The sequence below is a fragment of the Oncorhynchus masou genome, chromosome 17, assembly GCF_036934945.1.
Source record: "Oncorhynchus masou masou isolate Uvic2021 chromosome 17, UVic_Omas_1.1, whole genome shotgun sequence".
Lineage (NCBI taxonomy): Eukaryota > Metazoa > Chordata > Actinopteri > Salmoniformes > Salmonidae > Oncorhynchus > Oncorhynchus masou.
Genome location: NC_088228.1, coordinates 33,756,030 through 33,900,208, shown reverse-complemented (window position 1 = coordinate 33,900,208; position 144,179 = coordinate 33,756,030). Strand labels below are relative to the sequence as shown.

Sequence of the window (144,179 nt, the reverse complement as noted above, 5' to 3'; positions counted from 1 at the left end):
TCTAGGCCTCAACGGTTTTTGAGTTATGGCCATTTTTCTGGGATTAAAGGTCCAAAATGAAAATAGAGAAATTATTTTTTCACTTCACGTCAAAGTCAAGGAGCCTCCGGTGTCAATAACAAAAAAATCAGCCATTTATCTATCGTCATTTAAGAGAAATCGTACAATGACAGATTTGTGATGTTCAAATATAGGTGTTTTTTTTTCAACAGTTACAGATCCAGTTGCAGGGTGTTCATACGTATATTTTTTAAAGTGTGCTGCGGAGCTCTGCAAGATTTCTGTGATTTTCTATGATTTTCTGAAATAACACACACTCACTAAACCCTCCGTAAATAACTCAGTTCTTAACGTAAAGACTTAAAACTCAGGATTCTGTAAAGGCATACCCCAATGAGGATATGAGTTTATTTATAGCTTCCTGTGCCAACAGGAAGTGCCTTAAATGGTGTCATAGTGGCTGTATCCAAGGGTTAAAAAGGTCAGATCTTTTCAAAACTTCATATGTGTGATTAGGCAACCCTCCTGAACTGTAAAATCAGTCATTTTTCCCAACAGATGTCATCAAAGAAAAGCTCTCACACACAGCAAGGATGGAGTGACAAAGCGCGGTGTTTAAAGACACAGAGAGCAGGCAATGGCATAAACATAATCCCAAGGCCGTGCCGAGTTCAACGAGATATCCCGCTTGACCGTAGCTCGCTCGGTCTAAGCGCAGCGACCATGAGAAAAGTAGGCCCAAAATGAAGCCTGCACCACAACGTCATTTGATTTTGGGTGACAGCGGTGGAACCGTTAGGTTTAGAAGGACAATTCAAACACAGGAATGTTCCTAAGGTCCTCCCGATCTGTGCAAGCCTAACCTTGACCGTGTGGCATTAACCCTTCAAAGTTAAAAGAAGGTGTTTACATCAAATAGTTTGCATTGACTTCTCTCCCCATAGGAATACATTGCGTTCACCTCTAAATTCAACCTGAAGCCTATGTGGGTTATGAATGCCTTATGAACCTGTCTTCTATGACATTCCATCAGACCACTATGAGGTCTACCTGTGTCGATTCTAAGCTTCCTGGAGCAACCGGAAGTGGTTAAATTCACCCAAAAGGTATTTGGATGTACATCACCATCAAAGGTGAAAATGACTCTGCATTCAACCCTGTGTAGATCAGTCAATTCAAAACTTAAAGACTTAAAACTCAGGATTCTGTAAGTGTCTATGTCAATCAAGACATGTGTGTACTTATAGCTTCCTGTGCCAACCGGAAGTGCCATAATTGGTGTCTCAGGGGCTGTTTCAAACGGTTAAAAAAATCAGATCTGTCCAAAACTTCATATGTGTGATTAGGCATCCCCCATGAACTGTAAATCAGTCATTTTTCCCATAAAAATTCAAAGGAAAACTAAATCACACAGATACACAACTTGGAAGGAGGGACGTATTGGGGTGCGTAGAGACTGACAGTGCCTCCAATACTTAGCTTTGTTCGAGATAAAAAAGAACCGTCAGACCTAGAGTTCCGAAACTTTAGAAACCTGTTCTAGACCTCAGGTCGATAGTGCGTGGTGAGTTAGGTGGCTCTAGAAGGTTCTCGGACCGAGAAACAGCATCGTACATTTGCAATGACTTCAATTCATTTTGACCATTACTAAAATGGCGACATTTAAAAAGTCTCAGAGACACAAGACTAGGTGCATTGAAACCGGCTCGGCCCATAGACGCGGACCCCAACGTTTCTGTCCGATAGCTCATTCAAGGACCCCATAGCAAGGCATGGAAAAAAGTGGATTTTCAGCACCAATTAGGGTTTTACTCGGACACAAAATGACTTATCGAGCCAAAACTCGGGATTCGGGGTCGCTTAACATAGGACTACACATAATGTCCGAACTGGACCCGCAGCTAGAATGTAACTATGTGTTTTACGTTTTTGTTATGTTTTAAACTAAAGGCGCTGTGAATTATGGGCCTTCTCTGACATATGTGATAGTTGGCTTCTAAATGAGTTGGTAAAAGTGGGTTTGGTGTCAATTGGTATCAGTTTGGTGTCAGAATGACATCTAATTGACTGATGGACACTGACTTGCTAGTTGACTTTTGTTAATTTGCAATATGTTTAAGCGGAGAGGGACCATCACCAAAATGGCATTCTGAAATCAACACAAAAAATGGCATCACAATAGTGTCCAGACTGTGCCGAGTTCAACGAGACGCCCCGCTTGACCGTAGCTCGCTCGGTCTGAGCGCAGCGACCATGAGAAAAGTAGGCCCAAAATGAAGCCTGCACCACAATGTAATTTGATTTTGGGTGACAGCGGCGGAACCGTTAGGTTTAGAAGGACAATTCAAACACAGGAATGTTCCTAAGGTCCTCCCGATCTGTGCAAGCCTAACCTTGACCGTGTAGCATTAACCCTTCACAGTTAAAAGAAGGTGTTTACATAAAAACAGTTTGCATTGACTTCTCTCCCCATAGGAATACATTGCCTGCTCCTCTAAATTCAACCTGAGGCCTATGTGGGTTATGAATGCCTTATGAACCTGTCTTTGATGACAGTCCATTAGGACACTATGAGGTCTACCTGTGTCGATTCTAGGCGTCCTGGACCAACCGGAAGTGCTTAAAATCACCCTAAAAGTGTATATCCATACCCTGCCTGCAATTTGATGGACATAGTGCATTGAACCCTGTGTAAATCAGTCAATTCTTAACGTAAAGACTTAAAACTCAGGATTCTGTAAAATAATACCCCAATGAGGATATGTGTTGAGTTATAGCTTCCTGTGCTAACCGGAAGTGCCATAATTGGTATCTCATGGGCTGTTTCGAGGGGTTAAAAAAATCAGATCTTTCCAAAACTTCATATATGTGATTAGGCAACCCATGAACTGATTAGGCAAACCATGAACTGTAAATCAGTCATTTTTCCCATAAAATTTCAAAGGAAAACTAAATCACACATACACACAGCTTGGAAGTAGGGACCCATTGGGGTGCGGAGAGACAAACACTCCCTGCATTAGTTAACCTTGTTGGAACTTTTAAAGAACCGTCAGACCTAGAGTTCCGAAACTTTAGAATCCTGTTCTAGACCTCAGGTCGATAGTGCGTGGTGAGTTACGGCGCTCTAGAAGGTTCTCGGACCGAGAAACAGCCTCGTACATTTGCAATGAATTCAATTCATTTTGACCATTACAAAAATGTCGACATTTAGAAATGTCCCAGAGTCAAAAGACTAGGTGCATTGTGACCGTCTCGGCCCATAGAGACAGAACCCAACGTTTCTGTCTGATAGCTCATTCAAGGACCCCGTAGCAAGTCATGGAAAAAAGTGGATTTTCAGCACCAATTAGGGTTTTGCTCGGACACCAAATGACCTATCGAGCCGAAACTTGGGATTCGGTGTCGCCTCAGCTAGGCCTACACATACCACAAGAAATGGACCGGCAGCTAGAACGTAACTACGTGTTTTATGTTTTTTTTATGGTTTAAACCGAAGGCGTTGTGAATTTTGGGCCAGCTCTGAAGTATGTGATACTTGGCTCCTAAACGAGTTGGGAAAAGTGGGTTTGGTGTCAGTTTGTATCAGTTTGGTGTCAGAATGATATCAAATTGACTGATGGACGGTGACTTGCTGGTGACTCTTGTCCATTTGCAATATGTTTAAGCGGTGAGGTACCATCACCAAAAGTGACATTCTTAAATCAACCCTAACGAGCGATGGAGAGGTACCAGAATCACTGCCCAGCCATCCCGAGGTCATCGGGCCAGTCAATTTGGCATTCCTGCACGATTTTTATAGCATGACAAATTCGTGACGGTGAACGCCCAGTTAACCATATTGCAAATGCACAGTGACTTTGCAAAAGTGAGAAAACATTTGCAATATGTTTCAACAGTGAGGTACCATCACCAAAAGTGACATTCTGAAATCAACCCTAACGAGCGATGGAGAGGTACCAGAATCACTGCCCAGCCATCCCGAGTTCATCGGGCCAGTCAATTTGACATTCCTGCACGATTTTTATAGCATGACAAATTCGTGATGGTGAATGCCCAGTTAACCATATTGCAAATGCACAGTGACTTTGCAAGAGTGAGAAAACATCAACAAATTGACATTCTGAAATCAACCCTAACGAGCGATGGAGAGGTACCAGAATCACTGCCCAGCCATCCCGAGTTCATCGGGCCAGTCAATTTGGCATTCCTGCACGATTTTTATAGCATGACAAATTCGTGATGGTGAATGCCCAGTTAACCATATTACAAATGCACAGTGACTTTGCAAAAGTGAGAAAACATAAACAAATGGACATGATGAAATCAACACCATGAGTGATTGAAAGGAACAACAATCACTGCCCGGCCATCCCGAGTTCATCAGGCCAGTCAATTTTTGGGCATGTCATATTTCTTATGACATTTGGCCCCCACAAAACATATGCCTTATGCACAAGTAAAAAAAAAAAAAAAATTATGATAATAAAATATGACTAAAGTATGTTGATACAGTTCTTATACGTGTGTAATTGACACAAAATTCTAAAGAATTTCGAAAAACGGTCCAGCAAGCACTTTTTTAGGGGTGTGTGAAGTTTTTTATGAAATTTTGCAATTATTGACTTTTGACTTCTGACTTCCTATGAAATCATATTGCAAATGGAGAAAACATATGCAATAATGCGCAAGTAAAAAAAAATAAAAAATTATGATAATAAAATTGGACAAATGTATATTCATACAGTTCTTACACATGTGTAATTGACAAAAAAAGCGAAAGAATTTCGAAAAACGGTCCAGAAAGCACTTTTTTAAGGGGTGATAAGTTTTTGACAAAAAATTCATTTTTTCAAAATTTGGCTTTTGGATGTTGACTTGGGGTCCATTTCCTATATGAAAAACCACGGTGGAGCGCACACGCCACCTGTTGGATTTTTGAAGTGTTACAACTGGCAATTGCCATATGGCATTTGCAAAACATTTTGCATGAATCAATGCCGATTTGGGTGGTATTGTCCATCATGTACATGGTTTGTACTATGCCAATGGTTTCCCATTCATTTTTGTCCATTTCAGAGGGGTATTCGGCCCCCTTGAACTTTGCGACCTTTTGCCACATTTCAGGCTTCAAACATAAAGATATAAAACTGTATTGTTTTGTGAAGAATCAACAACAAGTGGGACACAATCATGAAGTGGAACGACATTTATTGGATATTTCAAACTTTTTTAACAAATCAAAAACTGAAAAATTGGGCGTGCAAAATTATTCAGCCCCTTTACTTTCAGTGCAGCAAACTCTCTCCAGAAGTTCAGTGAGGATCTCTGAATGATCCAATGTTGACCTAAATGACTAATGATGATAAATACAATCCACCTGTGTGTAATCAAGTCTCCGTACAAATGCACCTGCACTGTGATAGTCTCAGAGGTCCGTTAAAAGCGCAGAGAGCATCATGAAGAACAAGGAACACACCAGGCAGGTCCGAGATACTGTTGTGAAGAAGTTTAAAGCCGGATTTGGATACAAAAAGATTTCCCAAGCTTTAAACATCCCAAGGAGCACTGTGCAAGCGATAATATTGAAATGGAAGGAGTATCAGACCACTGCAAATCTACCAAGACCTGGCCGTCCCTCTAAACTTTCAGCTCATACAAGGAGAAGACTGATCAGAGATGCAGCCAAGAGGCCCATGATCACTCTGGATGAACTGCAGAGATCTACAGCTGAGGTGGGAGACTCTGTCCATAGGACAACAATCAGTCGTATATTGCACAAATCTGGCCTTTATGGAAGAGTGGAAAGAAGAAAGCCATTTCTTAAAGATATCCATAAAAAGTGTTGTTTAAAGTTTGCCACAAGCCACCTGGGAGACACACCAAACATGTGGAAGAAGGTGCTCTGGTCAGATGAAACCAAAATTGAACTTTTTGGCAACAATGCAAAACGTTATGTTTGGCGTAAAAGCAACACAGCTCATCACCCTGACCACACCATCCCCACTGTCAAACATGGTGATGGCAGCATCATGGTTTGGGCCTGCTTTTCTTCAGCAGGGACAGGGAAGATGGTTAAAATTGATGGGAAGATGGATGGAGCCAAATACAGGACCATTCTGGAAGAAAAACTGATGGAGTCTGCAAAAGACCTGAGACTGGGACGGAGATTTGTCTTCCAACAAGACAATGATCCAAAACATAAAGCAAAATCTACAATGGAATGGTTCAAAAATAAACATATCCAGGTGTTAGAATGGCCAAGTCAAAGTCCAGACCTGAATCCAATCGAGAATCTGTGGAAAGAACTGAAAACTGCTGTTCACAAATGCTCTCCATCCAACCTCACTGAGCTCGAGCTGTTTTGCAAGGAGGAATGGGAAAAATTTTCAGTCTCTCGATGTGCAAAACTGATAGAGACATACCCCAAGCGGCTTACAGCTGTAATCGCAGCAAAAGGTGGCGCTACAAGTATTAACTTAAGGGGGCTGAATAATTTTGCACGCCCAATTTTTCAGTTTTTGATTTGTTAAAAAAGTTTGAAATATCCAATAAATGTCGTTCCACTTCATGATTGTGTCCCACTTGTTGTTGATTCTTCCCCAAAAAATACAGTTTTATATCTTTATGTTTGAAGCTTGAAATGTGGCAAAAGGTCGCAAAGCTCAAGGGGGCCGAATACTTTCGCAAGGCACTGTATATATATACACACATATATATATATATATACACACACACACACACACACACACACTACCATTCAAAAGTCCTCAACTGGCAGCTTCATTAAATTGTACCCGCAAAACACCAGTCTCAACATCAACAGTGAAGAGGCGAATCCGGGTGCTGGCCTTCTAGGCAGAATTGCAAACAAAAAGCGATATGTCAGACTGGCCAATAAAAAGAAAAGATTAAAATGGGCAAAAAAACATAGACACTGGACAGAAGAACTCCGCCTAGAAGGCCAGCATCCCGGAGTCGCCTCGTCACTGTTGACGTTGAGACTGGTGTTTTGCGTGTACTATTTAATGAAGCTGCCAGTTGAGGACTTGTGAGGCGTCTGTTTCTCAAACTAGACACTCTAATGTACATGTCCTCTTGCTCAGTTGTGCACCGGGGCCTCCCACTCATCTTTCTATTCTGCTTAGAGCCAGTTTGCGCTGTTCTGTGAAGGGAGTAGTGCACCGCGTTGTTCGAGATCTTCAGTTTCTTGGCGATTTCTCACAGTAGGAGAGGATGAGACGGAAAAGAGAACATCTGCCTAAAACAATTAGCTTCCTCTTTTAAAATATCATTTGGAGAATCATAGATGACTCCGTCTTCAGTAACGAGTTTCTGCAAATTATTTTTGTTAGCGTTTCTGTCTGCTATTAAAACATTTTGAACCTTTGATGCAAGAGAGAAAGAGACAAGAAAGTAGTCAAGACGGCTAGCTTGATTAAGTCTCCTCCATGTGCACTTCACAAAAAAATAAAGGGAACACTTAAACAACACAATGTAACTCCAAGTCAATCACACTTCTGTGAAATCAAACTGTCCACTTAGGAAGCAACACTGATTGACAATACATTTCACATGCTGTTGTGCAAATGGAATAGACAACAGGTGGAAATTATAGGCATTTAGCAAGACACCCCCAATAAAGGAGTGGTTCTGCCGGTAGTGACCACAGACCACTTCTCAGTTCCTATGCTTCCTGGCTGATGTTTTGGTCACTTTGAATGCTGGCGGTGCTTTCACTCTAATGGTAGCATGAGACGGAGTCTACAACCCACACAACTGGCTCAGGTAGTGCAGCTCATCCAGGATGGCACATCAATGCGAGATGTGGCAAGAAGGTTTGCTGTGTCTGTCAGCGTAGTGTCCAGAGCATGGAGACCAGGAGACAGGCTGCAACATTAAAAGGCTAAGCTGTGTCTCAATATATTTAATTTGTGATTTTCATGAATAGGAAGATTTTCTAGGGATATTTATGTCCGCTGCGTTATGCTAATTAGTTTGAGGCGATGATTACGCTCCCGGATCCGGGTTTGAGAGTCGCAAGAAGCTAGAGTCTCCCATCTCTCCAGAGCTGCTAGAGTCTCCCGTCTGTCCAGAGCTGCTGGAGTCTCCCGTCTGTCCAGAGCTGCCAGTCTGTCCTGAGCCGTCAGTCAGCCAGGAGCTGCCAGAGCCGCCAGCCAGCCAGGAGCTGCCAGAGCCGCCAGCCAGCCAGGAGCTGCCAGAGCCGCCAGCCAGCCAGGAGCTGACCGAGCCGCCAACCAGCCAGGAGCTGACCGAGCCGCCAACCAGCCAGGAGCTGACCGAGCCGCCAGCCAGCCAGGAGCTGCCAGAGCCGCCAGCCAGTGTCGTGGAAATTTCCTGTATTTACCAAATCATGAGAGCAAACCACACACAAGTCAGAGTTATCACAAAGTCCATCTTTAATTATATGAGCTCCATCACCACCTTGTGACTCTCAGATCAATTCAGTGTCTGTAAATGAATTCTCTGAGAGTCCCTTACACATCGCAACTAAGACCCTTTAGAGCAAAGACACACATAGCCAGACAGCATTGGCCATAATTTATCGTTCAGCTTTGTCTCCTAAACTATGTTCTTTTCGCAAACTCAGAACCTAAACAAATCCTCATATCAACAGGCATATATCACATCCACCCTATCTTGACAAGATCACAGAGACACATTGACTGGCACACAGACATTGTGGAGCCAAGAGATACATGCTTGACCTCTCCCCTCTCTCCGGCCCAAGTAACTTAGTCCTGACAGAGAACAGATAACTACAAACCCCACCACAGTATTATACAAAAAAAATATTCTGATGAGAAGTAACTTACAAACATATGATGAATATGTTTTGTCATTGTGGGTTGTGGGTGATTGTCTATGTTAGTTGCTTGTGTCAGCACAGTTGTTATTATAGCTTCACGGTCATTATTTGTTTGTTTTGTATTCAGTGTTCAGTGCTTTCTTTAATTAAAAGTATCATCATGAACACATACCACGCTGCATTTTGGTCCACTTCTTACGACGATTGGGACACGTACCATAACTAGATACTATTCTCAGTCTAAATTGACCATAATTAGTGCTTGTAAAGTTACTGCCATCAGAGGCATTATGATGGTCAAAACTAGAGCTTCAAATGTCTGACATTTAGAATTCAAGAAATATGTTCTAGCAATGTTTGTTTTATTCCCTTGCCTGTGAGACAATGCCACAGATGTTAGAAAATTGAGACAAGATATTATGTGTGTAGTAAATCTGAGTAGGTTGATTGGGTGTGATTTAGTGAGTGTGTACGATGTCTGTATTAGAGTAAGACTATAATGTGTGATGTCCAAATAAATAATAACTCTGCCAATTTGCATGGTTGTGTGTAAAATGTAATGCATATAGCCTTAATATTTATGATGATAATTGTAATCCATATCATATCACCATCATAGTTGCATCATAATTACCTTTAACATAATTTCAAAACACATCCCAGCATTTCCATAGTAATTGACGTTTCACATGATCATGAGAGACCTTGCATTATTCTAGAGACGTTTTCACTACAGTGCAAATGTATTCCGTACAATATGTTATTATTCCCCAATGCCCCTATTCTGATATCTTCCCCTCCTTGTTGTAACCATATATAAACTTGAAGACAAATACATAAAAAAGAGACAAACAATAAACACATTAAATTATAAAACAGTTCTCGACAATAGAGAAAGAGGGAGAAGAGGAAAGAGAGAGCGAGATCAGGTGTGTGTGTGTGTAAGTCCCGTATGTGTAAGCAAGCATGTAATTGAGTATGTGTGTTCATATCCACTTCATAATGTTCAGATATTTTTACAGTTCCAGTACCTTCTTTTTTTTCATAACCTGAAGTCCCTGTAGAATTTAGTACAGCCATGGTGTTATGGAACTGTCTCAGAATAGCTGTCCATCTATAAAGAGTTTGTCCACAATGACAAAGGCACGCTTACCCTTCTCCCTTTGTTGTCTTTGTACTTGATACAGTCTCTTACAACGTTTGTTTATCTCCCTTGGGAATTGGTCATTGAGATCGAATTTGGTCCCTTTAACTCTTACAGCTCCCCCCTACTTTGTGCAATTTCCGCCTGACGACATACCCAAATCTAACAGCCTGTAGCTCAGGCACAGAACCAAGGATATGCATATTCTTGGTACCATTTGAAAGAAAACACTCTGAAGTTTGTGTACATGTGAATTGAATGTAGGAGAATATAACACAATAGATCTGGTTTAGATAAAACAATGAAAAAAACATATGTTTTTTATTTTTACATCATCATCTTTAACCCCTAGTGACAACCCATCCCGTGAACGGGACCGTTGTCATCATCTGACACTAATTAGCATAACGCAACGGACATAAATCTTCCTAGAAAATATTCCTATTCATGAAAGTCACAAGTGAAATATATTGGAACACAGCTTAGCCTTTTGTTAATCACCCTGTCATCTCAGATTTTCAAAATATGCTTTCCAGCCAAAGCTAGACAAGCATTTGTGTAAGTTTATCGATAGCCTAGCATAGCATTGAAGCAATCAAATTTTCACTCACAAGACTCCCAGGTAGATAGCCAAAGTTCATTTTTTCCCAAAATATTATTTTTATAGGTGAAATAGCTCTGTTTGTTCTTCACATTTGGCTGAGAAATCAACCAGAAATTGCGGTCACGACAACGCCTAAAAATATTCAAAATTAGCTCCATAATATCGACAGAAACATGGCAAACGTTGTTTATAATCAATCCTCAAGGTGTTTTTCAAATATCTATTTGTCAGGGTTTACCAGAATTGGACCCAGAAGCAGACCAGGACAAGGTGAGTATAAAGATGGTGAGTATTTATTAATCAATGAGAACGTGGAGGTAGATAGTTCCGGGTGGAGGAGCGGGCAGCGGAGGTGGGTTGATGGGAGTGGATAGGCAGATCCAATGGATAACAACACACCGGCGACGAACAGACAGGGATGGGGTATGGGTTCCGGGTGAATGGCAGTAGACAAAACAAACGGCGGTAAGTTAAAGGCAAGTAAGACGTACAAAACAATAAAACAAAACAAACTCTATAAACTGGAGGCTGGTTCGTGGGCACAACATACTGTTCATGGCTAACGATCCGGCAGGGAATGGATGTCAGGTCAGAGCTTTTGAAGGGGAGAGGTGATGATCAGGACAGGTGTGCAGATTACTGATGGGATACAGGTGCGGGTGAACATCGATCTCCCAACAAGCTAATTCGCCCGGCAACCAGACAGGGTGCGTTCCAGGACACCGGAAACACACTCCAGGACAGAAACACAGGCAAACACAGACTCAGGAAGCGGGATTCGTGACAGTACCCCCCCCTCCGACGAACGCCACTGGGCGGACTACCTGGAGCGCCAGGGTGGAGGCGGTAGAAGTCACGAAGCAGGTCGTCATCAAGGATCTGACGCCGAGGAATCCAACTGTGCGTTTTGTTGCCAACCTATTTTGCTACCTGACAACTTTACGTTTTTTTTAATTACTGTTATATATATATATATATATATATATATATATATATATATATATATATATATATATATATATATTCCCCCCCCCAACTTTTTCACTCCGGACGCTTTATCTGGACACGATTCGTCAGGACCTCCAACAGCCGAAGCTAAGTAGTAACATTAACATGATGCCTTCTAATTGCAGTCGCTGTACTCGCCTTACGGCGAGGATAGCTGTGCTACAAGCCCGGCTTCAGACGCAATTGTTAGGCAAGGGTAATTTCAGTGTAGGAAAGGATGAAACAGCGTCTGTGCCACCAGTAAGTACAGATAGTAGTATAAATCCCCTGGCACAGTCCCCGCAGCCGGACAACTTTCTCACTGTTTCTGGAAGGAAATGCTGTAGGAACGCTCAACCGGTGTCGCTCATTCAGCCGACAGAAACTTTCAACCGGTTTTCCCCATTAATAAGCAGCGAGTCGGAGTCAGAGGCCGAGCCTTCTCTGGTCTCTACTCTTCCCGTTACGGGGTCTGAGACTCCGAAGCTTCCCACCATTAGCTCTGACAAATTGAAAACTCTAGTCATTGGCGACTCCATTACCCGCAGTATTAGACTTAAAACGAATCATCCAGCGATCATACACTGTTTACCGGGGGGCAGGGCTACCGACGTTAAGGCTAATCTGAAGATGGTGCTGGCTAAAGCTAAAATTGGCGAGTGTAGAGAGTATAGAGATATTGTTATCCACGTCGGCACCAACGATGTTAGGATGAAACAGTCAGAGATCACCAAGCGCAACATAGCTTCTGCGTGTAAATCAGCTAGAAAGATGTGTCGGCATCGAGTAATTGTCTCTGGCCCCCTCCCAGTTAGGGGGAGTGATGAGCTCTACAGCAGAGTCTCACAACTCAATCGCTGGTTGAAAACTGTTTTCTGCCCCTCCCAAAAGTTAGAATTTGTAGATAATTGGCCCTCTTTCTGGGACTCACCCACAAACAGGACCAAGCCTGACCTGCTGAGGAGTGACGGACTCCATCCAAGCTGGAGGGGTGCTCTCATCTTATCTACCAACATAGACAGGGCTCTAACTCCTCTAGCTCCACAATGAAATAGGGTGCAGGCCAGGCAGCAGGCTGTTAGCCAGCCTGCCAGCATAGTGGAGTTTGCCACTAGCACAGTCAGTGTAGTCAGCTCAGCTATCACCATTGAGACCATGTCTGTGCCTCGACCTAGGTTGGGCAAAACTAAACATGGCGGTGTTCGCCTCAGCAATCTCACTAGGATAAAGACCACCTCCATTCCTGTCATTATTGAAAGAGATCATGATACCTCACATCTCAAAATAGGGCTACTTAATGTTAGATCCCTTACTTCAAAAGGCAATTATAGTCAATGAACTAATCACTGATCATAATCTTGATGTGATTGGCCTGACTGAAACATGGCTTAAGCCTGATGAATTGACTGTGTTAAATGAGGCCTCACCTCCTGGCTACACTAGTGACCATATCCCCTGTGCATCCCGCAAAGGCGGAGGTGTTGCTAACATCTACGATAGCAAATTTCAATTTACGAAAAAAAACGACGTTTTCGTCTTTTGAGCTTCTAGTCATGAAATCTATGCAGCCTACTCAATCACTTTTTATAGCTACTGTTTACAGGCCTCCTGGGCCATATACAGCGTTCCTCACTGAGTTCCCTGAATTCCTATCGGACCTTGTAGTCATAGCAGATAATATTCTAATCTTTGGTGACTTTAATATTCACATGGAAAAGTCCATAGACCCACTCCAAAAGGCTTTCGGAGCCGTCATCGACTCAGTGGGTTTTGTCCAACATGTCTCTGGACCCACTCACTGTCACAGTCATACGCTGGACCTAGTTTTGTCCCATGGAATAAATGTTGTGGATCTTAATGTTTTTCCTCATAATCCTGGACTATCGGACCACCATTTTATTATGTTTGCAATCGCAACAAATAATCTGCTCAGACCCCAACCAAGGATCATCAAAAGTCGTGCTATAAATTCACAGACAACACAAAGATTCCTTGATGTCCTTCCAGATTCCCTCTGTCTACCCAATGACACCAGAGGACAAAAATCAGTTAACCACCTGAGGAACTCAATTTAACCTTGCGCAATACCCTAGATGCAGTTGCACCCCTAAAAACTAAAAACATTTCTCATAAGAAACTAGCTCCCTGGTACACAGAAAATACCCGAGCTCTGAAGCAAGCTTCCAGAAAATTGGAACGGAAATGGCGCCACACCAAACTGGAAGTCTTCCGTCTAGCTTGGAAAGACAGTACCGTGCAGTACCGAAGAGCCCTTACTGCTGCTCGATCATCCTATTTTTCTAACTTAATTGAGGAAAACAAGAACAATCCGAAATTCCTTTTTGATACTGTCGCAAAGCTAACTAAAAAGCAGCATTCCCCAAGAGAGGATGACTTTCACTTTAGCAGTGATAAATTCATGAACTTCTTTGAGGAAAAAATGATGATTATTAGAAAGCAAATTACAGACTCCTCTTTAAATCTGCGTATTCCTTCAACGCTCAGTTGTCCTGAGTCTGCACAACTCTGCCTGGACCTAGGATCAAGAGAGACGCTCAAGTGTTTTAGTACTATATCTCTTGACACAATGATGAAAATAATCATGGCCTCTAAACCTTCAAGCTGCATACTGGACCCTATTCCAACTAAACTACTGAAAGAGCTGCTTCCTGTGCTTGGACCTCCTATGTTGAACATAATAAACGGCTCTCTATCCACCGGATGTGTACCAAACTCACTAAAAGTGGCAGTAATAAAGCCTCTCTTGAAAAAGCCAAACCTTGACCCAGAAAATATAAAAAACTATCGGCCTATATCGAATCTTCCATTCCTCTCAAAAATCTTAGAAAAGGCTGTTGCGCAGCAACTCACTGCCTTCCTGAAGACAAACAATGTATACGAAATGCTTCAGTCTGGTTTTAGACCCCATCATAGCACTGAGACGGCACTTGTGAAGGTGGTAAATGACATTTTAATGGCATTGGACCGAGGCTCTGCATCTGTCCTCGTGCTCCTAGACCTAAGTGCTGCTTTTGATACCATCGATCACCACATTCTTTTGGAGAGATTGGAAACCCAAATTGGTCTACACGGACAAGTTCTGGCCTGGTTTAGATCTTATCTGTTGGAAAGATATCAGTTTGTCTCTGTGAATGGTTTGTCCTCTGACAAATCAACTGTAAATGTCGGTGTTCCTCAAGGTTCCGTTTTAGGACCACTATTGTTTTCACTATATATTTTACCTCTTGGGGATGTTATTCGAAAACATAATGTTAACTTTCACTGCTATGCGGATGACACACAGCTGTACATTTCAATGAAACATGGTGAAGCCCCAAAATTGACCTTGCTAGAAGCATGTGTTTCAGGCATAAGGAAGTGGATGGCTGCAAACTTTCTACTTTTAAACTCGGACAAAACAGAGATGCTTGTTCTAGGTCCCAAGAAACAAAGAGATCTTCTGTTGAATCTGACAATTAATCTTAATGGTTGTACAGTCGTCTCAAATAAAACTGTGAAGGACCTCGGCGTTACTCTGGACCCTGATCTCTCTTTTGAAGAACATATCAAGACCATTTCAAGGACAGCTTTTTTCCATCTACGTAACATTGCAAAAATCAGAAACTTTCTGTCCAAAAATGATGCAGAAAAATTAATCCATGCTTTTGTCACTTCTAGGTTAGACTACTGCAATGCTCTACTTTCAGGCTACCCGGATAAAGCACTAAATAAACTTCAGTTAGTGCTAAATACGTCTGCTAGAATCCTGACTAGAACCAAAACATTTGATCATATTGCTCCAGTGCTAGCCTCCCTACACTGGCTTCCTGTCAAAGCAAGGGCTGATTTCAAGGTTTTACTGCTAACCTACAAAGCATTACATGGGCTTGCTCCTACCTATCTTTCTGATTTGGTCCTGCCGTACATACCTACACATACGCTACGGTCACAAGACGCAGGCCTCCTAATTGTCCATAGAATTTCTAAGCAAACAGCTGGAGGCAGGGCTTTCTCCTATAGAGCTCCATTTTTATGGAACGGTATGCCTACCCATGTCAGAGACGCAAACTCGCTCTCAACCTTTAAGTCTTTACTGAAGACCTATCTCTTCAGTGGGTCATATGATTGAGTGTAGTCTGGCCCAGGAGTGGGAAGGTGAACGGAAAGGCTCTGGAGCAACGAACCACCCTTGCTGTCTCTGCCTGGCCGGTTCCCCTCTTTCCACTGGGATTCTCTGCCTCTAACCCTATTACAGGGGCTGAGTCACTGGCTTATTGGGGCTCTCTCATGCCGTCCCTGGAAGGGGTGCGTCACCTGAGTGGGTTGATTCACTGATGTGGTCATCCTGTCTGGGTTGACACCCCCCCTTGGGTTGTGCCATGGCGGAGATCTTTGCGGGCTATACTCAGCTTTGTCTCAGGATGGTAAGTTGGTGGTTGAAGATATCCCTCTAGTGGTGTGGGGGTTGTGCTTTGGCAAAGTGGGTGGGGTTATATCCTTCCTGTTTGGCCCTGTCCGGGGGTGTCCTCGGATGGGGCCACAGTGTCTCCTGACCCCTCCTGTCTCAGCCTCCAGTATTTATGCTGCAGTAGTTTATGTGTCGGGGGGCTGGGGTCAGTTTGTCATATCTGGAGTACTTCTCCTGTCCAATTTGGTGTCCTGTGTGAATCTAAGTGTGCGTTCTCTAATTCTCTCCTTCTCTCTCTCGGAGGACCTGAGCCCTAGGACCATGCCCCAGGACTACCTGACATGATGACTCCTTGCTGTCCCCAGTCCACCTGGCCGTGCTGCTGCTCCAGTTTCAACTGTTCTACCTTATTATTATTCGACCATGCTGGTCATTTATGAACATTTGAACATCTTGGCCATGTTCTGTTATAATCTCCACCCGGCACAGCCGGAAGAGGACTGGCCACCCCACATATGCTCTCTCTAATTCTCTTTCTTTCTCTCTCTCGGAGGACCTGAGCCCTAGGACCATGCCCCAGGACTACCTGACATGATGACTCCTTGCTGTCCCCAGTCCACCTGACCGTGCTGCTGCTCCAGTTTCAACTGTTCTGCCTTATTATTATTCGACCATACTGGTCATTTATGAACATTTGAACATCTTGGCCATGTTCTGTTATAATCTCTACCCGGCACAGTCAGAAGAGGACTGGCCACCCCAGTTAATTACTGTTATATATATATTCCCCCCCCCCCCCCAAATTTTTCACTCCGGACGCTTTATCTGGACACGATTCGTCAGGACCTCCAACAGCCGAAGCTAAGTAGTAACTGTGGCAAAGAAGGGGGTCGAGTGGTAAATGGCAGATATGTGAGAGCAGAACTAATAAACGGGCTCTGCCCGATCACTAAAATGGCCACCCCTGTCAGAACTACAGATCACAAAATGGCCGACCACCAAAACTACAAGTCCCAGAAGCAAGGGGAACCCTCAGAAGGTGGAGCCAACCCACATATAAAGGGTCAAGAAAAACCAGGAAGAGAAGAAGAGAGTGCTGGAAGGATCTATGAACAATAGAGAAAGAGACAATAGAGATTGGCTGGATTTACCGTGTATGAGCTGGACTGTTTTGGACTTACCTGTTGGCGTTTGGACCTGGACCTACCGAGAACCCGATTCGTGTACCGAACCCTGCTATCCTTGACCTCGCCTACGGCCTGGGTGGACCAGGACGGAGAAACAAACACACAGGTACTGTCCTGTTCGAAAGAACTCTCATTCTTGGGTGATTTGGTGACAGTTTACCACTTAGTTTGTGACAAACGCTCCTAACCTTGAAGAGGTTTGCCACATAACATTAACATGATGCCTTCTAATTGCAGTCGCTGTACTCGCCTTACGGCGAGGATAGCTGTGCTACAAGCCCGGCTTCAGACGCAATCGTTAGGCAAGGGTAATTTCAGTGTAGGAAAGGATGAAACAGCGTCTGTGCCACCAGTAAGTACAGATAGTAGTATAAATCCCCTGGCACAGTCCCCGCAGCCGGACAACTTTCTCACTGTTTCTGGAAGGAAATGCTGTAGGAACGGTCAACCGGTGTCGCTCATTCAGCCGACAGAAACTTTCAACCGGTTTTCCCCATTAATAAGCAGCGAGTCGGAGTCAGAGGCCGAGCCTTCTCTGGTCTCTACTCCTCCCGTTACGGGGTCTGAGACTCCGAAGCTTCCCACCATTAGCTCTAACAAATTGAAAACTCTAGTCATTGGCGACTCCATTACCCGCAGTATTAGACTTAAAACGAATCATCCAGCGATCATACACTGTTTACCGGGGGGCAGGGCTACCGACGTTAAGGCTAATCTGAAGATGGTGCTGGCTAAAGCTAAAACTGGCGAGTGTAGAGAGTATAGAGATATTGTTATCCACGTCGGCACCAACGATGTTAGGATGAAACAGTCAGAGATCACCAAGCGCAACATAGTTTCTGCGTGTAAATCAGCTAGAAAGATGTGTCGGCATCGAGTAATTGTCTCTGGCCCCCTCCCAGTTAGGGGGAGTGATGAGCTCTACAGCAGAGTCTCACAACTCAATCGCTGGTTGAAAACTGTTTTCTGCCCCTCCCAAAAGTTATTATTCGACCATGCTGGTCATTTATGAACATTTGAACATCTTGGCCATGTTCTGTTATAATCTCTACCCGGCACAGCCAGAAGAGGACTGGCCACCCCACATAGCCTGGTTCCTCTCTAAGTTTCTTCCTAGGTTTTGGCCTTTCTAGGGAGTTTTTCCTAACCACCGTGCTTCTACACCTGCATTGCTTGCTGTTTGGGGTTTTAGGCTGGGTTTCTGTACAGCACTTTGAGATATCAGCTGATGTACGAAGGGCTATATAAATAAATTTGATTTGATTTTGATTTGAACTCCTCTCCTCTGGACCATATCCTTCCCAATCCACGAGATATTGGAAACCTCGACCCCGCCGTCTGGAATCCATTATGCGGCGCACCGTGTAGGCAGGACCACCTCCGATCATCCGAGGAGGAGGAGGACGAGGGGGCAACAGAGGACTGAGGAGAACCGGCTTGAGGCAGGAGACACGAAAGGTGGGGTGTACTCGAAGCGTTGCCGGCAATTTGAGTCGGACCACAACAGGGTTAATGATTCTCTCCACCACAAACGGACCAATGAACTTTGGTGACAGTTTCCTCGACTCAGTCCGTAGAGGAAGATCCCGTGTAGCCAACCAAACCTTATCTCCGATGGTATAAGCGGGAGCAGGAATACGGCGACGATTCGCCTGGATCTGATACCGGTCAGAAATTCTAAGGAGGACCTTCCTGGCCCAATGCCAGGTCCGGTGGCAACGACGAATGTGGGCCTGGACAGAAGGAACCGAAAGATCCCTCTCATGGGAAGGAAACAAGGGAGGTTGGTATCCGTACAGGCATTGGAAGGGGGACATCCCAGTGGCAGATGAAGGAAGGGTATTATGGGCATACTCGACCCAGGGAAATTGAGATGACCAAGGGGTGGGATCAGAGGAGACAAGACAACGCAGCGTGGACTCCATCTTCTGGTTGGCTCTCTCCGCCTGACCATTAGATTGTGGGTGAAATCCAGAAGTGAGACTGACTGTAGCTCCAATGGCCAAACAGAAGGATCTCCAGACAGCAGAGGTAAACTGAGGACCACGGTCAGAAACAATGTCACTGGGCAATCCGTGGACCCTGAAAACCTCCCTAACCAGGATCTCGGACGTCTCCGTGGCAGATGGAAGCTTGGAGAGAGGGACAAAATGAGCAAACTTGCTGAATCTGTCCACAATGGTCAGAATGACCGTGTTCCCAACAGAAGGGGGCAATCCCGTGACAAAATCCAGGGCCAGATGTGACCAAGGTCGCCGAGGAATAGGTAGGGGGTGAAGAAGCCCAGAGCTGGGCCGATTTGGTACTTTTGTTCTGAGCACAAACAGGACATGCGGCAACAAACCTCCGGGTATCTTCTCCCATGGCAGGCCACCAAAATCGTCTGCGCAGTAGCGCCATAGTCCGAGCAACGCCAGGGTGACAAGCTATCTTGCTGGCGTGGGACCACTGAAGAACAGCCGTACGGACCGACTCAGGCACGAACAACCGACCGGGTGGACCGTTACCGGGGCCGGGCTGCGTCCGAAGGGCCGCCATCGCATCCTCCTCAATCCTCCATGTAATGGCTCCCACAACAAGGTTTTGGGGAAGAATCATCTCAGTCTTGGCCCCACTCTCATCCGTCTTGGAGAACATCCGGGACAAGGCGTCCGCCTTGCCGTTCTTCGACCCAGGTCGGAACATCAGGGAAAAATTGAAGCGTCCAAAAAACAAAGCCCACCTGGCCTGACGGGAGTTGAAACGTTTAGCCGATTGCACGTAAGCCAGATTCTTGTGGTCAGTCCAGACCACAAACGGTTGCTCCGCTCCCTCCAACCAGTGACGCCACTCCTCCAAGGCAAGCTTCACAGCGAGAAGCTCCCGGTTACCCACATTGTAGTTTCTCTCAGCTGGTAAAAGACAACAAGAGTAGAAGGCGCAGGGATGGAGTTTACCGTCAGTGGAGCTACGCTGGGACAGGATGGCGCCCACCCCCACATCAGACGCGTCCACCTCAACAACAAGTTCAGAAATGCTCGGTCTGCCTCAGGAGTCCAACAGAAAATTCTGGTGCAAGACATCAGAGCAGTTAAAGGGGCGGCCACCCGGCTGTAAACACGGATAAACCTCCGATAGAAGTTCGCAAATCCCAGGAATCTCTGGAGCTGCAATCTCGTACCGGGCCAGGCCCAATCCCGAACCGCCCGAACCTTCTCTTGGTCCATCTTGATCTCACCCCTGGAGATGATGTAACCGAGAAAGGATGTAGTGTGGGCGTGAAAATCACACTTCTCTGCCTTCACAAACAGACGGTTCTCCAATAACCGCTGCAGGACCTGCTTAACATGCTGGATGTGGCTGGAAAGCTCCTTGGAGAAAATCAGGATGTCATCCAGGTAAACGAACACAAACAGACCTATCATATCCCTCAGCACGTCATTCACCAAACTTTGGAACACTGCTGGAGCGTTGGAAAGTCCAAACGGCATCACCTGGTACTCGAAATGTCCCATAGGTGTATTGAATCCAGTCAACCACTCGTCCCCCTATTTGATCCGAACCAGATGATACGCATTGCGTAGATCAAGCTTCGTAAACACAGTAGCACCCTGTAAAGAATCGAAAGCGGAGCTCATCAAGGGCAAGGGGTACTTGTTCTTGACCGTAATATCATTCAACCCCCGATAATCAATACACGGTCGAAGAGAGCCATCCTTCTTACTCACAAAAACAATCCAGCTCCCAGGGGTGATGACGAGGGACGAATGAGACCTGCAGCAAGAGACTCCTTTATGTAGGTCTCCAGGGCTTCCCGCTCAGGTCGAGAAATACTGTTTAACCGTCCCTTGGGAAAGGCAGCTCCAGGGAACAGCTTAATTGTACAATCATAAGGTCGTTGAGGAGGAAGTGACTGAGCTTTCTGCTTACTGAACACCTCACCCAACTCGTGATATGTTTCAGGAACCAGGGACAAATCAGGAGGAGCAGACTCACTGACCCGACTGGGGACAGCATGAGAACAGGCAGTCCTGAGGCAGTTAGCATGGCACTCAATGCTCCAACTAGTTACCTTACCAGTCACCCAATCGAACGAAGGATTGTGTTCTCTTAGCCTGTTGTATCCAAGAACCAGAGGAACTTGGGGGGAAGGCAAAATGAAAAAAGAAATAACCTCTGAATGATTCCCCGACAACAACATCTTAACCGGTTCAGTCCTCATAGTGATCCGTGCCAGACTACTGCCGTTCAGAGTGGTTGCTTCAATGGCTTCCGGTAATTGCTCTTTGGAAAGCCCCAGCTGTTCCACTAAGTCGGCATCAATGAAGCGGTCATTGGCACCTGAATCGATGAAAGCGTTAATCGCTAAACTCTGATTGTTATTTATGAGGGTAGCAGGAAAACGAGGTCTGACAGGGCTCTTGAGAGGTTGAAACTGGCTCGCTGACAAACCTCCCAAACTTAACGAGCCGAGCAGTTTAACGGGCGGTGAGGACAAACGGAGATGTAATGTCCCGAGCTACCACAGAAGAGGCAGCTGTTGGTCTCACGTCTACGTTGGCGCTCGTCCTTAGTTAACCCGTGCCGCCCCACTTGCATAGGTTCAGGATCTGGCGGCAGGACTCCTCCACTAATCCCGTGTGAGGGAAAATGATCAACCCGTTCTGGTCCACTTCCTGACCCGAATGGTAACCGAGTCTCAGATTGATTAGATGGACCCCACTGCTTCTCCCTCCTTCTCTCTCGGACTCTATTATCTATCCGAATAGCTAAGGTGACCAAACTATCTAGGTCACTAGGCTCTGGATAGGAGATCAGCTCGTCCTTGAGTCGCTCCGACAACCCCTGGTAAAAAAACGCTTGTAGTGATTCCTCATTCCAACCACTCTCCACAGCCAATGTCCTGAATTCTATCAAAGTTTGCCACACTGCGAGCTCCTTGGCGAAGAGAGAACAAACGTTTAGCTGCGTCCTTACCTCGGACTGGATGGTCAAAAAGCTTTCTCATCTCTGCCGTGAAACCCTGGTATGATGTCATGCATGTGTCCCGTTGTTCCCAAACAGCTGAAGCCCATTCCAGAGCTCTACCACGCAGCAGCTCAATAACAAAAGCTATCCTAGCCTTATATGTGGTGTAAGAGTAGGGCTGCAGATCAAAAATTGACCCACACTGTAAAAGAAATGAACGGCATCCTCCCAGATCTCCCTCGTACTTCTCCGGTGTCGGAACCTTGGGCTCACGGAAGGAACCCGCTCCCGAATCGGCAGGTGATATGGGTGAAACAGGTGGTGGATGATCCGCCGGCAACCTGAGCTGATCCTGGATACTCGTTAATCTATCCGATAAGTTCCGGATTGAACCCGCTATCTCGTGTAGCGCCGTGTTGTGTTGTCCCAACATCTTCTCCTGCTGGGTAATTGTATGGCAAACGGAGTCCAGGTCCGCTGGGTTCATCACTGGCCGGATCGTTCTGTCAGGGTTTACCAGAATTGGACCCAGAAGCAGACCAGGACAAGGTGAGTATAAAGATGGTGAGTATTTATTAATCAATGAGAACGTGGAGGTAGATAGTTCCGGGTGGAGGAGCGGGCAGCGGAGGTGGGTTGATGGGAGTGGATAGGCAGATCCAATGGATAACAACACACTGGCGACCAGCAGACAGGGATGGGGTATGGGTTCCGGGTGAATGGCTGTAGACAAAACAAACGGCGGTAAGTTAAAGGCAAGTAAGACGTACAAAACAATAAAACAAAACAAACTCTATAAACTGGAGGCTGGTTCGTGGGCACAACATACTGTTCATGGCTAACGATCCGGCAGGGAATGGATGTCAGGTCAGAGCTTTTGAAGGGGAGAGGTGATGATCAGGACAGGTGTGCAGATTACTGATGGGATACAGGTGCGGGTGAACATCGATCTCCCAACAAGCTAATTCGCCCGGCAACCAGACAGGGTGCGTTCCAGGACAACGGAAACACACTCCAGGACAGAAACACAGGCAAACACAGACTCAGGAAGCGGGATTCGTGACACTTTTCGATAATATATCAACCGGGACAATTGGTTTCTCAGTAGAAGCGATTGGATTAATGGCTACCTCTGTATTTTAATCGAACATTTCTCTGGAAGCATCAGGTGACCATTTGCGCAATGAAGCCGCCTTCTTCAACATAAATGTGTAAAACTTTGTCACAATGCTGTAGACACCTTGGGGAATACGTAGAAAGCGTAATCTGGTTGATAGGGCATTCACAGCTCAATAGGGACGCATCGGAACGCAGGGCTTTCAAAAGATTAGTCACTTCCGGATTGGATTTTTCTTAGGCTTTCGCCTGTAACATCAGTTCTGTTATACTCACAAACAATATTTTTACAGTTTTGGAAACTTTAGAGTGTTTTCTATCCTAAGCTGCATATTCTAGCATCTTATCCTGACAAAATATCATGTTTCATTTGGGAACGTTATTTTTCCAAAAATGAAAATACTGCCCCCTAGTACCAACAGGTTAAAATGAACAAGATATAAAACAAACATTCAGATAGGATGATGAGGACAATTTCAGTGAAAAATATAAGAGGGCAACAGTACTTGTGCAAAGTTTCAGAATGATAACTTCCCAAATGAGTGTGCTACATGACATTTATCATGAAGTCACCCAGGTGTCCCACACAAGTTGCCCAAATGTACCCAAGTGGCCAAATTGGTGAAGGTATACATTTTGAAACAAATAACTATATACAAAATACCAAAATGGTATTCTAACACACCCCCCCCAAAAAAAATTGGGGGAAAAAAAGATTTTTTTATTTTATTATTATTGATTAAAAAATATATGGAAAAAAAATGAAAAAAAAATATATATACATTTACAAAATAACATGGGTAACTATTTACACACTTTGAATATTTGGAAGACCCTCAGTCCTCTATCAAATCAAATCAATTTATATAGCCCCAGCCTAAAACCCCAAACAGCAAGCAATGCAGGTGTAGAAGCACGGTGGCTAGGAAAAACTCCCTAGAAAGGCAAAAACCTAGGAAGAAACCTAGAAAGGAACCAGGCTATGAGGGGTGGCCAGTCCTCTTCTGGCTGTGCCGGGTGGAGACCACGATGGTTGCATGGGTGCAACTGGACAGCACCTCAAGAGTAAAAATGAACAGTTTAGGGTTCCATAGCCGCAGGCAGAACATTTGAAACTGGAACAGCGGCAAGGCCAGGTGGATTGGGGACAGCAAGGAGTCATCATGCCAGGGAGTCCTGACGCATGGTCATAGGGCTCAGGTCCTCCGAGAGAGAGAGAAAGAGAGAATTAGAGAGAGCATACTCAAATTCACACAGGACACCGGATAAGACTCCTATTCGGAGTCAGTGTCACTGTGAAAGAAAATGTTCAGTTAGAATAGTTTCACATATGAGCCCTGGATCAACAGGTATAATCAACAGATATATATAGAGAGAGTACAGGGAACATAAGGTTGAATACATTATTATAACCTGCTAGATCTACAGTCTCTTTTATATTATGACATTTCAGCGAGATCTACTGTCTTTATTATATTTCAACAGACCAGCTGTTTCTACTGTCTCCATTTCATTTTGGCCATTGTTGTGTGGGCCTGCCCTCCCCTCAACAGCCTCAAATAGGCTATTTCACGTGGGTAGGGGTGGTGCGGCAGACACACGAATCTCACATTTCATGACATTACATGTATATATATTGCTTCTAAAATGCACAAAAAATCACAAATAATATTTTATATTATTAATTTCAAACAAGGGCTTTAGCATGATAAGAACTTACCAGTCCAAAACGATGTCCTCTCCCGTTCAAAAACATATTCCTCCACAATCGCTAAATGAATCGTCCGACAACAATCTCTGTCTCACCTTCCCAATCAATTTCTTCTAAAATTGTGTGTACATCTGTATATCTAGACTTAGATTTAGCTTTCCCTGACTTAGTCGCCATAATGATTGATATATAAACAGCTGAATCTGCGCGTTTACCAAGCAATGCAATGCGTAATATGTGTTTCTCCTTCCGGTATGAAACTTCAATAGCAATGACTAACTTTACGCTGGAGCTTACTACATGGGTTGGTCTTGCAACACATAAACATGGGCCTATTGCCGTTTCGCTCAGCTCATTGGCTATCTACCCAGCTAGATTTCAAGACGATCAGTTGCCATTGGGTTAAAAGACAGTCAATCAACGAAACAGCGGGCAAATCATTGGTGCACAATGATCTCATGACTTGTTGTCTTCAAATCGGTTTCTTTCAGTCAATACGTCCCGCGAAATGGCCCATCAGGTTTGATTGTGTTACAAACGAACTAGTTGATTGCAGTGGAAAAGTCACGTTCTGTGTGGGTTATTTACCTGGAACGTGTCGTCGAAAATGGAATGAGACGGAATTCACGACACAAAGTGGTTCACAAAATGTTTCGTGTTAGGCTATAAAAATGTATTTTATCAAACAAAAGATCATTCATTGTGTAACAATGAGCATTGGAATTGCAAAACAGACGAAGATCGTCAAAGGTAAAGGATTTATTTTAATGCAGTTTGTGATTATGTTACGCCTGTGCTGGTTAAAATTGTTTTTTTTAATGGGGCTCTATGCTCAGATAATCTCATCGTATTATTTTGCAGTAAATCCTTTTTTTTAAATCTGACAACGCAGTTGGATTAGCAAGATTCTAGGCTTTCGATACATCTGAGACACTTGTATTTTCATGAATGTTTAATATGACTATTTATGTAGCGATCACCATATGTTGTGGAATTTCAGCCGGGCTCCTTGCGCAGAGAGGTTAAGCTCCCTTCCCCTGCTTTTGATCAGCTCCTTTTTTTGGTAGTGTTCAAATTTTGCGATGATCAGTCGTGTCGCGCCGAGCTCCAAGTCTGTGTACTCGGTGGAAAGCCACCTTGTTAACAGTCTCTATAGGAAGTGTCAAGGCAGATTGCATGAATTCTCTGATCGCGCCCTCTGGATTATTGGATGCATCCTCAGGAATCCCCGAAAATGTTTGATTTTCACGTATGCTAGTAGTGACTCCTTCATCACCTTGTTTTCCCTGAGTAGACAATCCATGTTGGAATCGTGGATTTTTACCTTGGCTGTGAGTGTGTTGTTTTCTCTTTGGAGCATGAGAATTTCACTCTGGCTGAACTCCAAACTCCCCCTCAGCCTTGCTACCGCCTCACACAACTTAATTGTTCTTAATTGCCTACCATCTGTAAGCTGTTAGTGTCTTAACGACCGTTCCACACGTGCATGTTCATTAATTGTTTATGGTTCATTGAACAAGCATGGGAAGCCGTGTTAAAACCCTGTACAATGAAGAACTGTGAAACTATTTGGATTTTTACAAATTATCTTTGAAAGATAGGGTCCTGAAAAGGGGCCATTTCTTTTTTTGTTGCTGAGTTTACATATTACCTCAATTATTTTGACTAACCGGTGCCCCCGCAAATTGACTATGTACCGGTACCCCCTGTATATAGCCTCGCTATTGTTATTTTAAAGTTGCTCTTTAATTATTTGTTACTTTATTTGTAATTTTTTACTCATCTATTTTTTACTTAACAATTATTTTTCTTCACTGCATTTAGTTAATTAAGGGCTTGTTGGTTAAGCTTGTATGTAAGGATTTCACTGTAAGGTGTTGCGCCAAATACCTGTTGTATTCGGCTCATGCGACAAATAAAATTTGATTTGATGTTGCATTTATATTTTTGTTCAGTATAGTTTATGAGCTAGACATCCTGACAGTCAAAAACATTACAACAACTAACGTTACCAGGAAAAGGATAGGAGCAGGGCCCTCTGCATCCTACTCCAACTATTGACAGGAATAATGTGGCATTTCTTTCTGCTCCTCAGTTTGTTCCCCGTGTCAGCATTGATGTCGCTATGTTTTCCCCCGTTCAGACGCTGTCCTTGTTTGTTTCTTGTCTGTTAACCATTAAATGTTTACTCCCTGTTCTTGCTTCTCATCTCCCAGTGTCTGTCCTTACAGCTTCCTGTCCTAGAATTACATACTACTACTCTGCCCAGAGTGGGTGAAAATGCACTTTGGTGATGAAATTTCACATCCTTATGTTATAAAATCAATTTTACCAAGACAAATATGATTATTCATGTTCTGAATCGTTCAGTGGGGGCTTTCTCTAACGTATCATTAACATTATATCCAAAAGGTCACAGAGATACACTTGTTTGTGTGAGAAATCTTTTTTTTAAATACAGGAATTTTGAATCAATTTGAAAAGCTTATACTAAGATATGACAATACTACATGTCATGTCTCAAAGTTGATAGCCAACATATTGTTTTATGTACCGCAGTTTCAAGAAGAACGATACAGAGTTCTACAGGATAGTGAGCCTGCAGGTAGCCAGGAGTCTTAATTCTTGCACAGAATCCAGCCTAGCTGACGTGATGCAATTTTAAAGATTTTGTCCACTTTTTTCTCTGACCTCCATTGATTTAGTCTTCCTAATTCTGGCGATCCTACAAAAGTAGAACTCCAATAACTTTTGGACAGATTATGATAGAGACATGAGGTTTAGACCATTGGTTTTCTTAGATGAGTATATAATATTATTTTACCCATTAGCCAAAATATGTGTTTTTGATTGGACACCCTACTAGCAGTGATAAAGCTGTTCGTTCCTGCTAGCTAGCAAAATGTCTACTTGTAGGTAGCAAGCTACATTGCTAAGGTTTCTGCGTTCTAAGTAAAGTTATTTTACAGATTGTATTGATGGTACCACATTTCTATAACTAAATAGATCACAAATATAAAAAATACTTTACCTGATAACAGTTTGTTGGACTGGCCTCCCGGGTGGCACAGTGGTTAACTTATTGCGTCGAGCAATCCCGGATCCGGGATTCTATTTATAGCCTCAAGCTCATTAGCATAACGCAACGTTAACTATTCATGAAAATCGCAAATGAAATGAAATAAATATATTTGCTCTCAAGCTTAGACTTTTTTTAATAACACTGTCATCTCAGATTTTCAAAATATGCTTTTCAACCATAGCTAAACAAGCATTTGTGTAAGAGTGTTGATAGCTAGCATAGCTATAAGCCTAGAATTCAGCCAGCAACATTTTCACAAAAACAAGAAAATCATTCAAATAAAATCATTTACCTTTGAAGAACTTCAGATGTTTTCAATGAGGAGACTCTCAGTTAGATAGCAAATGTTCAGTTTTTCAAAAAAATATTATTTGTGTAGGACAAATCGCTCCGTCTTGTTCACGTTTGGCTATGAAAAAAACCTGTATCCAGTTATAGCCTCAAGCTCATTAGCATAACGTAACGTTAACTATTTATGAAAATCGCAAATTAAATTAAATGAATGTGCTAGCGCTCAAGCTTAGCCTTTTCTTAACAACACTGTCATCTCAGATTTTCAAAATATGCTTTTGAACCATAGCAAAACAAGCATTTGTGATAGCTAGCGTAGCATTTAGCGTAGCATTTAGCGGGCAACATTTGCACAAAAACCAGAAAAGGATTCAAATAAAATCATTTACCTTTGAAGAACTTTGGATGTTTTCAATGAGGAGACTCTCAGTTACATAGCAAATGTTCAGTTTTTCCTGAAAGATTCTTTGTGTAGGAGAAATCGCTCCGTTTTGTACATCACGTTTGGGTACCAAAAAAAAACGAAAATTCAGTCATCAAAACGGCGAACTGTTTTCCAAATTAACTCCATAATATCGACTAAAACACGGCAAACGCTGTTTAAAATCAATCATCAATGTGTTTTTCACATATCTCTTCATTGATATATGTTCGTGGTAGTCTCCTTTCTCCGGCGAATCACTTGGAAAAAGACGTGCAGTTGAAGATGATGCACCAATTTCGACGGAGGACACCGGGCGGACACCTGGCAAATGTAGTCTCTTATGGTCAATCTTCCAATGATATGCCTACAAATACATCACAATGCTGCAGGCACCTTGGGGAAACGATAGATAGGGCAGGCTCATTCCTGTCGCATTCACAGCCATATAAGGAGACAATGAATAACAGAGCCTCAAAAATCCTGCTCATTTCCTGGTTGCAGTTTCATCTTGGTTTTGCCTGTAGCTTCTGTTCTGGGGCACTCACAGACAATATCTTTGCAGTTCTGGAAACGTCAGAGTGTTTTCTTTCCAAAGCTATCAATTATATGCATAGCCGAGCATCTTTTTGTGACAAAATATTGCGCTTAAAACGGGCACGTCTTTTTATCCAAAAATGAAATAGCGCCCCCATAGATTTAACAGGTTAAGGGCGCTGTACTGCAGCGCCAGCTGTGCCATCAGCTGTGTTTATGTACCTTAGGTACGGAGAACTTGATTGGCAGATGTGATAAGCAGAGATGGTACCTGGATGGTACACAAGTTTTGATTTGTTTACTGTTAAGTACTTGGATTTTTTTTTTGCCAACAAACAAGAATGTGTTCAGAAGAAATAAATATACACAATATATAACGTTAAAGTTGGAAGTTTACCTACACCAAATACATTTAAACTCAGTTTTTCACAATTCCTGATATTTAATCCAAGAAGAAATTCCCTGTTTTAGGTCAGATAGGATCACCACTTTATTTTAAGAATGTGAAATGTCAGAATAGTAGCAGAGAAAATTATTTATTTCAGCTTTTATTTATTTCATCACATTCCCAGTGGGTCAGAAGTTTACATACACTCAATTAGTATTTGGTAGCAGTGCATTTAAACTGTTTAAATTGGGTCAAACATTCCGGGTAGCCTTCCACAATAAGTTGGGTGAATTTTGGCCCATTCCTCCTGACAGAGCTTATTTGTTGTTTGTACAGATGAACGTGATACCTTCAGTCCTTTGGAAATCGCTCCCAAGGATGAACCAGACTTGTGGAGGTCTACCAGGTCTTGGCTGATTTCTTTTGATTTTCCCATAATGTCCAGCAAAGAGGCACTGAGTTTGAAGGGAAGCCTTGAAATACATCCACAGGTAAATACATCCACTCAAATTATGTCAATTAGCCAAAAAAGATTCTTAAAGACATGACATAATTTTCTGGAATTTTCCAAGCTGTTTAAAGCCACAGTCAACTTAGTGTATGTAAACTTCTGACACACTGGAACTGTGATTACAGTGAATGATAAGTGAAATAATCTGTCTGTAAACAATTGTTGGAAAATGACTTGTCATGCACAAAGTAGATGTCCTAACCGACTTGCCAAAACTATAGTTTGTTAACAAGAAATTGTGGTGTGGTTCAAAAACTAGTTTTAATGACACCAACCTAAGTCTATGTAAAATTCCGACTTCAACTGTATATTTTTAAAAAAGCTCCTCCTCGTCGTAGACTGATCATCTCAAAAACTAAAGCATTTAAGATGCGTCGGCACACCACTTACAAGCAGCAGAGAAAACATGAGAGCTCTGGTGTATAGGGATTTTTCTTCTAAACAATTAGGTGAGATGTTGTCATTCTGTCACGAATATTACCGAAGGTGACTCCCCTTCTTGTTCGGGTGGCGCTCGGCGGTCGTCGTCGCCGGTCTACTAGCTATCACCGATCCATTGTTCGTCTGTTCTATGTTTGAGTGTATTTTGTTTGTATTTTGGGTTTCGCGCTGTCCGTTTATATTTCTGATCATTTGTTTTCCTACTTTTGTTCATGTTATTTTTCCGGGACATTAAAGCGTGTTTTTTCCCACATCTTTTGCTCTCTGCGCCTGACTCCACACCTGCTCACTCATTTGCCGTAACAGAAGCCCGCACCACGATATGGAGTCAGCAGGAGCAGCGACCACTCTTCTTCCCACTATGGAGGAGAGAGTCCTTCATCACACGTCCATCCTCCATCGCCTAGGATCAGCGATGGATCAAATGATGGAGAGGATGGATCGTTGGGAGAGGAATGGTCTCCCTACTACCCCACCGACCCTCCCACCAGCAACTCTACCATCTCCCCCATCTGGATCCGGTTCCAGCGCTCTGCGCATTACGCCTCCGAGGGAGTACGATGGAGCAGCGACGGGGTGCCAGGGATTCCTGCTTCAACTAGACCTCTACCTGGCCACCGTTCGGCCGGCTCCCTCAGACGAGGAGAGAGTGTGGGTCCTCATCACATGCCTTACGGGTAGAGCCCTGGAGTGGGCTAATGCGGTCTGGAACGGGCCCGACTCAGCGAAGGACAATTACCCGGAGTTCACCCGCCGTTTTAGGGCCGTGTTCGATCACCCTCCAGAAGGTCGAGCGGCGGGTGAGAGATTGTTCCATCTCAGACAGGGGACGAGGAGCGCGCAGGACTTCGCGCTGGAGTTCCGGACCTTGGCCGCTGGAGCAGGGTGGAACGACAGCGCCCTGATAGACCATTACAGATGTAGCCTGAGAGAGGACGTCCGCAGGGAGCTGGCCTGTCGGGAAACTACACTTAGCCTGGATGGACTGATAGACTTGTTGATCCGGTTGGACCATCTGCTAGCTGCTCGCGGACGTTCTGAAAGGGTCCTGTCAGTTCTACCTCCTGACCCTCCTGCTCCTATCCCGATGGAGCTAGGAGGGACCGCGTCTAGGGAGATCGGAGGAGGAAGCTCCTCCTGTACCAGTTGTGGCCAGAGAGGGCACACGTCTGGTCGGTGCTGGAGGAATTCATCTGGGAATCGAGAAGGCAGGCAGAACACTCCTCGGTCACCCCAGGTGAGTAAGCACCACACTCTCCCAGAGTTTCCTGTTGGTCACATGTTCTTATTAATTTGTTTCCTTAATTATTCTCCTTCTCTCCAGCATAAGGCACTGGTAGATTCAGGCGCAGCTGGAAACTTTATAGATTGCGGACTCCCTCAGAGGTTGAGGATTCCGTTAGTAAAAGTAGACCCCCCTTTCCCGTGCACTCTTTAGATAGTCGACCATTAGGGTCAGGGCTGGTGAGGAAAGCCACAATTTCGTTGGAGATGATTACGCAGGGGAATCACAAGGAGCGAATTAGTTTTTCCTTATTGATTCACCTGCATTTCCAGTGGTGCTGGGGATTCCCTGGCTAGCTATTCATAATCCTATGATTTCGTGGAAACAGGGAACTCTCCAGGGGTGGTCTGATGAGTGTTCAGGCAGGTGTGTAGGGGTTTCCATCGGTGCGACAACGGTGGAGAGTCCAGACCAGGTTTCCACCGTGCGCATTCCAGCTGAGTATGACGATTTGGCTATCGTTTTCAGTAAAAAGAAGGCGATCCAATTACCACCCCATAGGCAGGGGGATTGCGTGATAAACCTCCAAGGTAACGCTGCACTCCCCAGGAGTCATGTGTATAACTTATATCACCGAGGCTCTGGGATAGGGGTACATTCGGCCCTCCATGTCACCTGTCTCTTCGAGTTTCTTTTTTTGTGAAGAAAAAAAGATGGTGGTTTGCGTCCATGTATTGATTATGGAGGTCTAAATTCCATCACGGTGGGTTTTAGTTACCCACTACCCCTCATTGCTACGGCAGTGGAATCATTTCACGGAGCGCAGTTCTTCACTAAACTGGATCTCAGCAGTGCTTATAATCTGGTGGTATTCGGGATGGAGATGAGTGGAAAACTGCATTTAGCACTACTTCTGGCCATTATGAGTACCTCGTCATGCCATACGGTTTAAAGAATGCTCCAGCTATATTTCAATCCTTCGTGGATGAGATTCTCAGAGACCTGCACGGACAGGGTGTAGTGGTGTATATTGACGATATTTTGATCTACTCCGCTACACGCACTGCGCATGTATCTCTGGTGCGCAAGGTTCTTAGACGACTGCTTTGAGCATGACCTGTATGTGAAGGCGGAGAAATGTGAGTTTTCCAAACGATCAGTTTCCTTCCTGGGTTATCGCATTTCCAGCTCTGGGTTGGTAATGGAGGGTGACCGCGTAAAGGCCGTGCGTAATTGGCCGACTCCGACCACGGTAAAGGAGGTGCAGCGGTTCTTGGGGTTTGCCAATTACTACCGGAGGTTTATCCGGGGTTTTGGTCAGGTAGCTGCCCCTATTACCTCACTGCTGAAGGGGGGCCGGTGCGTTTACAGTGGTCAGCAGAGGCGGACGGAGCTTTTCATAAGTTGAAGGCGATGTTCACTGAGGCGCCGGTGTTGGCGCATCCGGACCCTTCTTTGGCGTTTATAGTAGAGGTGGACGCATCCGAGGCTGGGGTTGGAGCGGTGCTCTCACAGCGTTCGGGTGCGCCACCGAAGCTCCGCCCCTGTGCCTTTTTTTGAAGAAACTCGGGCCAGCGGAGCGGAATTATGATGTGGGGGATAGGGAGTTGTTGGCTATGGTTAAGGCCCTGAAGGTGTGAAGACACTGGCTTGAGGGGGCTAAGCACCCTTTCCTTATCTGGACTGACCACCGTAACCTGGAGTATATCCGATCAGCTAGGAGACTGAATCCTCGTCAGGCAAGGTGGGCCATGTTTTTCACCAGATTTCGTTTCACCTCCGTCCGGATCACCCAGCGCCTCGGCCCCCGGGTCGTCCCCGAGGCCAGCGTCGGCGCGCTGCGGGAGCTGCGCGTCAGGGGGGATACTGTCACGAATATTACCGAAGGTGACTCCCCTTCTTGCTCGGGTGGCGCTCGGCGGGCATCGTCGCCGGTCTACTAGCTATCACTGATCCGTTGTTCGTCTGTTCTATGTTTGAGTGTATTTTGTGTTTCGCGCTGTCCATTTATATTTCTGATCATTTGTTTTCCTACTTTTGTTCATGTTATTTTTCCGGGACATTAAAGCGTGTTTTTTCCCACATCTTTTGCTCTCTGCGCCTGACTCCACACCTCCTCACTCATTTGCCGTAACACATTCTAGAACATGCATTCAATAAGGGGGCCAAGGTTCGGGTCAGGAAGCACACTTTCCACAGAGATAAATATTGATTGAATTTGTTAAAATGATTAAATTGTAACGGTTCTCCTCATCATCTGAGGAAGAGTAGTCAAGATCGGACCAATGCGCAGCATGGTATGTGTCCATGTTAATATTTAATAAATCAACTGAACACTGAATAACAAAACAACAACGAGAGTGAACGAAACAGTCCTGTAAGGTGCAAACACACAAAACAGAAAACAACTACCCACAAATCAAGTGGGAAAAACAGGCTACCTAATTGTCAATCAGAGACAACGATTGACAGCTGCCTCTGATTGAGAACCATACCAGGCCAAACACATAGAATACCAAAACTAGAACAACACACAGAATGCCCACCCCAACTCACACCCTGACCAACCTAAACAAGAAACATAACAAAGGAACTAAGGTCAGGACGTGACATAAATTACATTTACAGAATTTGAAAGCTGGGTGTTGTTAAGGACGACGAAGGAAATAATTAAAACAAGTATTCAATTCAATTTTCATCCCAAATACAAAAATGGATTCGGTCAAGAGAAAAAAGACTTACAGGAGAAATAGAATAACTAATATTGCACATCAATGATGTTGATAAATGTTCTGCAGAAGTACTGAATAGTTTAGATGAAAATCAAAAGGAGTTTGAGGAACGTATTCAGGAACGATCTGGTTTCATTTATAAAATAAAAAAAACTAGCTAATTGGATGGAGGACGCTGAAAAATGCACAAACTTCAACCTTCAACATAGAAAAGAGAGAATAAAGTAGACGGCATGGGTCAAAATATTGATTTATGACCCTGTGTCCATGATGACGTATATGTAACGGCGTTCTTCGTTTGTTGCAAGAGAGTCGGACCGAAATGCAGCGTGTTGGTTACTCATGTTGTTTAATGAAACAAATGACGAATACATGAAAATACTGAGACAAAATACAAAACAACAAAACGGAACGTGTGAAACAGCCTATCTGGTGAAACTACACAGAGACAGGAACAATCACCCACGAAATACAAAGTGAAACCCAGGCTACCTAAATACGGTTCCCAATCAGAGACAACGAGAATCACCTGACTCTGATTGAGAACCGCCTCAGGCAGCCAAACCTATGCAACACCCCTACTCAGCCACAATCCCAATAACTAAAAAACCCCACTACGAAATACAACAACATAAACCCATGTCACACCCTGGCCTGACCAACTAATTAACGAAAACACAAAATACTAAGACCAAGGCGTGACAGAACCCCCCCCTAAGGTGCGGACTCCCGGACGCACCTCAAAACCATAGGGAGGGTCCGGGTGGGCGTCTGTCCATGGTGGCGGTTCCGGCTCGGGACATGGACCCCACTCCATAAATGTCATAGTTCCTCCCCTTCGCGTCCTGGGATGATCCACCCTCGCCGCCGACCATGGCCTAATAGTCCTCACCCAGAACCCCACTGAACTGAGGAGCAGCTCGGGACTGAGGAGCAGCTCGGGACTGAGGGGAAGCTCGGGACTGAGGGGCAGCTCGGGACTGAGGGGCAGCTCGGGACTGAGGAGCAGCCCGGGACTGAGGGGAAGCCGGGACAGGGGCACTGAGACTGAGGGGCCCAGTACTGAGAGGAAGCCCAGTACTGAGATGAAGCCCAGCCAGGCAGTTGAAGCCCAGATACTGACTGGCGGATGAAGAGCCAGGCAGGATCTGGAAGATCCTGGCTGACTGGAAGAGTCTGGTTGACTAGCAGATCTGGAAGAGTCTGGTTGACTGGCAGATCTGGAAGAGTCTGGCTGACTGGCAGATCTGGAAGAGTCTGGCTGACTGGCAGATCTGGAAGAGTCTGGCTGACTGGCAGATCTGGAAGAGTCTGGTTGACTGGCGGATCTGGAAGAGTCTGGCTGACTGGCGGATCCTGGCAGACTGACGGCTCTGGCTGCTTCATGCTGACTGACGGCTCTGGCTGCTCCATGCAGATTGAAAGCTCTGGTGGCTTCTTGCAGACTGACAGCTCTGACTGTTCCATGCAGACTAACAGCTTTGGCAGCTCCTTGCCGACTGGCAGCTCCTAGCAGTCTGGCAGCTCCTTGCAGACTGGCAGCTCCATGCAGACTGGCAGCTCTGGCTGCTCCAAGCAGACTGACAGCTCTGGCTGCTCCATGCAGACTGGCAGCTCTGGCTGCTCCAAGCAGACTGACAGCTCCGGCTGCTCCATGCAGACTGGCAGCTCTAGCTGCTCCATGCAGACTGGCAGCTCTGGCTGCTCCATGCAGACTGGCAGCTCCTTGCAGACTGGCAGCTCCATGCAGACTGGCAGCTCTAGCTGCTCCATGCAGACTAGCAGCTCTAGCTGCTCCATGCAGACTGGCAGCTCTAACTGCTCCATGCAGACTGGCAGCTCCGGCTGCTCCATGCAGACTGGCAGCACAGGCTGCTCCGAACAGGCAGGAGGCTCCGGCAGCGCTGGAGAGGAGAAAGGCTCTGATAGCGCTGAACAGGCGGGAGACTCCGACAGCGCAGGAGAGAAGAAAGGCTCTGACAGCGCAGGAGAGGCGAGGCGCACTGTAGGCCTGATGCGTGGTGCTGGCACTGGTGGTATTGGGCCAAAGACACGCACAGGAAGCCTGCTACCGGAGGGCTGGGGTGTGGAGGTGGTACTGGATAGACCGGACCGTGAAGGCGCACTGGAGCTCTTGAGCACCGAGCCTGCCCAACCTTACCCGGTTGAATACTCTCGGTCACCCTGCCAGTGCTGCGAGGTTGAATAGCCCGCACTGGGCTATGTAGGCGAACCGGAGACACCGAGCGCAAGGCTGGTGCCATGTAAGCCGGCCCAAGGAGACGCACTGGGGACCAGATGCATAGAGCCGGCTTCATGGCATTTGGCTCGACGCTCAATCTAGCCCGGCCGATACGCGGAGCTGAAATATACCGCACCGGGCTATGCACCCGCACTGGAGACACCGTGCGCACCACTGCATAACACGGTGCCTGCCCGGTCTCTCTAGCCCCCCGGTAAGCACAGGGAGTTTGCGCAGGTCTCCTACCTGGCGTAGCCATACTCCCTGAAAGCCCCCCCCAATAGATTTTTGGGGCTGATTCCCGGGCTTCCATCCACGTCGCCGTGCTGCCTCCTGATACCAGCGCCTCTCCGCTTTAGCCGCCTCTAGTTCCTCGTTGGGGCGGCGATATTCACCAGGCTGAGCCCAGGGTCCTTTTCCGTCCAGTTCTTCCTCCCATGTCCAATTCTCCAAGTGGTGTAGCCTCTCCCACAGAAGCTGCTTCTGTTGCCTCTCCTGTGGCTCCTGCCTGTTAACACGCTGCTCGGTCCGTGTGTGGTGGGTGATTCTGTAACGGCGTTCTTCGTTTGTTGCAAGAGAGTCAGACCGAAATGCAGCGTGTTGGTTACTCATGTTGTTTAATTAAACAAATGACGAATACATGAAAATACTGAGACAAAATACAAAACAACAAAACGGAACGTGAAACCTAAGTACAGCCTATCTGGTGAAACTACACAGAGACAGGAACAATCACCCACAAAATACAAAGTGAAACCCAGGCTACCTAAATACAGTTCCCAATCAGAGACAACGAGAATCACCTGACTCTGATTGAGAACCGCCTCAGGCAGCCAAACCTATGCAACACCCCTACTCAGCCGCAATCCCAATAACTAAAAAACCCCACTACGAAATACAACAACATAAACCCATGTCACACCCTGGCCTGACCAACTAATTAATGAAAACACAAAATACTAAGACCAAGGCGTGACAGTATACATGTCCAAATATGTGCCTCCGGCCAGGACATCCTGTTCCTGTGGTCATGTGTTAGAGGGTGTGTTATTTTATATCTATATTGCATCCTTTGAAGTTGTCATGCTGATTGATGTCTAGGGACCTGGTTGAACTGGGGGGATTCTGTGTTTGAACTTTTGAAAGAGTATGGCCCCCCACCCCCAGTTTTATTGCCCTTATGGTTGTTATCTAATGAAGCAGGAATGTCTGGGGTATTGGCTGTGGCAGACGCATTGTAAATAAAAGTAAAGAACAAGGCATGCGACCCCAGAACAGTAAACAAGATTTTTTAAATAAAGCCCAGAATATTAAACATAAAAATATGTCTCCTAGGCCAATTCTCGGGGTGCTCTGCAGCCCATGTCATGAACCCAATGACAAAAGCCTGGAGGATGTTTTGCGTGAGGCTCCAGAATGTTTTAAAGTAGTTTTGGGTACGAGTGTTACATATTCCAACCTGAAATCTACGGTTAAGATATTCACAGACAGCGGCCCCAAACCCCTTTATCGGGCAGAACCCAGATTTTTTCTCCAGTGCTAAGGTTGAGAGAATGGCTTAAGATAAGACTCGCGCTGTGTCAAAATGAACAGGCCCTGAGTGCTTCAAGTCTACCCGGATATGCGTTGGAAGAACTGGTCTGCAGACGAAGTGATCTGATGGCCCTAAGAATCGCTTCAATGGCATATACCCCTGACTCCAGAGTGACAATTTTAGCATGTGAACAATTTGATAGTACAAATGCGACGAAAACTGTCAGTTCATATGTATTTTCCAAAGCATGTAAGGATGTAAACTTCTTTATACCAGTGTTCAGTTTTAAATGGTGTGATTATCATATTTTCCGAACACTGATGAATAAGCTGGACAGTCTTTTCGAAAATCATGAACAATTACGGCGATGGTCGAGGTTATCGTTGAGACATACCCAGGACCCACAAGGCCGAAGGAGGATCTTTCCCTGGAGTGAAAACATCCGGAGCTTCGATGGAGGGGGCAAGCAACTTTGCGATGGTGAATTGGAAACGGATAATGGTCAGGGCTAACCGGACCCTTTATCTGTAAGAAATAGTAAAAATGTTGAATTATAACGTGTGTTAAAATGTATGTACTAAATATTTTGAATTAAATCCTTAGTTTTAAAAATGTATCTCACCCTTTTAATGAAAGGGGAAGCGGTCTTTTCTCTCACGCCAGGGTCTGTCGCAGAGAAATATAATGTCTGAAAAAAACATGTATTATTTTAGTCTTTCCTACAATGGTATGTTATAAAGTTTGTAATAATTTTAATTATGTAATGTAATGTAATTTTTACATAAAACACTTGTGATGCATGTTTAAATATGAGTCAAATTAATTCTAGCATGTCTTAAAAAAGGTTGTACTAAATATTTTGGAATTCAATAAAAGGAATTTATAAACTGTATCTCACCCTTTAATGATAGGAAAATGTATTTTACATCATCACCCTGGGCCCAGGCATACGCACTCAGAGCACTTTATCTCTGTAGAGAATCGTTTGAAACCAAGGTTTGCACTATCATGCATACAACATGTCCAGATATCTGCCGACCCCCCCGGGGTTAAACATTGATATCTCTAATCAGCGCCCGGTGCCCCCCACCCCGGTTGTAGACAAAATGTCTCGACATCCCCTCCTGTTGTTTGAATTCACCACCTTTGTTCTCTAAACCAAATATACAGGGTGTTGCATACATGATATCTCCCGAAAAAAAATATTAAACACAAGTTATTTGTGCTAAAATGACCCGGCAGAATCTGCAACGCCAGGTGAAAAAAGTCTAGAGCCCTCGGTATCCACGATTCGTCAGAACAGCCTGCGTCAAAAAAGCAGAGGTAATTTAATTATATATATTATATAGTATTATATCTGAAATCTTTTTGAAATTTTGATCTAATATTTTTAATACCCTATTTTGTATGTATATTTTTCTTTCAGACTACTCCCCGGCGTATACCGGCACAGAAGGCCCCAGACATCGAGAGCATGTTGAGGATTTAGTCCCCCAGGACATCCACAGTAAAACACTGAAACGGATGATTTCAACGCTTTAAATGACAATTCTGAGCTCGACGATTTACTGTTGTACGAAGCGGCCAGCCATCTTGATACAGCCAATTCTGGGATAGAAACAATATTCCGTCAAAATATTCTAAAACTGAAGGACACCGATTTTTCCGATATATCTTTATGTCAAGTGTATGTATTTTTATGATAAAATGTATATATTTTGTATAAATATAGTTGAATATTATTGTAGAAAAGGCCCATGGAGTTGGTGGAAGCGTCCTTGACTTCATGGCCACTTACTCTGCTGAACCAGGGGCGCTTTAATTAGGTCGGTGGGGGGAAATGTCCGATAGATCTTATCACCATAAACGGAGGAAATAGCCAACGACCGACCGATCTCGCTACCTTCTCTTCTTTAACTCTGTCTAATCCAGAAGTTCTGTGCATCCATGAATCTATGTTAAGTCCACCGAATCTGTAACATTTCAGCTGAACTATCTGTTGAGATCGGGAGAGTGGGCCAACAGTTATTGTTTATAGTTATTACCGCGGAGTGCGGCTTGGAGAGCATGTTTCAAATCTATTGTGTAATGTGAATGGTCAATGATCACGGCCCTACGGACCATCACAGGTCAATTATGCCAACGATATATGGTTAATATGTCATGAAATTACATGTACACATGAAGACACTTGAAAGGTTGAAATATGAAATGTCATTGTTTGCTGAACTGATCGATTCTGATATCAAACTAATGGGGATTATAGAGTGAATAACCGATCACTGTTTGTATTATTCTTCTCGTGATTATGATAAATAGTTACGAGCATAAATGACTCAAGGATGATTCCTATTGACTTTATAATGAACGAGATTGTTGAATTCCCTAATTATGTTAATAATGAATGATTGGTTATGATTTGATCTTTGTGGTTATGAATTTGATAGGATACCTGTTATTCTGTTTCCTTCGTTATGTAGCACAGACTACTCAGTAAATATACCACTTTATGGTTAAAGGAATTCCTGCCTCCGTCTCATCCATTCCTCTGGCACCTGTTCACCTTCACTGTCAGTCATCCTACCTGTCCAGCTACCAACACAGATTCCACTAATCTTTCAATTATTTAAAATGTCTATAGGATACCCAACTGACAGGTCTCATTCAGCAGTCTAGAGATTGGATAAAAAGGGCTTCCATCTGAGGAATGCCCCACTTACTAAAAGATTCAGGGTAGTCTATGACAAGAGACTGCTTTTGCCTGACGGGACCACATTGCCCTTTGGCTACTGACTTATGCTACAAGCCGCAGTGTGTCTTAAAGCTTAAGATATAATGACTGCTGTAGAAGGTTTTGACCCCCGGTTGCAACTACCATTTTCGGCCTTAATCGCAGGGCCGTCTAATAGTGGTAAACCCTGTTTTGTAAAAAGTATTTAAGAGAATTCTGAACATGTGATATCTCAAAAGCCTGATAATGTTGTGTGGTGTTATTCTTGTTATCAACCTATGTATGATGAATTGTTGAAGACAATACAAATCAAGTTTGTTGAAGGAATACCTGAATCCCTGTCGGATGATGAACTTTTACCTCCTCATAAAAAGAATCTACTGGTTTTGGAAGATATGCTATTTGCAGGTAGCGAACGTTCCGAAATTGCCCGAGCGTTTACCCAATATACTCATCATAGAAACCTGTCTGTGCTTTACTTGGTGCAGAATGTCTTTCACCAAAGTAAACATAGCCGCACCATCAGTTTGAACGCCAATTACATGGTTTTGTTCAAAAATCCTAGAGACAAACTACAAATTAACACTCTAGCTCAGCAGATGTACTCTGGAATGAAATCCTACTTTATGGAGAGCTATGAGGACGCTACCAAAGCACAATTTTCTTATTTAATCACGGATTTAAAAGCAAATACTCCAGAACACCTGAGGCTACGAACAGGTCTGTTCCCGTGGGAGTGGCCGGCTGCGTACATTAATAAAAAGTAACAGCTATGTCTCTGCGTTTAAAAAGAAACCTGCCCCTCTTGAGAAGCCTAGTTGGGGCTACATTTAATGAATGGAAGGCCATCTTGGGTCACTGTTCTTCAGATCTCATATCATCCCTATGTGAGATTGCTTTGAATCTTCTCAAAGGGCGCATTCCACTCACCCTGACCCAATTGAAAAAATTAAAGAGACAAAAGACCACGATCAAACTCTTTGCCAATAAAAGGGTCAGTCTTCAAAAGAAAAGACATAGCATACAACAGTCTGGCGGTTTTATTCTACCTTTACTAAGTATAGCCGTGCCCTTCATCACCAGCCTTATTGCTGCCAGATGTGGGGGTTGAACACAGAGGGTGATGGCCAATAAAATGTATCTGGTGCCACAACAAGAGTTGGATAGACTTAAAAAACAAGTGCAGGGTCCTGAAAATATCAGACAAACAGCGGAAAATAATTTGGATACGGCCATGAAGGATATTTTGAATTAAGGTATTTTGAATTAAGGTCCAAAAATACACAAACCTCTTGCAAAGGTATTTGGCCTTGGTGAAACAAATCAAATCAAATCAAATCAAATTTTACTTGTCACATACACATGGTTAGCAGATGTTAATGCGAGTGTAGCGAAATGCTTGTGCTTCTAGTTCCGACAATGCAGGGGAGAGAGAGACGGGCCATTTAACTATTTCCCTACCGGACCCTTTAAAAGGTGACGAGCCTAACGAGAGCCAAGCCCCTGTAATGCCTGTACCTGCGAGTTTACCGTCTGAAGATCAAATGCCTGTTGAAGATAAAGTTATGCATGACTTGTTAACCTATGTTCGGGCACATAACAGGAAAAATGTTAGATACATTATGAACAAGATAAAAGACTCAAATGGGGCCGCTACTTGGAACAACAAAGGAGAGTTTATCCTTTAGGGTTCTGTTGTCAAGGGTTCACATATGCTTGACTTGCTTAAAAGTACCACATCGGCCCACAAGGTTGCTGATGACAGAAGACCTCCAGGGTGGCTTCAGTTTCTTAAGGCCCTGGCCATCCTCAACATTCCCCTCTCGGGTGTACCTGTTCTTGAAAGAAAATGTCAGAATGTATAGGGCCTAGCAGATGAAACTCTCGAGATTCGGCACAGTAGTGAGCGCGTGCCTCCAGTCCTTTGTTTGCACCGGTGGATGGGTCTGTCGATTCCATAGAGTCTCCTGCAGTATCCTTGCTAAACAGCCCGGCGCTGAATTGGGTCTTGAGAGTGTCTTCAGAGTAGTTGAGTAAGCACTCCATGATGGCCCTATATGTGGCACTGCTTTGACTGATTAGACGTTCACCCACTTGGGAGAAGATGGTGGCCAGTGGGTAATTAATGAGACTCACTTTGGCATCGTTTGCAATATTAGTACCATCTTTTTTTGGTCACTTTTAGATACAAATGCACCAAGGTGTTGTTGAGGTCCAGATAGTTGTCACCGTGACCTGGTATAAAAAAACCTATGGGACCGTTGTCTGTAATGGCAGAGAGTGGGGCTATCTCCACATAACTGGACCTCTCTACTGAATGTTGGGTTAAGGGGCCCGTGAAAAGATCGAGCTCTGTCTTTATAGCTTCAGAGGACATGCGGTGTAAAAGAGCCATGGTGCTTGTTCTTTTAGAAAATACTTCAGAGTATTCTTTTTACCGTTTATGGTCCAGACCTCCTCACTTTACCCCGTCTTTGACTAACTGAGTTTCTTTTAACCGTTAACATCCGTTTTTTAGGCACAAGCCTGCGCCTTGTACCCGGAGGTCTCTTTTTTGGTCTTCGAGACAACATCATCGGCCCCGAGCCTTCTTGACGCTCGACATCTGGTGACGCCTTTCTGGTCATAGCATTGGCTACAACCTCACTTACAATATTTTTTGCTGCTGATTTTAAATGCGGTTTGGCTATGCTGAGGCCTCTCTTCATAAACGGTAAAACCATCCTAAAGCGGTTACAAAATATACCTCCTATCCCCGAACCGTACATGGTTGGAGATCCATAATAGCCGGGTAACCCATTACCCACTTGATCAACATAGTATGAGACATAACGGTTAGGGTCGAGATGTCGGTGTTCCATAAACCCTTTTTAATTTATATGTATTATGTATATAAAATATATAATACTAATATTATATATGTAGAGAGGTTTTGGTGGGTCTAAAGTGGATTTTTACAACTGTTTTACCATAAGTAAATTCAATGTTTTCGTTCTGATCCGTTTTAAGCTCAACAAGAATGTTTTCAATATATTTCTTGCTTACAGGTACGTAGTGTATCTTGTCGTAGGTGACAGTGACTATGTCCCCATCCTTTCCGTCTATATAAACCGCTCTCAGGAGTGGCACACAGCTGTCTCCGACCCTTTGATAGGATATGATGTCGGTATACACAAATCTGTTGTAAAATCCTGCATGTATATCCGCGGGAAATCACATACGTCCATTTATTGGGAGCCATCCCCAACATGTAGGCTAAATTACCGCCTGTCTTTATTCCCCAGGCAGCATCTCCTGAGATTTGTACACGTTTAGGTATAGGGTTGTACATCAGGAATATTTCCATATTGTTCAGTGATAGACGTTCATTCAACTCGGAGACGATCCTGTCGACGGTTCTATAGAACCCTTTTTTAACCTTAATAAGTTTTGCAGGTTCCGATAACTTTTTGCAATAAAAATCACGGTCCTTATCTTTGATATTATACCAGCTATAGGGGTATGTAATCTCGCTGAGACCTACTTCCCAGGCCTCCGATAACTCTATAGGCTTTGGAAAATTGGTTGTATAATTCGAACTCTGATTATTACGATATATATGTGCCCGGAGAGAGTCAGGTAGAAGCCGCTGTGTTCCATGATGCACTCCTGTGTACACGCGAATGACTATGTATTTTATCATGCATGAGGGTTTAAATTAATCGCCGATGCCTCCAACACATCGTGCTCTAATACCCAACTGTTGAACTTTTGGGGCCAGTTTTTCCAGCGGACCAGCACCCATTTTTGACCCTTTTCACTCTTTTGATCTAGAATCTCCTCCACGTGAAATACTTTGTCTTTCAACTGTATCTTCTGTAATTCCTTCTCATAAACAGATCCCTCTATAAGTTCCCCGTCATAATCTTTTAATTTGTAGACCGGGGGTATGCGCAGCAGACATTCGGTAACCGTGAACAACTCATTGCTGTAGCCTTGCTCATATTTTTTGTCGAAAACACCCCTCAACTTGGATATATGCACCAAGTCCCCCACAATGAATTTAAAATGTTTTTTTTTCTTACGGCGAAGGGGGAACACATAGTTACCCATTGCTTTACATCTAAATAACAAAATGTCACTCGGTCTCTTGGGGTTTATTGAGCCACAGCTTCCCTGCATTTGTTATCGTCCACCAGGGTGTGTCGGATTTCTTTGAGTTTCTCGTTGATGTAGATCGCCTCCTTCAGTTCATGTAGAAAAGCCTCGGTTACCCCGTAAACTCTGGGGATAGACAGCACAAGACCCATAGACTCCAGGGCTCTGACCAGCGATGGTATAAACCTGCAGGACCAAAGTCTTTTCACCAGCGCCTCAAAATACTTGAAGAAGTAGTATGTTGGGGGGTCGTATAGGCATGGATGCCTGCGCTGGCTGGGGTGATTGATCTCACAACCGATGCATTTTTCTCGTATATACTCTCCAATCACCATGTCTAAAAGCGTGGCTACAGAGGCCTTGATGGTGTCCACAAAAATAGTACTGACCACCACATCAAACACATCCTCAGGCTGTGTGCATGTAGGGGTTGTTGTGGGTCTTGCCAGGGGGGAGTAGAAGGTTGGGCTGCGAGGCATACAATCCTTAGGGTCGGGCCCCCATGACGTTTTGGAGTCCTGGTATGTGGTAGGAATATCCATGGTTAATGCGTAAGTGAAGAACTGTAGGTTTTAAGGACCCTCCTTTTATTGTTGAACCAGTCCTCTGGGTATCAGGGCGTGGTTAATGCCGCCGCGTACTTAGTTTCCTTCGTGGGTTGACCCTTCTGACGATGTACCTTCTTGGGTCTCCTTTGAATTATAATCCTCGGGATTCGTATATATTATGTACTTCTTTAGCCGAACAAGGCTCTGTCGCTGTTGGCTCTGTACAAACAGAGCGTCCAACAACTCCAACATTTTCAATTCCATTCAATCCCAACTTTTAAAAGGAATTAGCATGCGCAACCTAAAATCCCAGTCGGGCCTCCATCATGAATGTTTTGGTTGCGGATTTCCTCGTTGCTGATATAGAACTCCACGCAGCCACATGGAAGTCCATTCTTTCTTTGTATTTTCACCCTGTGAAATACTCTTCCTGAGGAGTCAGGGGTACCTTCCCAACGGGTCTCGTAGCCTGTGAACAAGCTATACCCCTTGGTAATAAGTCTCAGTTCGGGACATAAAACCTGGCGAAAAACCGTCTGTTACGTTCCCCAGTTTGTGTTGTAGTTTGTGTATTTGCATGTGTTTATTTCAGGAAATGGCTTCCTGAAATCCCTCAAGCAGCTGATTGGTCGACTCCATGGCTAATTGGAGAGCTGACCCCGCCCCCTCGTGAAGACACGGCTGTCTCCAGTTACGCATTCATTCTGAAGCTATATAAAAGCCAGTGTTCTGTTCAGGAGGTTAATGGCTGGGAGGTCATTGCAGAGAGATTGAATGTGATAGAGAATCATTGCTGAGAGAGGCGGCTGATGGCTGTGGATAATTTACTATGTTAGTTGTTGGTAGCAGTTGGTATGTTCAGTGAGTTTGTTGCTCAGATAGAGCTTATTTGATGTCCTTTGTTTCTTAGTTTGTTTGAGAAATTATTTGTTCTCCTGTTTCATTTGTTCCCAGGGGGAAGGAGAAGGCACCTAGTGAGTGCTTAGGCAAGAGGCCCGCGGGCATACATATACCCGTAGCATATTCACTGTCTAGGCACAATAGGTAAGACCTGGGCGGACCACCCCCTGTATTTTGGTTAGGGCACCAGGTGGTGCTAAATTAGGTAAGTATTGGTTAGGCAGGTAAGATAGGAGAGGGGGGGGGGGCTTTGAGATTTACTTTCTTTGCTTTGGTTCAGTCCAGCCCCTTTTCCCCATATTACCGTGTAAAGGAATAAAGTCCTTGTAAATGGTACCACATTCTGTCTGTCATCCTTACTCGCACCTACAGTCCATACCTTTTTCACTTCACGGAGAGTTGAGTTGTAGCAGGGTGTTGCGTTCCCTCTTCATAGAGGCGTGCGTAACACCGTCCAGTCAACCCCATAGTCCACTCCTAATGTCTGGTCGGTATATTCTTCTCCTTCGGCTACCGTATAGAGGTTCACTCTACAAGTAATCAAACAGATACCCCCATTGCTGTCCATTAGACATCAGCACTTGATCTTTCAGCGCAGTTGCGGGCGGTATCTGGGTTCTATACACATTTAGAAACTGCTTTTTTGACGCATCATATATTGCGGCATTATACTTGGCCCTTTCTCTATGTTTCAGCCGCGGTCCTGCTTCCATTGTTACAGTCATCACAGCTTTGCCACTGATCACAAATTCTATGTTTAAAAATCTTGTTTACTGTTCTGGGGTCGCATGCCTTGTTCTGGACTTTTATTTATTATGCGTCTGCCACAGCCAATACCCCGGACATTCCTGCTTCATTAGATAACAACCATAAGGGCAATAAAACTGGGGTTGGGGGGCCATACTCTTTCAAAAGTTCAAACACAGAACCCCCCCCCCCCCCCCCCCAGTTCAACCAGGTCCCTAGACATCAATCAGCATGACAACTTCAAAGAATGCAATATAGATATAAAATAACACACCCTCTAACACGTGACCACAGGAACAGGATGTCCTGGCCGAAGGCCCATATTTGGACATGTATACGTCATCATGGACACAGGGTCATAAATCAAAATTTTGATCCGTGCTGTCAACTTTATTCTCTCTTAGAAATGAGACCCAAAATGAACCTACAGATAATTGTCTTATCAAAGCCCATTTTGAATGAAGAAACCAATTAAATACAGTACCAGTCAAAGGTTTGGACACACATACTCATTCAAGGGATTATTTTTATTTTTACTTTTTACATTGTAGAATAATAGTGAAGACATTAAAACTATGCAATAACACATATGGAATCATGTAGCAACCAAAAAATTCCAAATATATTTTGAAACACTTTGCCTTGAAGAATGTATTGCACACTCTTGGTATTCCCACAACCAGCTTCATGAAGTAGTCACCTGGAATGCATTTCAATTAACAGGTGTGCCTTGTTAAAAGTTAGTTTTTGGAATGTCTTTCCCTCTTAAGACTTACCAGCCTCAGAAATTGCAGCCCAAATAAATGCTTCACAGACTTCAAATAACAGACTCATCTCAACATCAACTGTTCAGAGGAGACTGTGTGAATCAGGCCTTCATGGTCAAATTGCTGCAAAGAAACCACTACTAAAGGACACCAATAATAAGAAAATACTTTCTTGGGCCAAGAAACATTAGCAATGGACCTTTGGTCTGATGAGTCCAAATTTGAGATTGCTGGTTCTAGCGGATGTGTCTTTGTGAGATGCAGAGTAGGTGAACGGATAATCTACACATGTGTGTTTCCCACCGTGAAGCATGGAGGAGGAGGTGTGATGTGTGGGGTTGCTGGTGACACTGTCTGATTTATTTAGAATTCAAGGCACACTTAACCAGCAAGGCTAACACAGAATTATGCAGCGATACGCCATCCCATCTGATTTGCACTTAGTAGGTCTATCATTTGTTTTTCAAAAGGACAATGACCCAACACACCTCCAGGCTGTATAAGGGCTATTTGACCAAGAAGGAGAGTGATGGAGTGCTGCATCAGATGACCTGGCCTCCACAATCACCCAACCTCAACCCAATTGACATGGTTGGGATGGGTTGGACCATAGAGTGAAGGAAAAGCAGCCAACTAGTGCTCAGCATGAGTGGGAACTCTTTCAAGACTGTTGGAAAAGCATTCCAGGTGAAGCTAGTTGAGAGAATGCCAAGAGTGTGCAAAGCTGTCATCAAGGTAAAGGGTGGCTACTTTGAAGAAACTGAAATATAAAATATATTTGGACTTTAACACTTTATTGGTTACTACATGATTCCGTATGTCTTATTTCCTAGATGTGATGTCTTCACTATTATTTTGCATTGTAGAAAATAGTAAACATAAGGAAAAACCCTTGAATGAGTAGGTGTGTCCAAACATTTGACTGGTACTGTATACGCAGTGCCCTGAAAGTATTCAGACCCCTTGAATATTTAAAAATGTTATGTTACAGCCTTATTCTAAAATTCATTAAATCGTTTTTTCCCCCTCATCAATCTACACGCAATACCCAATAATGACAAAGCAAAAACAGGTTTTTGGAAATGCTTGCTAATTTATAAAAAATAAATCATCTGAAATTTCACATTTACATAAGTATTCAGATCCTTCACTCAGTACTTTGTTGAAGCACCTTTGTGATTACAGCAATTGGTCTTCTTGTGTATGACACTACAAGCTTGGCACACCTGTATTTGGATCATTTTTCCCCATTCCTCTGCAGATCCTCTCAAGCTCTGGCAGTTTGGATGTGGAAGGTTGCTGCACAGCTATTTTCAGCTCTCTCCAGAGATGTTCGATCGGGTACAACTCTGGGCTCTGGCTGGGCCACTCAAGGACATTGCTGAAGCCACTTCTGCGTTGTCTTGGCTGTGTGCTTAGGGTCGTTATCCTGTTGGAAGGTGAACCTTCTCCCCAGTCTGAGGTCCTGAGCGTTCCGTTCATCTTTTCCTCGATCCTGACTAGTCTCCCAGTCCCTGCCGGTGAAAAACCTTCCCACATCATGATGCTGCCTCCAACATGCTTCACCGTAGAGATGGTGGCAGGTTTCTTCCTGACGTGACACATGGCATTCAGGCCAATGAGTTCAATCTTGGTTTCATCAGACCAGAGAATCTTGTTTCTCATGGTCTTAGAGTCCTTTAGGTGCGTTTTGGCTAAGTTCAAACGGGCTGTCATGTGCCTATTACTGAGGAGTGGCTTCCGTCTGGCCACTCTACCATAAATGCCTCATTGGTGGAGTGCTGCAGAGATCGTTGTCATCTGGAAGGTTCTCCCATCTCCACAGAGGAACTCTCGAGCACTGTCAGAGTGACCATCAGGTTCTTGGTCACCTCTCTGACCAAGGCCCTTCCCCACTGATTGCTCAGTTTGTTCTTGTGGATCTTCAATGCTGCAGTATCCTGTCTCGGAGCCCTCTATGAACGTGTATCCTCTACGAACAATTCCTTCGACCTCGTTGTCTGGGATTTGCTCTGACATGCACTATCAACTGTGGGACCTTATATAGTGTCATGACTCTCTCTCCTTGGTGAGGATCAAAAGGATCCATCAGCTAGGCAAATGCTTGAGGATAGCCAGACACCCCTCACCTTTCTCCCACAGGAGATGAGAGGGGGAGTTTGCCCTGTTTTATGACTTAAATACCTTGCAGAACTCTCCCTTTGACTCCACAGTATGGGAAGGCTGAAAATCCATTATTACACAGAGAGACTTGTGTAATGGAAACATTGAAACTTTAAGAGCTTTCACCCTGTATATATCAGATTTACATCTAAATGTTGTAAAAACAATATATGATTAAGTATGAAACTATTTTTGAAAAGATAGAAATGTGATTTTCACCTTCCAAATGAGAATTGTGTTCCATGTAAACTTGTGCCCAGTCAGTAGCCACACCCAAGTGAGCTCAGAGTTTGTGTCAATGTGACGGAACGCCCTCCAAGGCCAGAATGCTTAAAAGGACTTGCTAACAACAGTTTGCTAACATCTGCAGCCAAGCATGTAAAGTATTCTAGGACATTTGACCAAAGACGAGAGGGAAGATCAGATCCCTCTGAAAACTGTGTAGTACATCTTAAGTATCTATTCTAAAGAACACTCCAGAACAAAAGAAGCCTACAAATAAGAAAGAAATTGTGACCTCTGGTGGACAACCAGAGACTTACATCTAACAATTTCCCATAGAACCATCGAGTTCAACAGAGAGACGACGAAGACATCTATGAGTAAATATATACATTGCATTTATTTTCCGAATGAGCGGTCGTTCATGTGCAAAGTATTCATATTCCCATGAGCATAGCTTCCAAATGTATCCTTGCATAAACCTCCCTTTCCATTGTGTAACCGAACAGTCATGATTTTGTTAGTCGACTATGGATCTGTTTTCATTGTGTTATGTATCAATAACCTATGCTGTGTGTGTTTACGAATTCTGTGTGATTATTTAGTTAGTCAGTAGATAAATAATTAAACCAAATTGTGTATTGCTGATTCATCACTTAGGTTAGGGTTTGTGCAGATATCCAAGGATTATGCAATGTTCAGAATGAGACTGATGAGGTAATAATAATTAATAATTGACTGTTATTGACGTAAGTGATATTTATATAATTTTTGAGTTTGTCAGGATTCGTAATTCGTTAAAGAACTTTTCCCGTGGTGACCCAAACTCCTAATGAGTTAATTGTTACATGATTAATTTAATCGAGTAATAATTCAATGTAGTAGGTAATTATTTACAAATAGCATTCATCACTTTAATGAGACACATCAGACATATTAAAGCCCCCGTGCGATGAATCTAAGATATCATATTGAATTCAGCTTATATGAACTGTGAAACAGATTACATTATACATCCAGATTACATTATAGACCCAGATTACATTATACACCATTAGAGCTGTAGGCACGAATTGTTGAGGTGTGTGTGTTTCCATTTGAACAAGATTACATAGAGGTTGCCTCCCGTGTTGCTTCTCTTAAAAAGTCAATGTGTAGGGTGCTACGAGCCAGGTCATACTGTATGGGCTGGCCGACATAGGTATTCTGAGAAATAATCTAGTTGGGACAAACGTAATACTATTTCTGTCTCCTGCATTTCAAGAGCGAGTAGACTCAGTCATTATTAACTTCTTGGGCGAGGACTTTTTTATAGAAATTTGAGTAGAAGTATTAGCTTGACCGAAGCGAGTAATTATCTCTCCATCTCTCGCCTTTCAGTAGCATGAGTAGACAAACTGTGTATTTCTTTGTTACTGTGTGTTCCGGTAAACATTTTTTTTAAATACCACAGGAAGGTTGAACGTGAGACATCATTAGTAAACCCGTTCCATTGTCAAAGGGGAGTCTATTGTGCTGGGAAGTGGGATTTGTGTACAAGTAGGGTTAGCTTTGCACTAGATGATAAGCTAACAAAGGGAGAGCAGCTATTTTTTCCTGAGGTCACATGGTGCACCCTGTGCCGTGGGAAACAGAAGTTCCGCCTCCTTTGGACTTCCATTTGATTTCAGCGAATTCCCAGATAACCTATACAGGGATGATTAATCATTAACATTGATTAATCAGTTAAATTTGCTTTTGCAAGCTCATTGGAGTCAACTCCTACAGTACTGATGCAGTATTGATGGGAATCCCATGGGGTTTCAGCCCTCAGGGATAAGTGTACCATGGTGGTAAAGAATCAACAATATTTTTTGGGGAAAAATATAAAAAATCCATTGAGGCCCAACATCGTCTCACATTTGTGACCCGATTCAGCAAACCAGGCATATGTCGCAAGTCACGCCTTCACAGGAGAGCAGTTTGAACTTAACTTCATGCGACGAGCAATCCCGGATCCGGGATCCTGTTTATAGCCTCAAGCTCATTAGCATAACGCAACGTTAACTATTCATGAAAATCGCAAAGGAAATGAAATAAATATATTTGCTCTCAAGCTTAGACTTTTGTTAACAACACTGTCATCTCAGATTTTCAAAATATGCTTTTCAACCATAGCTAAACAAGCATTTGTGTAAGAGTATTGATAGCTAGCATAGCTATAAGCCTAGAATTCAGCCAGCAACATTTTCACAAAAAGAAGAAAAGCATTCAAATAAAATAATTTACCTTTGAAGAACTTCAGATGTTTTCAATGAGGAGACTCTCAGTTAGATAGCAAATGTTCAGTTTTTCAAAAAATATCATTTGTGTAGGACAAATCGCTCCGTTTTGTTCACGTTTGGCTACGAAAAAAACCTGTATCCAGTTATAGCCTCAAGCTCATTAGCATAAGGTAACTTTAACTATTTATGAAAATCGCAAATGAAATGAAATAAACATGCTAGCTCTCAAGCTTAGCCTTTTCTTAACAACACTGCCATCTCAGATTTTCAAAATATGCTTTTGAACCATAGCAAATCAAGCATTTGTGTAAGAGTATTGATAGCTAGCATTTAGCGGGCAACATTTGCACAAAAACAAGAAAAGGATTCAAATAAAATCATTTACCTTTGAAGAACTTCGGATGTTTTCAATGAGAAGACTCAGTTACATAGCAAATGTGCAGTTTTTCCTGAAAGATTCTTTGTGTAGGAGAAATCGCTCCGTTTTGTACATCACGTTTGGGTACCAAAAAAACCCGAAAATTCAGTCATCAAAACGGCAAACTTTTCCATAATATCGACTGAAACACGGCAAAGCTGTTTAGAATCAATCCTCAAGGTGTTTTTCACATATCTCTTCATTGATATATCGTTTGTGGAAGTCTACTTTCTCCTCTGAATCCCTTGGAAAAAGACTTGCAGCTGAAGATGACGCACCAATTTCGACGGGGGACACCGGACGGACACCTGGCAAATGTAGTCTCTTATGGTCAATCTTCCAATGATATGCCTACAAATACGTCACAATGCTGCAGACACCTTGGGGAAACGATAGATCGGGCAGGCTCATTCCTTGCGCATTCACAGCCATATAAGGAGACAATGAAAAACAGAGCCTCAAAAATCCTGCTCATTTCCTGTTTGAAGTTTCATCTTGGTTTCGCCTGTAGCATCAGTTCTGGGGCACTCACAGACAATATATTTACAGTTTTGGAAACGTCAGAGTGTTTTCTTTCCAAAGCTGTCAATTATATGCATAGTCAAGCATCTTTTTGTGACAAAATATTGCGCTTAAAACGGGCACGTTTTTTTATCCAATAATGAAATAGCGCCCCCATAGATGTAAGAGGTTATTAAAAAAGGTTTTAAAACAAAATGTGTTTTTTGGCAGAAATGCCTTCTTGAACATGTACACTTTCATGTGCCTTAATAACAGACTTGTATGGCATTTGTAAATATGAATACAAATGTTTAATTACGAGCCTTGTTGGTTAAGCCACATAAAAAGACAACAACCTTCCCACTACCCATGATCGTCTGAGATAATGAGTGGGCTGGACATGCCAAAAGATGAGTTCGGATTGGTCTGCCATATAGAAGGCTTTTGTCTACTTGAGCTGGTCAGTCTGGGTTGATAATCCTGTCCAACACGCATTTTTTTTATGTAGCTGTATGTGTTGCTCTCCACTTTCAGGACAATCGAGTTTTGAAATCAGTGGAATTAGAGTATGATAGCTAAAGAAACACATGTTTCCGGATTATGTCCTCAAACAGGCATTTGTGGCATGGATCCATGACAGGGAGACGCATCCACCATGCATTATGATGGGTAAGATAGTCTAGCTAGCTACATTTTCTGATATTCCACATTTCGAATTTTGACAGAAAGTAGTTTCATTTCAAGCTAAAGTATACTGTTAGCTAGTGCTAGCTGGCTGGCTCCCTAGCTAACGTTAGGTGGCTGGCTCGTTAGCTAACATGATGTGATGTGTGTGGTCTTACATGTTGTTTACTTAGCTAGGTATTGTTGCCAACAAAGATGGTTAGGCTGTTTTCATGTTATCCAGAGGTAAATAAATCATTGGGGTATGGCTTTATAAGCTTGGCACATCTACCCACTGGCATTTTTGCCCATACTTCAAGGCAAAACTGCTCCAGCCCCTTCAAGTTGGATGGGTTCCGCTGGTGTACAGCTTAAGTCATACCACAGAGTCTCAATTGGAATGAGGTCTGGGCTTTGACTAGGCCGTTCCAAGACATTTAAATGTGTCCACTTAAACCACTCGAGTGTTGCTTCAGCAGTATGCTTAGGGTCATTGTCCTGCTGGAAGGTGAGCCTCCATCCCAGTCTCAAATCTCTGGAAGACTGAAACAGGTTTCCTTCATGAATTTCCCTGTATTTAGCACCATCCATCATTCCTTCAATTCTGACCAGTTTCCCAGTCCCTGCCGATGAAAACATACCCACAGCATGATGCTGCCACCACCACGGTTTACTGTTGGGATGATGTGCTCGGGGCGATGAGAGGTGTTGGGTTTGTGCCAGACATATCGTTTTCCTAGGTGGCCAAAAAGCTACATTTTAGTCTTATCTGACCGGAGTACCTACTTCCATATGTTGGGAGTCTCCCACGTGCCTTTTGGCGAACAACAAACGTGTTTGCGTATTTATTTCTTTAAGCATTGGCTTTTTTCTGGCCACTCTTCCGTAAAGCCCAGCTCTGTGGAGTGTACAGCTCTGTCCTATGGACAGATACTCCAATCTCCGCTGTGGAGTTTAGCAGCTCCTTCAGGGTTATCTTTGGTCTCTTTGTTGCCTTTCAGATTGATGCCCTCCTTTCCTGGTCCGTGAGTTTTGGTAGGCAGCCTTCTCTTAGAAGATTTGTTGTGGTTCCATATTCTTTCCATTTTTTTATAATGGATTTAATGGTGTTCCGTGGGATGTTCAAAGTTTCTGATATTTATTTATAACCCAACCCTGATCTGTACTTCTCCATAACTTTGTCCCTGACCTGTTTGGAGAGCTCCTTGGTCTTCATGGTGCTGCTTGCTTGGTGGTGCCCCTCGCTTAGTGGTGTTGCAGACTCTGGGGCCTTTCAGAACAGGTGTATATATACTGAGATCATGGGACAGATCATGTGACACTAAAATAAAGTCCACCTGTGAGCAATCTAACTAATTATGTGACTTCTGAAGGTAATTGGTTGCACAGATCTTATTTAGGGGCTTCATAGCAAAGGGAATGAATACGTACGCATGAACCACTTTTCCTTTCGTATTTTTTTAAATTAAGTAAATTACAGGTTCTAATGCCAAAAAATTGGAAAAACGCCAAGGGGGATGAATACTTTTGCAAGGCACTGTAGATAGCATAACCGAAACAAAGCTGATGCTATGTGGAAACACACATTTGAATTATTCCTCACCAATGCCTTGCTGTAGCTTACAAATTCTGTGAATATAATTTTGTAATTTTGACTAATTTGATCCATGTTTAGCAAAAAGCGTGCTTCCAGACCAGAACCCTGGGCCCTTGTTTGACAGCACGTTCCAGAATGACAACACCTCACCTGACCGTTCGAGAAAAAAATCCCTGCTCACCAGAACTCTAGTGTTATTCTCTGCTTCTTGCTTGCAGAGCAGCTCACAAGCACAGATGTTTTTTTACAACTACAAAACTTTTGGCACAAGTTTTACATGCAGATTTGAGATCTGCAAATGTAGTTTTGATTCACAGAACAAGATTCACCATTCACAATTTTAGTAAATGAGTTGCATGCTTGCAAATTACTTGCAAGTTAAATGTTTGCAAGTGTTGTATTTATTCACACATCACTTTACATGCATATCGTAATCCAAGATGGCGTAGCAGTCAGACGTCTTTGTCCTTCATCTTCTCGTGTCCAATGTATATATATTTTATATATTTTTATTCTCATATCTTTTTTATATTTTTCTAAACCTCAGCTTCAAAATACTCTCTTGCAACCCGCCTCACCCAATGTGGTGTGGATCTGTTTTTTTTCTAAAGTATTTTGATTTACCGTGGAACCAGAATCCCCCAACAGAAGCTAGCCAGCTCACTAACTACTAGCTAGTAGTCAGCTAACCACTGCTAGCGGTCATCAGCTAACCGTTAGCTTGGAAAGCTCTCACCAGTTTGTACAACGCAATTCAAACCAGAGCATACCAGACCTATTTTCTCTCCATATCCCCGGATTCCTACCTACCGGTCTATCGATGTCACCGCACGAGGAGGCTAAAACAGACTTCTTGCTATCCCCGGCCTGCTAGCTGTTTGAATTGCACGTCTCCAGCCAGTCCAACCACTCACTGGGTCCCTATGATCACTCGGCTACGCATGCCTCTCCCTCTTACCAATATTCCTTGTCCATTACTGTCCTGGTTAGTGATTATTGTCTTATTTCACTGTAGAGCCTCTAGCCCTGCTCAATATGCCTTAACCTACCATTTAGTTCCACCTCCCACATATGCGGTGACATCACCTGGTTTAAACGTCTCTCTCTCATCATTACTCAAAACCTAGGTTTACCTCCAATGTACTCACATCCTACCATACCTTTGTCTGTACATTATGCCTTGAATCTATTCTATTGCGCCCAGAAACCTGCTCCTTTTACTCTCTGTTCAAAACGTACTAGACAACCAGTTCTTATAGCCTTTAGCCGTACCCTTATCCTACTTCTCCTCTGTTCCTCTAGTGATGTAGAGGTTAATCCAGGCCCTGCAGTGCCTAGCTCCACTCCTATTCCCCGGGTGCTCTCATTTGTTGACTTCTGTAACCATAAAAGCCTTGGTTCATGCATGTTAATATTAGAAGCCTCCATCATAAGTGTGTTTTACTCACTGCTATAGCACACTCTGCCAACCTGGTTGTCCTAGCCATGTCTGAATCCTGGCTTAGGAAGACCACCAAAACCCCTGAAATTTCCATCCCTAATTATAACATTTTCCGACAAGATAGAACTGCCAAAGGGGGCAGTGTTGCAATCTACTGCAGAGATAGCCTGCAGAGTTCTGTCTTACTATTCAGGTCTGTACCCAAACAATTCGAATTTCTACTTTTAAAAATCCACCTTTCCAGAAACAAGTCTCTCACCGTTGCCGCTTGCTATAGACCACCCTCTGCCCCCAGCTGTGCCCGGACACTATATGAGAATTGATTGCCCCCAATCTATCTTCAGAGCACGTGCTGCTAGGTGACCTAAACTGGGACATGCTTAACACCCCGGCAATCTAAGCTTGATGCCCTCAATCTCACCCAAATTATCAATGAACCCACCAGGTACAACCCCAAATCCGTAAACACGGGCACCCTCATAGATATCATCCTAACCAATTTGCCCTCCAAATACACCTCTGCTCTTTTCAACCAAGATCTCAGCAATCACTGCCTCATTGCCTGCATCCGTAATGGGTATGCGTTCAAACGTCCTCATCACTGTCAAACGCTCCCTGAAACACTTCAGTGAACAGGCCTTTCTAATCGACCTGGCCCGGGTAACCTGGAAGGATATTGACCTCATCCCGTCAGTAGAGGATGCCTGGATATTCTTTAAAAGTGCCTTCCTCACCATCTTAAATAGGCATGCCCCAATCCAAAAATGTAGAACCAGGAACAGATATAGCCCTTGGTTCTCTCCAGACCTGACTGCCCTTGACCAGCACAAAAACATCCTGTGCCATTCTGCATTAGCATCGAAAAACCCCCGCAATATGCAACATTTCAAGAAAGTTAGGAACCAATATACACAGGCATTTAGGAAAGCTAAGGCTAGCTTTTTCAAGCAGAAATTTGCATCTTGTAGCACAAATTCAAAAAAGGTCTGGGACACTGTAAAGTCCATGGAGAATAAGAGCACCTCCTCCAAGCTGCCCACTGCACTGAGGCTAGGAAACACTGTCACCGCCAATAAATCCACTATAATTGAGAGATTTCAATAAGCATTTTTCTACGGCTGGCCATGATTTCCACCTGGCAACCCCTACCCCGGTCAACAGCCCGACACCCCCCACAGCAACTCGCCCAAGCCACCCCATTTCTCCTTCACCCAAATCCAGATAGCTGATGTTCTGAAAGAGCTGCAAAATCTGGACCCCTACAAATCAGCCGGGCTAGACAATCTGGACCCTCTCTTTCTAAAAATGATCTGCCAAAATTGTTGCAACCCCTATTACTAGCCTGTTTATCCTTTCTTTTGTATCGTCTGAGATTCCCAGATTTTGGAAAGCTGTCGCGGTCATCCCCCTCTTCAAAGGGGAAGACACTCAGACCTATATCTATCCTACCCTGCCTTTCTAAGGTCTTCGAAAGCCAAGTTAACAAACAGATTACTGACCATTTCAAATCCCACCGTACCTTCTCCACTATACAATCTGGTTTCAGAGCTGGTCATGGGTGCACTTCACGATATCATAACCGCCATCGATAAGAGACATTACTGTGCAGCCGTATTCATCAACCTGTCCAAGGCTTTCGACTCTGTCAATCACCATATTCTTGTCGGCAGACTCAACAGCCTTGGTTTCTCAAATGATTGCCTCGCCTGTTTCACCAACTACTTCTCTGATAGAGTTCAGTGTGTCAAATTGGAGGGCCTGTTGTCCGGACCTCTGCCAAACTCTATGGGGGTGCCACAGGGTTCAAATCTCAGGCCGTCTCTCTTTTCTGTATACATCAATGATGTCGTTCTTTCTGCTGGTGATTCTCTGATCTACCTCTACGCAGACGACACCATTCTGTATACCTCTGGTCCTGCTTTGGACACTGTGCTACCTAACCTCCAGACGAGCTTCAATGCCATACAACACTCCTTCCGTGGCCTCCAACTGTTCTTAAATGCATCTTCTGCACATCTACCATTCCAGTGTTTAATTGCTATATTGTAATTACTTCGTCACCATGGCCTATTTATGGCCGTATACCTCCCTTATCCTACCGCCATTGCACACACTGTATGTAGACTTTTTCTACTGTATTATTGACTGTATGTTTGTTTATTCCATGTGTTAACTCTGTGTTGTTGTATGTGTCAAACTGCTTTGCTTTATCTTGGCCAGGTCGCAGTTGTAAATGAGAACTTGTTCTCAACTAGCCTACCTGGTTAAATAAAGGTGAAAAAAAGTAAAATGATTGCGAGTGTTGTTGCATTTATTCTCAAAATAAGTTACATGTTTACAAATATCTTTTGCAAATGCAATACTGATTATACAGGTGCAACTCATATTTTACATGTGCTGTATTAATCATACTGTACATGCCTGCACACTTATGACTCTAATTTACCTTCATAGAAGAAACCTCCTGGTCCTGGGAAAAGTTGTAAGAGCAGGCATTTTCGCAGGTTAACGTTTATTGTCATGAATATTGCCCTGGAGGCAGAACTGATCTATTTCCGCTAGATATACCAGCTGAAAAGTCCAAATATTTTTTTGTTCTTCATTTAAGGTTAGGAGTAGGCATTAGTGTTAGCGGTTTTGTTAAGGTTAAGGTAAGGTTTAAAATCAGATTTTATTACTTTGTGGCTGTACCAGCTATGGCCACTCTGCAGAGCTGCCTCCAGGGCAAGATTCATGACAATAAATACCAACCAGTGACATCATCATGCCCCATAATCGTAAAACAAGCAGGGGTCTAGCCCCATTGAGGTTCTTGAGAGTGCAGCCAAGGTAGTGATAGAAGGGAAGAAGTCCATTCAAGCAGCAGCAAGGGAAGAAAAGATAGACTGGTACATTGACGAAAAAAAGTCTGATCTTGCTAAACATATTAATAATTTCAAAGACCAGTTTCATGGGCTAGTAGCCTCAAATGCAGAGACTTGTCTACGAGTTGACAAATTGAAACAACATCCCTGACCCAGACTGTTGTGAAGAAATTGAAGGGTAAGTGATATTGAACAGAGAGAGATCTACAGTATATCTGAATGTAGGAATGCCTTTGAAATATACAATATACCACACCAACATTCTATGAATTAAACTTTGACCTACCAGCACCATCACCACTTACCCCAAGGCGGCTCAATTTACCCAGTCCCTGTGCTCAATTTACCCCATACCCGAGGTAAGTTGTACCAAGAGTCACTTTTTTGGACAAGCTATGTTTTCAAAACTGTTATGTTCCTAATGTTTTGTACACTCAGTGTATGTAGATGTCTTTGTTAGAAAGAATACTATATGTCCATTGAAGTAGTGATGGTGAATGTAAAAAATGGTTCAACTTACCTCACTCTCCCCTATCAGAGAGGAAGAGGCGAAGCGAGAGTGTCCACTCCCGTCAAAATGTGTCCATGCGGGAATACAGTGATAAGCAGACCGATAAGTAGATTGTCTGCCTCCCGCCTTTAGGACAAGGACACCCATTGTTAGGGCGGAGACAAGATCATGGCCTTTTCTCAATTGGATTTGATCAACTACTGCTTCCTCTCTAATCCGTCCTCTTTCGCCTCCTTTTGAAAAAGGTCAAAAGGTCATTGAGGACAGGTGGCGAGGAGAGGGAACGTAGATGAAAATGCGCTTGTATGAAATGAGACTCTCCTCCACTTGAACGTCATCAGGCAAATTACGTTTACAGGGATGGATCCAAAAATGTATGTGTAAAGTGATCCAATCTAATGAAGTTAGTTGTGCAAGACATTTTATAGATAAAACGATAAATAGCATATTGTTTTTAAACGTGTGCATGATTTTCCCCTCTGGCAAAACAAGAGCTGATTCAAAGGGGGTGTGGCAGATTTAAAAGATCTTCTGTGAAGGACTTAGGTAAGATCATAAAGAATAATAGAGAGTGCATCCCTATATACTTCCTATTATGGTATCTGTGAGCACATGGGCAGCACCAATGAGGCAATCTCCATTTTGAAGTAGTCCATTGGCATTGCCCATGCTAAAACAACATTTTGGCCACTAGATGGCTCTATCATTCTCTATGGTTAGGATACGCATGACTATCCTCAATGACAGGTGGCTATTGAGGAGGGGAGGACACTCTTCTGTTCGCCTACTAACAAATTGAGATCTCCTCGACCACTCAACCGCTTATCGGTTTCCGGGTCATGGAGGAGAGAGGACGGAGGAGAGAGGGTGGACAAATGACTTTTGCCCAAATGAGAAAGGCTTGTTATTAAACACAGTATCTTTGCCGGTATTCAACTCTACTGTGCATTCCCACTTCTTGGTCGCCTGTCCATACTGTCCTGTGAGCCATGACCAGAGACCCATGAACCAACATATAGTGAGCGCCCTCTAGTCTAGTGGACAAATTATATAGACTATACAAAGACTGAAACTACAGACAACACAACCACATGGGAATGCCTACATTGAGGCCAGAGGCACAGATAATGACCAAAGAGGTCCAGCTGTGCCAACTAGCCCATTAGCTGTTAATGCATCCAGCCAGCCAGGACACCCTGACCCTACAGTACTGCCATCACTTTATACTGGATCTGATTTCATACAGCTCCTCTCATCTCTGGTTCTCCTCCTCTTCTTTCTTTTTGTATCTACTCTCCCAACTCCACTCCTCTCTTCACGTCTTCTTTATTCTCTTCTCTTTGCTCATACATTGACATTTTAGTCGTCTAGCAGATGCTCTTATAGCAATTAGGGTTAAGTGCCTTGCTCAAGGGCATATCAACAGATTTTTCACCTAGTTGGGTTGAAAATTCAAACCAGCAATCTTTTGGTTACTGGCCCAAAGCGCTTTTACCGCTAGGCTACCTGCCACCCTCTCCCAGCTCTTTTCCTTTCCTCTCTCCTCTCCTTTTCTCTCTCCTCTCTTCTCCTCTCTTCTCCTCCCAACTCCTCTCTCCTCTCTCTTTCCTCTCCTCTCCACTCCTCCCCACTCCACTCCTCAATACCATCAAGATACACTTTCCATGAAGCTATGAGGGAACTGTTTATCCTTGCAGAACATCCAGAAGTGAAACTCTGAAATGATGATCAGGTAACAGAGGTGTAATGGACCCTAGACACACGCACACAGTAATCAATACAGGGTGTCTGTATTTCAAAGTCCTGAAGTGGACATTGACTCAATCTGTGGGTGAAAGTGTTTTCTACCTCATCTGTTATCTTTGGTTTCACTGGCTCCTCTCTGCTAAGTGGACTGGATGCATTAGGGCTGGAGAGGAGCTTGTATCAGACTAGTCTTAAAAGGTAACATGAAAACCCAGAATATGTCCCAAATGGCACCCTATACCCTATATATTGCACTACTTTTGACCAGGGCCCATAGGTCTATGACCAAAAGTAGCACACTATATAGGGAATAGTGCCATTTGGGAGGTATACAATGTTATAAACACAAGACAGCTTCCCCATTGTCAGCTGTCTGCCCTGGTGTAGGGACAGTGACAGGCATCCAACAATACTTGCATGGAAGTGCCACCTATCAAGTTCTAGACTTGAAAACAAAACACATATCTGGACTGGTGAGTGTGAAAGGAGTATGCTCCTCTGATGGCAGTAATTTACAGGCAGAGAAGAAAGGATGAAAGTATTCCATCTCTACATAGAGTAATGGTCCTGAAAAATACCTTTGATGCCTGATAATGTTTCTCCCTTGTTTATCTGAGTCTCTCTAACTAACTCACCCATTCTCTCCCTCGCTCTCCCTCTGCTCTTTTTCTCTGCATCTTTACTCTCTCTCTCTCTCAAATCAAATCAACTTTTATTTGTCACATACACATGGTTAGCAAATGTTAATGCGAGTGTAGCGAAATGCTTGTGCTTCTAGTTCCAACAATGCAGTAATAACCAACAAGTAATTTAACTAATAATTCCAAAACTACTGTCTTATACACAAGTGTAAGGGGATAAAGAATATGTACATAAAGATACATGAATGAGTGATGGTACAGAGCAGCATAGGCAAGATAGATGATGGTATCGAGTACAGTATATACATATGAGATGAGTATGTAAACAAAGTGGCATAGTTAAAGTGGCTAGTGATACATGTATTACATAAAGATGCAGTAGATTATATAGAGTACAGTATATACGTATACATATGAGATGAATAATGTAGGGTATGTAAATATTATATTAGGTAGCATTGTTTAAAGTGGCTAGTGATATATTTTACATAATTTCCCATCAATTCCCATTATTAAAGTGGCTGGAGTTGAGTCAGTGTGTTGGCAGCAGCCACTCAATGTTAGTGGTTGCTGTTTAACAGTCTGATGGCCTTGAGATAGAAGCTGTTTTTCAGTCTCTCGGTCCCAGCTTTGATGCACTTGTACTGACCTCGCCTTCTGGATGATAGCGGGGTGAACAGGCAGTGGCTCGGGTGGTTGTTGTCCTTGATGATCTTTATGGCCTTCCGGTAACATCGGGTGGTGTAGGTGTCCTGGAGTGCAGGTAGTTTGCCCCCGGTGATGCGTTGTGCAGACCTCACTACCCTCTGGAGAGCCTTACGGTTGTAGGCGGAGCAGTTGCCGTACCAGGCGGTGATACAGCCCACCAGGATGCTCTCGATTGTGCATCTGTAGAAGTTTGTGAGTGCTTTTGGTGACAAGACACATTTCTTCAGCCTCCTGTCTGTGCCGTGCAGCGGTGGAGGAGAGGCTTATCACGTTACATCAAATCTGTACTGCTAGCAGGGTGTGTAAATTCTACACCTGTCCCATCCCATCCCATCCGCCCTCCCTCGCTCCCTCTCTCTTTTGCTTCTCATCTCTTTCCCTCTCTCTTGCACCTTCTATCTCTTTCTCACACACAGACACTTTAACACACCCTCACACATACTTCATAAGGCAGCGCTTTCAGGAGCATAATTTTTCCATGCAACAGGATACAGAGGTAATACATCTGAGGTTTGACACTGTCCTGATCCACACCAGGTGAGTTTTTATTCCATTCCTTTCTTATCCAATACCTTATCTGTATCACTAAATACAGTAGGTCTGATGTCTTTACCAACAGAATGAGACCAATTCAGCTCAGAGTTATTTAATAATATAATATTGCAAGCAATGCCAAATAGTAAATTCATGCAGTATAGAATTTCTGAAGAATTTGTCACTAAAGCAGAATACATTACTGTCAACACACTACAGCATCAGCACAAACATATTATTTATAATTGTTCCATATCTTTGTAATACTACTGTCTATTGAGCAGAGACAGTTATACCTATTTACTTAGCTTCAATATCAGGATCTTGCCTCACAAAGATGGCAGCAGTCTTTTCTTCTCCTGAGAGGAGCAGCAGTGACATAATGACAGTCGAACAGGTAACTGACTTCTGACATGGATACTATTGAAACTAATCCAACTCCAAGTCTGAATCATGTCAACAATGTTTATACTGTTGCATTGAAACCAAATTAACTTATTTAACCATTTTTTTACATAAAGAAACAAAGATGAATAGAAGAAAATGCCAACAGAAGCCAACTGTAATCATGTCATCTATACATCTTCCCACATGGCTTATCACTCACTATAGGCAGTATGACCACAAAGGCATCAATAAGAATAGGATTGTTACAGGTATATTACATCTGCTCTCAAAGAATTATGACATCTCAATAGGCGTGGTGGATCTGTGGGAGTAGTATAACATTCCTGCGGTGTATATTATTTTGACAAAGTCCCCTCCCCTGGTGTGTTTGACCAACACCAGCTTAGCGCATATGTGTGTGTTTATATGTGTGTGTGTGCATACGTACATCTGCGTGTGTGTGCGTACATGTGCTAGCTTGTGTGTTCGACTGACACCAGCTCAGCATGAGTGAGCGAGAGTGTGTCTTGGGCTCCAGTTAAAAGAACTTCAACATGAGAGTTGTTGTTCCAGTGAAGCAATACGGTGATGTCATATCATCTCTATTCGGTTGGTTAACAGTGTATCAGGTTGCATCCCAAATGGCACCATATTCCTTACCTTGTGCACTTCTTTAAACCAGGGACCATAGGACCCTGGTCAAAAGTAGTGCACTATATAAGGAATAGGGTACCATTTGGGAAGTTACCTTGGTCTGTAAGCACATCCTCCTGTCCTGAGGCTCAGGCACACAATCTGAGAACAAACACTCAGCTAGGAGACTCTGTCCTCCTCACACCCAGGTCCCAGGTCCCAGGGAAAATACCCATCCAGTGAAAAGACAGAAGATACATATTTACATCTAATCCCTCCCTCCACTTTTGGAAAATAACTTTTTTTCTGGGATTACATTATCCAAGATTTTATTGAATACCTGCATAAAGTTGTGAAATCTGTGTTCATCCAAAACCATTACTGGAAGGTTAGTGTAATGGATTAAATTGGTCTTATGTTAACCATTTGTAATACAGTGTCCAATGGTCTATGTATCCTTTACTACATCACTGCCTATAACACTGCATCCTTTCTGATATTGTCTTTGTGTATGATGTTAATGATGGGGAATCTCTCTTTTCCTCTATGGGCTATAGCAAACTGGTGCTATACTTTCTGAAGATACAGAACTTAGCTTATTGATGAGCATTGAGCTAAAATGATTTGTTCACAGTGGCTAAGTTCAGTGTCTGGAATGAAAACAATTTTATAGCATACCAGGGTGTCTTGCCTACCATTTCGGAGATGGGAAAGAAGGGACGAGAAGAGGACAGAATCCAGAGGTTGGAAAAGACAATTTGGTGGCAAAAGAAACACACACCTGTTTAGGAGAGGTGCTGGCTAGCGGAGTAGAACACTTGAAAAATAAAAGGAGAGCCATACACTCTAGGAGCGCAGATCCAATTATGGAAAGGACAGGCCACCTGTAAAATTAGCAGGAATGTTCTTTAAAAGACTTGCATGTTCCGACACACAGGGGAAGATTACCCTAGATCACACTCCAGAGCCTTATAGTTTTTTTTTTTCTTCACTCCGGTGCTTGGAACACGTGTGTGTGTGTGTGTGTTATAGAATGTGTTGTACAGGGCTGCGTACTCCGGTGCCTACTGATCTGGAATCAGTGTGTGTCTTTTGACTGCTGGCTCAGTTCAGCAGGAACAGGAGTGGCGTCCAATGTGACATCATCATCTTCATCATCATCATGTTATTATCATCATGTTGTGCATTGTTCGACAATGCATGAAACAGCTATAAACATATGCCAACACCTGTCTTGTCTTGTTCTGCACAGTATCCCAGGCAACCCATCCATCTAGCGAAACTACAGTATGCCAAATGGATTTAAAAAACCTTCTCATCTTGATTGTGAAGTTGTAATAGAATACAGTTGTAAAGAAAGTGTCTGCATATGTGTCCTTTAAGTAACTGTTGCCAGTCAGTGCAAGGCATAACATAGAGTCAAATGTACAATAAACGGGATAGTGTTACACCGGCAAGGAAGCTAATCCACAGAACACAACAACCAGAGCTTAAACTGATTGTTATTACACACAAAATGACTTGGCGGGTTCCAAGAAAGCTATGACATCATACTGAATTATGTCACTTAGCATTTTCTAGCACACCAGGGTTGAATTGAAATTAAACATATCTTTGTGGAAAAATATCAGATTCTGTCTAAATTCAGTATTTGATTACTAGAGGAGCAGTGGAAGTACAGAAAATGATACTGAAATTAAGTTATATCTCACTTTTCATTTCATTGCATACATGAATGAATGATAATATTTGCTGTAGGCCTAGGCTAGTTATGTCATTCTCACTAACCCACTGATAAAACATACTGTGGGTGTTCTTATAGAGATGTTGGTTTCAGGGCGAATAAACTGCATATGCTTCTGAGGACAAAGGGCAGAGAGTTTAGAACAGGATGTTATCTTCTACAATAAATAGTTTCAGTTTCAGTTAATCTGACTAAAATAAAATGCACACATACTCCATGTTTTTCTGTTTTATTGACGAAGCAGACGCGCTCATGATCAAAATGGTATGATGCCGCTTTCAAGTGCTGGTTGGAACTAGGTCACTCAAAAATGTCCGACTAGCTAACTGATTGAAAGCGGCGCGTGAATAACTACAACCAGTTAGCAAGTCTAATATTTTCGAGTTTCCAAATTACGTCAACGCAGCATGTCAGCCGTCCCTAACCCATAGATGAAAGCGCGTGAAAAGACGATACAGGAAATTACAATTCGCAAGACCTAGAAACAACTTTTCAAGAAGATTTTCGATTACCATTCAAGTTGGATTAAATGTTAAGCGTCCAGCACTGCAAACCAACTAAAGTATTGTTTATTTTATTTTTTGTAATAAGGACGGGAACACCTTTTTTCACTAACGTTTCGGTTGTGCAGGTGAACTAGTTTTTTTCTTATCAACTTGTTTTGTAATGCTGGTGGATAAGGGAGCTTCCCTTTGTCAATAATGTTCATGTGTAACGTTACTACAGGATTCAAATAAATGGATCGTTATGCCAGGTGAGGAATAACATTTGATTAGTATTTATGTTTAGGTGTTATGTGACTTTGTTGGTGTATAGGCTACAGTATGCAATGGAGTTTGGTGGTTGCCAATACTCACACAATACTACTGTAGTCAAACTAATGGAGTCCCACCTCTTCCCAGGTGAATTCCACAGGTATAGAAAACTAAACAGTACTTAATATGGCCACCAGATGGCCTAAACTCTTACATGCAAATAAAATCTTTCAATCCCAAAGAGACAGTAATAGCTGTTAAAACGCATAGGCCTATGGTAAAGAAAAACAACGCCTGTTGTCATTCTGTTTGGCAATGTAAGTAGTAGCCTTTAGGTCGGTTAACGTTGATAGAACTTGTTGACTGAGTTTGTTGCCATTTCTGTTTTATTGAAAGGGAATGATACCGCGTTCACGTCGTGATCGGAATAAGGAAACTCGAAAATGTTCCCTACCAGCGGTACTAGGAGAAGCCTCATGAGACCATTATTATATTAGTAAAATGCACATGGGATACTCCGACCAGAGCAAACTGCAGTCGTTAGGTATAGTAACCGAAAAATGTTGGGAACCACTGTGCTAACTTGTTGAACGCGGCACTCGAATAACTACAACCAGATAACGAGTCCAAACTTTTCGAGTTTCCAAATTTCAAATTGTGCGTAAACTCAGCATGTCACCCGCACCCAACCCATCGATGAAAGCGCGTGGACATAAAATATAGGAAGTTACAATTCACAAGAACTTGTCAAGAAGATTTTCGATGACCATTACAGTTACATTACGCGTCCAGTCACTGCCAACCGAAAGCATTGTTGCGTTTATTTGTATATTTTGCAATAAGGTCGGGAACACCTTTTTTTTGCTCACCTTTTGGTTGCGCAGTTGAGCTATCAACTAGTTTTGTACTACTGGTGGGAAAAGGGAGTTCCTTGTCGTCAATGTTCATATGTACAGGATAAAAATAAATGGACCATAATGCCAGGTGAGGAATAACATTTGATTAGTGTTTGTTATTACATAGCGGGAAAATTCCTAGACTTAGCCCATTCAAAGATGCTAACTACTTATAGCGCAGTGACTATAGTCGTCTACCTTCTGGCAGGGGTAGTTTTGTTGAGAAGGGTGCAATTGCCTCCTGCAATTAGGGGCATTCCTGTATCTGCAGGAACCCCTTTTTATACTTCTATTGGACCATGTTTAAATTAGGCCAGGTGGGAGGCGGGGGCGCTCCAGTGCAGTAGGTGGCGCTAATGCACAATAACGTTGGATGCCAGCCACCGATAAACACCACAGAGAAGGGGCGGGATGACAACGATAGCAAGCTGTACACTAGTAGGCAGTGTCGTGCTAACAAAGGACACTGTGCTAGCCCGAAGGAGGACTCTGGTACACAGCAGACCGGAGGGCAGGGGCGACACCGTATGTTAGCTTGCAAACTGACGTGGATGTCGATTATGGCACCTCGCCTCTCTGATTCAGAGGGGTTGGGTTAAATGCGGTAGACACATTTCAGTGGAAGCATTGTTGTACAACTGACGAGGTATCCCCCTTTCCCTAACAAACTTCCGTACTTGGCCGTGTCCCGTACATGTGACCGTATTAGCCCCCCTAAAAATGTATACTTCCAGGTCAACTGTATTATGAATACAAACTTCTCCGCTTTACAGCAAAATCATTGACGACGTGACCTTCATGCTTGCCCGTCTCTGCATGTTTGAAGAAGGCAATGGTTCTCCGCCTGTTATTTAAAAAAAATGGCGAAGGGGGAAGCGAAGACTACTGAGTAATAGTGAAAGGGGAGATATGTCGTGTGGGAATTTTTTTTTTTACCCGATTTGTCCAATTTATCACCTCAAAAATGTTTATGAAACACTATGAAGAGTTTTTATTTATTGTGTCATTACATACCTATTTGAAGGTTTGCTTTGCGAATCATGATTGGCTTGCAGTGATGACGCGAAAATTATATGCATTCAGTTGTACAATTGACTAGGTATCCCTCTCCCTGTCTTTTTTTTTTTTTTTTTTTTTGAGATCATTACCTATTTTTTTAAAATTAACAACCAATACAGAAAGTACATGAGGGAACACAAGTGTATATATAGATTATAAACAATGGACAATTGAGCTACCCCCTTGCTCGATTGTCCATTGTTTATAATCTATATATACACTTGTGTTCCCTCATGTACTTTCTGTATCACATTACAATTACACAAGGACCTTGAGGGACATACATACACTTACAATTCTAACAACTTTTTTAGTTAGTTAAATACTCTATCTTAAAATACAGTTCAATTTATTTTTTGTAGGGTAAGAACATTTGTTTTTTGTTTGAAAATTTACATTTGTGTATATGAAATTTGGCCAAAAGAATAGGGAACTTAATTACATAAAAATGTTTCGGCTTATTTCTATCGTATGTAAAGAATCCAAGCAGTATATCTCTCCACAATAGTGTAAAATCCTCATAAATGTGTTCAATTATAAATCTACTGATGTCTTGCATGAATACAATGGCAAAAAAGATGCAACACTGTTTCTGGGTGGTCATTACGAAAGGAGCAATTTGAGTTGATGTTTTCCTTAAACGTCTTCATATAGTGGTTGGTAGGATAATATTTATGAATAATTTTAAAGGAAACTTCCTTAATTTTGTTAACAAGTAGGTATGTGTGTGGCAACATCCAAACTTTTTTCCAACAGATATTATCAATAAATCCATTCCAATAAGGCATGACATACAAACATCCTGCTGAAACAAGGATCGTATCGCTCTGTGTGTTGAATGGACCAAAAGAGAAACAAATCTTTCCTACTGATGAGTCAACAGGGTCAATAGAAGGTAGGCTATGAGGGTCAGGTCTTGACAAGTTCCTGAATAACAGAGCAACACCTGAGGGAATGGCGTCAAACAATTGCAAAATCTTTAGGTGTTACAGGGACCTTCTAAAGTGATAAGAATATTTCCCTGTCCTTTTCACTTTCTTGTATCTAATCTGTAAGCGAAGCGCGTACGATACGTCCTGATACGTCACAATGTACACTAGCTAGCAAGTAGAACTCCGTTACACAGCAGTCGGGAGTAGGGGTCAACACTGTGTGCTAGATAGCTAACCATCAAGATAGCTTGCACACGGTGTCAGATGACCGGTAGACAGTGTCTTTCACCCCTCCCCCCATGTTTTTTCCATTACACAGGAGGCAGGGCAAAACCATGTGCTAACTAGAAAGCTAGTGGGAGGGATGTTCATACAGGAACCATTGGAGTGGGGTGGGGTTGTTTATGAAGGACCCAATGGGATGCTCGAGGGAACTGCAGGAACGCCCTGAATTGCAGGCTGCAGTTGCACACTGTTGGTTTTGTAAAGAGCCCCGAAGCCTGTTCTAAACGTTAACATGCATCACTTGCGGTACAGTTTTGGAAACAGGAGGAACATCTTTCATATCAGTGAGAAATAATTTTAGAAAAACAAAATATAAAATTACCAAACACCTTTTTTTTAGGGTTAGTCTTCCCACACAGCCATATTTCCATGTTTCAGCGTTTGTTTAGAGTACGGAAGACCGAGTCGAAAAATGCTGTTGGCTGCAACTGTTAAAATCTGTTAAAACAGTGGACAGTAAGTTTTTATATTTTTTGCATTTGTGAAATTATTTTTATGTGATATGAAAGTATAGGGCTGTTTCTAGAACAGTACTGCAATTGTGGAACCCCATACCTGTCCTTGGGCTATAAGAAGCAACATTAGGCTCTTTTAGTTCATTATTGGGCTAGGTTATCCCTACTATCCGGTGCCTTTTCTGTCCCCCGGAAATATAACCTCTTATCACCTTTTGTGGATTCCAAATAGCTTTAAATATACAGTGCATTTGGAAAGTATTCAGACCCCTTGACTTTTTCTACATTTTGTTACGTTAGAGCCTTGTGGACAACTTTTTTTATCCTCATCAATCTACATACAATACCTCATAATGACAAAGCGAAAACAAGTTTTTAGAGATTTGTGCAAAAAAATGTTTCATAATAATACCTTATTTCATTGAGGTATTGTGTGTAGATTGATGAGGGGGGAAAATGAATTAATCAATTTTATAATATGGCTGTAAATGTAACAAAATGTGGAAAAAGTCAAGGGGTCTGAATAATTTCTCAACTGTAAAACTAGGTGTAGTTAACCATAACTGAGATATGGATCTCAAAGGGAATTTTATGCATTTCGTTTTTTTGTAGATGTAGGTGCTTTTGGCATGTCCCCGGGTCCTATTCATCAACTTCTATGAGAAATATAAGCCATCTGTCACGATTTACCAAGGTGGGTGGAATCAGGCGCAGAGAGCAGGTTTCAGTGATTTGACAGTTTATTCTCCGATGCATAAAAGACGACGGTCATCCCAACACACAGGGTGAATAATCCAACATAGGATCAAAATAGACCGGAGAATAAAACACAAGTACTCCACCAAATGACATGAATACAAAAAACAATCCCGCACAAAACAAGGGCGGGACAACCTACTACATATAAGGACACTAATTAAACTAAAATACAGGTGAAACTAATAAGACAAAACCAACAAACAAATGAAAAAGGGATCGGTAGTGGCTAGTAGGACGGTGACGACGACCGCCGAGCACCGCCCAAACAGGCAGGAGAGCCAACCTCGGCGGAAGTCGTGACACCATCAAATAATAAAATATTAAATCCTTCATTATTTTATAATCCTACTTAAAATCTAAACTTTTTTCTGAATTATTGTATTTAATATTATTATGGTTTCCTGTGTGTCCCTGAACACTTTCTACCCTGTTAGTTTATAGTAATTCCCCTTAAAAAACAGACCCTTCCCACAATGGCATCATGTTCAGGAAGTATCTTAATTTTGGGGGTTGGAAAACAATAGTGGAAAGCTAAATAAATCATTATACCTCAGTGAAAGACATATGTCACGCAGCTAAAGTTTTACAGGGATGAACAAATTATCTTCAGTCAGTCTTTCTAAATAGCCCTTCCCAGCTTGATAGTTTATACTCATGGCTAGAAACTTCAATGATCATTCGAAACTTGTCTGCCTAAATTGGGACATGGGAGAGTCTTCAGAATCATTGTTTTTATCTTTTTTTAAATGTAGATGTTAATGCCGTATTTATAAATTTTCTGTTAAAATCACTATAATAAATGTTTTAGCTTTCACCCTGGCCCGATATTAGCTACACTATCTAGCTACTTTCCCCTCCCTTATTGCAGGACAGCAGCAGGCAAGCTCACCAGCAGATCCGACTTGCTTGCTTACAACTGCACTAGGGTCAGACAGGCTTCCTGTGTAGATTAAAACACAGAAGAGGTGGCATGAGATATGTCTCGGAAAATGTACCTCAATCCATGTAGCCTACAATGTATTTTTCTCTGAATTGTCTCATTATTCCAACTGTTACAACGAGAAGAATAAACAACTGCTCATTTTTCCTGAAAACTGCCCTTTTCATCCTTATGCTAGGTAGCAGAAGTCACAGCAGTAGACTACGGTAGTGATTAAAACCTGTAACCGGGATCCCATGACCAATTTTCACAAAAGCCAGGTATCTAGAAAACAGTTGACTCTATTGATTTTAAACTGGCGTCGAGAACAACGCGGCAGAGGCTGGCGACTGGAGTGAGGAGAGGAGGAAACTTCCATTGGGCCAAGAAAAAGAGCAGAGAAAGGGAAACTCACCTTAGTTATGATCAACTGAATGGTGAAAATATTGGCCTGTTTTGCAATTGACAATGATGTCATTGTTAACAACATTGCTCTATCATCATTACTAAATACCAGTTTCACTTGCTGTGAAATTTTTATATAGTGGCGCAGCCAAGTGTTGCAGCCACAATCTTATTTTGGGAGAACCCTGGCATAGTGGCCATATCTAGATTTTAAAAGCTTTAAATGGGCACTTCTGATTTTTGCGGTATTTCCCGGGACTCTCAGATAAACATGAATTCTTCCCGGTATTGAAAGTTGTTAAATTGTCTGAAAATATTCATCCCTACTGTACAAGGAAATCCATATGGTTAGTACCAATCAGGAGTTGGAATTGAAATATTTTTTGTTCTGTTCCACTGTTCCAACCAGCAAAATAAAGTTCTAAACCAGTTTGAATAAAAAAAAGTTAGTTGATATTGTTCCTTTTTAAACATCTGAAATCACATTGTTTGTTTTCTCCTTTTAGCTCAACATTAAATTTCTTCACCAATCAGTGTGGGTAGAGAAGCTTGCTATATGGAGCGGGCAGGCAATTTGTTTACATACATTGGACAGACAGGTGTAGGACGCAAGATGCAACTGATTTTGTGGGTGGGAGAGGGTGGAGGCTTGGCTCGAAGAGCTGGCCATCTTATGACATACATTGTCTGACTTGGGCTCCCAATTATACCGACGGAAGAACAGCTTCAATGAAGAAACATTGAATGTCTTTGAACTTAAGAGTGTTTGCTTAATGTTGGACCAGAGCTAGCTGTGTGTGCAGATCAGCACCAGAATTAAAAACATGTCTTACCTTTTTGTCGTTATTAAATCCAATGTGAAACATGATAACTATAGTATCCTTAACGAGCATTGAAAAAGTTGACCCATTCTTCTGTAATTAAAAATATCTATAATTTCTGAATCACGCTTGTACAGTCAATAGGCTAGTAGACTATGCTCCGGAGAGTTTAGGGACTTTAAGCCTACACACGCACATACTGGCAAAGATTTCCAGATGGCAATCAGGCAGACACTGGAATACGTTTCTGCGTGACCGAGCGAGGGCTTTGCATAGGCACTTTGTTGCATTTGTTGTGGGACTGGAAAAAATGCTTGGAACGTAAAATAACGTTAGTAATTAACTGGTTCCCATGTTTTCAAAATATCAGTACTGTTTGGAACGGTATAGATCACTTTTGTTCCCGGTCCTGATTCTTTTCCTGTAAAATTGTACTTATTTTTCTGATCTGTTCCTTGAACCGGTTCCAACCCCTGGCACTAGTACCAATATCACAAGTTATTTATTGTGTAGCCTGCTATCCTACTCGAAATAATCAAGTGGGATGGAACAAATTGGCCACGTTAACTACTGCCAGCAACATAATACAGCTGCTCGGTGAAGAAACTACTGCCCAGTGGGGAGCAACAGTGGAGTGGGAAGCACCTAGACACAACACCGTTGCACCGGTCATTCACACGAGCTTGTCGTTACGTTTGCTAATTACTGCAAGATATTTCTCCCACGCCCATCGAAATAAACAACTTTATTTTACAAGTTAACTACCACAATGCTTCTGTTGCCAGCATTAAACTAGCTAGTTCGGAAGGGCTCCGCAGCAACTGACTGCAACAAATCCGTCTCCACTCAATTAAGCTGTGTGACATTTAATTTTACCTTTATTTATAAGAACAAATTCTTATTTTCAATGACGGCCTAGGAACAGTGTTCAGGGGCAGAACGACAGATTTTGTACCTTGTAAGCTCGGGGATTCGAACTTGCAACCTTTCGGTTACTAGTCCAATGCTCTGACCATTAGGCTACCCTGCCGCCCCACATACATCATCAATTTTGGCACCAGGTGTGTCCGTATAGCCATTCCTTTATTTTTACTATTTTATACATTGTAGAATAATAGTGAAGACATCAAAACTATGAAATGACACATATGGAATCATGTAGTAACCAAAAAAGTGTTAAACAAATCAAAATATATTTTATATTTGAGATTATTCAAATTAGCCACCCGTTGCCTTGATGACAGCTTTGTACACTCTTGGCATTCTCTCAACTACCTTCACCTGGAATGCTTTTCCAACTGTCTTGATGGAGTTTCAACATATGCTGAGCACTTGTTGGCTGCATTTCCTTCACTCTGTGGTCCAACTCATCCCAAACCGTCTCAGTTGGGTTAAATAGCCCTTACACAGCCTGGAGGTGTGTTGGGTCATTGACCTGTTGAAAAACAAATGACAGTTCCACTAAGCGCAAACCAGATGCGTATCGCTGCGGAATGCTGTGGTAGCCATGCTGGTAAAGTGTGTCTTGAATTTTAAATCAATCACAGACAGTGTCACCAGCAAAGCACCATCACACCTCCTCCTTCATCCTTCAGGTGGGAACCACACATTCGGAGGTCATCTGTTCACCTACTCTGCATTTACAAACTCTTACAAAGACACGGCGGTTGGAACCAAAAATGTATCATTTGGATATATTAGACCAAAGGACACAATTCCACCAGTCTAATGTCCATTGCTCATGTTTCTTGGCCCAAGCAAGTCTCTTCTTATTAACTTTTGACTGGTACTTTACATGCATGCATCCATTGTCAACACTTTCAAACAGTTTTATGTGTATGTCCCTAACAGTGTTGCAATATGATTGTGTGAACAATCTGCCTATATGTTCTTCTGAAAGTCAAACATAACCCTTTTTTGATAGAATACCCCCAAAATGAATTATTTTTTCCTTCAAGTTATGAGATCCAAAATGTCACCTGAGAGTAAGAATGACTCAGCTGTTGAATCTCATTGTCATTGGACAAAATATTATATTGTATGGAATGGAGGTTAGGGAAGTCTTGGGAAAGTTGGTTGCTTGGAGGGAATAGAGGCTATTGTCTTAGTGGAACAAATACTGAAGAAAACATTTGTTCCCTTTTCTGGTGTCTGCATGCATACAGGCTCGACAGACAACTATGCACTCACTTCTCTTAGAAGCTGGGTTAATTTGTTGTGTCGTGTTTCTTCCCTCACTGCTTCAGTGGAGTTCTATACTGTATAGATACAGTATCCTATTAAATCTCTGCAACTATCAATGGCTAAACAGATTTATTCTTAAATTAAAGGGGAGAATTATTATAATAAGTTCTGATAAATAAGTATTTACTGTCATGTAAATACTTTACTTAGAATGCCACTCTAATTCCATTTGTAATGTTTACAGTGCATTCACAAAGTATAGAGATCCCTTCACTTTTTCCACATTTCGTTACGTTACAGCCTTAATCTAAAATGTATTGAATTAATTGTTTTCCTCATCAATCTACACAATACCCCATAAAGACAAAGCAAAAACTGTTGTTGTTAAAATAAAAAATAATAAAATTGCAACATGTATTCAATATAAAAAACAATACCTTACATAAGTATTCAGACCCTTTGCTGTGAGACTCAATTTCGAGTTCAGGTGCATCCAGGTTCAGCTGATCCTTGAGCTGTTTCTACAACTGGATTGAAGTCCACATGTGGTAAATTCAATTAATTGGAAATGATTTGGAAAGGCACACACCTGTATAAGTTCTATATAAGGTCTCATAGTTGACAGTGCATGTCAGCGCAAAAACCAAGTTATGAGGTCAAAGGAATTGTCCGTAGAGCTCCGAGACAGGATTGTGTCGAGGCACAGATCTGGGGAAGGGTATCAAACATTTCTGCAGCATTGAAGGTCCCCAAGAACACAGTGGGCAAACTTTGCAATTGGGGGGGGATGGCCTTGGTCAGGGAGTTGACCAAGAACCCGATGGTCACTCTAATAGAGCTCCAGAGTTCCACAGTGGAGATGGGACAACCATCTCTGCAGTACTCCACCAGTCAGGCCTTTATGGTAGAGTGGCCAGACAGAAGCCACTCTACAGTAAAAGGCACATGACAGCCCACTTGTAGTTCGCCAAAACACACCTAAAGGACTCTGACCATGAGAAACAAGATTCTCTGGTCTGATGAAACGAACATGGGAACTCTTTTGCCTCAATGCCATGCGTCATGTATGGAGATAACCTGGCACCATCCCTACGGTGAAGCATGGTGAAGGAAGCATCATGCTATGGGGATGTTTTTCAGCGGCAGGGACTGGGAGACTAGTCAGGAACAAGGGAAAGATGAAGGGAGCAAATTACAGTGAGATACTTGATGGAAACCTTCTCCAGAGTGCTCAGGACCTCAGATTGGGGCAAAGGTTCACCTTCCAACAGAACAACAACCCTAAGCACACAGCTAAGACAACGCAGGAGTGGCTTCGGGACAAGTCTCTGAATGTCCTTGAGTGGCCCAGCCAGAGCGCGGAATTGAACCTGATCAAACATCTCTGGAGAGCTGTGCAGCGACGCTCTCCATCCAACCTGACAGAGCTTGAGAGGATCTGCAGAGAGGAATGGGAGAAACTCCCCAAATACAGCTGTGCCAAGCTTGTAGAGTCATACACAAAACGGCTTGAGACTAATCACTGCAAAAGTTGCTTCAACAAAGTACTGAGTAAAGGGTCTGAACATTTATGTAAATGTGTTATTTCTTTTTTTTACATTTACAAACATTTCTAAAAAACAGTTTTTGCTTCGTCATTATGGGGTATTGTGTGTAGATTTAATGAGAAAAAACAGCAATTGTATCTGTTTTAGAATAAGGCTGTAACCTAACAAAATGTGGAAAAAGTGAAAAGGTCTGAATGCTTTACGACTCCACTGTATCTCCCATACTCCTCCCTGACTCTACCGCATTCTTTTCCCTCTCTCCCTACCCAGTGGTTACATCCTGATTGGGAGAGGGCAGTGCTAGTGAGGTATGCTGGAGAGGTCCTGTTTGTGTGTCAGCCAGCAGGATGAGTGTGTCTGACGGTGTGGTAGGAGCGGCCAGCCTGGACGTAGATCAACAACAACAACAGCAGCCGCAGTCCGTCTTTCTCCAGATCTACCCACGCCTGTCCCAGGACAAAGCAGCATGTTGTACTCTCCAGGTCAGCCCAGGGGCCACAGCGGCCATGGTTATCCAGAAAGCAGGGGCCACTCTGGGCCTGGACATGACCAGACCGTATGCCCTGCTGGAAGTCAGGCAGGCTGAAGGGGAGGAGAGGAGGCTAGGGGACACTGAGATGCCTGTGGAGAGGGTGTTGCTTTGGCCCCCAGGGGCCAGAAAACGGCATCCCCAGGAGAAGGGGTATTACTTCATCCTCCAAGCCCAGGGAGATGAAGGGGCTCTGGGGTCAGAGATGGACGGTGGTGGTGTACCTTCATTAGAGGAATATGATGACTTGTGCAGCCTCTCCACCCTGACCGAGGACACTATCCTGGCTGCCTTGCGCCTGCGCTTCTACAAACACAACATCTACACGTACGCCAGGGGCATCCTGGTGGCAATTAACCCCTTCAAGTTCCTGCCGATCTACAACCCTAAGTATGTCATGATGTACAACAACCAGCCACTTGGAAAATTAAGCCCTCACATCTTTGCAGTGGCGGATGTGGCATACCACACCATGCTGAAGCAGCAGGAGAACCAGTGTGTGGTGATATCAGGGGAGAGCGGATCAGGGAAGACCCAGAGCACCAACTTCCTGATTCACTGTCTGACGGCGTTGAGTCAGAAGGGCTACAGCAGCGGGGTGAAGAGGACCATACTGGGAGCTGGGCCTGTGCTGGAGGTAAGTGTGTGTGTGTGTGTGGGGTGTTAGGCCTGCTTCGGAAGCAGCATTCCTTTGCAGACATGTAAAAGGCCTGTTCAGTGGCGCATAGTCTTTTTATCTCCAGAGAAGTTTTTGTGTCTGCATTTAAAAAGCTGTAGTGTAGCCTTAAAAACCAACAATCGTGCCGAGGTGCTTTCAAGGGTATATGACTGCAGTAGACATACTTTTGTTCATGTAGTGTATGTGGATACCTGCTCGTCAAACATCTCATTTCAAAATCATGGGCATTAATATGGAGTTGGTCCCCCTTTTTGCTGCTATAACAGCCTCCACTCTTCTCGGAAGGCATTACACTAGATGTTAGAACATTGCTGCGATTCATCCCAAAGGTGTTCAATGGTCAGGGGTCTGTGCAGGCCAGTCAAGTTCTTCCACACCGACAAACCATTTCTTAAGGACCTTGCTTTGTGCATTGGGGCATTGTCATGCTGAAACAGGAAATGCCTTCCCCAAACTGTTGCCACAAAGTTGGAAGCACGAACTGACTGTTATGCACCTGTCAGCAACGGGTGTGGCAGAAATAGCCGAATCTACTAATTTGAAAGGTTGTCCACATGCTTTTATATATATAGTGTAATTTTCTTGCCCAGCCCTAGCGGTCATGCATACTAGAGGTCGACCAATTTTATGATTTTTCAACGCCGATACCGATTATTGGAGGACCAAAAAATGCCGGTACTAATTAATCGGCCGATTTAAAAAAATAAATAAATAATAATAATTAAAAATATAATATATATATATATACTTTTGTTCATGTAGTTCATGTATTTTAAAATTTTAAAATTTGTATTGATGACAATTACAACCATACTGAATGAACACTTGTTTTAACTTAATACATTAATAAAATCAATTTAGTCTCAAATAAATAATGAAACGTGTTAAAATTGGTTTAAACAAAGTGTTGGAGAAGAAAGTAAAAGTGCAATATGTGCCATGTAAAAAAAGCTAACGTTTAAGTTCCTTGCTCAGAAAATGAGAACATATAAAAGCTGGTGGTTCCTTTTAACATGAGTTTTCAATATTCCCAGGTAAGACGTTTTCAGTTGTAGTTATTAGGACTATTTCTCTCCATACCATTTGTATTTCATATACCTTTGACTATTGGATGTTCTAATAGGTACTTTAGCATTGCCAGCCTAATCTCGGGAGTTGATAGGCTTGAAGTCATAAACAGCGCAATGCTTGAAACATTGCGAAGAGCTGCCGGGAAACGCAGTAAAGTGCTATATGAATGAATGCTTACGAGCCTGCTGCTGCCTACCACCGCTCAGTCAGACTGCTCTATCAAATCATAGACTTAATTATAATATAATAACTCACAGAAATACGACAATTAGGTCATTAATATGGTCAAATCCGGAAACTATAATTTCGAAAACAAAACGTTTATTCTTTCAGTATTCGGTATTTTATCTAACGGGTGTAATCCATAAGTCTAAATATTGCTGTTACATTGCACTACCTTCAATGTTATGTCATAATTATACACAATTCTGGCAAATTAGTTTGCAACGAGCCAGGCGGCCCAAACTGCTGCATATACCCTCACTCTGTTGCACAGAACGCAAGAGAAGTGACACAATTTCCCTAGTTAAAAGAAATTCATGTTAGCAGGCAATATTATCTAAATATGCAGGTTTAAAAATATATACTTGTGTATTGATTGTAAGAAAGGCATTTATGGTTAGGCACACATTGGTGCAACGACAGTGCTTTTTTCGTGAATGCGCTTGTTAAATCATCACCCGTTTGGTGAAGTAGGCTGTGATTCAATGATAAATTAACAGGCACCGCATCGATTATATGCAACACAGGACAAGCTAGAGAAACTAGTAATATCATCAACCATGTGTAGTTAACTAGTGATTATGTTAAGATTGATTGTTTTTTTTTACAAGATAAGTTTAATGCTAGCTAGCACCTTACCGTGGCTCCTTGCTGCACTCGCATAACAGGTAGTCAGCCTGCCACGCAGTCTCCTCGTGGAGTGCAATGTAATCGGCCATAATCGGTGTCCAAAAATGCTCATTACCGATTTGTTATGAAAACTTGAAATCGGCCCTAATTAAACGGTCATTCCGAGTTAATCGGTCGACTTCTAATACTACAAACAGTACATAATAAGACCATTATACTGCATTGTGAATTTTGTGATTTTATTCTTATTGTTTTAGCGGAAAACCGATTTTAAAAATAAGAAGGCAGTTGTCTATTTGTCACATCAGTACTATTAATGTTAATAAAGCATAAGAAGACTTCATAATAAAGTGAGAAGTGTTACTGAGATAGACTCGTATGCAGAGGCGAGATCCCGGTCAGAGCTGCAGTAGTTTGAGTTCTCTTTGTGTGAACAGTCTTCAGATGAGAACTCAGCTCATTATGCAATAAATGAGGCACTCTAGGGCAGACAGGAAACTATGTACGCGAGTAGAAAATACACACACACACACAGCTTACTGTTTGCGCCTGGAAGTGTGACCTCCAACCTACCCACTGCAACCACATCACAAACAATATTTCATGTTTCATTGAATAAGACATTGTTGTTCCTCTGTTTGTTTATCACTGCTATTTACAAATGGATGAGTAGCAATGAGTAACCCGACAAACAGCTCTTGTCTCTCCGGTTTGTTTCCTATTCAGTTTTCAGGGCTAGTGAGCAAAACAGTTCTGCCAGAGCTGCATTCCAGCTGCTGAGTGAATAGTGCTCAGTCAGGTTTGATTGGGGAACACCTTTTCAGTGAAATGAATACCACTTGTCTCTTTACCACAGAAAATAACAGTGATTTCTTCTGTAACAGCCAGTCAGCCAGCTAGTCACTCTGTCAAGTCAGGTGAGCTTTTTTTTGTCTTAAAGGGAAAGTGTCCTATTTTGAGACAGGCTTGAAAATGCAAATAAGCCAATAGGCAGAGGGTAGCACACATTTCTGAATGATTCTCTTAATGGTAATAATAATGATAACAGTTCATTTAAAGCGGTTTCTTGCATCATAGCACAATATAATGCCACTTTCAGTCATATTTTTGGCCAATTGTGACAAGTTAAACATCATTCCTAAAATGGTTAATGCCAAGCATAATGTTTTGCCAAAGTCTCATGGAATGTTGGCCTACATTGAACACCACATATTGGCTATTGTAGGCGATATCATAGAAGTCAACAGTTCTATCCATGTGGAAATGTCCCACGACACAGATGTCAGTTCAACGTCTAGTTTTGATTTACATTTGTTTTGAGTTGTCAACTAACGTGAAATCTACAAAGTTTCACAATGTCATTCGATTTTGGTTAGAAGTTGGGTGGGAAAAAAATATGAAATTCCCTTATGCTAACCTTTTTCTAATCTAATTTGATTCACCATCATCACATTGCATTTTGGGGTTGAAATGACGTGAAAACAACATAGTTTCAACCAGTTTTTTCCCAGTGGGGTTATGGCATTGGTCCATTGGTTTTGTTGATAGGCCTACATTATGCTCAGCTAGCCACAATAGCCCGTAGACCACTGTCTGAAACTGTAACATACAGCCTGAGTTCACAGTTAATGCGTGCCGGAAGTTGTACAAAATTATGACAAAAAGCTTAATGAGAGCCATTGGTTCTCTTTCAGTAGAAATCTGTGTGTAGTTTTCCATATAATTGTTGTGCCGGTGCCATTCTCATTTATAGTCCTGCTTCTTTACTAACCTACACACTACTTTTGCATTGTTTCTTTTAGATACAAATATCTTGTTGACTTGATCTTGACTCTATTACAGTGCCTTCAGAAACTATCACACCCCTTTAACTTTTTTAATTTCTGTTGTTACAGCCTGATTTTTTTTAATGGATTAAATGGAGATTTTGTGTCACTGGCCTACACACAATACCCAATAATGTCAAAGTAGAATCATTTTTAGAGATGTATTTTTATTAATTCTAAATGAAAAGCTGAAATGTCTTGAGTCAAGTATTCAACCCCTTTGTTATGGCAATCCTAAAGTGTAAAAATGTGTTTAACAAGTCACATACAGTGGGGCAAAAAAGTATTTAGTCAGCCACCAACTGTGCAAGTTCTCCCACTTAAAAAGATGAGAGGCCTGTAATTTTCATCATAGGTACACTTCAACTATGACAGACAAAATTAGGGGAAAAAATCCAGAAAATCACATTGTAGGATTTTTAATGAATTTATTTGCAAGTTATGGTGGAAAATAAGTATTTGGTCAATAACAAAAGTTTATCTCAATACTTTGTTATATACCCTTTGTTGGCAATGACAAAGGTCAAATGTTTTCTGTAAGTCTTCACAAGGTTTTCACACACTGTTGCTGGTATTTTGGCCCATTCCTCCATGCAGATCTCCTCTAGAGCAGTGATGTTTTGGGGCTGTTGCTGGGCAACACGGACTTTCAACTCCCTCCAAAGATTTTCTATGGGATTGAGATCTGGAGACTGGCTAGGCCACTCCAGGATCTTGAAATGCTTCTTACGAAGCCACTCCTTCGTTGCCCGGGCGGTGTTTTTGGGATCATTGTCATGCTGAAAGACCCAGCCACGTTTCACCTTCAATGCCCTTGCTGATGGAAGGAGGTTTTCACTCAAAATACATGGCCCCATTCATTCTTTCCTTTACACGGCTCAGTCGTCCATTGTCCCTTTGCAGAAAAACAGCCCCAAAGCACAAGGTTTCCACCCCCATGCTTCACAGTAGGTATGGTGTTATTTGGATGCAACTCAGCATTCTTTGTCCTCCAAACACGACGAGTTGAGTGTTTACCAAAAGGTTACATTTTAGTTTCATCTGACCATATGTCATTCTCCCAATCTTCTTCTGGATCCTCCAAATGCTCTCTAGCAAACTTCAGACGGGCCTGGACATGTACTGGCTTAAGCAGGGGGACACGTCTGGCACTGCAGGATTTGAGTCCCTGGCGGCGTAGTGTGTTACTGATGGTAGGCTTTGTTACTTTGGTCCCAGCTCTCTGCAGGTCATTCACTAGGTCCCCCCGTGTGGTTCTGGGATTTTTTGCTCACCATTCTTGTGATCATTTTGACCCCACGGGGTGAGATCTTGCGTGGAGCCCCAGATTGAGGGAGATTATCAGTGGTCTTGTATGTCTTCCATTTCCTAATAATTGCTCCCACAGTTGATTTCTTCAAACCAAGCTGCTTACCTATTGCAGATTCAGTCTTCCCAGCCTGGTGCAGGTCTACAATTTTGTTTCTGGTGTCCTTTGACAGCTCCTTGGTCTTGGCCATAGTGGAGTTTGGAGTGTGACTGTTTGAGGTTGTGGACAGGTGTCTTTTATACTACTAACAAGTTCAAAAAGGTGCCATTAATACAGGTAATGAGTGGAGGGCAGAGGAGCCTCTTAAAGAAGAAGTTACAGGTCTGTGAGAGCCAGAAATCTTGCTTGTTTGTAGGTGACCAATACTTATTTTCCACCATAATTTGCAAATAAATTCTACAATGTGATTTTCTGGATTTTTTCCCCTCATTTTGTCTTGTCATAGTTGAAGTGTACCTATGATGAAAATTACAGGCCTCTCTCATCTTTTTAAGTGGGAGAACGTGCACAATTGGTGGCTGACTAAATACTTTTTTGCCCCACTGTAATTTGCATGGACTCACTGCGTGCAATAAGTTTTTAACATGATTTTTGAACGACTACCTCATATTGTAAAGTGGCTGTTCCACTGGATGTCAGAAGGTGAATTCACCAATTTGTAAGTCGCTCTGGATAAGAGCGTCTGCTAAATGACTTAAATGTAAATGTAATCTCTGTACCCCACATATACAATTATCTGTAAGGTCCATCAGTCTAGCAGTGAATTTCATACACAGATTCAACCACAAAGACTAGGGAGGTTTTCCATTGCCTTGCAAAGAAGGGCACCTATTGGTAGATGGGTAAAAAATCAAATAAAAAGCTGACATTCCCATATCCCTTTGAGCATGGTGAAGTTATTAATTCCACTTTGGATGGTGTATCAATACACCAGGTCACTACAAAGATACAGGCATCCTTTCTTACTCCGTTGCCGGCGAGGAAGGAAACAGCTCAGGGATTTCACCATGAAGCCAATGGTGACTTTAAAACAGTTAGAGTTTAATGGCTGTGATCGAATTTAGGATGGATCAACAACATTGTCGTTACTCCACAAAACTAACCGAATTGACAGAGTGAAAAGAGAAAAGGAGGAAAAAAATAAAAATATTCCAAAACATGCATCCTGTTTGCACAAGGCACTAAAGTAAAATTGCAAAAAAAATGGTCAAAGCAATTCACTTTTTGTCTGAATACAAAGTGTCAATTTTGGGGCAAATTCAATACAACACATTATTGAGTACATCGCCATATTTTCAAGCATAGTGGTGGCTGCATCATCTTATTGGTACGCTTGTAATCGTTAAGGACAGGGGAGTTTTTCAGGATAACAAAGAAACGGAATGGAGCTAAGCACAGGAACAATCCTAGAGGAATACCTGGTTGTCTGCTTTCCACCAGACACTGGGAGATGAATTCACCTTTCAGCAGGACCATAACCTAAAACGCAAGGCCAAATATACACTGGAGTTGCTTACCAACCAAGAAGACAGTGAATGTTCCTGAGTGGCCGAGTTAGATTTTCAAGCCAATTTAAGTCAAAACTGAAAATGGTTGTCTAGCAATGATCAACAACCAATTTGACAGAGCTTGAATAACAGGCAAATGTTGCACAATTCAGGTGTGGAAAGCTCTTAAACTCACAGCTGTAATCGCTGCCAAAGGTGCTTCTACAATGTATTGACTCAGGGGTGTGGATACTTATATAAATTAGATATTTCTGTATTTCATGTTCAATAAATTTGCAATTTTTTTTCACTTTGTCATTATGAGGTATTGTGTGTAGATGGATGAGGGGGAAAGATGCATTTTAATACATTTTGAATTCAGGCTGTAACAAAATGTGGAATAAGTCAAAGGGTATGAATACTTTCTGAAAGCAGCGTATGTCTGCTTAGACCACTGTTCTGTTATTACTGTATAAGTGCAGTACTGTCATTAGTAACGACTTACATGAGGCACAAAGTAGGGCTGTGCCCTACACTCCCACCTCTTCCCAAGATAGTCTGTTCCCGAATCAAAGATTCTTCAAAGTAAAAGAATCAAAAGATTCTTCAAAGTAGACACCCTTTGCCTTGATGACAGCTTTGCATACTCTTGGCATCCTCTCAACCACCTTCATGAGGTAGTCACCTGGAATGTATTTCAATTAACAGGTGTGCCTTGTTGAGGTGTGCCTCTGCAGTTGGCACTAATAAGCAAGGTCTGCATGGGACTGATTTCTTCCTCCCTCCTGCCCCCGTAGCTTTTCATACTGCACCCTCTGACTTTCTGTCCGACTCCCACCCACTACCGCAATAACTGGTCCCAAGCCCAACCGCAGTCCCTCAATGTTATTTTAGGCATATGTGACGCAGCTCACTTGACAGCCATGGTCCCAGCAATTTTGCTCCCTATAGGCAATATCAAAATAACAGAAGAAATAGCATAGGTTAAACTGCAAGATTCTCCCATGGCGCTATCAGTATTACTTGGCTATAATCAGCCAATAGGCTTGACTTAGTTTGAAGAGGGCAGAGTTGGAGAGACTTGCACTTTATCTTGAGCTATGGCCTACCTTTTAGGAGCGGGAGACATATGAGTGATACATTTGTATTTTTAAGCTATGTAGTAAACTATAGTATTTTGGAAGTAATGTGATTTACTCCATGTCCCCCTCCAATCTTATTCATTATGATCTAAAAGGCTAAACTGATCCTAGACCAGCACTCCTATTGCCTGGCTACCCAGGCTTCTTGCTCCGGCCAAACGCTACGGCACGCTCACGGACGTTAGTTTCTTATCCGCAATGAGCCTGGATCTGAGTTACCTCCCCCGACCCTTCACCGAACGCGAACACATTCGGGGCCGTCTGATTTGGCCAGAGCCAGAACACAAGTAGGTATAGCGGCAGTTTGAAAGTTCGTAATAGACTTTGATACTGTGATTGGTTAGAGATGAACCCATCGATGATTACTTTGTTTTGTAAAAGGCCCCTCTTGCCCCTCATCACCACAAGCAACTTCAATGATGGCAGTCTCCGATTAAAGTATGTAGCGAACAACAGAGCAGCAGAATCATTTCGTGTGAGTCGTCAGGCTAGCACTCCTACTCTGAGACATTTTATTAAAACAGGCCCAGATTATCTACAGTGTTTTGGACAAATCTCTGTTGTCCTGATGGACTCCCCATTATGAGAGTTAATGCTATGATTGCAGGAACCTAGGCCCCACTTCCCTCTATCTGAGAGCATGCCCAAAACTACAGTCACTTCACATGGTTAGGAGACATAGGCCTACAATAAACTTGTCTTTCCAGAGTTGGCCTACAGCAAACTCTGAGGCAGTGATCATTTAGAGCTGGAACTTTTTCCTCTGTGTATTGTTCTTTGGTTTAGCTTCATTCCACTTCCTTGAACACAGCAGAGGCAAACCGAGATGTATGGTTAGGGGCACTATTTTTAATAAACACACCAAGACCAAGAGCTGTTGACTATTTCTAGGTCCCTATGTTTAGGGTCTACTTCTTCATTTTCCTTTTTTTCCCTCGTAGTGACTCAAACTACTATGGGGAAATCCTCGGTCCCTCACATGCCAATCAGAGAGTAGCTGATTGGCTGGTTATTGTGTGAGCGAGGGGTTGGTTGCTGCTCTGTTCGGGCCCTACAGCTCCGTGGGGGAAAGTGTATTATGGAGGCTGTGTTGGGGCGTTGGCTAGAGGAAACCGAGTGAGAGAAGAGGTGGAGAGACCGAGAGAGAGGGAAAGAGGAGTGGAGAATCCAGAACAAGCCAAGACATATTTCTTGTTGGAAAGTAAAAGCTGTGTTTGAAAGAGGATGATAAACTCATGGTGTTTACTTCACTGTGGAGAGGAGGGAGGAACATTCCTCAGGCTAGCAGTCAGTTTTACTGGCACACATGGCTGTTGGGGGGGGGAGGGAGCGAGATATCGAAGAGTCAGATTTGGAGGGAGAGGAGAGAGAGAGGGGTAGAAAGAGAGCAAGAGCGAGACAGAGGAGATGGGAAGGGGGGGAAAAGAGAAATTGGAAAAATGTGAAAGACAGACAGATTGGGGGGAGAGATAGGATCAGGGTGTTCAAAGTAATACTGTGTGTACGGAGGCTGTATAGACGCCTGTGAAGGCACAGCCCTGACCCGTCAAGACAGGATCCCTTACTGTACTGTAGCACTCATTGGAATCCTCCAATACACCACCACCACCTCAACCCAAATACTGTCCTTCTGTAGGGGTGGAGTCTGGGTCATGTTCAGTGGGCCCAAAATTGTGAAAATATTTTTTGAAACAAGAGGTAACTACCTAAACATGTCCAGTTAGAGGGTCATTTTCTTTCATCTGTTGAAAATATAAAATATATTGTTTGAGGAAAAAGATGGTAATTTTCATTTTGCTGTTAGTAAATGTTTTGCTACTTAATACAACCCTGATGTCTTCACACAACTGTAACATGTTATTAGTCAACCATTGTGTTATCTGAATGCATCTATTAACCAGAGCCAAACAGCTGTGGGAGGGGTTTAGGTCCCCAAACAAAGAAAATTCTCCACACATTAATCTTGTGAATCTACAAACTTGTTGGATGCATTTGCTGTTTGTATGGATGTTTCAGATTATTTTGTGTCTAATGGAAATTAAAAGTAAATAATGTATTGTCATTTTGGTGCGCTTTCATTGTAAATAAGAATATATTGTTTCTAAACACGTGGATCAAATCAAAATCAAATGTTATTGGTCACATACATGGTTAGCAGATGTTATTACGAGTGTAGCGAAATGCTTGTGCTTCTAGTTCCGACAGTGCAGCAATATCTTAACAAGTAATCTAACAATCCATAACAACTGCCTAAATACACACATCTAAGTAAAGGAACGGAATAAGAATATATATAAATATATAGATGAGCAATGACCGAGCGGCATAGGCAAGATGGTATAAAATACAGTATATACATATGAGATGAGTGTAACAATATAACTTTAGACCGGCCCCAAGCCCATACCCGGACGCGAACCAGGGACCCTCTGCACACATCAACAACAGTCACCCACAAAGCATCATTACCCATCGCTCCACAAAAGCCGCAGCCCTTGCAGAGCAAGGGGAACCACTACTTCAAGGTCTCTGAACAAGTGACGTCACCGATTGAAACGCTATTTTGCGCGCACCACCGCTAACTAGCTAGCCGTTTCACATCCGTTACATGAGCAATGCAAGATATGTGACATTTTTATTAAAGTGGTATTATTAAAGTCACTAGTAATCCATTTATTAAAGTGGGCAATGAATTCAAGTATGTATGTACGTAGGCAGCAGCCTCTCTGGGTTAGTGATGGCTGTTTACCAGTCTGGCCTTGAGATAGAAGCTGTGTTTCAGTCTCTCGGTCCCAGCTTTGATGCACCTATGCTGACCTTGCCTTCTGGATGGTAAGCGGGGTGAACAGGCAGTGGCTCGGGTGGTTGTTGTCTTTTATCTTTTTGGCCTTCCTGTGACATCGGGTGCTGTAAGTGTCCTGGAGGGTAGGTAGTTTGCTCCCAGTGATGCTTTGTGCCGACCGCACCAAATCAAATCAAATCAAATTTTGTCACATACACATGGTTAGCAGATGTTAATGCGAGTGTAGAGAAATGCTTGTGCTTCTAGTTCCAACAATGCAGTAATAACCAACAAGTAATCTAACTAACAATTCCTAATCTACTGTCTTATACACAGTGTAAGGGGATAAAGAATATGTACATAAGGATATATGAATGAGTGATGGTACAGAGCAGCATAGGCAAGATACAGTAGATGGTATCGAGTACAGTATATACATGTGAGATGAGTATGTAAACAAAGTGGCATAGTTAAAGTGGCTAGTGATACATGTATTACATAAGGATGCAGTCGATGATATAGAGTACAGTATATAGGTATGCATATGAGATGAATAATGTAGGGAAAGTAACATTATGTAAGGTAGCATTGTTTAAAGTGGCTAGTGATATATTTACAACATTTCCCATCAATTCCCATTATTAAAGTGGCTGGAGTTGTGTCAGTGTGTAGGCAGCAGCCACTCAATGTTAGTGGTGGCTGTTTAACAGTCTGATGGCCTTGAGATAGAAGCTGTTTTTCAGTCTCTCGGTCCCAGCTTTGATGCACCTGTACTGACCTCGCCTTCTGGATGATAGCGGGGTGAACAGGCAGTGGCTCGGGTGGTAGATGTCCTTGATGATCTTTATGGCCTTCCTGTAACATCAGGTGGTGTAGGTGTCCTGGAGGGCAGGTAGTTTGCCCCCGATGATGCGTTGTGCAGACCTCACTACCCTCTGGAGAGCCTTACGGTTGTGGGCGGAGCAGTTGCCGTACCAGGCGGTGATACAGCCCGCCAGGATGCTCTCGATTGTGCCTCTGTAGAAGTTTGTGAGTGCTTTTGGTGACAAGCCAAATTTCTTCAGCCTCCTGAGGTTGAAGAAGCGCTGCTGCGCCTTCTTCACGATGCTGTCTGTGTGAGTGGACCAATTCAGTTTGTCTGTGATGTGTATGCCGAGGAACTTAAAACTTGCTACTCTCTCCACTACTGTTCCATCGATGTGGATAGGGGGGTGTTCCCTCTGCTGTTTCCTGAAGTCCACAATCATCTCCTTAGTTTTGTTGACGTTGAGTGTGAGGTTATTTTCCTGACACCACACTCCGAGGGCCCTCACCTCCTCCCTGTAGGCCGTCTCGTCGTTGTTGGTAATCAAGCCTACCACTGTTGTGTCGTCCGCAAACTTGATGATTGAGTTGGAGGCGTGCGTGGCCACGCAGTCGTGGGTGAACAGGGAGTACAGGAGAGGGCTCAGAACGCACCCTTGTGGGGCCCCAGTGTTGAGGATCAGCGGGGAGGAGATGTTGTTACCTACCCTCACCACCTGGGGGCGGCCCGTCAGGAAGTCCAGTACCCAGTTGCACAGGGCGGGGTCGAGACCCAGGGTCTCGAGCTTGATGACGAGCTTGGAGTGTACTATGGTGTTGAATGCCGAGCTGTAGTCGATGAACAGCATTCTCACATAGGTATTCCTCTTGTCCAGATGGGTTAGGGCAGTGTGCAGTGTGGTTGAGATTGCATCGTCTGTGGACCTATTGGGGTGGTACGCAAATTGAAGTGGGTCTAGGGTGACAGATAAGGTGGAGGTGATATGATCCTTGTCTTGTCTCTCAAAGCACTTCATGATGACCGACATGAGTGCTAAAGGGCAATCGTCATTTAGTTCAGTTACCTTTGCCATCTTGAGTACAGGAACAATGGTGGCCATCTTGAAGCATGTGGGGGCAACAGACTGGGATAGGGAGAGATTGAATATGTCCGTAAACACACCAGCCAGCTGGTCTGAAAATGTTCTGAGAATGGCTAATGATGCCGTCTGAGTCGCTACAATGATTATGGATAGTCCTGAATGAATCATAAATAATGATGAAAAAGTTAGATGCACAAATATCATACCCCCAAGACATGTTAACCTCTCACCATTACAATAACAGGGGAGGTTAGCATTTTGTAACTGTCTCACTCATCATTATTCACAATTCATTCAGGACTTTCCGTAATCATGGCAGCATCCACATTAAAGTGTTTTAGAAACATATATTCTATTTTTATTTACAAAAAATAGTTTCTCTATAATGACACAATACATAATATACCATTTGATTTCTATTGCTTTTGGTCCCCTAAAATAAGGGGGGGGGGGGAACTATGTACAAAAAGTGCTGTAATTTCTAAATGGTTCACCCAATATGTATCATTTCAAATTCAAAGTGCTGGACGACAGAGCCAAAACAACAACAACATGTTCACTGTCCCAATACTTTTGGAGGGGTGTGTACGTGTGTGTGTGTGTGTGTGTGTGTACGTGTGTGTGTGTGTGTGTGCGTGCGTGCATGTTTTCCTACATTATCAGGACCAGAACGTCCTGACAAGGTATGAAAACAAGAAAGAATGTGAAAAGTCAGGATTTTTTTCTTCTTTTTTTCCAAATCCTGAATTTGTTCAACTTCTATTTTAGGCTTTGGGATTAAGGTATAGTGAAAATAGGATTTTGAATGCAGACAAAAAGTTCTGAAAATTCCGTTTTATTCTCAGTAACTGGTGCGTATTTCCTACAAATCGCATACAAAATCATCTTATAAATCAGGACTCTGACTGTGCTTATGACTCTCTCTGACTAACGTGGTAATCTGAGAAGGACTGGTTTCATAATTGACATGGTGTCATAATCACAACATCCCTCTGAAAACCATCATGGTGTCGGTGTTGGCATTTCATGGTGATCTCACCATGCGGTAAAAAGTTAATAGACCAGTGCTAAACCTCTCTGCCGATAACAGCAAATTTTCCCTTTGTGCCTCCCCACTCAAACCGCTCCCAGGTAATTGTTACCCAGAAATGATTTGATATTGAGATAATTAAAAATGCTGCATTGGACCTTTTTAAACATACAGTATCCGCTCGTCAAACAGATTTAGTTAATGTCTCACAGCAACACATACAGTACAGTGCCTTCAGAAAGTATTCACACCCCTTGATTTTTTTCCACATTTTGTTGTTACAGCCTTTTAACATGTATAAAATGATGATTGTGTGTCACTGGCCTACACACAATACACCATAATGTCAAAGTGGACATTTTGTTTTCAATTTTGGTACAACAGGAATTGTTTATAGGGAAACACACCCATCCCCCTCAACTCTTACCAGAAGCCGCCGTTCGATATATACGGAATATGAAGAAGCCTTCTGGTTCCGTATGTGGTAAACTCAGGCTTAGGAGATCTTATACGTTTGGTTCTATGATATCTTCTTCAGCTAATTTTACTTTTTGTAAATGGTGAAGCATTTACAGTGCCGTCAAAGTATTCACACCCCTTGTCTTTTCCCACATATTGTTGTGTTACAGCCTGAATATAACATTTATTAAATTGCACTTTTTGTTTCTCTTGCCTACACACAAGCCTAAATCAGTTTAGAAGTAAACATTTGCTTAACAAGTCACGTAATAGGTTGCATGGACTCAATCTGTGTGCAACAATAGTGTTTCACATGATTTTTTTTAATGACTACAGCATTTCTGTACCCCACATAGAATTCTCTGTAAGCTCCATCGGTCGAGAAGTGAATTTCAAACAGATTCAACCACAAAGATGAGGGACACCCACCTTGGTAGATTGGTAAACAACAAAAAAAGCAGACACTGAATATCCCTTTGAGCATGGTGAAGTTACACCATTCAAAGCGTAATTAATACTGTATCAATACACCCAATCACTACAACGATACTGGCGTCCTTCTTAAGAGGAAGGAAACTGCTCAGGGATTTCACCGAGGCCAATGGTGACTTTAAAACAGTTAGTTTAATGGCTGTGATATGAGAATTGAGGATGGATAAACAACATTGTAGTTACTCCACAATACTAACCTAAGTGGCAGAGTGATAAGAAGGAAGCCTGTACAGAATACAAATATTCCAAAACATATTGGCAAAGAAATAACCTATATCGTGAATACAAAACTTTATGTTTGGAGCATACACAGTACATCACTGAGTACCACTCTTCATATTTTCAAGCATGGTGGTGGCTGCATCATGTTATGGGTTATGCTTGTAACCGGCACGGAGTAGAGCTATAAGCACATGCAAAATACAAGAGGAAAACCTGCTTCAATCTGCTTTCCAACAGACGCTGGGAGACGCATTCACCTTTCAGCAGGACAATAACCTAAAACACAAGGACAAATATGTATACAGTATACAATATGTATATATATGTATGTATACAGTGCATTCGGAAAGTATTCAGACCCCTTTTACTTTTTCCACATTTTGTTCCATTACAGCCTTATTCTAAAATGGATTAAATATATTGTTTTCCTCATCAATAGACACACAATACCAATACTGACAAAGCAAAAACAGCTTTTTAGAATTTTTGCACATTTGATAAAAAATCAACATATTGCATTCGGACTCTTTACTCTGTACTTTGTTGAAGCACCTTTGGCAGCGATTACAGCCTTGCGTCTTCTTGGGTATGACGCTACAAGCTCGGCACAGCTGTATTTGGGGAGTTTCTCCCCTTCTCTGCAGATCTTCTCAAGCTCTGTCAGACTGGATGGTGGAGCGTTGCTGCACAGCAATTTTCAGGTATCTCAAGAGATGTTCCATCGGGTTCAAGTCCGGCCTCTGGCTGGGCCACTCAAGGACATTCGGAGACTTGTCCCGAAGCCACTCCTGCGTTGGCTTGGCTGTGTGCTTTAGGGTCGTTGTCCTGTGGGAAGGTGAACCTTTGCCCCAGTCTGAGGTCCCGAGCGCTCTGGAGCAGGTTTTCATCAAGGATCTTTCAGTACTTTTCTCCATTCATCTTTCCCTCAATCCTGACCAGTCTCCCAGTTTCTGCCGCTGAAAAACATCCCCACAGAATGATGCTGCCACCACCATGCTTCACCATAGGGATGCTGAATATTTCAATCTTGGTTTCATCTGACCAGAGAATCTTTTTTCTCATGGTCTGAAAGTCCTTCATGTGCCTTTTGGCAAACTCCAAGTGGACTGTCATGTCCTTTTCTTTCTGAGGTGTGGCTTCTGTCTGGCCACTCTACCATAAAGGCCTGATTGGTGGAGTGCTGCAGAGATGGTTGTCCTCCTGGAAGGTTCTCCCATCTCCAGAGAGGAACTCTGGAGCTCTGTCAGAGTGACCCTTCTCTACCGATTGCTCAGTTAGGCTGAGTGGCCAGCTCTAGGAAGAGTTTTGGTGCTTCCAAACTTCTTCTATTTAAAAATGGTGGAGGCCACTTTTTCTTGGGGACCGTCAATGCTGCAGACATTTTTTGGTACCCTTCCCCAGATCTGTATCTCGACACAATCCTGTTTCGTAGCTCTACAGACAATTCCTTCGACCTCATGGCTTGGTTTTTTCTCTGACATGCAATGTCAACTATGGGACATTTTATATAGACAGGTGTGTGCCTTTCCAAATCATGTCCAATCAATTGAATTCACCACAGGTGGACTCCCAAGTTGTAGAAACATGTCAAGGAGTATCTATGGAAACAGGATGCACCTTAGCTCAATTTCAAGTCTCATAGCAAATGGTCTGAATACTTATGTAAATAATGTATTTTTGTTTTTAAATTCTAAACCTGTTTTCACTTTGTCATTATGGGGTATTGTGTGTAGATTGAGATTTTTGTTTGAATCAATTTTAGAATAAGGCTATAATAACAATGTTGAAAAGTGAAGGGGTCTGAATAATTTCCGTATGCACGTACACAAGTTGCTTACCAAAACGATATGTATTCCTGAGTGGCCTGGTTACAGTTCTCACTTAAATTGGCTTGAAAATATATAGCAAGACTTGAAAATGGCTGTCTATCAATGATAAACAACTAACTTGATGAATTTAAAAAATAATGTGCGACTATTGTACAATCCAGATGTGCAAAGCTCTTAGATTTACCCAGAGACTCACAGCTGTAATCACTGGCAAAGGTGATTCTGACATGTATTGACTCAGGGGTGTGATTTAGAATATTTCTGTGTTTCATTTTAAATCAATTTGCCACAATTTCTAAACATGTTTTCACTTTATCATTATGGGGTATTGTGTGTAGATGGATGAGAAAATATATTTAATCCATTTTGAATTCAGGCTGTAACACAGGAAAATGTGGAATAAGTTGAGGGGTATGAATACTTTCTGAAGGCACTGTATTTGTAGTGTTTACAGTACCTCATCAGTTTTTGTAACTGTAAATAATGTCTCCTCTCGCTCTGTTTCTAAATAGGCATTTGGCAACGCGAATACGGCACAGAACAACAACTCCAGCCGCTTTGGGAAGTTCATCCGGGTCAACTATCTAAAGAGTGGGGTGGTGAGAGGGTGAGGCAGTGTGTTTGTGTTATCATGTATTGCATGACATATTTCATACCATATAGCAACACCTGTCGCTGCATGATGGCTGTATCATCACAGAAACAAGATACCGTTCACTTTTAAATCAGTGCGATGGTTCCTTTTTTTTAGGCTTGCCTGGGTGCCTGTCTGTTTCTGCTTTCTTGCCAACATCTTATAGCAAGTGCACAAACAGATCTAGGACCAGGCTATATTTCCTCACTGGATGGCAACCACATTTTCATCAGTGAGTTTCTGGGTAAAATTGAATTGGTTTATTTACAGTGGGGCAAAAAAGTATTTAGTCAGCCACCAATTGTGCATGTTTTCCCACTTAAAAAGATGAGAGGCCTGTAATTTTCATCATAGGTACACTTCAACTATGACAGACAAAATGAGAAAGAAAAATCCAGAAAATCACATTGTAGGATTTTTAATGAATTTATTTGCAAATTTTGGTGGAAAATAAGTATTTGGTCAATAACAAAAGTTTATCTAAATTTTTTTGGCAATGACAGAGGTCAAACGTTTTCTGTAAGTCTTCACAAGGTTTTCACACACTGTTGCTGGTATTTTGGCCCATTCCTGCATGCAGATCTCCTCTAGAGCAGTGATGTTTTGGGGCTGTTGCTGGGCAACACGGACTTTCAACTCCCTCCAAAGATTTTCTATGGGGTTGAGATCTGGAGACTGGCTCGGCCACTCCAGGACCTTGAAATGCGTCTTACGAAGCCACTCCTTCATTGCCCGGGCGGTGTTTTTGGGATCATTGTCATGCTGAAAGACCCAGCCACGTTTCATCTTCAACGCCCTTGCTGATGGAAGGAGGTTTTCACTCAAAATCTCACGATACATGGCCCCATTCATTCTTTCCTTTACACGGATCAGTCGTCCTGGTCCCTTTGCAGAAAAACAGCCCCATAGCATGATGTTTCCACCCCCATGCTTCACAGTAGGTATGGTGTTCTTTGGATACAACTCAGCATTCTTTGTCCTCCAAACACAACGAGTTGAGTTTTTACCAAAAAGTTATATTATGGTTTCATCTGACCATATGACATTCTCCCAATCTTCTTCTGGATCCTCCAAATGCTCTCTAGCAAACTTCAGACGGGCCTGGACATGTACGTCTGGCACTGCAGGATTTGAGTCCCTGGCGGCGTAGTGTGTTATTGATGGTAGGCTTTGTTACTTTGGTCCTAGCTCTCTGCAGGTCATTCACTAGGTCCCCCCGTGTGGTTCTGGGAGTTTTGTGATCATTTCGACCCCACGGGGTGAGATCTTGCTTGGAGCCCCAGATCGAGGGAGATTATCAGTGGTCCTGTATGTCTTCCATTTCCTAATAATTGCTCCCATGATTTCTTCAAACCAAGCTGCTTTCAGTCTTCCCAGCCTGGTGCAGGTCTACAATTTTGTTTCTGGTGTCCTTTGATAGCTCCTTGGTCTTGGCCATAGTGGAGTTTGGAGTGTGACTGTTTGAGGTTGTGGACAGGTGTCTTTTATACTAATAACAAGTTCAAACAGGTGCCAATAATACAGGTAACGAGTGGAGGACAGAGGAGCCTCTTAACTTCTTGAAACTCCCCATCCCGGATCCGGGTTTGTGACTAAAGCCTCAGGCTCATTAGCATAACGCAACGTTAACGATTTCTGAAAATCGCAAATAAAATGACAATAATGCGTCTGCTCTCAAGCTTAGCCTTTTCTTAACAACACTGTCATCTCAGATTTTCAAAATATGCTTTTGAACCATAGAAATTGACTAATTTGTGTAAGAGTATGCAAAGCTAGCATAGCATTTTGAGTAGCATTTAGCACGCAACATTTTCACAAAAACCAGATAACCAAATAAATAAAATCATTTACCTTTGAAGAGCTTCTGATGTTTTCAATGAGGAGACTCTCAGTTACATACCAAATGCGCAGTTTTTCCTGAAAGCGTCTGTGTGTAGGAGAAATCGTTCCATTTTCTACATTGCGTCTGGCTACCGAAACGAACCGAAAATTCAGTCACCTACAACGTAAAACTTTTTCCGGATTAACTACATAATATCGACCGAAACATGGCAAACGTTGTTTGGAATCAATCCTCAAGGTGTTTTTTCACATATCTCTTCATTGATATGCAGTTCGTGGAAGCTTGCTTTCCTCTCTGTATCCCATGTAAAAATACTGGCAGGTGACTTTTGCGCACCAATTTCGGCGCAGGACACCGGGCGGACACCTGGTAAATGTGGTCTCTTATGGTCAATCTTCCAATGATCTGCCTACAAATACGTCACAATGCTGCAGACACCTTGGGGAAACGACAGAAAGGGCAGGCTCATTCCTCTCGCATTCACAGCCATATAAGGAGACAATGGAAAACAGAGCCTCAAAAATCCTTGTCATTTCCTGGATGCCATCTCATCTTGGTTTTGCCTGAAGCTCACGTTCTAGGGCACGCACAGAGAATATCTTGGTATTTCTGGACACGTCAGAGTGTTTTCTTTCGAATGCTATCAATTATATGCATAGTCGAGCATCTTTTTGTGACAAAATATCTTGTTTAAAACGGGAACGTTTTTCATCCAAAAATGAAATAGCGCCCCCATAGATGTAAGAGGTTAAAGAAGGAGTTACAGGTCTGTGAGAGCCAGAAATCTTGCTTGTTTGTAGTTGACCAAATACTTATTTTCCACCATATTTTGCAAATAAATTCATTAAAAATCCTAGAATGTGATTTCCTGGCCTCTCTCATCTTTTTAAGTGGGAGAACTTGCACAATTGGTGGCTGACTAAATACTTTTGTGCCCCACTGTATGTACTACCTAGCTGCCAGTGTCACTCACAGTGAAGGGAGCCTGTCTCTCAAACATGACTGCTGTCATAACCTTTCTTTTTTGTTCACAGCACACTCATTTGGCTTTATTTTAGACATCAGACATAAGTACATAAATCAAACATTTGTGCACAAACCACACTTCTATCAGTTGTTGGTATCGATTTTGAATTGATTGATCTGTGTGTCTCCCTTGCAGGGCGGTTGTTGAGAAGTACTTGCTGGAGAAGTGTCGACTGGTGTTCAGAGCTAAGAATGAAAGGTATGGCTGGACTAGCAGAGATCTGACACACACACACACACACACACGCACACATGCGTATAGATGGAGTAGAAGGGAAGAACTGGCGCTTGACAAACATTTTCCCGCTATTGGCGTAAATGAATGATTCAAGCGAAAGCAGGTGCAACTCTGGCTTATCTAAATTTTGACTCTGTCCCTTACTGAATGAGTCCTTGTTTGGGATACTGAAATGAGTGCATCCAAGAATAATTTTTTTTATGAAGGTGTCAACACTAATTCAGGAAATTCACGCTCAGATCGTGAATTCTACTGAAGCTTTTCATTTGTCATAGCAGCATCACATCAACTATTCTATGAAGCAATTTTCTGCTTCTTACTTTCACAGGCTGTAGGGTGAATGCCACACAAACAGCATGCGCTCCTGTGACTGTAGTGCATAAAAGGCGTGTTACTTTATTAGCTTTTCTTATTTAAAGTTGAACCCTGGCTTGAAGTGGTAAGTTAATAAGAACGTGAAGTAGACTTTAATTCAAATCATGCGGAAAAGCATAGCGAAGGTATAAGTGATAGCACCACTACATTACTCTCTTGCTGCAAAATGGAAACTAATGATGGAAACACTTAAAGATGGACTCCACATTTGGGGAAACGCCCCCCAGCGCCTTTGTTTTTGTTTTGTTGACTAAACAGGTGAGCAGCATGGTAAAAGAAATTGCAGTACATATTCTGCTGTTCTATGTCGTCTGAGGGGTGTAAAAAAGAATAAGAATCCTGTCACTTCTTTGTTGTTGTAATATTTCAAACAGACGTTGCGGTTTCACTCTTTAGGATTCCAGCTTTAAATGCCCAGTGCAGCGTTTTTATATAGATATCAAATATTTTCTGGGTAACAGTTAAGTACCTTACTGTAATAGTTTCATTAAAATTGACAAAAATAGCTTTTTAGCTAAATTTTACTAGGACTGTCTAGGAGTGGAACTTTTTTAATTGGTCTATTAACCAATTTACCACCTGGTGTTGTCACCAGGCAAGCTGAAACTCCCGCCCATGCAAACCTGCTGATTAGATGGTCCTGTGTAGATTGTTTTTTTCAACCAGCAACGATTAGGTAATAACACTGATAAATACATTTTTAAAAAGTTTAGTGTTAGTTTCATCAGCTATTGTACAATATGATACAAATCACACAATCACACCATTTGAATCACGTTACAATGTTTATTACAGATTACTGTACTATATATACACACTAATGATTAAATGGGGACCTATGTTTTTCCTGACCAGGGAATAACCAGAGCCTTACAGTAGTTGTTGCCTATAACTATCAAGACATGCAGTCAGAAAAAAACTCCTTGCCCTCTCTACAGTACAGTATAACCTCTAAAATCTGACCTTTAGGAACTACTACTCTTCTCTAGTACCTGCTGGTGGGGGCTTCTGACTGAAACACACACAGTATGACCTCTGACCCTTGACCTCTAGGAACTACCATGTGTTCTACTACCTGCTGGTGGGAGCATCCAAGGAGGAGCAGAGAGAGTTCAGTCTGCTGCAGCCTGAAGACTACACATATCTACAACAGGTACTCACTCACTCACTCTCTCACACACACACATTCACTCTCTCACACACACACATTCACTCTCTCACACACACACATTCACACTCTCACACATTCACACATTCACACTCACTCACTCTCACACATTCACACTCACTCACTCTCACACACACACATTCACTCACTCTCACACACACACACATTCACTCACATACACACTAACACAGGGTAAACACCAGTTCAGTTGAGTTCATTAACGTCATAATCATTACACACTAGGGTTTAATTGCGGGAACCGGGTTACTGAGATTTCCCAACCAAACCCACTACCATTTCCCGGGATAAATTACTGCGAGAAACTGGTCAATTATAATAAATTATTTATTTGAACAGCATGACGTGAAATAGAACTGTTAAAATTATATGCGATGTCTAAATCTGTCTTCTCTATGGCCTTCTCTGCTCTGCTATCTACATGATCAATCATCAACGCTCAGGGTGGGAACAGACAGTGCATGTCAGTATGGAGCGCAGTTCACAATGCATGTATCATCTCATCAGCTGGTAACTTTTTTTCTTGTGACGAGTTGGCCTACAGTAGCCTAATATTAGGACTGAATGCGCATCTAATTTACATATCTCCATCTGGGTTTTGGGGGTCACCTTATTTTTGTGCTGTAAAGATTTATTTATTTATTGCAACTGCAGAGTTTTAATACAGTCAATCACTCGAATGTCGTTGCTTTAAATCAGTGCGCACGCGAGCACTTTCTCAGTCTTACTCTCTCTCCATCCATCCCATTCAAATTGCATCCAAAATAGATAATCCTGTTCAAGATGGATGGATGTCCCATCTACCCCTTTCAGGTAATACATTCAATGCAGTATTAGCCTTGTACACTGAGTGTACAAAACAGTAAGAACACAAACATTCCTAATATTGAGTTGCACCCCCTCATTTACCCTCAAAACAGCCTCAATTCATCGGGGCATGGACTCGACAAGGTGTTTAAAGTGTTCCACAGGGATGCTGGCCCATGCTGACTCCAATTCTTCCCACAGTTGTGTCAAGTGGGCTTTATGTTCTTTGGGTGGTGGACCATTTTTGATACACATGGGAAACTGTTGAGCATGAAAAAACCAACAGCATTGCAGTTCTCGAACACAAACTGATGTACCTGGCAACCACTACCATAACCTATTTAAAGGCACTTAAATAATTTGTCTTGCCCATTCACTCTCTGAATGGCACACATACACAATCCATGTCTCAAGGTTTAAAAAACATTCTTTAACCTCTACTGGATGGGTGTCCCTAAATGGGGACGGTTGTTGCTAAAGTGCACCAAAGTGACTAGAATGGCGTTGTATACAACAGCCAACTTTCTGGGACATAGACATGTCTTATATGGGCAGAAAGAATTTAAGTTTTCTGCAGTGTCCAATTAACAGTAGCTATTACAGTGAAAAATATCATGCTATTGTTTGAGAGTGCACAACAACAACTTTTATCACGGCAACTGGTTTGATACATTCACCTCTGAAGGTAAATAATGTACTTACATTCAGTAATCTTGCTCTGATTTGTCATCCTGAGGGTCCCATTGATAAAATGTAGCATAGTTTTAAAATAAATGTTTGTTCAAATGTAGGAACTGGGGTCTACAGTTTGATCCCACTGCTGTCTCTGGCTCCACACCCACCCTGCCCGGCCATCGAGATGTGTGAAAGTTAGTGTATAAGCTAATGATCCATCATGTATGACATTCCTGGGAATGTGTTAACTTATATTTTTTATTACCATAGCATTTTTGTGTTCTCTATATTTATGTACTTGAAAATGTATCAATTGACCAATTCGGCACATTTGGGCAAACGCCTGGCAGACTTGATATTGTGCAGTAATGTAATTCTTCACTGGATCAGTCTGAAACTTTGCACACACACACTGCTGCCATCTGGTGGCCAAAATCTAAATTAAACCTAGACTCCTACCTGAAAGTATGGCTTTTCTCTTGCATTTTAAAGATGATAAAAAAATATATATTTAAACGCATATTTTTTTTGTTTGTATTATCTTTTACCAAATCTAATGTATTATTCTCCTACATTCATTTCACATTTCCACAAACTTCAACGTGTTTCCATTTGAAAATGGTATCAATAATATGCATATCCTTGCTTCAGGTCCTGAGCTACAGGCAGTTAGATTTGGGAATGTCATTTTAGGCGAAATTTGAAAAAAGGGTACGATCTTAGAGGTTTCTAACATGTCTCCTCCCCTTCATCTACACTGATTTGAAGTGGATTTAACAAGTGAAATCAATAGCTTTCACCTTGATTCATCTGGTCAGTCCATGTCATGGAAAGAGCAAGGCTTCCTAATGTTTCATACACCCAGTGTATTTACCTAATGAATGATGGGTTAATATGCATAAGCTTCTAACTTATAGCCTTTGTCATCATGTTCTCTTGCACAATACACACCTGCTCTCCTCTGACCTCGAATAACTAGAATAGCTTGTTGGACATTTTTTTGAGCAGGGATGCAAGCTTGCTCTTGTTTGCTGAATGTTAAATACATTCTTTCAAACTCGTTGGGAGTTTGAAAGAAGAGAATGTGTGACAGCAATAGGCTATAGCAGTTATTATTAATGTCAGACCCATAACCAATCAATCTTTGTGAAGAGAAGTGAAAGCCTTCTGCATCTTATTCTAGTCCTATATTATTCAAGCATGTCATTACAGTGATGAAGATAAGAACAACTAATCTTATTTAAGTTAAAGGTAGACTCAGGGGATATACGTTGCCAGTAGCAGCACCACAGATATTGAAATGAGCAAGATGCAAGACTTCGCTCTCAAACACGTTGCACAACATTAGGGGAAATATATTATGAAAGGTAGGCTAAATGCGTCTGCCTACTAATTATAAAAATAGCCCTATTAGATTTCAACATTTTTTTAAATCAAATTCCCTAGCCTATAATTGTAACTTTGCAGACCGCATGTCCTGCACCAGCATCACAGCACAGTAATACAGTACACACTCAAAATGATTACTGGAGCGTGTTTCATTTATTTACCCAAGAGAGCATACATCTATGGACCTTTTTCTGTTGTGCGTAATGTGCGGTAGCCTATATGTATTGCATAACGGCACAATCATTTGGGCTTGGTCTCATAAAATTTATTTTTAATGTAGGGTTCATCTGGCTCCGGTAGCGTCAGGCCTGAATTTTCATGCCGATCAAAGCCATCACTTCCAGTTTTGGCAGGAAATCCCAGGTTACCCGGGAGAAAAGTGATTTATTCTCGGGAGGGAACATTTTGTGTAAAATACAGGGAAAATATTAAACCCTATTACACACATCCTGGGGCTGTAATCAACTGAGAGTGCAGGGTGTTCCCGAACGTCCCATAGTTCCCATAGTGATCTTTATTCTCAGATGTGTGTATATGATATTCATTGTGCTATAAATCCATCTCAGCAATATTGATACAGTGCAGTACATCTGAGAAATATGCAGAAATCTATGTTTATTACTTAAGATAAGAAAAGATGTGGAGCATGTTATAACTTTATAACTTTTCATAGAAAGCCTGGTCTGGAGAGCTCTACCGTATTGCTGTATTTGTTATTAAAATGTGTCCCAAATGGCACCCTATTCCCTATGTAGTGCACAACCTTTGAACAGGGCCCATAGGATGCTTGTCAAAAGTAGTGCAAACTATGTATGGAATAGAGTGCCATTGGCCCTGATCAAAAGTAATGCACTATCTAGGTAATATGGTGACATTTGGGACGAACATTACAAGCTGACCAAACCGAATGCACACGTTCACATGTTGATTTTGTACCCCCATACCAGACACCATCAGGACACGCAGGTTGAAATATCAAAACAAACTCTGAACCATATTAATTTGGGGACAGGTCGAAAAGCGTTAAACATTCATGGCAATGTAGCTAGCTAGCTTGCTGTTGCTAGCTAATTTGTCCTGTGATATTAACATTGGGTTGTTATTTTAAATGAAATGCACAAGGTTCTCTACTCCTACAATTAATCCACAGATAAAACGGTAAACCGAATTCCTTTCTCGTCATCTCTCCTCCTTCCACCGGCTTCTTTTTTTACTTCTTTGGACTTTAATATGGTGGTTGGCAACCAACTTTACTGTGCATTACTACAACCGACTGGAGTGCGGATGTCAGTTAATCTTTCAATCACTCACTGTGGGCATATGCTCCTACACACAAATGAGGAGATGGGAGACGCCAGACTTGCAGCGCATTGTGTGTCACAAATATAACATATATAACCTTCTATTTTAGCGCCTGGCCATGCAGGAGCTCGATGAGGCGCGTGAGCAGTATGGGTGCAATGATTGAATAACGTGTATGTGTACATTTATTTTGCAACACTCTCGCACGCGATGCCAGCGGTGTGGTCAGCATGTTAGTGTCAAACAGAGTTAATCTCTAGTCTAAACTGCCCTATCTTGTGGCTCTGACTGTTATATTATGATGTGTTAGTGCACGTCTATCTCATCAGGGAAATACCTGTCTGTGTATAGAATAACTATCAAAGTAATGACTCGGGACTTTGGTTGTAAGATGTAGGCTTGTTTTTACATTTTAGTAGCAATACTTGTTCACATGACATTTTATCACTTTAGATTCTACAAAACAATAAAAGATAGTTTCTAGCGAAAGCCGGGATAATCACTTGTACATAACTGGCGCATTCTTGTTTTTCTTAATTTCTGATGCAAGGCATTCTGGTAAATGCGTCAATAGCGTAATCCAATACAACAGAAATATGTACATAGTTCTCTCCATCACATGGATTTTAATACAAGTTCTCTTACATATGTAAATAACTGTAAAATAAAATATCTTTAGATGCAGCTCCATGAATTAACTGTAAACATTAACTCTGTAACCCATTAAAGTCCATAAGCCTGAACTCCAGCAATACAGATGCGAAAAGCATGTCTTCATATTTTCTCTTTACTTTCTGTCAATTGTCTCTCTATTTTCTCTTTTTTTCTGTCTAAGTGTATTGAGATTTAACATTTTTTGTTTTAATTAAAATACTCTGTCACTCTGCTCAGGAGTACTTTCATTTAGAAGACGCTGAGGATCTCAGACATGAGTTCGAGAGGCTTCATCAGGCAATGGAGATGGTTGGATTCCTGCCCTCCACTAAGAAACAGTACGTATGGATACTTCTAGGATTAACTCTTCAGGCGAGCGAGACAGAGTGTGTGCGACGAAGAGAGAAAGAGTGAAGGGGACAGAGGGAGACAAACTATAGTTTATAGAGACATCTCAGATACCTTATCCTCTCCTCTTTACATCCCCTGTACCATACTCTTGTCATCTGTCATGATCCCTGATATTAGCTTTTTCATAAAGAGTTTCTGCCACAGTCACACCTTGATGGAACTAAAACAGTCTGTATGTAACACTGCAGCTCTCCAAGATTTCCACCGCTCTCTCCCATTTCCGCAGCAGGTTAGAGCTTGTCAGTCCTAGCAGGAGAATAATGCAGGGAACATTTCAGCAGCAGTCATCTGATCATGGCCTTGGGGTGTGGCAGGTGGAACAGTAGAACTTAGTTGCTCACCTAGTGGCCTACTGTGGCTGTTTCTCAATTCAATGTAATTATATGGTAGCTTGTAAACGATAATGCGTGTGTATATGTATTGTATCCTTGAAATAAGGATGATGTCATAACTCATACTACTAGCCAGTGAGAGGTGCTCATGGTGTGTGAAACTGTTATCCAGGTGTATTGTGCCCTATGTTTTCTTGTGCAGGATATGATCAGTAATCCTGGTGTATTGTATAATAATCGTGCATTTCTGTGTAGGATATTTTCCATGCTCTCTGCCATTCTGTATCTGGGCAACGTGACGTACACCCAATCAGAAGACTGCCAGGCGCTGGAAGCGGGGCCAGCAGATGTCCTCTCAACCCTGTCTGACCTGCTCAAGGTAAAGGAATCAATCAATCAGTCAATATATTTATTGTGTAGTCATTCAATCAATCAATATCTTTAGCCTCACCTGCTTAGAGGAAGACCTGTACACAGCGTTAACTGACAATCTGCTCTGTTCTCATAGGTCAAACAGGAGTTGCTGGTGGAGGCTTTGACCAAGAGGAAACAAACAACAGCCAATGACAAATTAGTGTTACACTACACTCTCAAAGAAGTAGGAGTTCTAATACCAGTTACATTTATTTTCCTTTTTCTTCCTCACATGACATGAGGGAAAAATCCAGAATGTAGTTATAGCCAGGACCTGGATATTTTCATTGTCATGTCACGTGTGGACTAATATGGCTTTTGTTAGCTTTGCAGCCCTTTTTTGTGGTGTTTCTTGCTGTTATCCTATAGGCCATAACAATTGTTGTCATTTCATTGTCCTACCCAGGCTGTGACTACTGTTGTCTTGTCGTTGTCCTACCCAGGCTGTGACTATTGTTGTCTTGTCTTGTCGTTGTCCTACCCAGGCTGTGACTGCTGTTGTCTTGTCGTTGTCCTACCCAGGCTGTGACTGCTGTTGTCTTGTCGTTGTCCTACCCAGGCTGTGACTATTGTTGTCTTGTCGTTGTCCTACCCAGGCTGTGACTGCTGTTGTCTTGTCGTTGTCCTACCCAGGCTGTGACTGCTGTTGTCTTGTTGTTGTCCTACCCAGGCTGTGACTGCTGTTGTCTTGTCGTTGTCCTACCCAGGCTGTGACTACTGTTGTCTTGTCGTTGTCCTACCCAGGCTGTGACTACTGTTGTCTTGTCGTTGTCCTACCCAGGCTGTGACTACTGTTGTCTTCTTATTGTCCTACCCAGGCTGTGACTACTGTTGTCTTGTTCTTTTCCTACCCAGGCTGTGACTACTGTTGTCTTGTTGTTGTCCTACCCAGGCTGTGACTACTGTTTTCTTGTTATTGTCCTACCCAGGCTATGACTACTGTTGTCTTGTTGTTTTGCTACCCAGGCAGTGACTACTGTTGTCTTGTCGTCGTCCTACCCAGGCTGTGACTACTGTTGTCTTGTCGTTTTCCTACCCAGGCTGTGACTGCTGTTGTCTTGTCGTTGTCCTACCCAGGCTGTGACTACTGTTGTCTTGTGTACCCAGGCTTGACTCTGTTGTTGTCGTTGTCCTACCCAGGCTGTGACTACTGTTGTCTTGTCGTTGTCCTACTCAGGCTGTGACTACTGTTGTCTTGTCGTTGTCCTACCCAGGCTGTGACTACTGTTGTCTTGTCGTTGTCCTACCCAGGCTGTGACAATTATTGTCTTATTGTCCTTCCTAGGCTGTGACAGCACGGGACTCCATGGCCAAGTCTCTGTACAGCTCTCTGTTTGACTGGATTGTCCTGCACATCAACCACGCTCTGCTCAACAGACGAGACATGGAGGAGGCCGTCTCTGTAAGACAACCATTCACTGTACTAACCCTAACCCAGAGGCAGCTTGTCACTGTACTAACCCTAACCCAGAGACAGCTTGTCACTGTACTAACCCTAACCCAGAGACCGCTTGTCACTGTACTAACCCTAACCCAGAGACAGCTTGTCACTGTACTAACCCTAACCCAGAGACCGCTTGTCACTGTACTAACCCTAACCCAGAGACCGCTTGTCACTGTACTAACCCTAACCCAGAGACAGCTTGTCACTGTACTAACCATAACCCAGAGACAGCTTGTCACTGTACTAACCCTAACCCAGACACCGCTTGTCACTGTACTAACCCTAACCCAGGGACAGCTTGTCACTGTACTAACCCTAACCCAGAGACAGCTTGTCACTGTACTAACCCTAACCCAGAGACAGCTTGTCACTGTACTAACCCTAACCCAGAGACAGCTTGTCACTGTACTAACCCAGAGACAGCCTGTCACTGTACTAACCCTAACCCGGAGACAGCTTGTCACTGTACTAACCCTAACCCAGAGACAGCTTGTCACTGTACTAACCCTAACCCAGAGACAGCTTGTCACTGTACTAACCCTAACCTAACCCTTTCACTGCAGTGTTAAAGCCATCTGTAACTTTCACTTCCAGTAAAAAGTGATGCCCCTGCATTTGTTTGACAACCTTTCAATGCAGCTTTACTTTTATTACTTTTATTATTACACATTTAACTTTTCAAATTTCTCAATTTTCTTTCTCTGCATTGTTGGGAAGGGCCCATTTAATTAAGCAGGAAAAAGGGATATATATTCAGATTATTTTGTCCATAGTGTTTGTCCATAGGTATCCTGGATATATTTGGTTTTGAGGATTTCCAGACGAATAGCTTTGAACAGTTCTGCATCAACTACGCCAACGAGAAACTACAGTATTACTTCAACCAGCACATCTTCAAGCTGGAGCAGGTGAGCTCTATAAGGGCAATGAAAGGGGGATAAGGAGTCAGTTGCACTACTGAATGCATTATAAACCCTTCACCCCATAAAAGGTTACCTACATGTGAAGTTAAATCATCTCTAATTGGGAATCAATAGTAATTTATTCATTCATCCACCCATTTATTCACGCATCCATCTGTCCATCTATCTATTCCAGAAGGAGTACCAGGCAGAGGGGATCAGCTGGAGTACCATAGACTACACGGACAACCTGGGCTGTATCCATCTGATCAGCCAGAAACCCACTGGGCTTTTCCACCTACTGGATGAGGAGAGCAAGTAAGTCTGGGAGGGCCTAGAGTTTGAACCTAAAACTAGGGCCCAGAGTGTTTCTAGTCAGGTCACATGGTCAGGAAAATCTCCTGGCCCTGTCTGCAAGGGCTGTATCTCAGTAGTCTGTAGTTACTTCTTGTCTTGTACCTTTATCACCACTGATTTAGAGGAAGTGGACAGATGAAAAGAAGCTTACTGGTTGGCTTCCTCTATTGCTTTTACCAAACCCAGTCTTTGTGACCTTAGTCTCCCTCAGGCCACGGATAACACTCTGCTGAACAAGTTCAAGCAGCAGCATCAAGACAACCCGTACTTCCTCCCCACCACAGTGATGTTACCAGCCTTCGTCATCCAACACTTCGCTGGGAAGGTCAAATACCAGATCAAGGTAGAGAAAGGGCAAGGGGAGCAACCTATTAGTCTACACTGTCAGTCGAAAGGACATCACACAGCTAACTGTCCTGCTTCCAACCCTTTCTTTATCCTGTCTTCCTCCTCTCATTGTGTCCCTCCATCTCCTTCCTCTCCTCCTTCCTCCATCCGTCTCCTCTTCCTCTCTACCTCCCTGTGTCTCGCTCTCCCTTCTCAACCCCTAACCCTCGTCATATCCTCTCATTCCATCTCTCTACCTCTCCTCTTCCCCTCTTCTCCTTATCACGATCAGGATTTCCGGAAGAAGAACACGGATCACATGCGTCCGGACATCGTGGCGTTGCTACGTAGCAGCGAGCGGGCATTCATGCGTCAGCTGATTGGGTCAGACCCGGTGGCAGTGTTCCGATGGGGCATCCTCCGGGCCACCATACGCATCATAGCGGCCTTCAACGAGGCCGGAAGCCGCCGGGCAGTCCCAGGTAGGCTTCACTTTAGATACCCTGATTGGACAGGTCTAGGAGAGAGGGGATTTCACGTTTACATGAACTGACCAGGCAAGAGAAAACGGTGCACTTTTTATTAGCATATAACTGTAATTGGTCAAGAGTTTTTCGTTTTTTTTTTCTGGTCAGGTTATGAGTCTCTTGAGATATGACTTGCTACACTTTGGTGGCGATGATGATGATAAGATGACTAACATGGCAAGGCCTGTTTACTCTACAGGTCTGGTGAAACGCACCTCCCGTCAGTCTATAGGAGAACTGAAGAGAAGACCGAGCTCGGCTCTGCAGAGACTGTCCAGGTAAGAGGAGAGAGAGACTATGCTGCCACTCGTTACAGTTGCAACGTTATAGTTGAGCATGTTTCACCTTCATCGAAGGAGAAGAGACAGAAGGCCTTAGTACAGGGGTGTGCTATCATAACCACAGAGGGCTGATGTAGGGGCAGGTTTTTGTTCCAGCCAAATGCATCAAATCAAAGTTTGTTGGTCAGATGTGCCAAATACAACAGGTGTGGACTTTACAGTGTAGAAATAAATAATTAAGGGGGTCAATATGGGGCGGCAGGGTAACCTAGTGGCTAGAGCGTTGGACTAGTAACCGAAAGGTTGCAAGTTCATATCCCCGAGCTGACAAGGTACAAATCTGTCGTTCTGCCCCTGAACAGGCAGTTAACCCACTGTTCCTAGGCCGTCATTGAAAATAAGAATTGGTTCTTAACTGACTTGCCTAGTAAAATAAAGGTAAAATAATAAAAATAATAAAAATGTAAACAGTCAGAGTAGCCATTTGATTACCGGTTTAACAGTCTTATGGCTTGGGGGTAGAAACAGTTCAGGAGCCTTTTGGTTCCAGACTTGGCATTCTTGCACCGCTTGCCATGTGGTAGCAGAGAGAACAGTCTATGACTTCAGTGGCTGGAGTCTTTGACAATTTTTTGGGCCTTCCTCTGACACCGCCTGATATATAGAGGTCCTGGATGGCAGGGAGTTGGCCCCAGTGATGTACTGGGTTGTACATGCTACCCTCTGTAGTGTCTTGCGGTCGTATGATGAGCACTTGCCATAGAAAGCAGTGATGCAGCAAGTCAAGATGCTTTCAATGGCTCATGCCAGCTCATGCCAAATCTTTTCAGGCTCCTTCACGACTGTGCTGGTGTGTTTGGACCATGATAGGTTCTGATTGATGTGGACACCGAGGAACTTGAAGCTCTCGAACTGCTCCATCGATGTGAGTGGGGGATGTTCAGCCCTTTGTTTCTTGTAATCCACGACGAGCTCCTTGGTCCTTCCCACGTTGAGGGAGAGGATGTTGTCCTGGCACCTCACTGCCAGGTCTCTGACCTACTTCCTATAGGCTGTCTCATCGTTGTCAGTGATCAAGCCTACCACTCGTGTCGTCTGCAAACTTAATGATGGTGTTGGAGTCGTGTGTGGCCACAGTCGTGGGAGTACAGGAGGGAACTGAGCACGCACACCTGAGGGAGCCCCCGTGTTGAGGGTCAGCGTGACAGATGTGTTGTTGCCTACCCTTACCACCTGAGGTGGCCCGTCAGGATCCGTTTTCAGAGGGATGTGTTTAGTCCCTGGGTTCTTAGCAGCTTAGTGATGAGTTTGGAGGACACTATGGTGTTGAACGTGAACTGCAATCTCACGTAGGTGTTCCTTTTGTCCAGGTGGGAAAAGACAGTGTGGAGTGCAATAGAGATTGCGTCATCTGATTCAACTAACATTTTTCTCCAGCCACAGCTCCCTACTGGACTTCTCGTTCGATCGGTCCGATGACAATCCTCTGGAGGTGTTTGAGGACATCTTTGCCAACTATGAGAAAAAGAAGTAAGTGGGCTGGAGGGAAAAGCAGGAGCCAGGTTGTTGATGGGATGTTACATACTGCACATTATCAACAACAAACTATGCTGAAAGCTAGCCTGCTCTAGCCAACTTTATCATTGTCAAGCCATGAATACATAATAATTGTCATCCATCTTGCCTGTAAAATCCAGGTCACCACCTCTGTCTCTGTCTTTTCTCCCCATAGGAAGAGCAAGGCCAGCAAGCACAAGCAGCTCATTCCTACGGTAATGTACTAGTAGTTGCCATTATCAAAGAAGTGATTTCTTGGGTCTTTTTATTGGTTTATGTTACTTCTGTACTGTCTTTACAGTTCACATAGACAGGACAGTCTCCTGGCCCTATGTATAATCACATTACGTTACTGTGTCATTGTAGTTGTGTAACAATGTGTGATGATGATTGATGTGGTACGTCCTACAGAATCTGATGAACTCTCGGTCCCTGAAGCACATCGTAGGCCTGACGCTCCATGACCGAGCCTCCCGCTCTCTGCTCCACCCACATCAGAGGAAGAAACCACCCAGCATCAGCGCTCAGTTCCAGGTCTGCTTTCCCAACACACACATGCAGGCACACACACCAGCCTCCTCCCACTGAGAGCTGACCAGAAAAATGAGCTTGTCTTAGCATTGTGTGTATTTCATTGAAACTCCATTAAAGATCACTAATGGGGGCTGTAAACAGCATTACCTCAGCTAACTGATGTGATATATTGTAATGTTATTCTGTAGGTGTCTCTCAATAAGCTGCTGGAGACTGTGGGGAAAGCAGAGCCTTTCTTCATCCGCTGTATCCGTTCCAATGCTGAGAAGGTAGGATTACATGTACTGTATAAAGATGGTCTATGTCTATCCCTTAAAGAAAAGGTCACATAATTTCACCTGAAATTTCACATGTGAAAAAATGTTTTTCAAAATGTGATCACGTGAAATTCATGTTGTTTTTCCGTAAGGGAATACCTAGGACGATACAGTAGTTACCAGGGTTGGGGTCAATTCCATTTAAATTAAGAAAGTAAACCAAATTTCAATTCAGAATTTTTCTAATTGAAATGCATTGAAGAGAATTTGAATTTTAATTTTTGTGTACTTCCTGAATTGACCCCAACCCTTATATTTATTTGCATTTTGGCAATTTAGCACAGTGGTTTTCAAATTTCCTCCGGGACCCCCAGACAGACATATCACAATTTTGTATCCCTAAACTAGCACACCTGATTCACCGAGTCAATGGCTTGATTATTACTTGACAAGTTGAATCAGGTTAGCTTGCTCTGGAATAGTTCAAATACATGGAACGTCTGGGGTCCCCAAGGAACGGTTTGAAAACCCCTGATTTAGCAGATGCTTAAGTCAGTATTAATGACAGAATTTCTCTTTTTAATGCATTCAGTGATGCAACTCTTTGTGTTCCTTGTAGAAGGAGATGATGTTTGATAATGCTCTGGTGCAACAGCAGCTGAGGTACACAGGCATGTTGGAGACGGTACGCATCCAGAAGTCTGGCTACAACGCCAAGTTCACCTTCACAGAGTTCCTAGAGCAGTTCAAACTGTTGCTGCCTAAAGAAGCCACCACAGCACCAGAGGACATAGCTAACCTGCTGCAGGAGATGGGCCTAGGACAGAGCACGTACCAGATTGGGAAAACCAAGGTAACACTTTACATTATAGCCATTATAGCCTCCATAGAAAAGCTGAAAAGGGATTTAGTCATTTTTGCTTAAACAACTAAAAGCATAATTTGACTTCATATTAAACATGTAGTCCCATCTAAATGTCCTTTTTCTCCCAGGTGTTCCTGAAGGAGAGGGAGAAGCAGCATCTCCAGGACACCCTGAACAAGGAAGTGATGCGTCACATCGTCATCCTCCAGCGCTGGTTCAGGGCCTGTCTCAGCAGGAGCCACTTCCTCTACAAGAAAGACGCCGCCATCAGAATACAGGTTTGTACCTATATTGCAGAAACCATGATCCCACTGGTAACTATTGCTTAAAATCACAACAATGTGTACAAGACCTATCCCAGCCCTTGTAATATATTTTTCAGGGAGCACTGTATAAAAAGCCCCTGTGTGGTAGGGTAAGATTCATGTATTTTTACAGCTGTGCTACTGTGTCCTAGCCAAATTTCCCCTCGGGATAATAAAGTTGATCTCATCTTCTCCTATAGCGATGTTGGCGTGCGTTCCGGGCGGACACCAGATGCCGTGCGGCCACAGTGATCCAGGCAGCGTGGCGAGGCTCTCAGAAGAGGAAAGACTACCTGAGAAAGAGGAACAGCATCAAGAAGATGCAGACACTGTTCAGGAACAAACCAGATCTAAACAGGTACTAAGACTCATCTTTTTATATCCTAAAAATGTACAATAAAGTTATAGAACTTTGAACTGAGTTTTTCTGACCAGCACAAATCTGACCCTACTTCTAGCTCAAAGGCTGAGGTAGAGAAGCCCATGCCTCCCCAGCTCCCTTCCAAGACCCAGTCCATGCCCCAGCCCCAGCCCAAGCTTCAGCCCAAGCACCAGAGAAGCCTGGAGAGGAAGGACCTGAGGAGGCAGCACAGTTTGGAACCAAGCCCCAATAGGAGCCTCCAACCAGGCCCAGAGGTTAACAGACAGGAGGCTACCCAAAGGAACACAGAATCGGAGAAGAGAGAGGGTAGAGGCTCTCCACCTCCTCTCAACAGACCTCTCTCCCTTCCCCTGGACCCCAAGGCTTGCAGGTACGATTCTCTCCCATCCCTCACCTCTCTACCGCTCACCCCATCCTTCACCTCTGACCTATCCACTGTGATAGCTGATGTGTGCAGTGGCAGATTAGGTGACAGTGGCATCCCCCAGGTGGATATAGAACTTTGAACTTATTCATCAACTATTGGTAGTGGATGAAGTGTGCCCAGTCTCCCACCCACCTCAATGCAAATTAAGTGTTTTTAGCACCTGCTGAAAAATATTATATACATCTGTTATTATTCAGTGTAAAGTGTTTTTTAGGTGGAAAAGCACCATATACAGTACCATTCAAACATTTGGACACCTACTAATTTAAGGGTTTTTCTTTACTTTACTATGTTCTACTTTGTAGAATAATAGTGAAGACATCAAAACTGTGAAATAACACATATGGAATCATGTAGTAACCAACATTTTTAACAAATCAAAATATATTTTATATTTGAGGTTCTTCAAAGTAGCCACCTTTTTGTATTGGTGAAATCTTTGCACACTCTTGGCATTCTCTCAACCAGCTTCACCTGGAATGCTTTGCCAACAGTCTTGAAGGAGTTCCCACATATGCTGAGCACTTGTTGGATGCTTTTCCTTCACTCTGCGGTCCAACCCATCCCAAACCATCTCAATTGGGTTAAGGTTGGGTGATTGTGGAGGCCATCTAATGAAGCACCCCATCACTCTCCTTCTTGGTCAAATAGCCCTTACACAGCCTGGAGGTGTGTTGGGTCATTGTCCTGTTGAAAAACAAATGATAGTCCCACTAAGTGCAAACCAGATGGGATGGCATATGGCTGCAGAATGCTGTGGTAACCATGCTAGTTAAGTGTGTCTTGAATTCTATATAAATCAGACAGTGTCACCAGCTAGGCACTCCCACACCATCACACCTCCTCCATGCTTCACGGTGGGAACCACACATTCTTAGATTATCCGTTCACCTACTCTGCGTCGCACAATGACATGGCAGTTGGAACAAAAATCTCAAATTTGGACTCATCAGACCAAAGGACAGATTTCCACTGGTCTAATGTTCATTGCTCTTTTTTCTTGGCCCAAGCAGGTCTCTTCTTCTTATTGGTGTCCTGTGGTAGTGGTTTATTTGCAGCAATCGACCATGAAGGCCTGATTCACGCAGTCTCCTCTGGATAGTTGATGTTGAGATGTGTCTGTTACTTGAACTCTGTGAAGCATTTATATGGCTGCAATCTGAGGCTGGTAACTCTAATGGATTTATCCTCTGCAGCCGAGGTAACTCTGGGTCTTCCTTTCCTGTGGCGGTCCTCATGAGAGAAAGTTTCATCATAGAGCTTGATGGTTTTTGCGACTGCACTTGATGTCTTAAAGTAATGATGGACTGTCGTTTCTCTTTGCATATTTGAGCTGTTCTTGCCATAATATGGACTTGGTCTTCTACCAAATAGGGCTATCTTCTGTACACCATCCCTACCTTGTCACAACACAACTGATTGGCTCAAACCCATTAAGAAGGAAATGAATTCCACAAATTAACTTAACAAGGCACACCTGTTAATTTAAATGCATTCCAGGTGACCTACCTCATGGTTGAGAGAATGCCAAGAGTGTTCAAAGCTGTCAAAGCAAAGGGTGGCTACTTTGAAGAATCTAAAATATATTTTGATTTGTTTAACCATTTTTTTAGTTACTACATGATTCCATATGTGTTATTCCATAGTTTTGATGTCTTCATTATTATTCTACAATGTAGAAAATAGCAAAAATAAAGAAAAACCCTTGAATGAGTAGGTGTCAACTTTTGACTGGTACTGTAAATCCAATCCATATCATATTTTTTAACAGGGAGAGAGAGAGGGCGCTCACCAGCCTGTCCCCTTACACAGGCACCCTGGAGCGCTACTCCCACTTGGAAGATATAAAGGAGCATGCAAAGAGGTGGAAGAGCAGGAGGGAGGGAAGACATCCAGAAGACTCCAGCCCTGAGATCCAGCGGCCCAGGAATAAACGCATGGAGGGGTTGCTGCTGTATGACATATTATTATGTGATGTTATCACAATGTTATGTCCAGTGGTGAAGTGGAGAGTACTGAAAAAGGCATTGAAAGTATAGGGAGCGTTACTCACTGCGAATATCATTTACCCACCTATTTTCTTACCTCTAAATCACTGGTTAGGTCATGTCTTAGTGTTTCTCTCAACCATACCTGTTAAGACCCTTCAATGTCCCCTCAATATGATCTTGGATCACTAGGTAGATATACATCAAGTTGTTTCTTTCCCCATTCTCTGATTTATCTTTCATCAATATCTTATAGCAATGTCTTGAATTCTAACAGAGTTTACAGTTGACATATTTCTATCTCTTACCTCAGGAACCGAGGGAAGTCTATCTCGCTGGACAACGTGTCCAAACTCAGCTCCTCAGGGTCAGGCTCAGACAGCTCTTCCTCCATTACTGAGGTACTACTACTCTACTATTGTTCCTTCATGCACGTTAGATATGTACTACTGAGGTATTCTTCTCTCGTAATGTAATTATTACTATTACACTCTACACCATTACGTATCAGAGCTCTCCCTCTGCCACTGAGGTACTGGTCTCATACTGTATGTGACTGTCATTAATGTTATTCTATTGCCTCATTACTTATCACACACACAGGTACAGTTGATGTCGGAAGTTTACATACACCTTAGCCAAATACATTTAAACTACGTTTTTCACAATTCCTGACATTAATCCTGGAAAAGATTCCCTGTCTTGGGTCAGTTGGGATCACCACTTTATTTTAAGAATGAAATATCAGAATAATAGTAGAGAGAATTATTTCTTTCAGCTTTTATTTCTTTCATCACATTCCCAGTGGGTCAGACATTTACATACACTCAATTAGTATTTGGTAGCATTGCCTTTAAATTGTTTAACTTGGGTCAAACGTTTTGGGTAGCCTTCCACAATCTTCCCACAATAAGATGGGTGAATTTTGGCCCATTCATCCTGACAGAGCTGGTGTAACTGAGTCAGGTTTGTATGCCTCCTTGCTCGCACACGCTTTTTCAGTTCTGCCCACACATTTTCTATAGGATTGAGGTCAGGGATTTGTGATGGCCACTCCAATACCTTGACTTTGTTATCCATAAGCCATTTTGCCACAACTTTGGAAGTATGCTTGGGGTCATTATCCATTTGGAAGACCCATTTGCGACCAAGCTTTAACTTCCTGACTGATGTCTTGAGATGTTGCTTCAATATATCCAAATACATTTCCTTCCTAATGATGTCATCTACTTTGTGAAGTGCACCAGTCCCTCCTGCAGCAAAGCACCCCACAACATAATGTTGCCACCCCCGTGCTTCACGGTTGGGATGGTGTTCTTTGGCTTGCAAGCCTCCCCTTTTACCTCCAAACTTAACGATGGTCATTATGGCCAAACTGTTCTATTTTTGTTTCATCAGACCAGAGGATATTTCTCCAAAAAGTATGATCTTTGTCCCCATGTGCAAACCGTAGTCTGGCTTTTTATGGCGGTTTTGGAGCAGTGGCATCTTCCTTGCCGAGTGGCTTTTCAGGTTATGTCGATATAGGACTCGTGTAAACTTCTGACCCACTGGAATTGTGAGGGAAATAATCTTTTGTAAACAATTGTTGGAAAAACGACTTGTCATGCACAAAGTAGATGTCCTAACCGACTTGCCAAAACTATAGTTTTAACAAGAAATCTGTGGAGTGGTTGAAAAATTACTTTTAATGTATGTAAACTTCCAACTTCAACTGTAGCTAAGATGCTATATGGCATGTTGTTACTGTATTTCCTAACCCCCTGCTGCTGCTGACACACACATGGATGGATCCCACTCTTCAGCTGGTCAGTAGGCACGAAGCGGGAAAACATTTTATAACAGAACAAATCTAATTCAGCATTCTTTGTTTGGGGGGTATAAGATTTAGTTTAAGACGACTTAACATTTCACAGAAATGGAACCACTAAACTAGACATGATGATGACTGGGACTTTCCAACTTTTGACATAAAGACGAATAAAGATTACAAACATTAATGATTTCATACTTGCCCAAACCTACATGTTCCCGCAGTATCCATACCCATATTGTTTGTTCTCAATTTTTTTTAAAATCCAACCCACTGCACCCTCATATGCCATGTCTTGAAATAGTCGGATTAAAAGTAAACTTACATTGTAAATCTTCTGCCACTTTCTAACTTTTAAGAAAATTCTACATGCGACCACCTGTTTCAAAATGTATTTTCCCATTTTGTTCCTACTGAACCTTGGACAGTGAGGGGTCTCTCAGTCCCTCAACTCACCAGTGCCTCTTGACCTTTCCTGGCCACCATAGGTCAGGGTGCGCTCCCGCAAGCGGCCCAATCACAAGCGGCGGTTAGCCTACGCCCGAAGCGGGCTGATGTTTAACCTTAAGGGTTCCCAGGAGAGCGAGTTTTGGAGCTTCCCCCTCCCACCCATGAGCCCCTCACCGGGCCAGTCCAACCAACCGGAGGTCCACATCCATCCACGCAAACCTGAGGTCCAGGTACCAACCGGCCTGACTATGGAAAACTACTACGGGCCCTGGCACTGCACGCCTACTGACTCTTGCTGTGCATGCACTGCAGGCTTTGTGTATGTTAAGACAGGGTCTCATCTCCGCTCGTCTCACAGTACCCGGCTGGATGGGTCTGCAATGTTCTACAGTGTTCTGCGGGTTCTATATACTGGCTTCTCTTCTTCAGGCCAGGGAAAGACTCAGAAAACAGAGCTAGTCACAACCATGAACCATCCTCTGCCACCTATACACAGTGGCTGGATGGCTCTCTGGTTGCTGCAACTTGTTTCTGACCTTTTTTGTCACAATGTTTAGGCAACACCATCAAAACCATGTACAGTTCACATCCTATTGATACAAGTTCAATGTTATGGGAGTAGTAATGGGATTAGTTCCCCAGTTGTCCTTGTGTGTATTCTCTGTTGGTAAAGAGAGATAATAATTGTTTTGTTCTACAAACTATAGCCTCATATAGCACACAGGTTTGTGGCAATCAAGATACACAATGATAACTAATATTTTAGTCTGTAATGTTCATTGCTGCCCTCAATTGTCTACAGCAAAGAAGGTCATAGGTCAGGCAGAGGTTAGGCTCATGATGCTGCTGAAGGTTTAAACATGGGTTAAGAGGGAGTGTCCACCATGTTCCTTTATCTCAGTCCATTCCTTTGACGTCCATGGTGGGAGATTACTGTAAGAGAGCACTCTTCGGGGAGCAGGAAGGGGGAGAGACTGAACTCGGCTATGGGTGTGGTGGCTGCAGGCAGACAGGCGTTCCTGCTGGGGAATTGGGTACTAACCAATGATGTATATACACCCTTGATTTATTATGCTATGTATTGGCCAAATGAGTGGCTTTGAAGCCATTGGCCGCCATATTGGCACTCCTCAGAAGGAGCAGTCCTCCATAGGAACGAATGGAATTCTATTTCAATCAAATGTTTCAAGGACAAAATACCTGTATTTAAGTATTTCTTTGTTGTAGTGGGGACAGTAGCATTAGTACTCTCTAAATTATGATACTTTAAGGAAAAGGTTGAAATATATTTGTAGTTTATTTTTATGTTCATTTCACATAAGATAATTTTAAAGAATGCTTTAACGCTAGAAATCCACAGTTAAAACAATAAGTAAGCGGCCACCGGGCATTTGTTTTGGTAAAAAAGCGGAGGGATCGATGCTATGAATGCAATGACTGATCATTGAGGAAATATCTTTTTTTTTTAACCATGTTTTGGGGATGTACAGTGTTTGTTTACATTTAACTTGTTTACAAACATTGAAGTAAGAAAAAAAAGCTTATGTTGGGTTCTGATGGGGTACGACAGTTGAACTAAGCTCAAGGAGGCATTTATAAGGTATATTCTTCAACAACAAAAAACATCAAGAATCAATGGGTTTATCATTAAAGTCCAAAAATGTATGAAGCAACTAAGGATTCTCAAAAACAAATGTAAACATTAAAGGCATTTCTATAACTTAAACAAAAAAAAATTCAATGGAGGAAAAATGGCTGCACAAAAATGGCTTCAAAACATCACTCCCAACAGTCATCTAGGGTTTATACACATCATTGGAACTAGCTAATTAACTGGTGTGGCTGGGCCTGGGAGTTTTGCACTAGTCCTACACCTACTGACACTGGGGAAATGGCATAACATCTGTTCTTAATATTTTCTTACTTTCTAGGCACAATCATTCCCCACATGTTACCGGTTAATAATGATGTATCTGATTTTTCCCCAGCATGGTTGTTGTCTCATGTCATACAGTCTTAGATGTTCAGTAATTGTTTTCCCTCAGTTTCAGAAATCTTCAGATATTACCACAGATGTTGGAAGGTTCAGCCTCCCAGCCAGGAGTACCAATGAGAGCTCAATTATCAAAGACTACAGCCAATCCCAGCCAACCACACCTGAGAGGTAAAGGCGGGAGGAGTAAGGAGGCTGTAAACCATCATTGATTTGTTTTTTCCTTTATATTGAATGGAGATGATACTATGTTATTTGTCATGGATAAATGTTAGCATTTGTGTTCCACAGACTTGGCTTTTTCAGTAAGATTATGAAGAAATGGCCCAATAGAGACTCTCAGCCACCTGAGTACGGGAAGCGGACTAATGAGAATACACAATCTGAAAAAGGAGGTACTGTAGTCCTGCCCTAAGGCCAACCAAAAGCTGGTTCTAGCGGTAAACAAAGTTGGCTATGGCATGAATTTTGACAGCGAAAACTCAGCCTATCCAGCTGTGACGCACACTGCCCATATGCGCATGAAATGAGAGTAGACTAATGTGCTTTTGGTGCCTGTAGATTTTGTATTTAGAAACAAAAATGTTTTTTCCCCATTTTCAGGTTTATTTTATAAAAAACCAAGCATAGCCTCCCCTCCTCTCAATTAAGGTTGAGACTCTCAAGACTGCTGATAAAGTGTTTAACTCCTGAGACCACTTGGAAGTAAATCTTAATCACCACAGCTTTATTAAAATATCACGTTTGAGAGGAATTAAACAGTGAGCTGAAATTAACCTTTTTATCTTTGCATTGTAGGCTGTCCCACATTATTTTAGCCATGCAGGTCCATTTTGGATGTGCGTAAAAACCCTCCATAGTGTGTTGTTTTTAATATTATATGCCCATGGAGAGAAATAATGGTGCCTGTAAGTGTGACATAAGCTATTCAAAACAAGTTGTTGTTTTGATTAGAATTAGATATTTTTATGCGGTAATAATAATGAATTTAATCTTGCTTATTGACAATGTTTGGCATGTCCATGCTCAGCCATAATGAAATATACAGTAAGCCTAGACCCTATATCAGTGTGAATGCTATTGAAGACAGTTACTTAGAACAATATGGTCTGCAAATGGGTTAACCTGTTAAGCAAACTATAACAGACTTACATTGAAATTGGAGTTGATTCCAAGGCAATATATAAAAGATTGTAAACACACAATCTGAAACAACCACATATTTTGCCATGGAGCATGTTCTGATTGGCCAGTGAGGGGCCAAGCCTCGACACACTCACACCTTGTTTATTCATCGAAACCCAGCCCTTTCGTGCCAACGCCAGCAAGTGCACCGATAATTGTGATAGCAAAGTTTTTTATTTCTCACACACCCCTGGACCTGTAGCGTTACCGTTTAGATTTAACATTGCATTAGGTTTGTTAAAATAGGGCCCTATGACTGATACGATTTGAAAGGCACTAAAAATGTGTCTCTTTACTACCATCTAGTGGTCAATGGTATAATCTCAACCACATGTCCCCTCTATCTAAAAGCACACACACACATCCTTCCCTTACTTACAGCCATCTCTCCATACTCCTACCCCTTGTCGAGCGAGGGCAGCGGGCAGCCTCATAACCCCTCCATCAGGATCAGCCGAGCCGCGAGAGTTTCTGAGAAGTGGAATGCTTCTCTGGAACGGGAGATCACCAACACCAACGAGCTCCGAAACCTGGACGAGTTCCTGGGTAACCAGGTGGGATACCTGTCTCTCACTCACCTGGTATTCACATCAGGCTTAGGAGTTAGCCCTATTGCAACTGCATATTGTTTTATTAAAAAATCTGTATTGTATTGCCTATTGGTTTATTAGGATGTGTTTTAGTCTTCAGAGTTTTTCATGTGCAGTTATTGACTGACTAAGATCGCCCTGTCATTCATTCACCATCTTTATTTCTCACTCATTGACACACTCACATGTGTACTAATAACTCTGAGACATGGCGCCATAGGCGTCTATAGACATTTTCCTTCACGTGCTTGGTTACTTGCATGTTCTTGCAGTGCATCTTAATAACATACCAACTTACCAGTTCTGGTCAGAGAATCTGAACGCGTAGTCAGGGCCATTTTGAATGATAGATAATGATACATGTAGAGATCCATAAATAAGAATTTGTTCTTAACTGACTTAGTTAAATATATATAACAACAAAAAAATATGTTTAAAAAAATCCATGTAATTTCATACCCACCATCTCTCCAGGTAAATGAGCTGCGTACAAGGGCGAAGAAGCTGTCAGCAACAGAGAGCATCTTCCTCACAGCCACCATGCAGTTCAGAGAGACCATCAAGGGCATGTACTCCATCTCGGTGAGTATCCAAGTCTATCCACTGGACTGATCTGGGCACCTTGAACACAGAAACCGTTTAATGGAGCTCTAGGTATTTTGATAAGGAACTATGCATGGGGGTAATTAACCAAGTTCAAAAGGGTGTCTTGAAACGGTTTTAAAATAGATTGGCGTTCACTGCCTGGGACGGATGTAAAGATTTGGGTTGTGCTATACTGTACATCAAATCACCCCCACACTCCTCATGAACCCTGTCCTCCTCTCCCATGTGTACTCTCCAAACAGAAGCCCTACATCAGCTACAAGGGCTTGATGAAGGGCTACCAGAACCGGGTGTCCAGTCTTGCCGAAGCCAAGCAGCAGACTGAGGTCCAGTCAGTGGTCAACCTGTTCCAGTCCGTCCTGGATGGCTTCATACGGGGAGAGATCAAACGAGCGGAAGCTGGGCCGGTCAAGGTAGTTCTGAATAGAGTCAGACAAACGCACATTAAACACCAAAAAAGACATACACATGCCCTCACACAGACACACACTCGCAACAGTTTTTTTTACATTGTTTGTGAGCAGAATACACTTTTGAAAGTTTAAGAGCTGTGTATGTAATTTTAAGAGGTGCAGTTGTTTCATGTCTACTTTTCAATGTGTTGCAGACCATGAAAAAGACAAAGATGAGAGGGAAAAAGAGCAAATGTGTAAGTTAAATTGTATGATAATAACCTCTGAATAGCACTGTCTAAAGTAAACACAGATTAATGGTCCGGGGTCCACATTTGTTAACAGTGCATGGATTTCTCACTCAATTCTGGCGTATGTGGAGATTCTAGGATTTGCATGCACAACAAATGATTGGGATTTTTCAAACTGTCGCACTTAACATATACACATTTTCATTGATAAATCAGAGCCATACTATATTTCTAGCAGTGGAGTAAAGATACTTTAAAGTGCTACTTACGTAGTTATGAGTATATGTACTTTACTTTTTATATTTTTGACAACTTACTCCACTACATTCCTTAAGAAAATGATATACCTTTTACTCCATACATTTTCCCTGACATCAAAAAGTACTTATTACATTTAGAATGGTTAGCAGGACAGGAAAATGGTCCAATTCACACACTTATCAAGAGAACATCCCTGGTCATATCGACTGCCTCTGATCTTGCGGACTCACTAAACACAAATGCTTTTTTTGTAAATGGCGTCTGAGTGTTGGAGTGTGCCCCTAGATATCCATAAATTGAAAAAAGAAAAGTGTGCCATCTGTTTTGCTTACTATAAGGAATTTGAAATGATTTATCCTTTTACTTTTGATACTTCAGTATATTTAATTGCTCAAATATACTTAAGTATCATAAGTAAATGTAAAACCAAATACTTTTAGACTTTTACTCAAGTAGTATTTTACTGGGTGACTTTTACTTGAGTCATTTTCTATTAAGGTATCTTTTACTTTTACTCAATTATGACAATTGAGTAGTTTTTTCAACACTGATTTCTACGCTCTTGAACAAGCGTTTACAACCCGCCTGAAACTCCCTCCATTCACCTTTAATGGTAACAAAATCATTTTCTGTATGATTTAGAGATGTTGGAACTGGGACATGATAGTTTAAAAGAAAGAGCAATGGCAAATTTGATCACTTTTCTGTAGAGGTGTGGCCAGAATGTTTTTCATCTTTTGCAGTGCCAAACACTGGCTGTGCATTCTGTAAGATTGATTGTCTATTGAACAATTTAAAAGTAAATGCTGCCTACAGCCCACACTTCCATGAAAAATACGAATTGTTCAATATTTTGTTTATCAACACATGATTGTGTTTCTATTTCCTGCCTTAGTATAGGCTCTGAGATTAAATAGGCTATTATGTCACACTCCTATCTCACAGCAATACTGTAGCCTACCCATACTGCTAACAGTCTATTTACTTTAAAGCATTGGTTGGCTATTGAATGAGCGATGGATAAATGTTAGCCTAATATTTGTGGTGTAGCGGGAATAAACCAATCATGTCAGAAAAGGAGAGACATGCCCTGCAATATGAGTATGATTTAGGCCTACAGTGCATTTGGGAAAGTGTTCAGACCCCTTGGTCTTTTCCACATTTTATTACTTTACAGCCTTGTATTAAATTGTCCCCCCCCTCAATCTACACACAATACCCCATAATGACGAAGCAAAAACAGGTTTAGAAAGTTTAGCTTTAAAAAAAAAATGGAATATCTCATTTACATAAGTATTCAGACCCTTTACTCTGTACTTTGTTGAAGCACCTTTGGCAGCAATTGCAGCCTCAAGTCTTCTTGGGTATGACGCTACAAGCTTGGCACACCTGTATTTGGGGAGTTTCTCCCATTCTTCTCTGCAGATCCTTTCAAGCTCTGTCAGGTTGGATGGGGAGCGTCTCTGCACAGCTTTTTTTAGGTCTCTCCAGAGATGTTCGATCAGGTTCAAGTCTGGGCTCTGGCTGGACATTGAGTCTTGTCCCGAAGCCATTACTGAGTTGTCTTGGCTGTGTGCTTAGGGTCATTGTCCTGTTGGAAGGTGAACCTTCACCCCATTCTGAGGTCCTGAGCGCTCTGTAGCAGGTTTTCATTAAGGATCTCTGTATTTTGCCTCATTCATCTTTCCCTCGATTCTGACTAGTCTCCCAGTCCTGCCGCTAAAAAACAGGGATGGGGCCAGGTTTCCTCCAGATGTGATGCTTGGCATTCAAGCCATAGAGTTCAACTTGGTTTTATCAGATCAGAAAATCTTGTTTCTCAAGGTCAGAGAGTCCTTCATGTGCCTTTTGGCAACTCCAAGCGGGCTGTCGTGTGCCTTTTACTGAGGAGTGAGTGGTTTCCGTCTGATACTACCATAAAGGCCTGATTGGTTGAGTGATGCAGAGATGGTTGTCCTTCTGGAAGGTTCTCCCACCTCTGCAGAGGAACTCTGGAACTCTGTCAGGGTGACTGGATGGTTGGCCAGCTCTAGGAAGAGTCTTGGTGGTTCCAAACTTCATCCATTTAAGAATGATGGAGGCCATTGTGTTCTTGGAGACCTTCAATGCTCCAGAAATGTGTTGTTACCCTTCCCCAGATCTGTGCCTCGACACAATCCTATCTCGGAGCTCTACGGACAATTCCTTCGACTTCCATGGCTTAGTTTTTGCTCTGACATACAATGTCAACTATCGGACCTTCTATAGACAGGTGTGTGCTTTTCCAAATCATGTCCAATGAATTTAATTTATCACAGGTGGATTTGAATCAAGTTGTAGGAACATCTCAAGGATGACCAATGGAAACAGGAATCAATTTCAAGTCTCATAGCAAAGGGTCTGAATAGTTATGTAAATATGGTATCTTTTATTTTATAAATGTGCTCAAATTTCTAAAACCTGTTTTCGATTTGTCATTATGGGTTATTGTGTGCAGACTGAGTAAAAAATAATATTGAATCAATTTTAAAATAAGGCTGTAATGTAACAAAATGTGGAAAAAGTCAAGGTGTCTGAATATTGTCCGAACACACTGCATATAATAAAAGTAAAATAAATATATTAGGCGACATGCTGCTATGCGAGGGCTACGTTGTAATGTTTTTATCAGCCTACCATTATTATAATTCCTGTGCATCAAACACCAACATTTCCCCCAATGAACAATATTTTCTTCCAATACAGTTGATCAACCATTAGAAGTTGTTCGTATGCAAGAAATGAGATTGGCATGGAGATATGAACACTTTCCTGTCAAGTTCAAAATGGATAAATACCAACCTTTGTGGGGAAACTGGCGCACGCAAGGTTTATCGTTTCTTTGTTGCACGCAACATTGATAAGTAAGGTCTCAGGTTGCCTGTCATTCTCCCTATCTGATGTGTGTTATACTGTTTCAAGCCCAACAGCCCTCTAGATCACATGTTCAGTACGTACCAGGTGAACATCATGCAGTCCTGTGACCTGTGTGGTTCCTTCATCTGGGGCATGGAGAAGGCCTACATGTGCAGCGGTGAGTAGCCTACAGATAGCACTCTGTTGTTCACCATCTTAAAACATAAAACTAGAACATAGAATGACCCGTTTATTATTTACACCCATCTCGTACTGGGTCAGACACCCCTCTTTGCCTCCAGAACAGCCTGAATTCTTCGGATTACAAAGTGTCGGAAATGTTTGTTGCTGAATTGGTATCAAGGGACCTAACGTGTGCCAAGACCACCGCCACCAGCCTGTACCATTGACACCAGGCAGGATTGGTCCATGGACTCATGCTGCGTACGCCAAATCCTGACTCTGCCATCAGCATGACGCAACAGCATTCGTCAGACCAGGCAATATTTTCCGACTCAATTGTCAAGTTTTGGTGATTGCGTGCCCACTGGAGCCGCCACTGATAGGAGTGGAATCCGGTGTGGTCGTCTGCTGCAATAGCCCATCCGTGACAACAGTACACCACTGTTGTACTGCGCAGTTATGTTTGTTTGTGCACCATTCTCGATAAACCCTAGACATTAGGGTAGGCCCTTTCCTGTTTCAGCATGACAATACCACCGTCCATAAAGCAAGGTCCATACAGAAATTATGTGTTGTATTGGTGTGGAAGAACTTGACTGGCCTGAACAGAGCCCTGACCTCAACCCCATCGAACACCTTTGGGATAAATTGGAACCCCAACTGCTAACCAGGCCTAATCGCCCATCATCACTGCCTGACCTCACTAATGCTCATGGTTGAATTGAAGCAAGTCCCCGCAGCAATGTTCCAACATCTTGTGGAAAGCCATTCCAGAAGAGTGAACGCTGTTAGAGCAGCATAGGGGGGGACCAACTCTATAATGCCCATGATTTTGGAATGAGATGTTCGACGAGTAGGTGTACACATACTTTTGGTCATGTAGTGTGCAAGCAGCAATGGAAAGAGTTCTGGCTTATGAGCAGGCTTGAAGCATGGAAGCATTATACCTCATTATCCCTTGTGTACATGTAACAATTGAAAACACTGTGCAAGTTAAGATAGAGCGAAAAGTGAGTTTAGTGTTTAATTGTGTATGCAAATAATTCTTTACAAAGATTACATTTTCTCTGATCTTGACATATTGCTTAGCTTTTCTTAACCGTACTAGAGATAGACATGATTAACATACATTCTGTGTTGAGTCCATCCACCATAGAATTTTCCACCATTTTGGATTCATCAAAACATTGTACGTTTGATGGACTCCAAACTCAGAATGTATGTTAATCATGTCTATCTCTAGTACGTAGGAAAATGTGTTCCTTATGATTAGAAAAATTTATATAAACTGTTTCATGGTTGTATGTCGAATGGGTGTGGGGCCTTAGACTTTGAATGCTTATTACAGAATCACCAATGGGCCAATTTGTACCACTTAGCTTTTTCCAACTTAGTAAAGACTGGCATGATGAACATACATTCTGAGTTTCAGGTCAATCGGATTTTATGGTTGATGAGAAGAAGATTTTATGAAAAATTTAAAGATGGCAGGAAATCCACTATGCCGGAATTCATGGGTCTTGAGGCAACTCTTCCTTACTATGAGAAGCACTTATTTACCAAGTTTCATGGTTGTATGTCAACCGGGGTGGTGAAGCTGAGCCTTAGAATGCTTATTACAGCGCCACCTAATTGCCATTAACTTTCATCCTTTGACATATTGCTTAGATATTTTCATAATTAGTAGACACAGGCAAGATTTCTACACATTCTGCATTTCAAGTCAATCAAATGTTCGGTCATGAGAAGATTCGAAGATATGAAAAATCCAATATGGCGGAACTTATGGGTCCTTTAGGAAAATTAGGTGGTGTGCCATAAGCCCAAAAACGTGAAGCTGAACGATCCCCATTAAGGGAGGAGCAGATTTTTTGTATATGACAGTAATACATTCTTATGATGACTAACATTTGTTAGCGCCTTCAATTCTTGAACATTTTCTCATAAAAAGTATATTTCAACACTGTCAGCTCAGGCAAATTTGCCAAACTGCCAAACTTGAAACCAATCAGAACTCCCGTACATACCCCTCGTGATGAAGGCATCCAATGGCCTGCTTCTTTTCTGCGATGTAAAACAGCCTCACTTGAAAACTTGAGCTGTTAATGTCAATTTGTCTGCTAAGGAAGCTAGTGTTACATTAGCTATCTCTTGTCTTTGAATTAAAATTGTTTTGGCATGATTGTCTTATTTCAAGTAACTAACTGCAGGCTTAAGGAAACATTTAATCATATACTTTGCATAGAAACCAAATAAAAGCACGTTGACAGAAAGATGTGTGTGCTAGAATGGCGATTCTACAGCTGCATATGCAAATTAGGCAACACAGCATATCCTACACATACAGTGCCTTTAGAAAGTATTTATAGCCCATGACTGTATTCCAAATTATTTTAGACTGATCAAATAAATACAAATTTCACCCATCTACACTCTATGTCACGACTTCCGCTGAAGTCGGTTCCTCTCCTTGTTCTGGTGGCGGTCGACGTCACCAGTCTTCTAGCCATCGCCCTTCTAGCCATCGCCTATCCACCTTTCATTTTTCATTTGTTTTGTCTTGTTTTCCCACACACCTGGTTTACATTCCCTCATTACTTGTCGTGTATTTAACCATCTGTTCCCCCCATGTCTTTGTGTGAGATTGTTTGTTGTAAGTGCATGTGCACTTCTGACTGGTTTTGCGACAGGTTATTTTAACAGTATTTTGTTGTTCTGGGTACATCTTGTTTTTGCATTATTAAAGTTCTCCAGTTGTTACCCATTTCTGCTCTCCTGCGCCTGACTTCCAGCAGTCAGTTATGCACTGCTTACACAATACCCCATAATGACAACTTTAGACATTTTTGCAAATGAAATACAAAAATATGTAATTTACCGAAGTACTCACACCCCTGAGTCAATACTTTGTAGAAGCACCTTTAGCAGCGATTACAGCTGAGAGTCTTTCTGGGTATGTCTAAGCGTTTCCACTCCTGGGTTCTGCAACACATGCCCATTATTATTTTCAAAATTATTCAAGCTCTGTCAAATTGGTTGTTGATTATTGCTAGACAACCATTTCCAGGTCTTGCTGCAGATTTTCAAGCAGATTTAAGTCTAAACTAACTCAGCCACTCCAGTGTAAATTTGGCCTTGTGTTTTAGGTTGTTGTCCGGCTGAAAAGTGAATTCATCTCCCAGTGTCTTTTGAAAAGCAGACTGAAACATGTTTTCCTCTAGGATTTTGTCTGTGCATAGCTCCATTCCATTTTTCTTTCATAAAAAAACCCATCCCCTGTCCTTTACGATTACAAGTATACCCATAACATGATGCAGCCACCACTATGCTTGAACATATGGAGAGTGGTACTCAGTAATGTGTTGTATTGGATTTTCCCCAGACATAACACAAAAAGTTGCAGTATTACTTTAGTGCCTTGTTGCAAACAGGATTCATGTTTTGGAATATTTTTATGATATACAAGTTTCCTTCTTGTCACTCTGTCAATTAGGTTAGTATTGTGGAGTAACTACAATGTTGTTGATCCATCCTGAGTTCTCCTATCACAGCCATTAAACTCTGTTTTAAAGTCACCATTGGCCTCATGGTGAAATCCCTGAACGGTTTCCTTCCTCTCTGGCAACAGAGTTAGGAAGGATACCTGTATCTTTGTAGTGAATGGTGTGTTGATACACCATCCAAAGACCCATGGGTCCCTCCTGCCGAAATAGCAGCTAGATACACTCAATGTGGATGCCACTCGGCCCACATCAAGCAGTGACTGAAAACTGTAAATACGTTTGCAGATATGCCCTACCGGCTTTGATATGACGCGTTGGTGGAAGAAGCCCTGGCGCTCTGCAAAGTGTTCACCACATTGTCCTGAAGGCCTAGAATGGTCCCCTAATGCCTCTGAGGCCAAGCCCAAAGCTGGAGGCGATGCGGGTCCAGATTCCAACGTGTCCCCCGAACAGTGGAAGGGGTGTATGTGGACAACTGTAATGGCCAGTTAACCTGTCTGTCAGACAGAACTCTTGACCAGACCAAGGGGTTAGGATGGATGGAGGTCAACACTCCATCTCAACTCATTCGGAAACATTTGGCCAACCAGGGCGTCAACACTAGAAGACCCTGAGACATTAGAGGTGGCAGAAATATAGCGGTGGCCGGCATCGGAATTGGAGTTCATAGCCTTCCATTACTGTTTTCAGTACCTATGGACTGCCACGCAGAATAAATATCGTCCCGCACAGAGAAGCACGAGATTGTACTTCAGTCAACTTTCTGGAGATTTCCCCTTTAAGTTAAAACTATCAATGTTTCTTACAACTGTGGGAATTGTGCTTGAATCAACGCAATATTAGCCACTTTTAATGTAACATCCCGAAAAAAAACTAACTGTGCAAGAGTTTTTCTTGTAGGCAGAGCGCATTGGAGTAGGATTCTATTACATTGATAGGCAGGACTCAGGCCCGTAATCTACATAGACTGGTGCGCCAAAACCAATCACAGCTGCAGTAGGCCTATACATATATGGCAATGGCTAAATGCAAATTGCCATACATGGCCCTGTGCCATTCACTTTGAACTGGACTGTGTTTACAGCATGAGCAGTCGCAAATAGATGTGCTTGTTTTTAGATCAAAGCAAGAGCTGGAGGTTCTCCTGTGCACATTTATTCATCTTATTTGCTAGTTAGTGAGTTAGACCAGTTATAGCTCATTTATAATCAACAATGAGGGAGTGGTTGCTTCCTACAAGAGCACAAAATGTGTACATTTCTAGCCATCTTTGAAAAGAGAGTCAGATAAAGAGCTTTTTTATGTCTTAAAGGGGCAGTGTTGTATTTTGAGTCTGTCTTGAATAAACTAAGTAGCCAATAGGCAGAGGGTAGCATAATTTGTCTGATTCTATGTAATGGTATGGGAATAATAATGAATTGAATTTTGTATGGTGGTTTCTTGTATCAAACAACATTGTCACCTTGTCTGAAGGACAAGTGGATTAACAGGTTAATGTCAAGCCCTGCATGTTTTTTTTCTCAAATGTCTCATGGAATGTAGGCCTACATTGACCACTACACATTTGCTACTACTGTAAGTTGAATGATAAAACAGCTATTTCCATATTCAAATGTTATGGGATGCATTTTTCTCCATTGTTTTTGATGCGAGTCTACTCTGGTGATTTAGCCAATACATTTCTGGGAGTTGATATATGGAGTGAGCGACTCTAGTTGTTCACAGTAAATCCAGCCTACACACTTTTCACAATGTTGAAGTCTGCTTTCAACAGACCTGAAATTTGCTAAGTGCTGAAAAAAGATTACAGGTAACATTGCCCATGGACACTCCACTTGCCTCTCAACTTAGATGTCGGCACACCACCTCAAACTCGACAGGACGGAACTGCTCTTCCTTCCGGGGAAGCTCTGCCCACTCAAAGACCTCTCCATCACAGTTGACAACTTCAAAGTGTCGCCCTCCCAAAGTACAAAGAACCTTGGTGTGACCCTGGACAACACCCTTTCGTTCTCTGCAAACATCAAAAGCAGTGACTCGCTCCTGCAGGTTCATATGTTCTACAACATTGGTAGAGTAAGACCCTAACTCACACAGGAAGCAGCGCAGTTCCTAGTCAAGGGACTTGTCCTCTCCCATCTACTGCAACTTGCTGTTGGCTGGGCTACCCGCATGTGCCATCAAACCCCTGCAACTTATCCAAAATGCTGCAGCCCGCCTGGTTTTCAACCTTCCCAAGTCCTCTCATGTCACTCCGGTCCTCCACAATTTCCACTGGCTTCTAGTCAAAGCTCGCATCCACTACAAGACCATGGTGCTTACCTAGGCAACAGCATGAGGATGCCAGGACAACAGAGTCCTTGCCCATCTTCTGAAAAAGTATCTTAAATAATCTTCCTCCTCTCCTATAGTTTCGTTGTTGTACGTTAAACTGGGCAGCGGGGCTGAGCCTTGGACTTTGAATGCTTATTAGAGTGCCACCTATGGGGGAATTTGTGCTGTTTTTGATGTCTGAATAGCAGTTGTTGGCTTGTTGGTTCTATAGGCTTTGAATTGTATTCAATGAGCAAACATTTCTGCAGCCGGCAGAAATCAATTATTCCAATGATATGATATAATTGTCAAGCCCATTGAAAAGACCAGGGACATGAATATGGAATTATGCCGTAAGAAAGTGTCACTTGCACGTGTATTGCCAAAGTATAATTTTTTTTTTTATCAATTGGGCATTGAGATATTGTGACAAAGGTGGAGGAAGAAATTGAATTCCATCAAAAACAATAGGTTTGTTGGAGCTTCGCTGCCAGCACCCCCAATTGAAACATTAGAACAGACTCCACATTTCTTACCATTCTGTTCTTGTCTGCCTTGTTCGGTCCTTTAGCTTGCAAATTGATATGTCACAAGAAATGCCTCTCCAAAATCATCAACGCTTGCTCAACACGATGCGCCAGGCTGGTAAGCAGCACTACATGGGTCAAGTGTTTTTACAGTTTGTCAATTAGTTTGTCAGGACTATTGTTTGATCCAGTGTGCTTCCTATGTCTGTGTGTTAGGATGATGGGGTACCTGGCCATCTGCACTTTGGGGTACAGGTGTGTGTTCTGACCAGTAAGACCTACCCAATCCCTATGGTGGTACAGATGATGCTGGAGCATGTGGAGATGAATGGCCTGTACACAGAGGGCATCTACCGCAAGTCTGGCTCTGCCTGCCACGCCAGGGAACTGCACCAGCTACTGGAGACCAGTAAGACCGCTAGCTTAACCCTGAATGTCCTTTTTGGTTTAGTACAATCAACAAAACCTTTTTACTGTATTAAACTGTACTAATTGTTGGTCAATCAATAAAAGCACTACATTCACACACTATTGTAGTATACTGGTAGTTACAGCATTTAACATAGTCATGTTTCTGTTTTTCATTTTTACATTCATCAATTTATTTGGACAATTCTTACCACAAAAAAAACAAAAGACAATTGTATTTGTTGTCAGACCCGGAGAGGGCAACTCTTGAGAAATACTCCATCCACACGGTGACAGGTCTGGTGAAACGCTGGCTCAGAGAGCTGCCTGAGCCCCTCCTTACCTTTAGCCTCTACAACGACTTCCTGCACGCTGTGGGTGAGTTTGTCTGGTGGGCTGTGTTCAGTAGGGCACAATGTAGCAAAAGAAGAAATTGAGTTGTCATAGTTGTGTGAAGTTCATTAAGTATTTTTTCATTAAGAAATGCCAGAGAAATCAGTTTCAAATACTTGTGGTGCACTAGATTTAGCCCCATACACTGGATTCAATGGAATAGTCCTTTGTCCACCCTGCACGCCAATCAAGCTAAATTAGCCACCTGAAGTACTTTAGTAGTACAGTATGTCAAAGTATTTGACACTGTTCATTTCATCTGCAGAGTTGCCAGAGCAATCTGAACAGCTGCGTGCGGTCTACCAGAAACTGGACGACCTCCCCCCTTCTAACTTCAACACGCTGGAGAGGCTGGTCTTTCACCTGGTCAGGTAGGTAGCAGCAGACCGATTGATCAGTATTATCTACAGTATATGGGTATAATGGTCTTTCTACTTATCACTCGTTTTCACATCACTCAATAACCTGTACAGTACATCACCATTCATCTTGACTGATAGTAGCAATCCACCATCTTCCATACAAAGCCTTTCATATGCTATGCTTTGGGCCTTGAGTTTTTACTTAGGTCCCGGAGTGTGTCCTACTCACACTTGACCAGGAACAACTTTGGTCGCTGATTATGCCACATGACAGGTTAACCATGTTACAGTATGTATTGCGATGTTGTGTCAGACTGATGGATATTTCCTTCCTCTAGAGTGGCAAAGGAGGAAGAGCACAACCGGATGTCTGCTAACTCCCTGGCCATAGTGTTTGCCCCCTGCATCCTGCGATCCCCTGACACCACAGACCCTTTCCTTAGCATGAAGGACATCTCCAAGATAACCACGTGAGACTACACTACATTACTACAGTAGTAATAATGTAAACAAAGAGGGCTGATGTAGTTATTTTAGGGCGTTTTCTTGAAACACATTTTATTGTTAGTGGCATTCTAATGTGAGAAACGCCTGTAAACTCACTTTCATGTACAGCCAATGCACTGATGTGATGTTTGCACTTAAGTTGTAGTTGCATACGCATATCTCTCAAGTTAAGATGTAGTCACATTTTGTGTGTATTTTGCTGTAAGAAACCCTCTCCTTTCTCTCCCACCAGGTGTGTGGAGATCCTGATCTTAGAACAGTTTAGACGGTACAATGAGAAGATGCAGGAGATCACAGAGCTGGAGTTCGCTGAGGCCCTGGCCGTCAACAAACTGATGCTCAAGAGACAGAACACTGTAAGTATATTACAATAGTACAGGACCTTTTTTTATTTCTGTTATTTGTATTTACAATGTATGTAGTTCTATCCTTGAGCTGTTCCGGTCTATTAATGTTCTGTATTATGTTTTGTTTGGGACCGCAGTAAAAGTAGCTACTGCATTAGCAACAGCTAATAGGGATCCTACTAATAAAATAACGAATGACTGTCGCTACCATTTCACACTGTAGACAGGACACTGGAAGAACACTTTGGTTCCACCATAACATTGCTTTGACATCACATTGGGTTGCAAAATTTTGGAAATGTTTTCAGGTTTTTGAGAAATCGTCCAGGAAAAACAAACAAGCTTGGGGAAAGCTTGAATTTTGCAACCCTAGATCAATGACATGTTTACAACATACTTTATAATCTTGATATACACTGAGTATACAAAACATTAAGGACACCTGCTCTTTCCATGACAGACTGACCAGCTGAATCCAAGTGAAAGCTATGATCCATTATTGATGTCACTTGTTAAATCTACTTCAAAATCGGTGTTGCTGAAGGGGAGTTGACAAGTTAAAGGATTTTTAAGCCTTGATACAATTGAGACATGGATTGTGTATGTGTGCCATTGACGGTTAATGGGCAATACAAAATATTTAAGTGCCTTTGAACAGGAGCCAGGCACACCGGTTTGTGTCAACAACTAGAGCGCTGCTGGATTTTTCATGCTCAACAGTTTCATGTGTGAATCAAGAATGGTCCACTGCCCAAAGGACATCCAGCCAACTTCTGTGGAAGCATTGGAGTCTACATGGGACAGCATCCCAGTGGAACACTTTCGACATCTTGTAGAGTCCATTCCCCGAAGAATTGAGGCTGTTCTGATGGCAAAAGGGGGGTGGGTGCAACTCAATATTAGGCAGGTCGTCCTAATGTTTGGTATACTCTTGTGTGTAATACATCTGAGAATATGTAAACCTGGTGATCCAAATACCAATTCCCACTAGGAATTTCACTTTGGGAATATGGTTCTCACGTTCCCAAAAAAAGTTGTCTTGTCTGGTATATTGAATCATACTATATATCTGCAGATCTTAGAGAAATCTTCATCAGAGCTGGACGTACCTCAAATGGACGATCTTAACCGATCGGATATAGACATGGAGTCAGAGAGGACCCTCATCGAGAGGATCAAATCCATCAAAGAGGAGAAGTGAGTGAAGAGACTGACTCCTAGTTCTCTGTTATGGGGTACCAAATCTTCTAGCCCAGCACGAACGCATCTGACTGAACTAATCAACAATGAATCAGATGTGTTAAAGAGGAACGCTATCTCAGTAGAAGCTGTCAGTGTTAAAGGGGCAGTGGTTAAAAATGTGATTTTCAATTTTTTTAAAGATATTTCAGCGAGGTCGAAATAGCAATCTGCAAGTGAAATTATGATAATGCCCTTTTTGTGTAACAGCTGTTTCAAAAAATGCCTGGAATTTCAGCCTGTTCACGTGGGAGGGAGTTTTTTGCTCAGATCATGACATCACAATCTAATCTAATTACTCTGACCAATAATGTATCCTCCTACTTTGAAGGGGTAAGCGATGTATGTACCATATACCATACAGCTCAGCATTTCTCAATACATTCCTGGACCTTCAGAGGGGTGCACAATTTTGTTAAACCCAGCACTAACCCACTTGATTCAAACAATCACTGAGCCCTTGTTAGTTGACTCAGATGTGTTATAGTGCTGGACTAGAACAAAAAGGTGCAGTCCCAGGAATATATTAAGAGACACTGTCTTAGTGGTACAATAGGAGTTCTTGGCATTTGCCTCAGCACTATATGTGTGTGTGTGTGTGTGTGTGTGTGTGTGTGTGTGTGTGTGTGTGTGTGTGTGTGTGTGTGTGTGTGTGTGTGTGTGTGTGTGTGTGTGTGTGTGTGTGTGTGTGTGTGTGTGTGTGTGTGTGTGTGTGTGTGTGTGTGTGTGTGTGTGTGTGTGTGTAGGGAGGAGCTGGCGTGCAGGTTGCCAGAGTTGGAGCAGGAGAACTTTGACGACTCAGAGTCCAGATTGTCGTTGTCTATCAGCTCAGAGAGCCTGCTGGAGGATAGAGTGAGAAGCCTAGAGTCAGAAGGTCAATAGAGAGGTACGGTAGGCCTTCACCATCCTCTGCCTTCATTCACTTCAACTCTTTGTTTTCAGTAACACATTATTTTACTGCCTACACTTTATTTTACAGCCCAGGAAGTTACTTAGAAATTACTTGTGAAAATAATTGTGTTTTGATTGCACTTGCGTTCTTAAACCAGGCTGTAAAAAAAGTATTGTTTTCTACCTCTGGTGCATTGGAAGTAGCATGGTTGACATATCCGTGTTTTACCCAACTCCTGCTAGCGAACTCCTGGCTATATTAGGGGAGAGATTTTTTAAGAAACAAGTGGTGGATTCCCTTTTAAGATGCCACCTTCTACAGTAGCTAGTTGTAAAGTGGGTCTGCATGCTTTTTAGCGCCGGTTTTGTGTAACCAGGAAAAGGATTTGCCGTTTACAATGGTCTTTCTATTGCATTTCTGACTGACCTTTTGTATTAGTATCACAAGCAGGCCGACTATCAGCCAGTCCCTGTTTCTTGTTGTTGTTGTTTTTTCAGCCAATCCCTGTTGTACAAGTGTTACGAAACCGATAAACTAGCTTGCTAATATTGTTCCACCTGCTAAGTCTAAGGGTCTTAATCAAATCAAACTTTATTTGTCACATGCGCCGAAACAACAACTTTACCATGAAATGCTTACTTACAAGACCTTAACCAACATTGCCGTTCAAGAAGAAAATATTTACCAAGTAGACTAAAATAAGAAGTAATAATAAAAAGTAACACAATAAGAATAACACGGCTATATACAGGGGGCACCGGTACCGAGTCAGTGTGCAATTGCAAATGAATCATTGCTTAAATTGTTTTAGTGAAATCCCATTGGAACTGCACTTGCAAAACACTTCTCTAATTAATTTATAAAATGGACAGTCATATTGTTACCGCAGACCATCTTAACGCTTTGCATGGGTCCAAATCTATCTGCAAAAACGTTATTGCCACTTGGTCTCTAGCAAATTGTACTCAACTACTAGCTTCAATAAGGCTCTCAGTACAGGCTAGTTGAGGTAATCTGTATGTGTAGGTGGGGGCGAAGTGACTATGCATAGGTAACAAACAACCAGCGAGTAGCAGCAGTGTACAAAAGGGGGGGGGGTCAATGTAACTTGTCCGGTGGCGATTTTATGAATTGTTTAGTGGTTAATTTCTTTACTATCAAATGAGAGACAAACTTATCACACAAGTCAGAGTTATACTTAAACTAAATCTTTAATAGTGAGAGCTTTGCAATAGCGATGGCTGGTCGACGAATCATCATCTCTGATGATCCGTTGAGAGCGCCAACACAAAGGCTACTGAGATCTTTTATAGCAAAGATCCATCCCCTAGTCTACATAACAAACCACAGATGTTTGGAACGGGTCACAAGGTGAGACTTTTTAAATGAGAAAGGAGTATCCCGTAGCCAGATAGCATTCGTTCAGTTTGGCCCCTAAGACTAGGTTCCGATCTCGTTCCAGGTACTCATAAAACATAAACACCAACTCGACCAATGGCATAAATTAATTGTCAACTACAGATACTCCCATCTCAAGTAAAACCCCATCTTGACCACACTCCTGGACAAGCTCACTGAGGGGAGTGAGCCTCTAGGTCATACACTATCCCAGGATAAGTGCAACATCAGAGATGACGTACAATGGTTCCAGACACTACCACACACACATCCCCCAATGCCAACGGAGGGAGTGACTGGCTCACAGACATTGTGGAGACAAGTAATTGGTTCCCCATTAATCACTCCATCCCTTCACATGGTTTAAGAATAGGAAAAGACACATTCACATATGAAGACAATGTCCCCCCTGTCCTCTTCCCTTTCTGATATTCTGCACAGCACCAGGGATATGTGAAAGACCAGCCTGACCTCTCCCCTCTCTGGGCCCCTGGTGACTGAGCCCCAGCTGAGGGAAGAAGTGCAACTGCCAACACCAGAGTACGAAGAGATACATTCTAATAACAAGTATATCACATAAGCATATTATGCAGATAAGACATCTTAATTATCTATGTTACACAACTTATTCTGATTCTTCCGCCACAATTGTTCAGCAGTCTTATGGCTTGGGGATAGAAGCTGTTGAGGAGCCTTTTGGTCCTAGACTTGGCGCTCCGGTACCGCTTGCCGTGCGGTAGCAGAGAAAACCGTCTGTAACTTGGGTGACTGGAGTCTCTGACAATTTTATGGGCTTTCCTCTGACACTGCCTATTATATAGGTCCTGGATGGCAGGAAGCTTGGCCCCAGTGATGTACTGGGCTGTTCCCACTACCCTCTGTACCGCCTTACGCTCAGATACCGAGTAGTTGCCATACCAGGTGGTGATGCAACCGGTCAGGATGTTCTTGATGGTGTACCTGTAGTACCTTTTGAGGAACCGGGGACCATGCCAAATCTTTTCAGTCTCCTGAGGGGGGACAAAGGTTTTGTCGTGCCCTCTTCACGACTGTCTTGGTGTGTTTGGACCATGATAGTTCGTTGGTGATGTGGACACCAAGGAACTTAAACTCTCAACCCGCTCCACTCCAGCCCCGTTGATGTTAATGGGGTCCTGGTCGGCCCTCCTTTTCCTGTAGTCCACGATCAGCTCCTTCGTCGTGCTCACATTGAGGGAGAGGTTGTTGTCCTGGCACCACACTGCCAGTTTTCTGACCTCCTCCCTATAGGCCATCTCATCGTTGTCAGTGATCAGGCCTACCACTGTTGTGTCGTCAGCAAACTTAATGATGGTGTTGGAGTCATGTTTGGCCACACAGTTGTGGGTGAACAGGGAATACAGGAGGGCACTAAGTACACACCCCTGAGGGGCCCCGGTCTTAAGGATCAGCATGGCAGACGTGTTGTTGCCTACTCTTACCACCTCAGGGTGGCCTGTCTGGAAGTCCAGGATCCAGTTGCAGAGGGAGGTGTTTAGTCCCAGGGTCTTTAGCTTTGTGATGAGCATTGTGGGCACTATGGTGTTGAACGCTGAGCTGTAGTCAATGAACAGCATTCTCACATAGATGTTCCTTTTGTCCAGGTGAGAAAGGGCAGTGTTGTGTGCGATTGAGATTGTGTCATTTGTGGATCTGTTGGGGCGGTATGCGAATTGGAGTGGTGTCCGGGAGGATGCTGTTGATGTGAGCCATGGCCAGCCTTTCAAAGCACTTAATGGCTACCGATTTGAGTGCCACGGGGTGGTAATCATTTAGGCAGCTGGTGCTCTCGTGCATGCTTCAGTGTGGCTTGCCTCAAAGCGAGCATAATAGGCATTTCGCTCGTCTGGTAGGCTCGCGTCACTGGGCAGCTCGTGTCTGGGTATCCCTTTGTAGTCCATAATAGTTCTCCAGCCCTGCCACATCTGACGAGCGTCAGAGCTGGTGTAGTTTGATTCAATCTTAATCCTGTATTGACACTTTGCTTGTTTGATGGCTCGTTGGAGGGCATAGCGGGATTTCCTCTAAGCTTCCGGATTAGACTTCCGCTCCTTGAAAGCGGCCACTCTAGCCTTTAGCTCGATGCGGATGTTGCCTATAATCCATCGCTTCTGGTTGGGATATGTACGGTCACTGTGGGGACGACCTCATCAAAGCACTTATTGATGAAGCCGATGATTGAGGTGGTGTATTCCTCAATGCCAGTGAATGAATCCCGGAACATATTCCAGTCTGTGCTAGCAAAACAGTCCTGTAGTGTAACATCCGCGTCATGTGACCATTTCAGTATTGAGCGAGTCACTGGTACTTCCCGCTTTAGTTTTTGCTTGTAAGCAGGAATAGGAGCCCTAGACCACTAGGAGCGCCACTTCTGGGTGAGCATTTTCTTCTTTGCTTATGGCCTTATAGAGTTGGTTGAGAGCGGTCTTAGTGCCAGCTTTGTTTTGTGGTGGTAAATAGACTGCTACGAATAATACAGATGAGAACTCTCTTTGGAAGATAATGTGGTCTACAACTTATCATAAGGTACTATACCTCAGGCGAGCAATGCCTCGAGACTTCTATAATATTAGACATCGCGCACCAGCTGTTATTGACAAAAAGACACACCCTCGCTACCTCTGGTAAGACGAGGGGTGTCTCTGTTCTGCCGGTGCATGTAAAATCCCGCAAGCTCTTATATTGTCCGTATCTTCATTCAGCCACATCTCGGTAAAACAACATAAGATGTTACAGTTTTCAATGTCCCGGTGGTAGGATAATCTTAATTGTAGGTAATACATTTTATTTTCCAATGATTGCACGTTAGCAAAAATAATGCAAGGCAGTGGAAGTTTACTCATTCGCCCCCGGATTCTCAGGATGCCCAATCTGCGTCCTCTTCTCCGGCGTCTTTTCTTCACGCAAAAGGCATGGATCTGGGTCTGTTCCAGTGAAAGCATGATATCCTTCTCGTCTGACTCGTTAAAGGAAAAAGTTTCTTCCAGTCCGCGGTGAGTAATCACTGTTCTGATGTCCAGAAGTTATTTTTGGTCATAAGAGACAGTACCAGCAACATTAGGTACACAAATAAGTAAAAAAATAAGTTACACAAATGCAAACAAAATAGCACAATTGGTTGGGAGAATGTAAAACGTCAGCCATGTTCTTCGGCGCCATCTTCTTCAAGAAGACGACGCCAATCTTAGGCCTAATTAACTGGTCTGTAACCAAGTGGTCAGGCCAATGACATCACCAGACCAACTCCTTGAATTCCCTACACTTTGAAGTTTGCAATTGTAAAAAAAAAAAAAAAACACTTGCACAAAACATATTTATACTTAGGATTTCACTATTCAATAGGAGTTGAAGTTCAAAAATCGTCAGAGGACGATGACAAATCAGCATATGAAGACTGTGTTGTATGTGCATGTGTCTAGGTGACAGCAAACTTACCGGCATCAGCTCCGTCATTAGCTTTAGATCGGCCAGTCCAAGCAAATTATTGTTTGTTGTTCAAAAGGGTGACCAAAAAAAGAAGATATACAAAAACAAAACTATGAAGAGGTAAGCCTAAACTAAAAAGGCCAAGAGGCCTCTGGTCACAGGTAGCCAATCCACTGATTGCTCGCACATGTGAACTTATCAAGGCTTCCAGCCCCTATTCTGTTGGTGCTGCCACCTGGGAATGGAGTGTGGATGTGTGTCATGGTAGTGTGTTGCCTAACTGTGTGCTAACATTAAATGACCCCCATATCATAACACTAATCTGGTCCTAGATCTGTATGCGCTTTAGCCAACTAGTCTTCTGTAGCTCAGTTGGTAGAGCATGGTGCTTGCAACCCCAAGATAGTGGGTTTTCTATTCCCGGGACTGCCTACATGTATAATATTATATTAACTCCTCTGACTATAATTGTCATGCCCAGCACAAACTGATCTGGGATCAGCTACTATTTGACTAATCCAGAGCTGTCTACTATTAGACTAATCCAGACGGGTGTCTCCACCAGGCAGAGTGAACCTGTTGTGGAGTAGCCAGAGGCAGGAGTTGACTGCTGACCTGGCCCAAAGAACTACAGCTACAGGCCCCAGAGACCAACCAGATGGACAGAACCCCCAGCCCAACACCAAGGCAAGGCACAGGAAACTCCCAGACCTGAACATCCCCTTCATAGATGAGGAGGACGAGTCTGGGTCCCAGTCTGTTCTTGTTCCATATTGAATTGTCATTCCAAACAATTTGCGGTCAACTTGAGAACTAGAAATACCTCTAAAATACAGGAGTAATCAGTGGAGCTGTATTATGGCAACACAAACAAGAACCATGCACTTTCTGTACATGTTCTTATGTCCGTTAGTGTGTGTGTGTGCGTGTGCGTGTGCGTGCGTGCGTGCGTGGATGTTGAATGCGGTTGTGGTTTTCTAATGAGGAAACAT

The 144,179-nt window shown here is 42.7% G+C and overlaps 1 protein-coding gene across 9 annotated transcripts; it reads left to right on the top strand.

Moving 5' to 3' along the window:
• Nucleotides 1-67,597: 67,597 nt before the first annotated feature.
• LOC135558908 (unconventional myosin-IXb-like) lies at nucleotides 67,598-143,856 on the top strand. 9 transcript variants are annotated; one of them, XM_064993125.1, is made up of 41 exons: nucleotides 67,600-67,836; nucleotides 78,493-79,388; nucleotides 96,330-96,424; nucleotides 99,457-99,519; nucleotides 100,987-101,086; nucleotides 106,184-106,284; nucleotides 106,945-107,068; nucleotides 107,198-107,287; nucleotides 108,389-108,505; nucleotides 109,321-109,455; nucleotides 109,646-109,767; nucleotides 110,008-110,149; nucleotides 110,426-110,615; nucleotides 110,860-110,938; nucleotides 112,379-112,471; nucleotides 112,674-112,713; nucleotides 112,910-113,032; nucleotides 113,221-113,301; nucleotides 113,909-114,142; nucleotides 114,283-114,432; nucleotides 114,660-114,817; nucleotides 114,918-115,211; nucleotides 117,040-117,222; nucleotides 117,570-117,657; nucleotides 119,558-119,749; nucleotides 121,565-121,683; nucleotides 121,804-121,907; nucleotides 123,079-123,251; nucleotides 123,762-123,869; nucleotides 124,136-124,306; nucleotides 124,501-124,542; nucleotides 127,738-127,849; nucleotides 134,242-134,315; nucleotides 134,414-134,606; nucleotides 134,855-134,983; nucleotides 135,264-135,369; nucleotides 135,699-135,830; nucleotides 136,100-136,223; nucleotides 137,290-137,411; nucleotides 138,200-138,339; nucleotides 143,753-143,856. In XM_064993125.1, the coding sequence occupies exons 2-40, from the start codon at nucleotides 78,570-78,572 to the stop codon at nucleotides 138,333-138,335; spliced, it is 5,658 nt and encodes a 1,885-aa protein (XP_064849197.1). In that variant the 5' UTR covers nucleotides 67,600-67,836; nucleotides 78,493-78,569; the 3' UTR covers nucleotides 138,336-138,339; nucleotides 143,753-143,856. The 9 variants fall into 9 exon arrangements, with proteins under 9 accessions (XP_064849200.1, XP_064849201.1, XP_064849197.1 ...); XM_064993121.1 differs by having other exon boundaries at nucleotides 67,600-67,959; XM_064993126.1 differs by having other exon boundaries at nucleotides 67,600-67,959; nucleotides 143,757-143,845.
• Nucleotides 143,857-144,179: the final 323 nt, after the last annotated feature.

Excerpts from the sequence above, each read along its gene's own strand:
- LOC135558908 (XM_064993125.1), top strand. The coding sequence starts at position 78,570 with ATGAGTGTGTCTGACGGTGTGGTAGGAGCGGCCAGCCTGGACGTAGAT. Across the intron at positions 96,425-99,456 it reads AAGAGTGGGGTGGTGAGAGG|GGCGGTTGTTGAGAAGTACT; the intron begins GTGAGGCAGTGT and ends TCTCCCTTGCAG. Across the intron at positions 107,069-107,197 it reads CCCTGTCTGACCTGCTCAAG|GTCAAACAGGAGTTGCTGGT; the intron begins GTAAAGGAATCA and ends CTGTTCTCATAG.